The sequence below is a fragment of the Haliotis rufescens genome, unplaced genomic scaffold, assembly GCF_023055435.1.
Source record: "Haliotis rufescens isolate VD_foot unplaced genomic scaffold, xgHalRufe1.0.p SCAF_15, whole genome shotgun sequence".
Taxonomy (NCBI): Eukaryota; Metazoa; Mollusca; class Gastropoda; order Lepetellida; family Haliotidae; genus Haliotis; species Haliotis rufescens.
In genome coordinates, this window is record NW_025963835.1 from 518,232 (window position 1) to 637,500 (window position 119,269).

Genomic DNA, 119,269 nt, shown 5'->3' on the forward strand with positions numbered 1-119,269 from the left:
GACATATTCTTTGAATAATGGTTTCTGTCATCACTTAGCACCCATGCTATGTTTTACCTCCTCTTCAAGTTCACGCAAATATATTTGTTTGCAAATAATGCAGATGGATTTGGACTTGTTAGTTTGTTAAACTGTTATGTTTTATTACAATCTCATTAAAATCAGATCTTAGTGCTCGCTATCACTAAACAAAGATATGAGGACATCCCATTAGGGGTCACGTCAGAACGACCTTTTATCCGACCAATCAGAGCGTCGCTTACCAGATCATGAAAGTGACAGTTGGAATGTGATTTCTAATCATGCAGCCTCGAAAACTTTAAAACGGGGTATTCCGAACGATAGTTATGGGCTTAACGACTGAATCCATACAATCTAGACCATCTATTAGCCATTCGAGAATGTTCTTTTGTTCAGGTTTCAAATTTGTAAGCGAGAATTTGTCAAAATATGTTTCGAAGTGTAGTCGCCAATTTGAAATTAGTGCCGCAAAGCTAGAGAAGCTGCCTACTGAATGGCTAATGTCGACTTCTTGTCAGTAATTCCATTGGTCGGTCAGAGTTTGTGAAAGGTCAGTCTGACGTGGGATGTCCTCAGATCTTTGTTTTGCGGCAGCGAGAACTAAGATCTGATTTTAATGAGATTGTGTTTTATTACTTCTTTTACAAAACCATCCACCATAAACAAATGACATCTGAATGATGAAAAAAAGTAAAATGACATTTTAAATTTTTTAAAGGCTGATCTGTGTTTTACAAGTAGGTTTGGTCCGTGGACTGTACAATGGTGTAAGTTATTTTATAGCTGTTTGGAGGATGGAAACACTCCCAGTTACCTTCCGATGGCTCCTAACACTACTCACCTTTCAATAATGATACTGAGATCTTTCATACTGTTACTTAACTGAAAACAACAGCTGGATATGCTTAATGTTCACTTATTATTTTTTAACTTGTAATGAGAAGGTTCCAAGGCAATACTGAATACCACATTCAACGTAATAAGCGCCCAGGGCGCTCTAAAAATTAGAAATAGGGGGCTCTTATCAGAATATAATTTTGGTGAGAAAAAAAACAGAGTTGAAAGATTGTACATTTTGTAGTTTATGCTGACAGCCGGAAAGGACACAAAAGAAAAGTATTTTTGTATCATACACGACAGATATATTTTTGCAGAATTTAATTCCCAATAATTAAGGGTGCATATAACACACGAACAAATAAGTCTTGTGTACATTGATCAATCGGAAGGGGTGATAATTGGGATTGTTCATTAGCCAATATATTAGAAAATATTGCCATGGGAGCTTTTTAGAGCGGGGCGCTTATGACGTCGAATACGGTACTACTTGTATGACAACTTCTCCCAGAGATCAGTCCCTGGCTGGACTCTCAGAATATCCCTATCACAAGTTGAGTAGTATATCACAGTCACCAATCAAACACCAAACATGTTAGGGCGTATGCAAAGGAAACAATCTGCTCACAGAACTCATTATCCTTTTCATATTATTTTATGGACCACCTACATTAAATTTTGGGCCTATTTTGTAAACAAACTAAAAAAAATAAAGGCCTTGGGGATAGGTTCATTCATTTGTTGTCCAATTTTGAATGAATTACTTTTACATGAGCAAACAAATGAAATCAAATAAAAGTCTTCCCAATGATGAACTAATAAACATGTACATGAACATGGGGAAGTTAGGGAGCAGTTCAAAAGTTCAGCATATGTTCAGTGTGGTATGGAAGACTTTATCATAGCTCCATGTCTAAATGATGAGATCTGATTGGTTCACATGATCTTGATAAAGTACAATGTATCCTGCCCGGGAGGGAAATATTTTTCTGAGCGTGAGAATAAATCCCTTATACCCCACCATGAAGAAAACAGGCTGCATGTGGATTTCTCAGCATATGAAGTAATATCTTATACACACTTCGAAGCAAAAAGCTGCAGGCTTTTTCTGAGTCAAACAAAGTCACGTGACACAGACAAGTTCACCTCAGCTCAATTTGTTTTAATTCTTTTACAATGGCAGATCAAAACATGTCTGACATGCAGGGTACATAAACCCACATCACCTTGAGTGAAAGTGCTACAAGTTATATAATTCATTAAGTTTTGCAACATTCCTCCATCTCCACTCAAACAAACTTCTGGAAATGTTGACATCATGCGTAACAATGGTCAAATGTATTCTGCTGTACACTGCAGCTTTCAAGTAGGTCAAGTTGGCTACTGTTTATACCAATGATGGAGATGCTGTACAAATATGGAGATTAGACAAAATTAGAGCAGCTGTTTATTGACTTGAACTGTAAATTCCCAGAAAAGTTGATTTTTGCAAATTTTTGCGTGCCTGTTACCTTCCTTCCTGAGGAATTAAAATATTTATACCACATTGAACTTTTGAACTGCTACCATTGCCATGTGTTATCATTATGATTAAATAATTGTATGATGTTGGTTCTACTTTGCTGGTCTGATCAACCTGCTGAAGCTGTGTTTGAAGCAACAGAGTATCCATGTGGCATCACTCAGCAATTATATCATAATCATATCTTTTAACCCAATACAAACTCTCTGGGTCAAGATGGGAGATGGGAGATGGGAGATGGGAGATCATGTCAGGTGAACTTACTAATTTGCCAATCAGCATTACGGCTTATATATTCACAGTATGGGTATGCAAAGTATAGACCAGCATGTCGAAATAAATAGAATTAGATGGACAGTTCGGAATGTAAATAATAAAGATAGCACCATCATATTGTGGATAGTTTATATACCCTGTGGTTTCTGAGTGCCATGGCATCTTTACCCAAAAGGGAGTACCACTGAAGGAATAATTGTGTTCCTGTGTGGCTTTTATCAGAGTAAACATGGTAAAAGATCTGATTGAATGAGATTGCAGCATCCTGGTACAGCATATATTTGAACATGCTCGTGCGTTTTGTTTGCTAATTTGTCACATTTGTTGAGTATTATTTTCACTGAATTAAAAGATTCAAACATGGAAAGGTATCTACTCACTGACCGACAGAAAGATATTTTCTTATAACTATAATGCTCAACGGGAGAAGGGAGTATGGTGTTACCATGGTTACTCTCAGTTGAGAGAATCATTTAATCAAAGTGTGTGTAAACTCCAGACTAGTATCTTGTTTTAAGGCCACACCAGTGTGTTATCTTGTGTCATGGATGGGCCTTTCCTACATCTTGCTGAAGTAAAACCAAGCATAACATTAAATGTGGGTGGTTGATTGGAAAAGTGCTTTTTATGTTTGAATGAATGATTATTTCAAGAGCTTCTTTTAACTTGTTTTGGAAATGATCATTAAAACAACTTGACATTTGTTTCATTTTGCTTCCCGTCTCTTGGCATATTGACAACAGTAGGACAAGAAATAGGTTAGTCCAGCCTTGTTGGAGACAATAGACAGACAAGACTTAACATCCCTTGGATTGTTTTTCCATTTGTGTATCGCAAATATTTTCTTTATACATTTCAAATCTTTTTGGGGTGTTTCTTTGATATGAATGTTGCAGAAAATCATAATAATTATTTAGACATATCATCTATATGTGTGAGTATTATGTGTACGATCCATGAATTTGTTGATTTTATTCTGTTTGTTTTTGTTCTGATTTGTAGAATATTAAATACCATATTTGGTTACTTTGTTTACACATCCTCCGCCCCTTATAATCAGGAATGTGGAAAGAAATTAAGATTGCATTTTAGAATTGTTTTCCTGTTACCATGGTTACTGCTGATCCTGATGACACGCGTACAAATGAAATTGACATTTTTTTCCCTGCCTGTTGTTTTCCTGTTACCATGGTTACTGCTGATCCTGATGACACGCGTACAAAAGAAATTGACATTTTCCCCCCCTGCCTGTTGTTTTCCTGTTACCATGGTTACTGCTGATCCTGATGACATGCGTACAGAAGAAATTGACATTTTTTTCCCTGCCTGTTGTTTTCCTGTTACTATGGTTACAGCTGATCCTGATGACACACTTACAGAAGAAATTGACATTTTTCCCCCTGCCTGTTGTTTTCCTGTTACCATGGTTACTGCTGCTCCTGATGACACAGTTACAGAAGAAATTGACATTTTTTTCCCTGCCTGTTGTTTTCCCACCACAGTTTGCATAGTTAGTGATGTGTATTAGAAACTGATTCATTGTTTGTTTTTAATTAGAAAAAAATCAGATATTTTAAATAATATTTATTATGTTGAGAATGATACTATGAAATGGATGTCTATATTTGAACTACCCCCTGTCAATCCTTCCCTTATCATTATAATGATTATCATTCTACAAAAAGTTTCCATTTTTATTTTTGTTGCTTTAAAAAAGGTAACATGATGAATGTCTACTCCACCTTTCACAAGGGAAAGAAAAAGTCAGTTGATGATATATTAACATTGTGGAAGTTCACTTCTCTGTTTGAGGAATATTTAGCTCTTTCTAAGATCGCTATTTCTGAAATCTTTTTTATTTAATCTTAACTGTTTAAATGAAAAAAGAAAAGTGGTAATGTGTATGTTATTGTACTTAGGGCACTTGTTAACTACTGCACCAAATTCACACTTTACTGTAGAGGCATAATAAATAAAGTGAAGCATTCACTGTGTTATCACTTAGACTTAGACTAATGTCTAGTCTAGGAAATGAAAATATTTTACAGTAATAACAGTTATCTTCAGTTCTGTGAGGGGGCACGGGTGGCCCAGTTGTCTAAGGCGCAGCTATTTGTTGTGCAGAGTTGCGTCCCTTGGGCACGCCAGAAACCTATGATTGTGGGTTTGAATCCCGGTTCACCCTGATTATGTTTCTAGGTTTGTCAGCACCATACCCGTGCTCATGGGTTTCACCGAAGTGGTAAATGCCCGAGACCTGCATCACTTTGGGCTTTCCTCCCACATTAAGGTGATATAACTGGAATAATGTCAAATGCGGAGTTAAACCCAACTCACTCATTCAGTTCTGTGATGTCGGGCAACGACGTGACGTCGTAGTTTAAAATATGTTGAGGCAATATGCAACATAATCATCAAATGGGAATTAAATCCTTTTTTGTTTTGATATATAACCCTGTATTGTTACAAGTTTAGGCTTATGATTCTTGGTTTCATGGAATAGACTAACTTGCATCGTTAGAGAACACGACAGTTTGAGTTTCACTGTGATAACAAAGTCATACTAGCAGACATCTTTGAGCAAAGTTAATCAGACTTACTCTCAATGGTGGTGGGACGATACATGGATGCATCAGTGAATTGAGATATTTTACTTCCCGATACAAGTATTCATCACAGTTGCACACAAAGTAAAAAATATTGATTCACACCTTAAATGTTTCCCTTATAACTGTTACACCAAACACTAAATAGTAGTGAAAAAATTAGTAGTGAGGAAGTAAATATTTTCATCCATTGTGCCATACTTGACACTGCCAGCTGTAAATTGTTGGTGTACCAAGTATTGACTATCCATGTCGATGAATAAGATGCTTATGCACCAAAGATAAGATCACATACAAGTATTGTGATATGTATCGGATTGTGAGTGAGTGAGTGAGTTGGGTTTAACACCGCTTTTAACAGTATTCCAGTTATATCACGGCGTATCAGCTTTAATGTGGGAGGAAAGCCCGAAGTGATGCAGGTCTCAGACGTGTACCACTTTGGTGAAACCCACGAGCACGGTGCTGACAAACCTAGAAACATAATCGGTTCGAACCGGGATTTGAACCCACAATAATAGGTTTCTGGCGCGCCCAAGGGACGCAACTCTGCACAGTGAATTGCGGCGCCTTAGACGACTGGGCCACCCGTGCCCCCTATCGGATTGTGAAAAAGGTATCGTGATTATGTATCGGAGTGCACAGTTAGTGTGTCGTCCCATCCCTACAAGTTAATCCATTACCTCTCTCAGTATTTTCTGACAATGATATAGATTTCTTGTTTTCTAGTCTGGTGTAATTGTTTGACATCAGCAGGAACTGTATTAATGTCTTCAGCAAAATGTTAATCTGGGTTGTTTTTGTGCCAAATATTTTGTTTTTTTGTGTAAGAAGATGCCAGTTTAATAATGCTGGTATGTTTAGTATGCTTGTTTTTATTTTAATGTCAGACCAAATCAACTGAATAAACTATAACCACAACGTCTACCTTTGTCCACTCATCTTTTGTCAATAGTGCTATTTATAGGGAAGAAACACTGGACTGAAATGGTCAAAGATATTTCTGCAAATCATAGGAAAGTCCTTTGTGTAGATGGCAGTGGTATTGTTGTAACCTTGCTGTGATATTAATGTGGTATTGTTGTAATATGGCTGTGCTATTGTGTAATATTGCAGGGATGTGGCTGAGGTGTGGTATTATGATATTGATGGAATATTGCTGTAATATGGCAATACATTGTTAGAATATTGCCGTTATGTTGCTGTGATATGGTGATAGAACTGGAATATTGCTGTGATACAGCAATGATATTGCTGTGATATGGCAATGATATTGCTGGAATATTGTGGTGATATGGCAATGATGTTGTTGGAATATTTTGGTGATGTTGCTGTGGTATTGCGATATTGCTAGTATATTGCAGTGATATTCCTGTGGTATGGCTATGATATTGCTGGAATATTTGTGATATGTCAATGCAAGGTTAGTTCAGGTTTGAAAAGGCCTTTTGAAATGACATATACTTGTTTAAGAAAGTATTCAAATTTATGACAGGTTCTGAAAATAATTCTTGTTGGAAAGTTTGTGTTGTTCCGTCTAATATATATAAGCTTTTATTCCTCCAAAGGAGAGTACAATATGCAGGGCAAAATATTGAAAAAAATGATATTGCTGGAATATTGTTGCAATATGATGATGTTATTGCTGAAATATTGCGGTGATGTTGCTGTCATATGGGGATGATATTGCTGGAATATTGCTATATACTAGTGCTGGTCAAAAAGTTCTAAGTCTAACAAACAAAACCAACAATTGTGAAAGTATTTTTAATTATAGTTTTCAACATAACTCCCTGCTTTTTAATACACTTATCATGTCGATAGTGAAGCTTTTCAATTCCAGTCAGGAAGAGGTTTTCTGAAACCACCCCGAAAAAACCATTCATGGCAGCTTTGAGAAAAGCTCTCTGTGAACTTTATCATCTTGCTTTGAAGATTTTATGTGCCCTTCAATAATATTAGAAACGTCAAAATGTGTTTGCTTGTGTGTTGTTAAACGCCGCACTCAGGAATATTCCAGCTCTATGACGGCAGTCTGTTAATAATAGAGTCTGGTCCAGACAATCCAGTGATTGACATCATGAGGATCGATCCACGCAAAAAGCCGGGATACGATGACATGTATCATTTAAGTCTGCGAGCCTGACCACCCGATCCCGTTAGTCGCCTCTTACGACAATCATGGGTTGCTGAAGATCATCGTGAATAGAGGTACCGTATTCGACGTAATAAGCGCACAATTAGAAATAGGGGTCTCTTATTAAAATATTATTTTGGTGAAAAAAAGGGTTGAAAGATAATTTCGTGGTTTATCCTGACAGCCTGAAATGTTTATATACGACATATATTTTTCCAGAATTTAATTTCCCATGATTAATGGTGCATATAACACACGAGTGCGTATTATACGCGAATAAATAAGCCTTGTGTACATTGATCAATCGAAAAGGGTGCTAATTGGGATTGTTCACGAGCCAATATATTAGCAAATATCGCCGTTGGCGCTTATTAGAGCGGGGCGCTTATTACGTCGAATGCGGTATATACAGTGATGAAAACTATATGAATGGATCTTTGAAAATCAGTGATAACACCAGATTTTCGCGAAAAGAGCAGCATGTCCTGCTCTAGGCTAGGACCCGCCACTCACAATTTTCATTAACAAAGTTGCATGGGAAGTGTGAGAACTCCATGTCAGATATAGTAAAGTTTATAAGAAAAACGTGTCTTTCCGTGAAATATGAATAGAATTTACTTGAGGGGACATTGTCGCATTGTCGCGCTTTGGTTAAATTTGACACTTCTTGCTTGTTTTTTCGTCACGCCGAAGACCCGGGTTCGATTCCCGACATGGGTACAATGTGTGAAGCCCATTTGTGGTGATATTGCTGGAATATTGCTAAAAGCGGCGTAATACCTCACTCACTCACTCACTCGCTTGTTTTTGTAAGTGCGAAAACGCGACAATGTACCCTCCAGAATCCCATACTTTCCTCGTGAAATGGAGATTGACAGTGTCTTTTGGTGTTGGTATTTTACAGAGCGAGAGAGAATCTTGAGTTGTATTTACCACAGTTGGAAGACAGTCCTGTAACTGAACCCGTCCTTGAGGATAACTTGTGATCATTCTACATCAGCAATATACGCCAGAACATTCCACATTCCAAATCGAACCATCTTGCTGGACACGTCCGATGTTCTGAACAATCCATTGCCATTTGCCTTGACGGCTTACATTGAAGATTTTATGTGCGCTTCAAATAAATGTTTGTTTAACGCTGCATTCCAGCTTTTTGCCCACGGCCTGTAATAATTTAGTGTGGACTTGACAATCCAGTGATTGATAGTATTTCGGAGTACGAAGCCAAGCAATGAAATATATCACTGTGCCTGATCACCCGTACTCCGTACCACAAAGTGAGTAAGTGAGTATGGTTTTACGCCGCTTTTACCAATATTCCAGCAATATCACGGCGGGGGACACCAGAAATGGGCTTTACACATTGTACCCATGTCAGGAATCGAACCCGGGTCTTCGGCGGTTCCACAAAGTGATCGTAGCGCTATGACAGTATGTCTGTGAGATTTTTCTAACAGATACGTCCTGTCCTCCAGATGTCCACTACAAGATAACTTTGATCCAAAGGATCAACACGGCGCAAAGACATTGTGTAGCATACCTATCTATTGCTGCAAGTTTTGTTTGTTTGTTGTTTAACGCCGCACTCAGCAATATTCCAGCTATATGACGGCGGTCTGTAAATAATCGAGTCTGGACCAGACAATCCACTATGAGCATCGATCCACGCAATTGGGATCGATGACATGTATCAACCAAGTCATCGAGCCTGACCACCCGATCCCGTTAGTCGCCTTTTACGACAAGCACAGTCGCCTTTTACGGCAAGTATGGGTTGCTGAAGATCTATTCTACCCCGGAATCTTCACGGGTTTGCTGCAAGTACCTATACTGTCATAACGCGCAGATGTGCGGCCCAGAAAATATACAAATTGTAATTGCATGTGGTACGTTCAGAATCAGGAATGAGAACATGGCACATATTAGTTTAAATATTTATGTAATATAAAAGTAGAAAACAAACATATTATGAAAATAAAATTGGCAATGTTTTTACAAAAATGCCTCCCTGAAACATTTGTTTTCAAGGAGTGAGTGAATGAGTGAGTTGGGTTTAACGCCGCTTTTAACAGTATTCCAGTTATATCGCGGCATGTCAGCTTAATGAGGGAGGAAAGCCCGAAGTGATACAGGTCTTAGACGTTTACCACTTTGGTGAAACCCACAAGCACGGGTATGGTGCTGACAAACCTAGAAACAAAATCGGGGCGAACCGTAAAATCATAGGTTTCTGGCGTGCCCAAGGGACGCAACTCTGCACAGCAAATCGCGGCGCGTCAAACGTCTGGGCCACCCGTGCCCCTTTTAAGGAACAAGGAGTATTAAGTTGACACAATCATAGCTGTATACATGATACTGTTGACATTGATTCATCTACAGTGGTAAAGTTATTAATATTTTTTTCATAATTAATCCTTCTAAAGTAATTGCAACATTGATGTAATATTATTTTATAATGGTGTAGATCTTGTGATCGGGGATCTTAGTTGATTGCGTGTCATGCTACGGTCAATCACTGGATTGTCTGACACAGCTTTGATTAATTACTGGCCGCTGTGACATAAATGGAATATTGACGAGAGCGGCGTTAAATAACAAATTCATGTAATAATGTCATATCAGTTATATTTAAAACGTCAATGCTAGAACATAACCAGTCTCGAGTTTCCAACGAACAGATTCAATTAGGCATGAAAGGCAAAATAGAAGTGAAAATTATATGAATGGATTTCTGAAAATCAGCGCCAGCACACTTCAGTAACACCATTGTAGTGCTTGGAGTTCTGTCATTCTGTGATATGATTCAGGTCATGTCGATGTGACATCCACCGTGGAACGTCAAGTTTCCTCGTCAGGCAACCAACCAACCAAAACGACCTTTTTGACATTTCTGCATGGGATGTCGAGTTTGTTGGTCAACGAAAATAGTTTGAAGTCAGTGGAGCGTCGAGTTGGCTCTCAGATAGTTAATCTAAGCGGACTGGCTAGACTAACATCTAGTCTCTGAAATGAACATATCGTACAGAAAAAAACCCAGTTGTTAAATAATCTTTAAAAATAATAATAAAAAGGAGCCCAGAGACTCTCCTCATTTTCAGGTATTGCAGAAATCTAGACTTGCCAAACATTATAGACTTGCATGGGCTGTACTTGATATATTGGTATCAGGGTCTGTAAGACAGACTACGGACTGGCATGAAATGTCTGGCACGTTGAGTTTGCTCTTCACTGTCTTCAGACAATCAACCAAAGCGACCTGCGTGAGATTGACTCTCCGGTATGTCAACCAATGTGTCATGAGGTCTTATGGACGTCGAGTTTCCTCTTAAGATAATCCATAAAAGGGCCTGCATGAGATTGACTCTCCCTAATGTCAACCAATGTGGCGTGATGTCTTAAGGACTTCGAGTTTCCTCTTCAGATAATCAATCAAAGGGCCTGCATGAGATTGACTCTCTGATATGTCAACCAATGTGGCGTGAGGTCTTAAGGACGTCGAGTTTCGTCTTCAGATAATCATTCAAAGGGCCTGCATGAGATTGACTCTCCAGTATGTCAACCGATGTGGCGTGAGGTCTTAAGGACGTTGAGTTTCCTCTTCAGATAATCAATCAAAGGGCCTGCATGAGATTGACTCTCTGATATGTCAACCAATGTGGCGTGAGGTCTAAGGGACGTTGAGTTTCCTCTTCAGATAATCCATAAAAGGGACTGCGTGAGATTGACTCTCCGGTATGTCAACCAATGTGGCGTGAGGTCTTAAGGACGTCGAGTTTCCTCTTCAGATAATCAATCAAAGGGCCTGCATGAGATTGACTCTCTGATATGTCAACCAATGTGGCGTGAGGTCTTAAGGACGTCGAGTTTCGTCTTCAGATAATCATTCAAAGGGCCTGCATGAGATTGACTCTCCAGTATGTCAACCGATGTGGCGTGAGGTCTTAAGGACGTCGAGTTTTCTCTTCAGATAATCAATCAAAGGGCCTGCATGAGATTGACTCTCTGATATGTCAACCAATGTGGCGTGAGGTCTTAAGGACGTCGAGTTTCCTCTTCAGATAATCCATAAAAGGGCCTGCATGAGATTGACTCTCCGGTATGTCAACCAATGTGGCGTGAGGTCTTAAGGACGTTGAGTTTCCTCTTCAGATAATCCATAAAAGGGCCTGCATGAGATTGACTCTCCGGTATGTCAACCGATGTGGCGTTAGGTCTTAAGAACGTCGAGTTTCCTCTTCAGATAATCAATCAAAGGGCATGCATGAGATTGACTCTCCCTAATGTCAACCAATGTGGCGTGAGGTATAAGGACGTCGAGTTTCATCTTCAGATAAATTGCAAAGAAACGATATATTTACAGGACTACGAGAATGTTCACTGGTCACTAAACTACATTTTTGTAGTTTCATTAACGAGCGTGTGACAGTGTGATTAATTACCTTTAGGAAATAAACATTCCGATGAAACATATAAACCTCACCATGCCAACCCGTTAACCCAAGCGTCCAAATGGCTTAATTAAATGAAGTGAGTCAGGTTGAGGTTAGTTTCAGGCTAAACGAGAGCTGACATACACCACGAGTAAGCAGTTTTACCGAGCCACCGATTTCGAACATAAAGGCATTCCGATCGAACCATAAGGTCAACGACTGGTCAAATTGTGGAAGATGAACATTATCAGACTTTGGGCTTGCTAAACTCTTACTATACCGCCTACCACTATGGGAACCAAAATCGCTAAATCCTAGTAATTTAACTGGTGTTTTGAAACGTGCACTACTACTACTACTACAACTACTACTACTACTACTACTACTACTAATAATAATAATGTGTGTGTGACTCGCAATGGATCCATGTGCACTCTATTTTCATTATCCGCTCCCTGGGGAGTCTACAAATAATAAACGTTTACCACGGCTGTTCTGGGTTATGGCCCCCTATCCTAGTCGTGTGCGGTTACAAGCAACATATCGCCACAAACATAGTGTCTCAAATAAGTTAGGGTGGACTGCTTGATATGTGAAGAAGAATGATTGAAAAAGTTAATTTATAATGCAAAAAAGGAATTCTAATGTTTTGCCTAAAATTATTAATTGTTCGTTAACATGCAGGATGTCCTGAAATATCTTGTGAAAAGAAGTGTTTGGTTTCTCCTTGTACAGGAATATATTACTTGTTTTGAAGCAGAGGCCGAAAATATATCATGTCCCTAACACAAAACACAGCCTCCTAGAATATTAAGTGATGTGTCCTTTAGTCAGTATGGCATAAAACACAGTGCACCCATTTGGTGAAAAGAACTCTGGTTTACAGTTGACCCAGATACTATATACCCATCGGGGTATGGTCAATGGCGCGACGAACGAAACACAGGATTAACAATAGGGGTATCCGAATACCCCTATAAATAAAGATGATTATCTTGAAATTTCAAGAATATTTTAAAAAACAAACAGACGGACCTAAAGGCTTTCGTTGGTTACCGCTCTTCACGACCTTTTTCTGCCATGTTGAATTTCATGCAAATGACGGCGAAGTTTTTATCATGCACCCATGTCACATACACGTAACTATTATAATATCAAGACAGCCAATCTGAGAAAGAAATTTATCAGACTGGTCAGAAATATTTACTTTTCCCCACTGTACAGTTATCAGCATAGGACTTCTGACGTTTAGTCCGCAACGGATTTGTTTTGTTCAAGTATTGCATATTTCTATCGACGTCTGTCATGACTATTTAGCACTGAGCAAGAGACGAAACGACAGTGCAGATTGTCTTTCTGTTTATGATGCTGATTTACAGATAATATTCAAATCTAAGATGTGGAAAGATAGCTATGATCGTAAATATTAAGGTGTATAGTGTATATTTACGGGCAGGAAGTTTCACATGCCCGAAGTGATCGACGGGACACGTTCGCGTTCACAGCTGTGCCGCGATTTCTTGTCGACCAGTTCTCTTTCATGTTCCATGCATGTCATCGATCCCAATTTCGTGGATCGATGTTCATGATGTCAATCACTGGACTGTCTGGTCAAGCCTCGATTATTTACAGACCGCCGTCATATAGCTGAATATTGCTGAGTGCGGCGTTAAACAACAAGCAAACCAACCAAATCCAAACATCGTGACTTGCAAAATTCCCAGGCTCTTTACCAATCTCGAATTAAATGATTATCTGCGTAAGAGTTAGTCCGTGTTTAAAGTCACACAGTAACATATTCAGTGGTCATTATTGATGTGCATTCTATATTTATTCGCCATGCTGTCACAGACCTTAGGAGATCTACGAACGTAGACTCCCAGACTGACAAATGAGCTTGCATAACTGTAATGTCACTGGAAGCTTTTGATTATGGGCTTGATGGCGATGATGGTGTTTGATCCATGTGTAACCAGACATCTACATTTGATATAAAATACAGCAGCAAACAACAATTAGAACAATAACATCATGATTTACTAACGAAAGAACAACCACGTGGGAATGAAAACAGGGAAGTTTGTTAAGTCATGTGCCATGTCCCCAAAAGAAGAATGGGGAATGGTGTTAAATGTCACTTAAACGTCGTCTTTGTTGGAGGTGAAGACTCTCTTGACCAGACGGATGAAGCGGGACAGCAAGGCCCTCAGGAAGGACTGGGGTGGGAGGGGTTGTGTGTCTTCCTCACGGCCGAGATCTATCTCCACAAAGTCGGTGTCAACCATAATGACGTGGCCGGTGATGTTGACAGAAACAGAGACAGGGACTGGGTCGGGGACAGAGGTGTAGGAGGTGGGGAGGGTGGACAGGGGTTCAGGGCGGTACACACAAGGACGCTGGAGAGGAGGTGGAAAGAGAGAAGTGATGAGACAAGGGTGATAGGTAAGATTAGTTGTGAGCTGGGTTAGGAAAGAGTGGTCATACAGGAGAAGGATATGGAACAGCACTAGACTTAGATAGGAATCGGTTGCAAAAGCAAATACTGAGAAAATTAATGTCACGTTTTATTCTGTTTCTGTTTCTGTTTCTACAAGCCTAGCACACCTACTCGACGTGGGACAGGAGTGGCAGCAGGGGTTAAAGCCTGGTGAAACATCCTCTCTGTGTGGGGGAGAAGTGATAAGAATACGTTAAACAGAGAGTACACAGGAAGTCATAATCAGGTACAAGTAAGCATGTAGACATACGTATACCATGTTTACTTGTGTGTATTTGTATCGTGTTTATATTTGATACAATAAAGAATATAGTGGACATCTATCGGGGCAGAAAATGTTCATTACATATGTGAGGATAAGCCATTTAAGTTAATCAGATATTACATAAAAACACAAGGAACACGTTTAGTACATCCAAAGAAACGGTTCAGTACGTTTATCAACGTAAAATTGTACGGGGGTGTATTCAGTTCGTTATGAACAAAAAGGACAATAAAACACATCGGCCCGTCACACCACATTAAAAAACAGATTGAAACAAAAGCATCCTAAAACTGTGATATATTGGTACCTTGAACATAACTACTTGACATCATGTTGAAAACTCAAGCGATGTTCAAAATCGATGGTAGAAATTGATTGACAATAGAGAGATATAGCAGATGCAGTAGCAACAACAATGGCGTCGTTTTGCTGAGATCGGTAGCTAGGCAACGATCGGCACTAACGGAAGGGCGATAACTCTCAGTTTCCTAGCATTCTTATACCGCTAGTGATGGTTGCGAGGTTGGTTACCGCAACAACAACAAACAAACAAATCTTTCATGTTCGCCCGTTTTGACAAATAACTGCTGCTTTTTTCACATGAAATGACTTAGAGTCATGCGTGATTTCTCAAACTACCTGACCGTGTGAATGAATTGCCCTAACTGTTTGACATTTTGTGGCATGAGGAGATTTCAAAAGTGTGGCCACGACATCTAACGTGTGTCGACGCCATATTCTAAACAAACTGTGTCAAGGTCGGTTTCACATATGGTAGCTCGACCCCCGTTTCTGTCGATGGTACACGCGATACAATCATAATACAATTATTGAAAACATCAGCATAACTTCTAAAATGATGACAGCAATACCTTTTTGCATTTGGTTTGACCGCTTAAGGATACGATGTGCTTTAAAGTTCGATTTCTATTTGTTTTTCCTTTTATTGAAACTGTGATAATGGCGCTATGATTGGTTTGCTGAAATAGTATTATCCGTGAGTCTTATGTACATGGTACATGCTGTGATTGTACAAGATGATTGATAACCAATTGTATATGTATATATAATCAAATACACTCTATAAATCTCCTCAGAAAATTTAACATCTTATCATAATACGACAACTCGTATTTCCAATATTCTGCCATGGATATTAGATGTAATTAATTATTATTAACGTATGATAATCTATTGCGAGTCTTCAACTCTTATTTGATATGTTTTCAGAAAGGTCAGCAGTAAGTAAACGCTTTATTGTTTTGGGTCAATGACGTTACAATCTTTAATTTTATTTGTGTAGGCTAATAGACGGAGGGTGATTTCCCGGCGCTGTGATTTTGTCGTCTGGACAAGTGCGTGTGATTTGACCACGCGTGTTGTGACGTGGATGACGTCATGTCAAACAGCTGATCTAATGTTGTGGTTGTCTCATGGATACACATGTTTTCGGTTTCCAAAATAAAATAATAATATTCTCTTTGACTGAACTAGAAAGATCTAGTACATCACGAAAAGGAAGATTTCCACTGCGGTCGACGAGTGAAAGAGACGGTTTATCACTCGACTAACACTGTGAGAATATTTGGCACAATTTTCTAATGAGTGTGTGAGTGAGTTCGGTTTAACGCCGCTTTCAACAGTATTCCAGTTACATAGCGGCGTGTCAGCTTAATGTGGGAGGAAAGCTCGAAGTGATGCAGGTCTCAGACGTTTACCACTTCGGTGAAACCCAAGAGCACGGGTATGGTGCTGACAAACCTAGAAACATAATCGGGGCGAACCTGGATTCGAACCGACAATCATAGGTTTCTGGCGTGCCCAAGGGACGCAACTCTGCACAGCGAATCGCACGCTTTAGACGACTGGGCCACCCGTGCCCCCATTTGGCAAAGGTCTAAAGTAGGCAGCCAAGAGCCAAATACAAGTTGAGACGAGGATGTATGTTTCCTGGTGGTCATAGCGAAGCAAATTTCTTTAGAGTTTTGAGCACATGAACTTTATATTATACATTGAACACTTCTTTAATCGAAGTAATTCATATTTTTGTAATTTTCTCTTTCACTTAATCAGGAAATTACTAATGATTGTACCGTAAGATTAATAATAATATATTGCCTTCGTTCGCCTGTGCAAGTTATCGTTTCCTTGTACGGTAAACTGACTAATGGGATCGGGTGATCAGACCGCCGTCATATAGCTGGAATATTGCTGAGTGCGGCGTTAAACAACAAACAAACAAACCAACGATAAATAACAATAACAACAATAATAGGTCTTTGAAAGGTATTTAGAAGTGATACACATAAGGAAGAGAATATATGGATGTCAACTTCTTTATTATGAGGAACACAACGTTTCGGAGTATATGCTTACTCCTTCATCAGGTGAAAGAATGCCATGAGTCAGAGAGCATATATATGTTCATGTAAGGGCAACCGATTTCGAACATAAAGGCATTCCGATCGAACCATAAGGTCAACGACTGGTCAAATTGTTGAAGATGAACATTATCAGACTTTGGGCTTGCTAAACTCTTACTATACCGCCTACCACTATGAGAACCAAAATCGCTAAATAATTGAACTGGTGTTTTGCACTACTACTACTACTACTACTACTACTACTACTAAAAATAATGTGTGTACCGTTACTGCGCTAGACTCGCAATGGATCCATGTGCACTTGATTTTCATTATCCGCTCCCTGGGGAGTCTACAAATAATAAACGTTTACCACGGCTGTTCTGGGTTATGGCCCCCTATCCTAGTCGTGTGCGGTTACAAGCAACATATCGCCACAAACATAGTGTTTCGACAGTCTAAAATGAATTAGGATGGACCATTGGAATGTAAAGAAGAATGATTGAAAACGTTAATTTATAATGTAAAATAGGAATACTAATGTTTTGCCTAAAATTATTAATTGTTCGTTACCATGCAGGATGTCCTGAAATATCTTGTGAAAAGAAGTGTTTGGTTTCTCCTTGTACAGGAATATATTACTTGTTTTGAAGCACAGACCGAAAATATATCCTGTCCCTAACACAAATCACAGCCTCCTAGAATATTAATTGATGTGTCGTTTAGTCAATATGGCATAAAACACAGTGCACCCATTTGGTGAAAAGAACTCTGGTTTACAGTTGACCCAGAGACTATATACCCATCGGTGTATGGTCAATGGCGCGACGAACGAAACACAGGATTAACAATAGGGGTATCCAAAGAGATTGCATGGGGTTGGGGTTGGGATTGGGATTGGGTTGGGTTCAAGGGTACAAAACATCTGTATCCGCTCTGCTTATATTTGAATAATCAAAGGGATATTAATACGTATCCCTGATTCGATAATCTAGACAGCTTTTTCTGGAAACAGTACTGTGCGGACTGACGAGGTTCCCCTGTAGACGTCCTGTTGACATTGAATGATTTACTATTATCTGTAGTTGGCTACCAGAAAGTTGATGTGGCATCCCATCAAAGATAGAGAGTTGACGGGTGAGATACCCCAAATGGGTACAATATGTAAATTGCTTTATGTTTGGTGGAATATTCATACAGGTAGTGGACGAGCAAACTCTCTCACTAAGGGAGTGGCTACCCCTGGCAGGGGGACTTTACCTTAGTGGCTACCCCTGGCAGGGGGAGTTTAGTTTAATGGCTACTCCTCCTGGTGCCTGGCAGGGGGAGTTTAGCTAAGTGGCTACCCCTGGCAGGGGGACTTTAGTTTAATGGCTACTCCTCCTGGTGCCTGGCAGGGGGAGTTAAGCTTAATGGCTACTCCTCCTGGTGCCTGCCAGGGGGAGTTTACCTTAGTGGCTATCACTCCTGGTGCCTGGCAGGGGTACTTTAGTTTAGTGGCTACTTCTACTGGTGCCTGCCAGGGGGAGTTTAGCTTAGTGGCTACGTCTACTGGTGCTCGCATGGGGGAGTTTAGCTTAGTGCCTATCCCCTCCTGGTGCTTTGCAGGGGGACTTTAGCTTAGTGGCTATCCCTCCTGGTGCCTGGCAGGGGGGACTTTAGCTTAGTGGCTATCCCTCCATGTGCCTGGCAGGGGGACTTCGGTTAGTGGCTATCCCTCCTGGTGCCTGGCAGGGGGACTTTAGCTTAGTGGCTATCCCTCCTGGTGCCTGGCATGGGGACTTAGGTTAGTGGCTATCCCTCCTGGTGCCTGGCAGGGGGACTTTACCTTAGTGGCTACCCCTTCAGACTGGTCAGAAATATTTACTTTTCCCCACTGTACAGTTATCGGCATAAGACTTCTGACGTTTAGTCCGCAACGGAAGTGTTTTGTTCAAGTATTGCATATTTCTATCGACGTCTGTCATGACGATTTAGCACGGCGCGAGAGACGAAACGACAGTGCAGATTGTCTTTCTGTTTATGATACTGATTTACAGATAATATTCAAATCTAAGATGTGGGAAGATAGCTATGATCGTTAATATTGAAACGTATAGTATATATTTATGGGCAGGAAGTTCATGATCAAAACAAGTCCGAAGTGATGGACAGGACACGTTCGCATTCATAGCTGTGCCGCGATTTCTTGTCGACCAGTTCTCTTTCATGTTCGATGCATGTCATCGATCCCAATTGCGTGGATCGATGTTCAAGATGTCAATCACTGGATTGTCTGGTCAAGCCTCGATTATTTACAGACCGCCGTCATATTGCTGAATACAAGCAAACCAACCAAATCCAAACATCGTGACTTGCAAATTCCCAGGCTCTTTACCAATCTCGAATTAAATGATTATCTGCGTAAGAGTTAGTCCGTGTTTAAAGTCACACAGTAACATATTCAGTGGTCATTATTGATGTGTATTCGATATTTATTCGCCATGCTGTCACAGACCTTAGGAGATCTACGAACGTAGACTCCCAGACTGACAAATGAGCTTGCATAACTGTAATGTCACTGGAAGCTTTTGAATATGGGCGTGATGGCGATGATGGTGTTTGATCGATGTGTAACCGGACATCTACATTTGATATAAAATACAGCAGCAAACACCAATTAGAACAATAACATCATGATTTACTAACGAAAGAACAACCACGTGGGAATGAAAACAGGGAATATTGTTAATTCATGTGCCAAAATGTCCCCCAAAAGAAGAATGGGGAATGGTGTTAAATGTCACTTATACGTTGTCTTTGTTGGAGGTGAAGACTCTCTTGACCAGACGGATGAAGCGGGACAGCAAGGCCCTCAGGAAGGACTGGGGTGGGAGGGGTTGTGTGTCTTCCTCACGGCCGAGATCTATCTCCACAAAGTCGGTGTCAACCATAATGACGTGGCCGGTGATGTTGACAGAAACAGAGACAGGGACTGGGTCGGGGACAGAGGTGTAGGAGGTGGGGAGGGTGGACAGGGGTTCAGGGCGGTACACACAAGGACGCTGGAGAGGAGGTGGAAAGAGAGAAGTGATGAGACAAGGGTGATAGGTAAGGTTAGTTGTGAGCTGGGTTAGGAAAGAGTGGTCATACAGGAGAAGGATATGGAACAACACTAGACTTACATAGGAATCGGTTGCAAAAGCAAATACTGAGAAAATTAATGTCACGTTTATTCTGTTTCTGTTTCTACAAGCCTAGCACACCTACTCGATGTGGGACAGGAGTGGCAGCAGGGGTGAAATCCTGGTGAAACATCCTGTCTGTATGGGGGAGAAACGAAGTGATAAGAATACGTTAAACAGAGAGTACACAGGAAGTCATAATAAGGTACAAGTAAGCATGTAGACATACGTATACCATGTTTACTTGTGTGTATTTGTATCGTGTTTATATTTGATACAATAAAGAATATAGTGGACATCTATCGGGGCAGAAAATGTTCATTACATATGTGAGGATTAGCCATTTAAGTTAATCAGATATTACATAAAAACACAAGGAACACGTTTAGTACATCCAAAGAAACGTTTCAGTACGTTTATCAACGTAAAATTGTACGGGGTGTATTCAGTTCGTTATGAACAAAGAGGACAATAAAACACATCGGCCCGTCACACCACATTAAAAAACAGATTGAAACAAAATCATCCTAAAACTGTGATATATTGGTACCTTGAACATAACTACTTGACATCATGTTGAAAACTCAAGCGATGTTCAAAATCGAAGGTAGAAATTGATTGACAACAGAGAGATGTAGCAGATCTATGCAGTAGCAACAACAATGGCGTCGTTTTGCTGAGATCGGTAGCTAGGCAACAAGCGGCACTAACGGAAGGGCGATAACTCTCAGTTTCCTAGCATTCTTATACCGCTAGTGATGGTTGCGAGGTTGGTTACCGCAACAACAACAAACAAACAAATCTTTCATGTTCGCCCGTTTTGACAAATAACTGCTGCTTTTTTCACATGAAATGACTTAGAGTCATGCGTGATTTCTCAAACTACCTGACCGTGTGAATGAATTGCCCTAACTGTTTGACATTTTGTGGCATGAGGAGATTTCAAAAGTGTGGCCACGACATCTAACGTGTGTCGACGCCATATTCTAAACAAATTGTATCAAGGTCGGTTTCACATATGGTAGCTCGACCCCCGTTTCTGTCGATGGTACACGCGATACAATCATAATACAATTATTGAAAACATCAGCATAACTTCTAAAATGATGACAGCAATACCTTTTTGCATTTGGTTTGACCGCTTAAGGATACGATGTGCTTTAAAGTTCGATTTCTATTTGTTTTTCCTTTTATTGAAACTGTGATAATGGCGCTATGATTGGTTTGCTGAAATAGTATTATCCGTGAGTCTAATGTACATGGTACATGCTGTGATTGTACAAGATGATTGATAACCAATTGTATATGTATATATAATCAAATACACTCTATAAATCTCCTCAGAAAATTTAACATCTTATCATAATACGACAACTCGTATTTCCAATATTCTGCCATGGATATTAGATGTAATTAATTATTATTAACGTATGATAATCTATTGCGAGTCTTCAACTCTTATTTGATATGTTTTCAGAAAGGTCAGCAGTAAGTAAACGCTTTATTGTTTTGGGTCAATGACGTTACAATCTTTAATTTTATTTGTGTAGGCTAATAGACGGAGGGTGATTTCCCGGCGCTGTGATTTTGTCGTCTGGACAAGTGCGTGTGATTTGACCACGCGTGTTGTGACGTGGATGACGTCATGTCAAACAGCTGATCTAATGTTGTGGTTGTCTCATGGATACACATGTTTTCGGTTTCCAAAATAAAATAATAATATTCTCTTTGACTGAACTAGAAAGATCTAGTACATCACGAAAAGGAAGATTTCCACTGCGGTCGACGAGTGAAAGAGACGGTTTATCACTCGACTAACACTGTGAGAATATTTGGCACAATTTTCTAATGAGTGTGTGAGTGAGTTCGGTTTAACGCCGCTTTCAACAGTATTCCAGTTACATAGCGGCGTGTCAGCTTAATGTGGGAGGAAAGCTCGAAGTGATGCAGGTCTCAGACGTTTACCACTTCGGTGAAACCCAAGAGCACGGGTATGGTGCTGACAAACCTAGAAACATAATCGGGGCGAACCTGGATTCGAACCGACAATCATAGGTTTCTGGCGTGCCCAAGGGACGCAACTCTGCACAGCGAATCGCACGCTTTAGACGACTGGGCCACCCGTGCCCCCATTTGGCAAAGGTCTAAAGTAGGCAGCCAAGAGCCAAATACAAGTTGAGACGAGGATGTATGTTTCCTGGTGGTCATAGCGAAGCAAATTTCTTTAGAGTTTTGAGCACATGAACTTTATATTATACATTGAACACTTCTTTAATCGAAGTAATTCATATTTTTGTAATTTTCTCTTTCACTTAATCAGGAAATTACTAATGATTGTACCGTAAGATTAATAATAATATATTGCCTTCGTTCGCCTGTGCAAGTTATCGTTTCCTTGTACGGTAAACTGACTAATGGGATCGGGTGATCAGATTCGCTGACTTGGTTGATGCATGTCATCGATCCCAATTGCGTAGATCGATGCTCATGATATTAATCAATGGATTGTCTGGTCCAGACTCGAATATTTACAGACCGCCGTCATATAGCTGGAATATTGCTGAGTGCGGCGTTAAACAACAAACAAACAAACCAACGATAAATAACAATAACAACAATAATAGGTCTTTGAAAGGTATTTAGAAGTGATACACATAAGGAAGAGAATATATGGATGTCAACTTCTTTATTATGAGGAACACAACGTTTCGGAGTATATGCTTACTCCTTCATCAGGTGAAAGAATGCCATGAGTCAGAGAGCATATATATGTTCATGTAAGGGCAACCGATTTCGAACATAAAGGCATTCCGATCGAACCATAAGGTCAACGACTGGTCAAATTGTTGAAGATGAACATTATCAGACTTTGGGCTTGCTAAACTCTTACTATACCGCCTACCACTATGAGAACCAAAATCGCTAAATAATTGAACTGGTGTTTTGCACTACTACTACTACTACTACTACTACTACTAAAAATAATGTGTGTACCGTTACTGCGCTAGACTCGCAATGGATCCATGTGCACTTGATTTTCATTATCCGCTCCCTGGGGAGTCTACAAATAATAAACGTTTACCACGGCTGTTCTGGGTTATGGCCCCCTATCCTAGTCGTGTGCGGTTACAAGCAACATATCGCCACAAACATAGTGTTTCGACAGTCTAAAATGAATTAGGATGGACCATTGGAATGTAAAGAAGAATGATTGAAAACGTTAATTTATAATGTAAAATAGGAATACTAATGTTTTGCCTAAAATTATTAATTGTTCGTTAACATGCAGGATGTCCTGAAATGTCTTGTGAAAAGAAGTGTTTGGTTTCTCCTTGTACAGGAATATATTACTTGTTTTGAAGCACAGACCGAAAATATATCCTGTCCCTAACACAAAACACAGCCTCCTAGAATATTAATTGATGTGTCGTTTAGTCAGTATGGCATAAAACACAGTGCACCCATTTGGTGAAAAGAACTCTGGTTTACAGTTGACCCAGAGACTATATACCCATCGGTGTATGGTCAATGGCGCGACGAACGAAACACGGGATTAACAATAGGGGTATCCAAAGAGATTGCATGGGGTTGGGTGGACGAGCAAACCCTCTCACTAAGGGAGTGGCTACCCCTGGCAGGGGGACTTTAGCTTAGTGGCTATCCCTCCTGGTGCCTGGCAGGGGGACTTTAGCTTAGTGGCTACCCCTGGCAGGGTGAGTTTAGCTAAGTGGCTACTCCTACTGGTGCCTGGCAGGGTGAGTTTACCTTAGTGGCTACTCCTACTGGTGCCTGGCAGGGTGAGTTTAGCTAAGTGGCTACTCCTCCTGGTGCCTGGCAGGTTGAGTTTAGCTAAGTGGCTACTCCTACTGGTGCCTGGCAGGGGGAAGTTTACTTTAGTGGCTATCCCCTCCTGGTGCCTGGCAGGGGGACTTTAGCTAAGTGGCTATCCCCTCCTGGTGCCTGGCAGGGGGACTTTAGCTTAGTGGCTATCCCTCCTGGTGCCTGGCAGGGGGACTTTAGCTTAGTGGCTATCCCTCCTGGTGCCTGGCAGGGGGACTTTAGCTTAGTGGCTATCCCCTCCTGGTGCCTGGCAGGGGGACTTTAGCTTAGTGGCTATCCCTCCTGGTGCCTGGCAGGGGCACTTTTGCTTAGTGGCTATCCCCTCCTGGTGCTTGGCAGGGGGAGTTTAGCTTAGTGGCTATCACTCCTGGTGCCTGCCAGGGGGAGTTAACCTTAGTGGCTATCCCCTCCTGGTGCCTGGCAGGGGGACTTTAGCTTAGTGGCTATCCCTCCTGGTGCCTGGGAGGGGGACTTTAGCTTAGTGGCTATCCCTCCTGGTGCCTGGCAGGGGGACTTTAGCTTAGCTTACTGATTTACAGATAACATTCAAATCTAAGATGTGGAAAGATAGCTATGATCGTTAATATTAAGACGTATAGTGTATATTTATGGGCAGGAAGTTCATGATCAAAACAAGTCCGAAGTGATGGACAGGACACGTTCGCATTCATAGCTGTGCCGCGATTTCTTGTCGACCAGTTCTCTTTCATGTTCGATGCATGTCATCGATCCCAATTGCGTGGATCGATGTTCAAGATGTCAATCACTGGATTGTCTGGTCAAGCCTCGATTATTTACAGACCGCCGTCATATTGCTGAATACAAGCAAACCAACCAAATCCAAACATCGTGACTTGCAAATTCCCAGGCTCTTTACCAATCTCGAATTAAATGATTATCTGTGTAAGAGTTAGTCCGTGTTTAAAGTCACACAGTAACATATTCAGTGGTCATTATTGATGTGTATTCGATATTTATTCGCCATGCTGTCACAGACCTTAGGAGATCTACGAACGTAGACTCCCAGACTGACAAATGAGCTTGCATAACTGTAATGTCACTGGAAGCTTTTGAATATGGGCGTGATGGCGATGATGGTGTTTGATCCATGTGTAACCGGACATCTACATTTGATATAAAATACAGCAGCAAACAACAATTAGAACAATAACATCATGATTTACTAACGAAAGAACAACCACGTGGGAATGAAAACAGGGAATATTGTTAATTCATGTGCCAAAATGTCCCCCAAAAGAAGAATGGTGAATGGTGTTAAATGTCACTTATACGTTGTCTTTGTTGGAGGTGAAGACTCTCTTGACCAGACGGATGAAGCGGGACAGCAAGGCTCTCAGGAAGGACTGGGGTGGGAGGGGTTGTGTGTCTTCCTCACGGCCGAGATCGATCTCCACAAAGTCAGTGTCAACCATAATGACGTGGCCGGTGATGTTGACAGAAACAGAGACAGGGGCTGGGACGGGGACAGAGGTGTAGGAGGTGGGGAGGGCGGACAGGGGTTCAGGGCGGTACACACAAGGACGCTGGAGAGGAGGTGGAAAGAGAGAAGTGATGAGACAAGGGTGATAGGTAAGGTTAGTTGTGAGCTGGGTTAGGAAAGAGTGGTCATACAGGAGAAGGATATGGAACAACACTAGACTTACATAGGAATCGGTTGCAAAAGCAAATACTGAGAAAATTAATGTCACGTTTATTCTGTTTCTGTTTCTACAAGCCTAGCACACCTACTCGATGTGGGACAGGAGTGGCAGCAGGGGTGAAATCCTGGTGAAACATCCTGTCTGTATGGGGGAGAAACGAAGTGATAAGAATACGTTAAACAGAGAGTACACACAGGAAGTCATAATCAGGTACAAGTAAGCATGTAGACATACGTATACCATGTTTACTTGTGTGTATTTGTATCGTGTTTATATTTGATACAATAAAGAATATAGTGGACATCTATCGGGGCAGAAAATGTTCATTACATATGTGAGGATTAGCCATTTAAGTTAATCAGATATTACATAAAAACACAAGGAACACGTTTAGTACATCCAAAGAAACGGTTCAGTACGTTTATCAACGTAAAATTGTACGGGGTGTATTCAGTTCGTTATGAACAAAGAGGACAATAAAACACATCGGCCCGTCACACCACATTAAAAAACAGATTGAAACAAAAGCATCCTAAAACTGTGATATATTGGTACCTTGAACATAACTACTTGACATCATGTTGAAAACTCAAGCGATGTTCAAAATCGAAGGTAGAAATTGATTGACAACAGAGAGATATAGCAGATCTATGCAGTAGCAACAACAATGGCGTCGTTTTGCTGAGATCGGTAGCTAGGCAACAAGCGGCACTAACGGAAGGGCGATAACTCTCAGTTTCCTAGCATTCTTATACCGCTAGTGATGGTTGTGAGGTTGGTTACCGCAACAACAACAAATAAACAAATCTTTCATGTTCGCCCGTTTTGACAAATAACTGCTGCTTTTTTCACATGAAATGACTAAGAGTCATGCGTGATTTCTCAAACTACCTGACCGTGTGAATGAATTGCCCTAACCGTTGGACATTTTGTGGCAAAAGGAGATTTCAAAAGTGTGGCCACGACATCTAACGTGTGTCGACGCCATATTCTAAACAAATTGTGTCAAGGTCGGTTTCACATATGGTAGCTCGAACCCCGTTTCTGTCGATGGTACACGCGATACAATCATAATACAATTATTGAAAACATCAGCATAACTTCTAAAATGATGACAGCAATACCTTTTTGCATTTGGTTTGACCGCCTAAGGATACGATGTGCTTTAAAGTTCGATTTCTATTTGTTTTTCCTTTTATTGAAACTGTGATAATGGCGCTATGATTGGTTTGCTGACACAGTATTATCCGTGAGTCTAATGTACATGGTACATGCTGTGATTGTACAAGATGATTGATAACCAATTGTATATGTATATATAATCAAATACACTTTATAAATCTCCTCAGAAAATTTAACATCTTATCATAATACGACAACTCGTATTTCCAATATTCTGCCATGGATATTAGATGTAATTAATTATTATTAACGTATGATAATCTATTGCGAGTCTTCAACTCTTATTTGATATGTTTTCAGAAAAGTCAGCAGTAAGTAAACGCTTTGTTTTTTTTGGTCAATGACGTTACAATCTTTAATTTTATTTGTGTAGGCTAATAGACGGAGGGTGATTTCCCGGCGCTGTGATTTTGTCGTCTGGACAAGTGCGTGTGATTTGACCACGCGTGTTGTGACGTGGTTGACGTCATGTCAAACAGCTGATCTAATGTTGTGGTTGTCTCATGGATACACGTGTTTTCGGTTTCCAAAATAAAATAATAATATTCTCTCTGACTGAACTAGAAAGATCTAGTACATCACGAAAAGGAAGATTTCCACTGCGGTCGACGAGTGAAAGAGACGGTTTATCACTCGACTAACACTGTGAGAATATTTGGCACAATTTTCTAATGAGTGAGTGAGTGAGTTCGGTTTAACGCCGCTTTTAACAGTATTCCAGTTACATAGCGGCGTGTCAGCTTAATGTGGGAGGAAAGCTCGAAGTGATGCAGGTCTCAGACGTTTACCACTTCGGTGAAACCCAAGAGCACGGGTATGGTGCTGACAAACCTAGAAACATAATCGGGGCGAACCTGGATTCGAACCGACAATCATAGGTTTCTGGCGTGCCCAAGGGACGCAACTCTGCACAGCGAATCGCGGCGCTTTAGACGACTGGGCCACCCGTGCCCCCTTTTGGCAAAGGTCTAAAGTAGGCAGCCAAGAGCCAAATACAAGCTGAGACGAGGATGTATGTTTCCTGGTGGTCATAGCGAAGCAAATTTCTTTAGAGTTTTGAGCACATGAACTTTCTATTATACATTGAACACTTCTTTAATCGAAGTAATTCATATTTTTGTTATTTTCTCTTTCACTTAATCAGGAAATTACTAATGATTGTACCGTAAGATTAATAATAATATATTGCCTTCGTTCGCCTGTGCAAGTTATCGTTTCTTTGTACGGTAAACTGACTAATGGGATCGGGTGATCAGATTCGCTGACTTGGTTGATGCATGTCATCGATCCCAATTGCGTAGATCGATGCTCATGATATTAATCACTGGATTTTCTGGTCCAGACTCGAATATTTACAGACCGCCGTCATATAGCTGGAATATTGCTGAGTGCGGCGTTAAACAACAAACAAACAAACCAACGATGAATAACAATAACAACAATAGTAGGTCTTTGAAAGGTATTTAGAAGTGATACACATAAGGAAGAGAATATATGGATGTTAACTTCTTTATTATGAGGAACACAACGTTTAGGTGTATATGCTTACTCCTTCATCAGGTGAAAGAATGCCATGAGGCAGAGAGCATATATATGTTCATGTAAGGGCAACCGATTTCGAACATAAAGGCATTCCGATCGAACCATAAGGTCAACGACTGGTCAAATTGTTGAAGATGAACATTATCAGACTTTGGGCTTGCTAAACTCTTACGATACCGCCTACCACTATGAGAACCAAAATCGCTAAATAATTGAACTGGTGTTTTGCACTACTACTACTACTACTACTACTACTACTACTACTACTACTAAAAATAATGTGTGTACCGTTACTGCGCTAGACTCGCAATGGATCCATGTGCACTTGATTTTCATTATCCGCTCCCTGGGGAGTCTACAAATAATAAACGTTTACCACGGCTGTTCTGGGTTATGGCCCCCTATCCTAGTCGTGTGCGGTTACAAGCAACATATCGCCACAAACATAGTGTTTCGACAGTCTAAAATGAATTAGGATGGACCATTGGAATGTAAAGAAGAATAATTGAAAACGTTAATTTATAATGTAAAATAGGAATACTAATGTTTTGCCTAAAATTATTAATTGTTCGTTACCATGCAGGATGTCCTGAAATATCTTGTGAAAAGAAGTGTTTGGTTTCTCCTTGTACAGGAATATATTACTTGTTTTGAAGCACAGACCGAAAATATATCCTGTCCCTAACACAAATCACAGCCTCCTAGAATATTAATTGATGTGTCGTTTAGTCAATATGGCATAAAACACAGTGCACCCATTTGGTGAAAAGAACTCTGGTTTACAGTTGACCCAGAGACTATATACCCATCGGTGTATGGTCAATGGCGCGACGAACGAAACACAGGATTAACAATAGGGGTATCCAAAGAGATTGCATGGGGTTGGGGTTGGGATTGGGATTGGGTTGGGTTCAAGGGTACAAAACATCTGTATCCGCTCTGCTTATATTTGAATAATCAAAGGGATATTAATACGTATCCCTGATTCGATAATCTAGACAGCTTTCTCTGGAAACAGTACTGTGCGGACTGACGAGGTTCCCCTGTAGACGTCCTGTTGACATTGAATGATTTACTATTATCTGTAGTTGGCTACCAGAAAGTTGATGTGGCATCCCATCAAAGATAGAGAGTTGACGGGTGAGATACCCCAAATGGGTACAATATGTAAATTGCTTTATGTTTGGTGGAATATTCATACAGGTAGTGGACGAGCAAACTCTCTCACTAAGGGAGTGGCTACCCCTGGCAGGGGGACTTTACCTTAGTGGCTACCCCTGGCAGGGGGAGTTTAGTTTAATGGCTACTCCTCCTGGTGCCTGGCAGGGGGAGTTTAGCTAAGTGGCTACCCCTGGCAGGGGGACTTTAGTTTAATGGCTACTCCTCCTGGTGCCTGGCAGGGGGAGTTAAGCTTAATGGCTACTCCTCCTGGTGCCTGGCAGGGGGAGTTTACCTTAGTGGCTATCACTCCTGGTGCCTGGCAGGGGTACTTTAGTTTAGTGGCTACTTCTACTGGTGCCTGCCAGGGGGAGTTTAGCTTAGTGGCTACGTCTACTGGTGCTCGCATGGGGGAGTTTAGCTTAGTGCCTATCCCCTCCTGGTGCTTTGCAGGGGGACTTTAGCTTAGTGGCTATCCCTCCTGGTGCCTGGCAGGGGGGACTTTAGCTTAGTGGCTATCCCTCCATGTGCCTGGCAGGGGGACTTCGGTTAGTGGCTATCCCTCCTGGTGCCTGGCAGGGGGACTTTAGCTTAGTGGCTATCCCTCCTGGTGCCTGGCAGGGGGACTTAGGTTAGTGGCTATCCCTCCTGGTGCCTGGCAGGGGGACTTTACCTTAGTGGCTACCCCTTCAGACTGGTCAGAAATATTTACTTTTCCCCACTGTACAGTTATCGGCATAAGACTTCTGACGTTTAGTCCGCAACGGAAGTGTTTTGTTCAAGTATTGCATATTTCTATCGACGTCTGTCATGACGATTTAGCACGGCGCGAGAGACGAAACGACAGTGCAGATTGTCTTTCTGTTTATGATACTGATTTACAGATAATATTCAAATCTAAGATGTGGGAAGATAGCTATGATCGTTAATATTGAGACGTATAGTATATATTTATGGGCAGGAAGTTCATGATCAAAACAAGCCCGAAGTGATGGACAGGACACGTTTGCATTCATAGCTGTGCAGCGATTTCTTGTCGACCAGTTCTCTTTCATGTTCGATGCATGTCATCGATCCCAATTGCGGGGATCGATGTTCATGATGTCAATCACCGGATTGCCTGGTCAAGCCTCGATTATTTACAGACCGCCGTCATATTGCTGAATACAAGCAAACCAACCAAATCCAAACATCGTGACTTGCAAAATTCCCAGGCTCTTTACCAATCTCGAATTAAATGATTATCTGCGTAAGAGTTAGTCCGTGTTTAAAGTCACACAGTAACATATTCAGTGGTCATTATTGATGTGTATTCGATATTTATTCGCCATGCTGTCACAGACCTTAGGAGATCTACGAACGTAGACTCCCAGACTGACAAATGAGCTTGCATAACTGTAATGTCTTTTGAATATGGGCGTGATGGCGATGATGGTGTTTGATCGATGTGTAACCGGACATCTACATTTGATATAAAATACAGCAGCAAACAACAATTAGAACAATAACATCATGATTTACTAACGAAAGAACAACCAAGTGGGAATGAAAACAGGGAATATTGTTAATTCATGTGCCAAAATGTCCCGAAAAAGAAGAATGGGGAATGGTGTTAAATGTCACTTAAACGTTGTCTTTGTTGGAGGTGAAGACTCTCTTGACCAGACGGATGAAGCGGGACAGCAAGGCCCTCAGGAAGGACTGGGGTGGGAGGGGTTGTGTGTCTTCCTCATTGCCGAGATCGATCTCCACAAAGTCGGTGTCAACCATAATAACGTGGCCGGTGATGTTGACAGAAACACAGACAGGGGCTGGGTCGGGGACAGAGGTGTAGGAGGTGGGGAGGGCGGACAGGGGTTCAGGGCGGTACACACAAGGACGCTGGGGAGGAGGTGGAAAGAGAGAAGTGATGAGACAAGGGTGATAGGTAAGGTTAGTTGTGAGCTGGGTTAGGAAAGAGTGGTCATACAGGAGAAGGATATGGAACAACACTAGACTTACATAGGAATCGGTTGCAAAAGCAAATACTGAGAAAATTAATGTCACGTTTTATTCTGTTTCTGTTTCTACAAGCCTAGCACACCTACTCGACGTGGGACAGGAGTGGCAGCAGGGGTGAAATCCTGGTGAAACATCCTGTCTGTATGGGGGAGAAACGAAGTGATAAGAATACGTTAAACAGAGAGTACACGGGAAGTCATAATCTGGTACAAGTAAGCATGTAGACATACGTATACCATGTTTACTTGTGTGTATTTGTATCGTGTTTATATTTGATACACTAAAGAATATAGTGGACATCTATCATTACATATGTGAGGATTAGCCATTTAAGTTAATCAGATATTACATAAAAACACAAGGAACACGTTTAGTACATCCAAAGAAACGTTTCAGTACGTTTATCAACGTAAAATTTACGGGGGTGTATTCAGTTCGTTATGAACAAAAAGGACAATAACAAACATCGGCCCGTCACACCACATTAAAAAACAGATTGAAACAAAATCATCCTAAAACTGTGATATATTGGTACCTTGAACATAACTACTTGACATCATGTTGAAAACTCAAGCGATGTTCAAAATCGAAGGTAGAAATTGATTGACAACAGAGAGATATAGCAGATGCATTAGCAACAACAATGGCGTCGTTTTGCTGAGATCGGTAGCTAGGCAACAAGCGGCACTAACGGAAGGGCGATAACTCTCAGTTTCCTAGCATTCTTATACCGCTAGTGATGGTTGTGAGGTTGGTTACCGCAACAACAACAAATAAACAAATCTTTCATGTTCGCCCGTTTTGACAAATAACTGCTGCTTTTTTCACATGAAATGACTAAGAGTCATGCGTGATTTCTTAAACTACCTGACCGTGTGAATGAATTGCCCTAACCGTTGGACATTTTGTGGCAAAAGGAGATTTCAAAAGTGTGGCCACGACATCTAACGTGTGTCGACGCCATATTCTAAACAAATTGTGTCAAGGTCGGTTTCACATATGGTAGCTCGACCCCCGTTTCTGTCGATGGTACACGCGATACAATCATAATACAATTATTGAAAACATCAGCATAACTTCTAAAATGATGACAGCAATACCTTTTTGCATTTGGTTAAACCGCTTAAGGATACGATGTGCTGTAAAGTTCGATTTCCATTTGTTTTTCCTTTTATTGAACCTGTGATAATGGCGCTGTGATTGGTTTGCTGACACAGTATTATCCGTGAGTCTAATGTACATGGTACATGCTGTGATTGTACAAGATGATTGATAACCAATTGTATATGTATATATAATCAAATACACTTTATAAATCACCTCAGAAAATTTAACATATTATCATAATACGACAACTCGTATTTCCAACATTCTGCCATGGATATTAGATGTAATTAATATTAGATTTACAAATTATTTATGTAGACGGTACTCTCGATTAACGTATGATAATCTATTACGAGTCTTCAACTCTTATTTGATATGTTTTCAGAAAAGTCAGCAGTAAGTAAACGCTTTATTTTTTGGGGTTCAATGACGTTACAATCTTTAATTTTATTTGTGTAGGCTAATAGACGGTCGGTGATTTTCCGGCGCTGTGATTTTGTCGTCTGGACAAGTGCGTGTGATTTGACCACGCGTGTTGTGACGTGGATGACGTCATGTCAAACAGCTGATCTAATGTTGTGGTTGTCTCATGGATACACGTGTTTTCGGTTTCCCAATAAAAATATTCTCTTTGACTACACTAGAACGATCTAGTACATTACGAAAAGTAAGATTTCTACTGCGGTCGACGAGTGAAAGAGACGGTTTATCACTTGACTAACACTGTCAGAATATTTGGCACAGTTTTCTAATGATGGTATATGTTGACACATGTGCTTTTCATATCTGTTTGACGGCTTGATATTTCAAGTAAATAATGTGCATATCGTTGAGTAATGGAATGGAATGTTTTACAGTGTGAAAACTGTCAAAATGGATCCAATATTAAACAACCGTTTTAATATTTTAGCCTCATATATTAGAATCTCGCATGGTTCAGTTTATAACACAAAGAGTAAAGGTAATTATTAATTAGATCTACACACAATATATAAATAATCGACATAATTCTGAATGAAAAAATGTTTTCAAGTTAAGGGGATTTCTTTTAACTCTGCATTATCTGAACTATCAAATACTTCGATCAGTGACATAAATAGTTAGTAATAATTACTTTGTTTAGTAAGAAATAGAATTTGTAAAAAGAAAATCGTGTCTAAGAGCAAAATGAATGCATTCTGGTGGGTCATTTTTTCACAATTTTCAATTGTATATGTTCCCTCGAAGCTGTAGTTTAGCTAGGCCCAAAGAAAAAAAAGAAAGGCATAATAACTGAAAGCCCTTTATATTAAATTTTTTTCTAGTTATATTTTTTATGTTCAATGCAAGAATATATTTTCCTTTTATGACAAATAATTCCATTACTTTCATTGATCTACAATCATTTTCTATTTCAAACTTTTCCTTTTGTAGAATCTGATGAAATGGGAAACTGTACTGGAAATAAACTATCACGAATGTCTTTGAATGTACATGTACATACCTAGGTGTAAATACACTTCTAAAGTCGTATTTATAAAACAATATGAAAGAAAACTTGTATTTCATGGACTGGCCATACAAGTATGTATGTTGAACAAAGGTCTAAAGTAGGCAGCCAAGTACGAAATACAAGCTGAGACGAGGATGTATGTTTCCTAGTGGTCATAGTGATGCAAATTTCTTTAGAGTTTTGAGCACATGAACTTTATATACATTGAACACTACTTTAATCGAAGTAAATCATATTTTTGTAATTTTCTCTTTTACTTAATCAGGAAATTACTAATAATTGTACCGTAAAATTAATAATAATATATTGCCTTCGTTCGCCTGTGCAAGTTATCGTTTCTTTGTACGGTAAACTGACTAACGGGATCGGGTGATCAGATTCGCTGACTTGGTTATTGAATGTTATCGATCCCAATTGCGTAGATCAATGCTCATGATATTAATCACTGGATTGTCTGGTCCAGACTCGAATATTTACAGACCGCCGTCATGTAGCTGGAATATTGCCAACAAAGAAGAACGGTGTTTCAAACCTCTCGAAAATGGTTGATTATGATATTGTTGGGTCATGGTTACCCATAATCAGCTAGATCGTACATTGTAACAGCCCGCTCGGCTCTTACTACAAGCATGGGGTACTGGGGCCTATTCTGATACCCCGCGGGGAACGGTCCAAGTACATGTGATCTGTACCAGTGCGCATCACCTTACAATTAACAAACTGATCAAAAGCGTACATATATGTATACGAACTCTAAACTCTGCTGTGAATAATTCACAAACGTGCACCTGCTTCGTCTCACTTATTGTAACTTAGCCACATATCGCATGTGTGAGCTTATTTAAGGCGGACTTAATTGAGTAATACTATACATTTATTGAATACCAATGAAAGTATCAAACCAAAGATATTGATAACATGAATACCCAAAGAAAACATCAATACCCAAATATATTGATTAATGGGTAAATTCTTAATAGCTAAAAGAATTATACATATTTTTGCTTCCTGGCTGTGTTGACTTGACGCGTCTTATCAGTGGGGGAGATTATTTGCAACAGGAATGTACAGTGAATACCAGCGGAATCCCGCCCGATGTGATTACGGTCAATACACGCCCGGAAATCGCCACGCCTTGTCTTTTATTGAGTTCAAGTCCCATATACAGGCGAGGTTGTATGCATCAGCAGCATTAGAAATTGGCACTCGTCCTGTAGTTCTTGCCAAACTGCCCAATACAGTAAACTACGGTTATAACGAACTCAAAGGGACTACTAATTTTAGTTCGTTATAACCGTAGTTCGTTATAAGTACATATACAGCATAACAACAGCAAGTAGTCGGGACCAAAAAATAAGTTCGTTATATCCGTCAGTTCGTTATAAGCGTGTTCGTTATAACCGTAGTTTACTGTAGTTTAGGACGAGTAGAAATTTGCCGTTTCTAAGGGGTTTGCTATATATTATAATTGTAAGGACTAGTGGACTGAAACCGTTAGTTTCTACCGCTGTATCAGTAACATATTCCTTAAAACGTGAAGATGCCCGTATGTTATCTGGACCAGTGGGAAGCTGGGTCACCATGCTATACACATGGTTTTGACTTGTTTGTTTAACGCCGCACTCAGCAATATTCCAGCTATATGACGGCGATCGGTATATTATTGAGTCTACAATCATGTAAGTGATTTCGTGAGCATCGATCCACGAAATGGGGATACGATAACACGCATCAACCAAGTCAGCGAGCCTGACCCTCCAATCTCCATAGTCCCCTCTATAACGACCATGCCCTAAAGCCTATAGGTTACTGGGGAGCTCTATTCTTGCCCGGCTCATGATGTCAGTCACTGGATTGTCTGGTCCTGACTCGACTATTTACAGACCGCCGTCATATAGCTGGAATATTGCCGAGTGCGGCGTTAAACAACAAACAAACAAACAAAACAAACCAACGATAAATACCAATAACAACAATAATAACTACTACAGCTACCGCTAGCAACAATAACACCGTAATAGATCTTTGAAAGGCGTTTAGAAGTGATACACATAAGGAAGAGAATATATGGATGTCAACTTCTTTATTATGAGGAACACAACGTTTCGGAGTATATGCTTACTACTTCATCAGGTGAAAGAATACCATGAGGCAGAGGGAACATGTACATGTAAGGTCAACAAAATTAATAAGATAACAAAAGGTGGAAAATAACAAAGGGTAGAAACAAACAAGGGAAGCCAACAGATGATATAGCAAAGGGCAAATTGAAGCCAGCTATAGGTGATTCAATTTGCCCTTTGCTATGTCCATTCTTTCACCTATCAGTGCTAATTACCCAGCCTCCCGTTTGCCCAGTGTAAGTTACCCATTACTTATCTACTGGCTTCCATACTATCAGCGCTAATTACTGCGAAGTGCTGGCTTCCATGCATTGTCTATTGTTAATCACCTATCAGCGCCAATCATCTGTTGGCTTCCCTTGTTAGTTTCTACCCTTTGTAAGTTTCCACCTTTTGTTATCTTATTAATTTTGTTGTCCCTACATGTACATATACATGCTCTCTGCCTCATGGCATTCGACAGAGTAATCACTAAACTCCAAACAGGACACACCAACCTAAATAACCACCTAAAAAATAAAAAAACACACTACAGGTAACTGCCCACACTGCAAACAACCAGAAACCCCAGAACACGCACTCATCCACTGCACACGCTACCTAACACATCGAACCGCATTACAAACCACCCTCAATCTAAACAAGGCTCTCACTCTAGAAGCAATACTAAACCCACAAAATAAACTAGAAAACTTCAAGGCCTTAGGCGTATTCTTAATCAAAACGGAACTAATAAAACGCATATAAAAACACAATAACCTACCAAATCAAAATCACATAAACAAACAAACATCCACCATACCCAGCTCCCTCAGTTCTCCTCCCCAACCCCATTGGCATCTATTCCAAATCTCAAAATTCCCAAATTCTATATAAGCAACCCCTAAAGCCCCCTCTTGGGTTGCACACACCACTTTCGCCCCTTTCGGAAACACATTTAATGGCCTGGCCGGGCCCGTGTGCGAAATACGCATCAGTCGGAAAGCGTACGTTAAATCTCCAAAGTAAGTAAGTAAGTATGTCATGGCATTCATTCACCCGATGAAGGAGTAAGCATAATTATACTCCGAAACGTTGTGTTCCTCGTAATAAAGAAGTTGACATCCATATATTCTCTTCAATAACACCATAATGCTAATGACCATTGTCATGATGATGAGGATAGGGATGATGATGATAATGGTGATAATATTATATAATGATATATGTTTTTTCATTAATATTCACTATTAGGTCAATCTTATATCGCCTTGTATGCAGTTCTAACAGGCGGCTTTTACATTTTGTTGTAAGAGGCGACGAACGGGATCGGTTGCCAGGCTCGCTCACTTGGTAAATGCATGTCATCGATCCCAATTGCGTGGATCGATGCTCATGATATCAATCACTGGATTGTCTGATCCAGACTCGATTGTTTAAAGACCGCCGTCATATAGCTGGAACATTGTTGAGTGCGGCGTTAAACTAACAAACAACAAAACATTTTGTAACCTTATTTAATTTGGACATAAAAATCGTCCTCTCCAATATATGCACCCGTGTTACATTGCATACTATAATAAAAACAGTGATAGAGCGTATACAAAGACAATAAACATACAATTTAAGTAATTAAAATATGCAGATTTTGCTAGCAACATGGAATACGATCACATATGTGGACTCTTCTGTGATGAATAAGAACTCAAAATGCGGAGTGTCATTATATCTGATGATTAATTATGAATAATATAACACATGATAATTAAACAACGCATAATTTGTATGACTAATGCATGTCAGGACGACTTAAGTGACATGGAATTATAGATAGCGGCTCGACCAGCGAACAGCCAAAAGAAGGCGTGGTCTTTTCACATACTTTGCCTCCTTTCGCCTACGCATTGCCTTGGGAAATCAGATCACATGCATGGCGTTTTCTCAAATAAAATTTTCATAGTACCTTTACACCGACTGCTTAAAAAAATTAAATCGATCTAATTACATGCCGTGCAACAACTTGATTAAACATAGACCATAAACACAAGGAGAGTCCAACATTTGTATATGACACTGCACATGGCAACGATCGTTTGTGTTATAAGCGACATGGTCACGTGACACTCCGCTCGAAGCATTTCGTTCCGGTGTTTTTCGTTTGTAGTTGAGGAAGAACTGTTAGGATATTAAACGAAAATGGCCATTTTTAATGACAGGTTACCGGATAATCCTAATTTAGATATTCGCTATGGCTATTCCATGATGATATCGACCATACTTTTCTTTTTTATTGTCAACTTGGTGATCAGTTTCGTCGGTGCACCCAAATCTGTTCAAGAAGATGCGTGGAAATGGAGAAATTTACTAGTTTCGTGGGTGCATGCCTTGATATGCTCTGTGTGGGATCTAAGCAGGTAAGATTGACTGTGCGTTTGGCCGCTTTTGTTGATAATGCCACTAGTCCTACAGATATCAGTTCTGTTTGTTGAATAGATTTCTAAACTTCGGTTCGTCAGTCGACAGTATCGATTGCTAGGCGCAACAAGTTCAAAGTGTTAGCTAGAACTTCACGTCTAGCATTCTATCAAAGACAACCGAATTCATTGTAATTTTGTAAGCTGTTCTGTAAAATAATGTAGTTTTATTAACCCGTGTTTATCAGAAATCTGTCCATACTAATATAATGCTTCAAGCGATAATAATAATTGTCAGAAACGCGCACCTGTAGGTCAAGGAACAGGAAGTTGTTTATTTGAAAACACTTTGACAGGTGTATTATTTACATCGGTCATTTAGCCTAGCGTGTAGATATTTGATGAACGCCAAGTATATAAATAAAAGGATTAACTGCTTGACAAGTTTCTTTGTATAAGGAATTACTAATCACTGCGTTGGGAATTATCAGTTGAGAAAGTGATTGATGTATTTTGGTATTGATTGATATTGGTGATATATGTTGGTATTGATGTGGGTGGTATATTTTGGTATTGATATGGGTGATATATGTTGGTATTGATATGGGTGATAAATGTTGGTATTGATGTGGGTGATATATCATAATTGTGTATCAATATCATCTGACATTGACATTCAAATTACATGATTCAGTTGAACATGTTTGTAATTTATATAAGATTGATATGTATCATTGTTATGCTTTAATAATTTCCACCATGAGATTCTAGGTTAAAATTGGTCTCTATGGTTACCTATGCTTGTGGTAAGAAGCCTCAACTGGATCAGGTAGTAGAGACCCACGAAGATCCGGGGTAGAATAAGTCTTTAAAAACCCGTAAAAGGCGACTCACGGGATTGGGTGGTCCGGCTCACTGACTTGGTTGATGCATGTCATCGAATCACAATTGCATGGATTGATGCTCATGATATCAATCACTGGATTGTCTGGTCCATACTCGATTGCAGGTTGCCGTCATAAATCTGGAATTCATATTGCTGGTTAAACAAACAAGCTTTGGTCATCGGGTAACGCTTCGACTAGCTGATCAGAATCAGAAGTTCATGATTTGGATGCAGCCCTCACAACATCGCTGTCTTTTTTTTCAAATTTTTATTAGGAAAAAGAAATTAATACTGTCTTAAAACCCTTGGCACTCTCTTTGCTTTTTTGTGTAAGCCTATCGTAGCAACATGAATAAGGGCCTGTTGTTTGGGTTGGGTAGTGCAATTGGCACATTTACCATGTTTACTTCCAAACCTCCCCACGTCCATATCTTGTATCCTGCTCTCGAAACGGGTTGTTCAAGAATGTGATACAGCTTCCTTTGTAACATGTCATATATGCACAGTGTCCATTTCTGATCTTAACATGTACCCTCAAGTGCAGGATGTAGACGATGTTGTGAAATAGTGCATGTAATGCTTGCAATATGAGATGCTTTTGGATTGGAAACCTGCTGATCGTTGCACTACTATGAGTAAATATTATAACCATGACAACTGTTGATTAAGAGATGTTGAGAGAATGTAGAGATCCAAGCTGTTGTGTCAAACTTCGATGTGTAGATTCCCTGTTTGTGTCAAACTCTTAACCTGGTCCGAGCAAACTCTAACTTTCTTATTGCTATTTTAACCCAGAAGTGTCAAATTCCCGGATGTCTTGAAGTCATTGTATAGTCCCAATAGTTTAAACTAAAGATAATCATGATCAATTAAACTCACAAGTTACAATTTGTATCAAGTATAACATTGTATGATCATGATAAGGACACACAGGAAACTGTTTATTTCCTATTACATAATTGGCGTTGTTTGGGCATGCCAGAAACCTATGATTCTGGGTTCGAATCCCGGTTTGCCCCGATTATGTTTCTAGGTTTGTCAACACCATACCTATGCTCGTGGGTTTCACCGACCTGGTAAATGTCTGAGACCTGCATCACTTCGGGCTTTCCTCCCACATTAAGCTGACACGCCACGATACAACTGGAATGGCAGCGTTAAACACCACTCACTCAATTATTACAAAATTGCATGATTTGGTAGACAGTGGGGTTCAACTGCAGTATCTTACATTAATAAGATACCAGCACACAGTTTGCCAATGGGCAGTACAGTTGTCAAAGGTGCTGCAGTTCGTGATGTAGAGTTGTCTCCCTTAGATGTGCTAGGATCATATGAGCATGTGTTTGGATTGCTCTTATTATGATACTTGATTGTCAGCAGCTTAGAACATCACATTTTGTGAGAATAGGAATTCTGTGTGCAATGGAAGAACCTGTTTCCTTTGATCCAGGAACTGAATTGGGCATGGTGGCATATCAGAAAGTGCACATTGATTTTGACAGGTTTATTGTAGCTGTTCACATTAGTGTATTGTAATTAATTGTAAAGGATTAGCTGTCCATGACATTTAGTTCATAGATTTCCATTTCACGGGAACGAAAGTCAAGCTGTGCTTTTAACCACAGTGTACTTGTACCATCATGTTTACAACTTAAACCTGGTACACCAGTCGGAACACACAACACACTGGCCTACAAGCAAACCTTCCACCACTGCTGTTGTCTGCTGAACAGGTCATGGAGATCCACAATCTTAACTGTCAGGTCGTCATGTAGTTGAGGTCCAGTCCACATGCACAAATGGTGGCGATGGCTCATTCAAAAGAGCAGGGCCCTACCTCTTTACTTTAAGTCCCAACTGAAGACTCACTTCTTCAAGATTGCCTTTAATGTGTGATGTATGCAAGTCTGAGACATGGCAGACAAGCATCTCTTACTTGGGTCTCTGATTAAGTTTCAGTGACAGTGACAAAAGTGGTTTGCATAGTTGGATCCAGAGGTTGGGTCCAGGGGCCTGGACCCCTCCCTTTGAAAACCAAATGTAGTATGTTGTAGGCAGTAAAATTATCTGAGAGAGGATTTTGATATTTTGGACCCCTCCCTTATAAAAATGCTTGATGTTCCCTTGTTTTGGGCGGTGTTAGCTTGAATGTCAGCAGTCAGCGTGGCCTCTTGCCTATGCAGCAATTCAATTCCCAAAACTCTGCGCAGAAATTTGATTTGGCCTGTTTTTGCACTTTTTTCCTTTTTTGTTATCAAAAAAGTATTAACTTACATGAGGAAAGACACAAATAGTAACATACATTCATTATGTTTGTATTAATGTACTTTTGAAAAATAAGTAACAGTAATCTTGACTTAGAAAGGGAAAATGTTTTTAAAAAATCTGTCCAAAAAGTAGGGTAATTTCATCTGGTAACTGCAAACTTCATATGTTGAATTTTTTTAATAAAACTTACATCATTAGAATTGCAAATACTTAAAGTACAGTATAACAAAATTTTGTTCAGTTATTTTCGCCAACTTCTATACGTGACACATGGCGAAAAATAATATCAAAAGCAGGAGAAATGTGTTGTAATTGGAGGGCAAGCTGTTCACGTGTGTTCAAGGGAGGTAACCGAGTGTGGCTTATTTACCATCAGCTGATCAGCGCGATATTTATGTTTGCTGGTAGGTATTGCAGTAAATGCTTGCTGTCCAGCTATGTCTGACAGTGTGTGTTTCTGTTACAGTTTCATCCTGTACCCGGAGATGTTCGAGGACCTGCTGGTCTATAGCAACTACTACCAGTACTACCTGGTGGCCTTCTCCACAGGTAAGTGCATGCAAATACCTCGGCTGGGTAGTGGAGGTTTAAAATGTACCATATTCGACATAATAAGCACCCAGGGCACTCTCAAAATTAGAAATAGGGGGCTCTTATTAGAATATTATTTTGGTGAAAAACAACAGAGTTGAAAGATCATAAATTTTGTGGTTTATGCTGACAGCCTGAAATGTGTATATACGACAGATATATTTTTCCAGAATTTAATTTCCCATAATTAAGGATGCATATAACACAAGTGCGAATTATACGAGAATAAATAAGTCTTGTGTACATTGATCAATCGGAAGGGGTGCTAATTGGGATTGTTCACTAGCCAATATATAAGCAATTATCGCCATGGGCGCTTATTAGAGCGGGGCGCTTATTACGTCGAATACAGTATCACAACATTTTGCGATGGACATGTCTGTATTGTGATAAGTATCATGATATACTGTATGATTCTAAATTTTAAATTCAGAAGCAATCTGCAGCATGAATGTATGAATTGAAGTTCTTAAACGGAACAAAACAAGATGCTGGTAGCACACAGTGTTTTCTCAAATGTAGATCTTATCCGCATATTATGTATATTCTGAACCCTAAGTATTCAACAGTTTCATTACAATGAGACCAGTGAGGATCCGGGTTAGAATAGGTCTCCAGCAACCTATGCTTGCCGTAAAAAGCGACTATTCTTGTCATAAGAGGCGACTAATGGGATCGGGTGCTCAGACTCGCTGACTTGGTTGATACATGTCATCGATCCCAATTGCATGGGTCAATGCTCATGATATTAATCACTGGATTGTCTGGCCCAGACTTGAATATTTACAGACCGCCGTCATATAGCTGGAATATTGCTGAGTGCGGCGTTAAACAACAAACCAACCAACGTATCATGGAAAGAATGAACTTCAATTTACCGATCTACCGATATTTCCACATACCCTTAGTAAGTACCACTCACAATTAAAAGTGGAAAACATGGATTGACCCTCTCAGTTCAGCTCGTCTGGCCTGCAGTGAGCTGTCTAATAACCTACAATCATAATATAGTGAAAAGGAGGGAAAAGATTTACAATGGCAAGTACAGTTTGTGGGAATTGCCACACTGTTTTTGACTCAACTGACGTGTAATGGGTCGTCTAAATTATTACCTTTAGCTGCAAGAAAAAGGTAAAATGTGCTCAGGAAAACGCAGTCGAGCATCTATTGATGAAATGGAAAACAACTTTCAGTTGGATTCATGGAACATGTTAACTTTCAGAAGATCCTTTTAAAGTGAAATGAAACGAAACAATGTATGATGATTCATATTTAAAATATGGGTAGACACTTTCTGTCTCAACCAGGGATCCGGAAATATTTTTTTGCCAATCAGACATTTGCATATATAGTGTTTCCTCGCTATTGCGCCCTTTAATACAGCACTACCTTTGTTATAGCATGCCGTAACACTCATGTTTGTAATATATTTCGGGTACAATGTGTGAAGCCCATTTCTGGTGTCCCCCGCCATGATATTGCTTGAATGTTTTATTCAAAATTTTATTCAATATTGTTTACATTAATTTTGGTGAAATCGTGTTTGAAGTGATCGGCAGATCGCACAACTCACCGTTATTTACAGCAACCACAGTCAGATTACCTCTATCGACACCTTGAAATGGACTTTAGTTGCCAGAGAATGGATACATATATCATAAATGCCATACTTACAATCGTTAAAAGTCATATTTGTGGCAATGTGACTATTATATGTCAACATAACGTTTTCGCAATCGAAATACATGTAGCGCGGGAAGTCTCTATCGTGACTTGTCAAATTAGTCCATATGTAAATTTGTGCCACAAACAACATCAAATGTAGTACATGAAAGGAACTTTTATTACATACAAATATTTACATACAAATATTTGGCATAATGTGGGGGCTGCCTCAGTTGCCTATGTGAGACCCTGGGGTCGAGGTGACCCGGGTTGACACCCTGGGGTCATGGTGACCCGGGTAAGATGACTGAATGTCCTGGGGTCTTAGAGACCCAGGCTTGTGTAGCTGTAGGAGGGATATGCCGGTCCTGGGGTCTGATGACCCGGACGATCCCTAGAGATAAGCTGGTCCTGGTCGTGCTGACCGGACGGTACCGATGACTACCGAAATAGCGTAATGTTCTTTGGGGGCCACAAGCCTTCCACGCTGTGTGTAAGGAGTAGCTTGTGACACCGAGGCAGACACAGAAGATAAAAATATATACATACCGTATTTGACGTAATGAGCGCCCAGGGCGCTCTCAAAATTACGAATAGTGGGCTCTTATTAGAATATTATTTTGGTGGAAAAAACAGAGTTGAAAGATAAATTTCGTGGTTTATGCTGACAGCCTGAAATGTTTATGTACGACAGATATATTTTTCCAGAATTAAATTTCCCATAATTAAGTTGCATATAACACACGAGTGCTTATTGTACGCGAATAGATAAGCCGTGTGTACATTGATCAATCGGAAGGGGTGATAATTGGGATTGTTCACTAGCTAATATGTTAGCAATTATCGCCATTGGCGCTTATTAGAGCGGGGCGCTTATTACGTCGAATATGGTATATACATATACACGCCTGATATATGACTATGGAATGCATGACAATACAATTCTAGTACAAGCGGATCCAGAAACCACATACATGATACACACGATAGTTGAAGCAATGCAATACAGGAGGAGCTAAGGGGTGGCTGGACGGTAACAACACGAGTAAGTGGCTTGAAACAATGGAGAAAGTAACGTCGTGCGGGTTGATGGGTTGATAATGGTAAACACTGTGATGTCATGTCCGCCTTACTGGGCATGCCCAGACTGTTTGGAAGTGAATTGTGGGAAGTAATTACTGTAACATGATCCAGACGGAATGAAACAAATTTAGATGATAGAGGTTTAACAAATCGTGTTGATTATAAAAGTAATGAGGTGACTGACCTGTAATTGGTAGATTAAATATGAACGAGTAAGTACTGTTGTTGTTTCACATACTAAAATATTAAATTACCATTATATCCTGCAATTGCAGTCAGCTGTACCAAAGTGTTAAGCTTATGGTTCTTATAATTTTTAATATATATGGTAATAGCTGCAACTAAAATAACCCAATTTTGGAATATATTATTCCTGATAAAACAATAATTTCAGAAACAGTTTCTTCCAAACCATTGCATCAAAATACTTTGAAGTTGTATCATTGGGTACTTTTGAACTGAATCACAGGTAGATCGTGGTAGATTGGGAGCGAACTTGTGTACAGCTGATTGCTATTTCTGGCTAAGTTTACGAGAAAATACACACGGTATTCTTAATCTCGGCATAAAAATAATGCCCTGGAGAGCAGGAAATACAATTTAAATGGTAAATCATCATGTCTAGTGATGTTTTATATCCAATTTCATACTTTTATTTGCCAAGTCTGTTATACCTGTCCGTTCACCTCAATTCTCTGAAGGGATAGATACACGACATGTTATAACGCGCACAACACTTGATAGACACATAGATCTGATATATACTACTATTTCAACCTATCGGGATGTAGGTCAGTGTGCATGTGGTGATTGATGTTGACCAAATTTTAAAGTGTCCGATTTGCACTTTTTCAAATTGGACATTTTGCAGTCACTAGGCCCTGGTCTCAATGATGTCCTGCTGAGTGAGGTGGAGCAGATCCCAATGAACATGTAGGGATGTCATAGATGGTACTATATCAAGTATACACATAAAAGCGGCGTTAAACCCAACTCACTCACTCACTCACTCACTCACTCAAGTATTCACATGATCATGATCATGCATATCTCAAGTATAAAAATGTATAAATCAAGTATATATCATGTATATATCATGTATATCTCAAGTATATCTCAAGTATATGCATGATTTATCATCATGATAATGTGTATCTGAAGTTTATATCATCATGATTATATATCGTGTATATCTCATGTATATATAGTGTATACATGGTATAATCATGATAATGGAAGTATATCCATCATGATCATGTAGATGTCATGTATATATCATCATTATCATGTATATATCCAAGTATATATGATGATGATACATACGTGATCATGATGATCACTTGATGATACATATCTCCAAGTATATATCATGTATGTCTGTGTGTGTATCATGTGCATGACAATAGTAACAATTAAGGGTGTAACCACGTAGATCCTGAAACAGTTCCAATTACTGATGATTTACATGTTTACAGCGATTTTAGGTGCAACCCTGAACTTTTTTTTCAATGGTGTCAGAGCTACACATATATTATAAGCAGCGTATTTGCATAAAATACCCCCCCCCCACACACACACACACACAATATTTAAAACCCAATTACTTTGAATTAACTTGTGTACAGAAACACATGCATTAAATGAAAAACTCAAATTATAAAAACAGCACGCTTAAATACCCAGTGAAGCTTTTTTTGTGTGTGCAAAGGAGCTAATTTTCAAAACACAATTACAAGCTATTTTACTTTCCAAGCCTATATATTTAGAACAGTTATATTCATCTAAAACATTTTTTAATTTTTTAAAAATCTTAAAATGTTCACTAATTTTCGGAATAAAACGAAAAGAGTGATGAATTGATGAGTGAAAAAAAAATTGGTTACACAATGAAAAATGTAATAACCCAATTAAAATAGAAACCCTGGAGTAAAAACTCAATTGCTCAAAAAGTTATTTGGAGCTCTGGGTATTAACGTTTTGTGACCATCATGACCATGGCGGCCAAAAAGTAGTTCTTGTGAAAATGTATGTAAAAAAACTGCTGATTTTACAGTAATTCTACAACGTCTGCAGTTTCAGAAAAAAATCAATGTTATCTGAACCACAAAGTTATTATTATGCCTTATCTAAGCATGGGAAGTAACATGATAAGTATGATAAGAAGGGCTTTCTGCACTGCTGGGGTTAAGGAGTGCTGCGTCGGCAGTCTTTTTTTGTCACCACAACCACAACTGTTACCATGGCTGGTAAAACAAAACCTTGGCGAATTGTTATAATACATGCGATTGTGTCATTATTGATTTCCTAATACATTGATCAGTCAGTGTGTCCTAGACAACTAGTTATTGATCTTTTTGATCTTTGGAGGACTCTAGGTGATCAGTTGGCAAGCATACATTGAGATTCCGGGGGCAGAATAGGTAACCTGGACCCTTGCTTGCTACCCCATGGAGATTCCTGGGCAGAATAGGTCTCCAGCAGCCTCGCTTTGCACGCCATGTAGATTCCTGGGCAGAATTGGTCCCCAGCAGCCTTGCTTGCTACCCCATGGAGATTCCTGGGCAGAATAGGTCTCCAGCAGCCTCGCTTGGCACGCCATGTAGATTCCTGGGCAGAATAGGTCCCCAGCACCCTTGCTTGCCACACCGCTGGGGATTCTGGGGCAGAATTGGTCCCCAGCACCCTCGCTTGGCACGCCATGTAGATTCCTGGGCGGAATTGGTCCCCAGCACCCTCGCTTGGCACGCCATGTAGATTCCTGGGCAGAATAGGTCCCCAGCAGCCTCGCTTGGCACGCCATGTAGATTCCTGGGCAGAATTGGTCCCCAGCACCCTTGCTTGCCACACCGCTGGGGATTCTGGGGCAGAATTGGTCCCCAGCAGCCTCGCTTGGCACGCCATGTAGATTCCTGGGCAGAATTGGTCCCCAGCACCCTCGCTTGGCACGCCATGTAGATTCCTGGGCAGAATAGGTCCCCAGCACCCTCGCTTGGCACGCCATGTAGATTCCATGGCAGAATAGGTCTCCAGCACCCTCTCTTGGCACGCCATGTAGATTCCTTGGCAGAATAGGTCCCCAGCACCCTCGCTTGGCACGCCATGTAGATTCCTGGGCAGAATAGGTCTCCAGCACCCTCTCTTGGCACGCCATGTAGATTCCTGGGCAGAATAGGTCCCCAGCACCCTCGCTTGGCACGCCATGTAGATTCCTGGGCAGAATAGGTCCCCAGCACCCTTGCTTGCCACACCGCTGGGGATTCTGGGGCAGAATTGGTCCCCAGCAGCCTCGCTTGGCACGCCATGTAGATTCCTGGGCAGAATTGGTCCCCAGCACCCTCGCTTGGCACGCCATGTAGATTCCTGGGCAGAATAGGTCCCCAGCACCCTCGCTTGGCACGCCATGTAGATTCCATGGCAGAATAGGTCTCCAGCACCCTCTCTTGGCACGCCATGTAGATTCCTGGGCAGAATAGGTCCCCAGCACCCTCGCTTGGCACGCCATGTAGATTCCTGGGCAGAATAGGTCTCCAGCACCCTCTCTTGGCACGCCATGTAGATTCCTGGGCAGAATAGGTCCCCAGCACCCTCGCTTGGCACGCCATGTAGATTCCTGGGCAGAATAGGTCCCCAGCACCCATGCCTACCGCACCAGTGGGGATTCTGGGGCAGAATAGGTCTCCAGCAGCCTCGCTTGGCACGCCATGTAGATTCCATGGCAGAATAGGTCCCCAGCACCCTTGCTTGCCACACCGCTAGGGATTCTGGGGCAGAATAGGTCCCCAGTAGCCTCGCTTGGCACGCCATGTAGATTCCTGGGCAGAATAGGTCCCCTACACCCTTTCTTGCCACGCCATGTAGATTCCATGGCAGAATAGGTCCCCTGCACCCTTTCTTGCCACCCCATGTAGATTCCTGGGCAGAATTGGTCCCCTACACCCTTTCTTGCCAACCCATGTAGATTCCATGGCAGAATAGGTCCCCTACACCCTTTCTTGCCACGCCATGTAGATTCCATGGCAGAATAGGTCCCCTACACCCTTTCTTGCCAACCCATGTAGATTCCATGGCAGAATAGGTCCCCTACACCCTTTCTTGCCAACCCATGTAGATTCCTGGGCAGAATAGGTCCCCTACACCCTTTCTTGCCACGCCATGTAGATTCCTGGGCAGAATAGGTCTCCAGCACCCTCTCTTGCCACCCCATGTAGATTCCGGGACAGAATAGCTCCCTTGCACCCTATGCTTTAATGTTGCTGACTGCTGAATAAGATATGTAAAAAACATTCACTCCCTTACTGGCTGTTGACCCTCCGGTTAGTATACACATCATAAGCATGTAAGACAGGTGGATATTATTGGACGACACTCAAGGACCTGCAGCGATAGAAGCTAACATTTTTAGTCTACTAGTCCTTATAATAATAACTATAGCAAAACCCTTAAAAATGGCAAATTTCTTAACCTCAACCTTAATTATTGGGCAGTTTGGCAAGGACTATAGGACTAATGCCAATTTCAAATGCTGACTAGTGGTCACTTATAAGTAACGGCAGCTGACAAGACCAACTATGAATGTTGACAAGGGGAAATGCCTCTCTTTAATTAGACATGCTACGTGCAATATAAAGATCAAAGCTATTTCATGAAACATGACCTATAAGCAACAGTAAGGACCAATTAACTCTGTGTTCAGTGTAGTTTTACACCCATTATGCCCTTGGAGTTGTGCTCCAAAACATTGGTATAAATAAATCATTGAAATGCTTCAACTTGTTCAAAGCCTTGAAGGTCAAGGTCTTTAATTAACAGCCCTGTGAGTACAGTGCAGATTGGAAATTAGCACTAGCTTCTTGTTTTGTTAATGTTAAATGTACAATAGGGGTTAGTAGAATTTCAAACATTTTGGACGGACATTGCTATACAATGTTTTCAGTATTTGGGCGAGTAGCGGTTCTTAGTTAATTTCCTTCCCTGGTAGTGTAAGACCCATGAAGATTCTGTGGTAGAATAGGTCTTCAGCAACCCATGCTTGCCGTAAGAGGCGACTATGCTTGTCGTACGAGGCTACTAACAGGATCGAGTGGTCAGGCTCGCTGACTTGGTTAATGCATGTCTTTGTATCAAATTTACGTGGATCGATGCTCACGATGACAATCACTGGATTGTCTGGCCCAAACTCGATTATTTACAGACCGCCGTCATATAGCTGGAATATTGCTGAGTGCGGCGTTAAACAACAAACCAACAACCTGGTAGTGTAGTGTTGATGGATTAAGAGTAATTAAGACCAGGCAAAATTCATGTTAATGTACAAATTTGGAAGGAATGGTGACATTTCCTCGTGGGTACCATTTGTTCCTGCTTATATAGATAGCAACTAAACTAAATAAAACTTAATTTCCTTCCCTGACCTGTTGTCATGGTTGTGTTTAGCTTACCTAATTACTTTAACTTAGAATCCGTCCAATAAATGGTTACAATTTTAACCTGTTTATGACAGTTTGTATGACAGTTATCTTATAAAGTCCTTGGACCTGTTACACAAAGTGATCTGTGCTCTACGACTGTCGTAAGCCTATGTTATAGTATAGGAGTTACGATTATCTTAGCACTGTGATGGCCTTGTGAAACTTTGTAGTTTGAACTTTGGATATCAAATTATGAATACATCATAATGATTATATCATGACCTTATTTACTTACACATCTGTGGGTGAGTAACCCACTGAAGATAACTGTGATATTGAATTCTAGGTCTGTGATTGGCTACACCATGGTGATGACCTAAGGTCAGATTATTATGATAGAATATATTAATTCATTGATAAGTTTCTCGAGGTTTAGTCGAATTCACATATCTGTGTCGAAAGGTTTTACAGTGTTCAATAACTGTTCTTTGGTCTCATTTAATTTGCATTATTATCATTGCCTTGACAATCCAAAGACATGTCTGAAACCTTTTTGTGGAGGCTCATGTTGATAGGGCTTCAACATGTTTAATGAGTCCTCGAGTATCTGAAGGTAGAACTCGTAGAACAAGAGTACCTGATAATAGGAATTTATGAATAAGATTTACGTCTATAGGCTTTTGTAACTTACTTAAATAAACCCACCTGTGTGTTAGATTTTCATTATCCTAACTTTCTGGGCCATGTTGACCTGTAGAGGATGTACAAGGCAATTGAAATCTATTTGCGGCAGTCTAATGAGAATGTGCCTGTTAACATATGCTTGTATGTGATTGGATAACCGACAGAACACTCATCCAATGAAATTACACAACAGAAGAAATACTAACAATGCTATTCTATATATACACCAGTTCTCACTGGTTTTGTAGATTGGTTGACAAAATTTATGGGACGTCTTTCTTTCAATATATACAACATGTGTATTGAAATTTACAAAGTATGTAAATTAGAGTTACCTCCCCTTACCTCCTCGAGTTTTCCCGGAATCGAACCGGCGCCTAGTACTTAAGTGCATGTTGGAGCCCTACACACTAGTATGAGTAGTAAGCAGTAAGCCCATGACACCACTCATGACCATTGCATCATGTATTAAGACTAATGCGCCCCTGCTGTCTAGAGGATTGACAAAATATGCTTCAATTCAGTGCTAAAATGGTGTGATTTTAGGGTGTGTATGAAATTGATTAATACACAAATGACTGTCAGATACCATTTATTGTTTAAAAAGTTATCTTACTTGCTTTCACTCATTAGATATGTTTCAAAATAACTAACTAAATAAATGGTATCTGGCAGACACTCATGTGGTAATTTCTAGGTATCATTCCCAGCCCTGGTTTTAAGAGTAACATTTCAGTAAATTGTTCCCACACAGATCTCTGATGAATATCATGATTTTAGTACAATTAGTACTTATTGTTACAATACTTATCTGGCAGTGTCATCAATGACAACCATCTTCAGAGCTCCAGATAACTTTTTAAGCAATTGCGTTTTTACTCAAAGGTATCTATTTTAATTTGGTTATTAGATTTTTCATTGGGTAACCAATATTTTTCACTCATCTGCTCATCACTCTATTGGGTTTTTCCTAAAATGAGTAAGCATTTGGGGATTTAAAAAAACAACTTCATTGGGCATTCATGCATGCTGTTTACAAACAATTGCGCTTTCCATTTAATGCATGCGTTTCTGTATGCAAGGTAATTGAAAGTAATTGGGTTTTGAATAGTTTTGGGGGGGTATTTTACGCAAGTACACTGCTTATCTGTAGCTCTGACTTATGTGGCAGTGTCATTAATGGCAAGGGGGCGGTCGGGTAGCCTAGTGGTTAAAGCGTTCTCTCGTCACGCCGTAGACCCGGGTTCGATTCCCAACATGGGTCCAATGTGTGAAGCCCATTTCTGGTGTTCCCCGCCGTGATATTGCTGGAATATTGCGAAAAGCGGCGTAAAACCATACTCACTCACTCACTCATTAATGGTAACCATCTTAAAATGCATAATGATTATCATCTGTTGGATAATCTAAATATCATAACATGATGCAGTGTTCAATTTCAGTGATAGTTGAGACGAAGAAATCTTGAAGTACCCAGTTTGATGATGTCAAGCCCAAACATTACAAATAACACACAACAAAAGGATTAGTCATGTAGTATGGTAATATCCTGATTAACTGTAGAGTTATTGGGTGTGTTCAAAGATGAATGTTGTGTAGACAAGTAAGGGTTAGTTAGACACAAATTGGATTTGGGTTTGAAGGTAGTGAGTTGCCACTGTTCCAGCATTAAACAGAATAGATGCTGCTCTCTAAAAGACTCTGGGTTAAAACACATCTGTGACGTCATTCTATTGTTTGAACGCTCAATTATTTTTCAGGAATGGAGAGTTGCTTGTCAACTGTACATTATCTTGAAGCAGCATTTGAATTTTTCAAATATTTTCAATTACAGAATATTTTGTCAAAGTGTAAAAGTAGGGATGAGTTTTAAGTAGGGGAATATCCTCATAACTCTCCATTCCTGCGGGGCCTCTGCTCCATTATTTTTAAGGAATGGAGAGTTACTTGGACATTTCCCTCTACTTAATGGCTTTGGTGATTTAATAGAAGCCTGGGCATCTAATATAGGAAATATGGTCCCCCTGCTCTATCTGTGGGTGTGTTGCCATAGGCTGTGGTACACTAAAGTCTTGTGGAGCAGTCTATGCAGGGACTCAGTGCATGCAGGTTATTGAGGCAAGGCTTGAAAGACCCCTCCAGTCCAGTTAATTGGAACGCTCCTAGGTGATCTAGGCCTTAGTACTTTGGAATTCACCTTTGAAGGTAAACATGACTAAGGTTGCTGTGGGTGCAGAAGGGCATGTGTATTTCTCTAGGGAATAACTCAAGGTCTCAGGCTTCAGAACATTTCCTGTCGTATTGGAGGGAATCTTTTAAGGATGACCGGCTCTATTGAGTAACATAAGATTTGAGATAGGAGAACGTAACTGTCGTTATGAAAAAGAATCTGTATAGATTACTGTTTACAAATATTTCTTGTGAATACCCTACATCTATTACATCATAACCATAAATTCATGTTTATGCTGAGAACCACACTAAAATTTTAAATATAATTTCAACAGACGTCCTCTTCACTGCCAACTTATCTAACAGTTGTGAGGGGAAACCCTCCATATCCATACAATCTAGGCCATCTATAAGCCATTCCAGAATGTTCTTCTTATAAGTTTTAATTTTTTTAATCGAGAATACGTCAAAATATGTTTTGAAGCGTAGTCGCCAGTTTGAAACTAGTGTCGTAAAGCTCGAGAAAGCTGCCTTCTGAATGGCTAATGTTGACTTCTTGTCAGTCATTTCATTGGTCGGTCAAAATTCGTGAAAGGTCGTTCTGACGTGACCCGTAATGGAATGTCCTCAAATCTTTGTGTAGCGGTAGTGAAAACTAAGATCTGATTGTAAGGAGATTGTAGTTAATCTGTCATGTTAGAATAGTTCTTTTGAGTGGTATACATCAGTCAGGCCAAGCTTATATGTGAATTATCCGGCATTTGGTGTTGGGGACATTTTAGTGCAGTGGCTTGTGTTAATATTTGGAGTGAGTTATCTACATTGATCTACCTGCATCAAGAAAGTCCAAAGTACTGTTAATGCTAGAACATTTTCTTATAATTATTATCAATAAATTGCAAGTGATTGTATGTCATTTGTTTAGCTAACCAGGCCATTTTTTGTGTGTTTGTATTAATCCTTACAAAATTAGGCCACACCCACTACCGGATTACTGTTTCCTGTTTGACTGCTGATACAATGGGTGGGGCTTTTGATACATTACTGTGTAGAAGGGTGTCACCGATTCCCTGTTGTGTCTGACAGCTGTTTGTGTTCATAGTTAAATGGGGGCCGTGGGGTAGCCTAGTGGTTATAGGGTTCGTTCGTCATGCCGAAGACCCGGATTCAATTCCCCACATGGGCACAATGTGTGAGGCCCATTTCTGGTGTCCCCCGTCGTGATATTGCTGGAATATTGCTTCAAAACGGCGTAAAACCATACTCACTCACTCACTCATAGTTAAATGATAGTTTGTGAAGTTATTAACACATCGTGTGTAGTCTGTGTCATTGGATTTTGACTTGTTCTCAGCACAGTTTGGTTGTCTCAGAATAGCAAACAAGTGTGAATTTCCAAGGTTGCCAAGCTAATGATTGAAAAAGAGATGTGTATAATCCACCATTAGATACAGATCAGTCTAGTGGTGAACTGGTGCCTTTTGATGATTTGGGATATATTTTTGGACTTATTCTGCTTGTTTCCAGAGCAGAACTTCAAAACCATTGAATATTTTATGATGAAACATGCCATACAGAGCAGTCTAGTGGTGAACTGGTGCCTTTTGATGATTGGGGATACTGTAAACTACAGTTATAATGAACTCAAAGGGACCACTTAATTTAGTTTGTTATAACCGTAGTTCGTTATAAGTATATATACAGCATACATAGGGCGAATGCCTGGGACCAAAAAACATAGGTCGTTATATCCACCAGTTGGTTATAAGCGTGTTCATTATATATGTAGTTTACTCTTTTTATTTTTTTATGTTTTCATGATGACAAGTTAGAGTTTACTGAAAATGAGTTTACTCCAAAACTGTTTAATATTTCTTGATGAAACTTGCTACACAGATCAGTCTAGTGGTAAACTGGTGCCTTTGATCATTTGGGATGTTGCAAAATATTGAACAGTATTATTCTTTTCTTCACTGAACTGAACTGAACTGAACGTATCCAATGGCAATGAACCAAAAGTGGGGTATGATACCCAAACTCCTTTTCCAAATGGCACCAGAACTGGGGGATATGTCATCTCCTGATGACTCTTGTTATTTAGTGTTCTGTATGGTGTGTATTGGCCAAAAAAGTGCAATGTGATTCTGGTGTCTGTATTGCGATATGTATTACGAAATATTGAGAGCTAAAGTGTTTGAGGGTGATTGACATTGATTGTACATGCAGATCCTATTTCCTACATTCTGAAGAACAGATTACTCAGCATGATCAGTTGCCGCCATGTTGTTGTCATAGATACAGGGGAGATAACTACGTGAGATATTAAATCACTTCCACATTTCCTCATTTACTCAGTTTTGTCTATCAATTTCAAGGTGAAACAACATTTGTGAATGAATTTAAAGGTTAAACAATACAAAAAATTACAAAACCCTTTTTCACCTAATATACCGGTGTGGTGGTAAGCATACAAAATATTGCTATTCAGAAACAAAATGAATATTACAAAGTCGACACAATTAATGGATAACAACTTTTTTTTAATTACTGTAAAGGCGACGTTTCGGTATAGATCCTAATGCCATTGTCAAACAAGACAACGGTATAAGGATGGATACCAAAACATCGCAGGGTAATAGGGTGATGGGTACCTGGGCAGTAAATTTGGACCCGTCCCAGCCCTAAAGTACTGCCTATCAAACAATTCAGACATGAATATTGCTGTTGTTTGTATTTGTGTATGTACACCGCTGACACCTACAATTGTTTCTCTACTACAGGTTACTTCACATACGACTTCTTGGACATGATCTACAACAACAAGATCTTCAAGATGTGGGAGGTCACACTTCACCATTTAGCTGTGAGTCACACTCCATCATCCTGCCTATAGCTCTCGGATGGGTTGGTATGGGGGTAGGGGAATGATCCAGGTAGGAGCGGATCATTCTTTTGGGATTTGGGCAGGAGCGGTCATCTAGCCTTCCCTGGGGAAACCTGTGGGAATTATCGTTCAGAATTGGACTGTCTCCGTGGTCTAGTGGTAGAGTGTTGGCCCGGAGAGCAGAAGGTTGTGTGTTTGATTTCCGGCTGCATCATACCAAAAGTCGTTAAAAGATGGTACTTGTTGTTGCCCTGCCTGGAACAGCCCTGCTAAAACAAGGACTGGTCTTCTCTGAGTCCGTATTCTGTGTCTGAGTGGGGAATTCATGTTAATCTGCAACATGGTATCTCAGTGGGCCAGCACTATAAATCGGCATGAGTCCGGACTAGTACAAGCAGCCACACACACGTGCATGCATGTCTCTATATAAGTGCAATAACCTTGAACTTGAAGTTAATCCCCATTCTACCTCACCTCTGGTTCATAATAGGTCGCAAGTTTGTCTTATTGGCCACTGAAATGAGGATCAAAAGGTCTAGCACTGTAATTTGTAATTTTTACTAACATCTGCTGTGCCCAAATTTTTGGCCTCTGTACAGGTCTACATGAATCCCTGGTGTTGTTGTTCGTGACATCATGCTATGAGCCACTTGGCTGTCTGTCTCAGACTTGATCATGGCATATGCTGGAGAATTGCAGACTGCTGAATAAAATAACATTCATTCCCTCATCCTTGTGGGATTTCCTGGGCTGGATAGTCATCCTTGTGGGATATCCTGGACTGGATAGGTCATCCATCCTTGTAGGGTATCCTGGGCTGGATAGGTCATCCTCATGGTATATCCTGGGCTGGATAGGTCATCCTTGTGGGGTATCCTTGACTGGATAGGTCATCCTTGTGGGATATTCTTGGGGGGATAGATCATCCTTGTGGGATATCCTGGACTGGATAGGTCATCCTTGTGGATATCCTGGACTGGATAGGTCATCCTTGTGGATATCCTGGACTGGATAGGTCATCGTTGTGGGATATCCTGGACTGGATAGGTCATCCTTGTGGGGTATCTGGGGCTGCATAGGTCATCCTTGTGGGATATCCTGGACTGGATAGGTCATCCTTGTGGGATATCCTGGACTGGATAGGTCATCCTTGTTGGGTATCCTTGACTGGATAGGTCATCCTTGTGGGATATTCTTGGGGGGATAGATCATCCTTGTGGGATATCCTGGACTGGATAGGTCATCCTTGTGGATATCCTGGACTGGATAGGTCATCCTTGTGGATATCCTGGACTGGATAGGTCATCGTTGTGGGATATCCTGGACTGGATAGGTCATCCTTGTGGGGTATCTGGGGCTGCATAGGTCATCCTTGTGGGATATCCTGGACTGGATAGGTCATCCTTGTGGGATATCCTGGACTGGATAGGTCATCGTTGTGGGATATCCTGGACTGGACAGGTCATCCTTGTGGATATCCTGGACTGGATAGGTCATCCTTGTGGGGTATCTGGGGCTGCATAGGTCATCCTTGTGGGATATCCTGGACTGGATAGGTCATCCTTGTGGGATATCCTGGACTGGATAGGTCATCATTGTGGGGTATCTGGGGCTGCATAGGTCATCGTTGTGGGGTATCCTGGGCTGGATAGGTCATCCCTGTGCGATATCCCCAGCTGGATACCCATCAATATCCCATGCTTGTCTGAGAGGTGACTTAAATGAGGATCAAATGGTTAGAATGTTGCTACCTGACTGAGTGTGTGTCATCTTAGATTTGTATCCTGATTGTGTGGATTGCTGCTGCTCTTGTAGAATTCCAGGGTGCACTTTAGCCATGAACATGATGGATACTTTGTTGCCAGTGTATCCCTGGACTAACAGTTTGTCCCAGATATGAAATCTTTTTTATTAATATGTCCCTTGAAAATAAATTATAGCTAAATCCAGTGGAGCCCAGAACAATGCTAAAAGAGTGAGTTGGATTCATTTATATATCTTTTTCCTTGGGTCTGGGTCACCTCTTATGTCTGATTCACAGTCAGACAATGAACAGTTTGGTCCTTCTGGTTCCAAGACCCAAGAAATCATTGCTGTATTAACCATTGCTTGAAAATGAGATCTGTCACCCAGTGCAGTTGAGACAGCATCAGTCTTCACAGACATCAACAGTGTTCCCGCTGGCTTTGGAAGCTGCCAGTCATGGTGGACTGGCTACTCTATAACTTACCAGTCCCTTCTCATATTTGTCAGTCCCAACTTTCAACAAATAAAAAAAACGTATGAAATTTTCCCTGTTTAAGTTCCTTTTGTGTCATGTTCAATGCAATGACTTCATCTCTGCAGTAACTTAGTTAGATCTACATGTCATTTACACAAAATTCAGTCACAAGTTTCCTTTTTTGGGGGTGAATATTTCGTGGCGAAGTCTAAAATATGTATTCGAAGTATTAAATGCCAAGGGCGCTCTCAAAATTAGAAGTAGGGGGCTCTTATTGGAATATTATTTTGGTGGAAAAAAAACCAGTTGAAAGATCGTAAATTTAGGTGGTTTCTGCTGACAGCCTGAAATGTTTATATACGACAGATATATTTTTCCAGAGTGTAATTGCACATAATTAAGGGTGTATATAACACATGAGTGCGTATTATACGCGAATAAATAAGTCTTGTGTACATTGAACGATCAGAAGGGGTGCTAATTAGGATTGTTCACTTGCCAATATATTAGCAAATATTGCTGTGGGCGCTTATTAGAGCGTAGCGCTAATTACGTCGAATACAGTAAACCTCGAAGCAAAGCAAAATTTGCTTTCCTTGCACTAAAAATAGACAAGGGGAAACTCCTGATGGTAACAGAAAAGCTGACTTTGTTAAAATAATATACTATATGAACATTGCTGTTGTTTTGTTCAACAACAAAGATTTATAAGGTACTTAATTTGCCGGTTCACAGGGACTGGCAGTCACATGAATTACCAGTCAAAACCTAATTTTACTGGTGAAAAACTGGTAATTACCGGTAAACAGGAACACTAAATGTTCGTCAGAGATTTATCCATGATGCCAAACTAAGTACCGTTGCCAGGCAGTTGGGAAAAATCATTATTATTCTGCTCAAATTACTGGTGAAATACCAAAGTCATAATCAAGTAACATCTGTTACAACAATATAACATGAAAAAGGGAAATTTGTAATTCGTATTTGGGAATATTTACTGACATTTTCTGCTGACCTGGGGCCTTTCAACAAGCCTAGATAAGTCTCTGTTCAATTTTGTGTGTATGGTCCAAACAAGATGTTATGTCTGTATTTGAAATAAGTCAATTTTATATCAAATATGCACAACTTAACTGAAAATCCAGTAGTTGTTGTTTAGTATGCACATAATCATGGTACCATTTCATCAATAGGATACATAAATACTGAAGTGCCTGTCAGTGACCATGGTAACCAAAACAAACCAAATTAATTTCTGTTTTTGCAGGTGATCTCTATGTTCTGGTATAACATGCATCACCGGGTGGCTATAGCCTTCAACATGGTGGCGCTGCTGGCTGAAGTCAACTCATTCTGGCTGCACTCCAGGAAGCTGCTGCAGATGATCCAAATGAAATTTGAACACTGGTTCTACAAAGTCGTTGCCTTCATGAACCTCGTAACATTTGCCATATTCCGAGGAGCGGCTCTGGTGTCCATTACCGTGGCGATGTGCTTCTGGTACCAGCGGGTGACTGCTCTTTATTACTTCAGCTTGGGGTCGGCCATGTTCGTCATGAATGTTATAAACCCCATTCTCTTCTGGAGGCTTCTGAAGAGCGATTTTCTACGGAAAAGGCGGACGGATCATAAAGCGGAAAAATTTGCTGTCAACGGCCATGGGAATAACAATGTGAAGGTCATGCATGAACATGTGAACTGATGGTTGCAAATGCAGTATTTTAATATCGTAATGTTTGTATGATATTCATGTGTCAAAATGGACTATTTTCTATTTCATGATATTTTTTTTTTACCATTGTGAATTGCACGTCTGGTTTTTATCTCATGTGCCATGATGTGCCATGATGTGCCCAGGAGTCGATGAAGGCAAGGGTCATGAGGTCCATTAGTTTAATGTTGGTAGTAAGGTGTTAGGGAGGTGTGAGGGATTTCCTTTGCATCTGATGCTGTTATAAAACTCCAGGGCTCAAGACCTCATACAAATGTGAACAACTAAGAAATGATTTGTGGTGCTAATTCATAGAACACAACCCACAATTGTTTGTTTTTAAAACTTTTAGAGCTCTTCTGGTTTCATTCAAGAAAAGGTATTTTAAGTGATATTTTGCTCTCAGCAAATTTTTCACCAAATTACCTTCAGCCATTTACTGACTTTTTAAGCATTTTAATGGTGTTTTTAAAAGAGAATTGACCTTCTACATGTTATAGTACACTACACACAGAAACAATAGCAGTAAGCTGTCAGTGTACATCCACTTCGCCCTGTTGATAGTGATAGTCGCCATTCTAATAAGAAATAATTGACTGAGGAAGTTGCATTGTAAATATCTTCAGTGGAGATGTGAATTGTAATCTCATTAAAATCAGATCTTTTGCTCCGATAAGATGCCTCTCTGCAGCAAGATCTCACAAACTGTCCACAGGAGGTCGCATCTGTTGAACCTTGAGCGAACTTTGACCTTCCAACCTAAATGGAGGATGTGTGAGTTCTTGAGCTTATCAGATGTTAGCTTTCTAAAATGATTCAGCTTTATTTCAGTTAAGAAATTTTAATTTTATCTTAACAAAGGAAACCATAGAACTCAAATGTTCCATCTATCTTACATCCTTTTGGGTGTTGATGCCATGGCACTCAGAAATGACAGGATGTATGAAATATCCACAACAATATAATTATTATTTTCCATTTGGAACTTACTGTTTTTGTTCATTTTTTATATACAGAAATCAGATATTCTGAATACTTCACTTGCTTGTACCAAGAATTTTGAGCCTCAACACTGATTGGCTGATGAGAAGGATCCTGTGGGGGGTTGTCAGATTTTCTCGTGGAGTGTTGTCGTATTGGAGTAACCGATCTGAGTATTAAGGGACTGATGTCATTTGTAGTATGCTCCTCAGGACCTGGGCGTGTCTGTACCTTCTACATTTAATAAGACCTGTCTGACTGTGTGCTTTAAGATCATCTATTTATTTACTGCTTTTTATATGAATATATTGGTATTTTCATAACTGTATTTCATGACTTTCATTGTTTTGAAAAATGTTGACATATCATATTCAAGTCAGGAAATAATTCTTCTGGGTAATTTCAGTGTGTGAAGACAGTTCTCTGCATGTGGTTGTATTGTTGATCTCTAGATACATTCGGGCTGCTGCTTCCTTCGACTTGAACTCAACTAGATGTTTGCAAGTATAGTTGGTCTACAGGGTTGGGAAAATGATTGTGTGAACACAACTGACTGATGACATTCTCCTCACATCAATCCAGGCACTTTTATTCCTGCCATTACTTTTTTTACGTTCAGTACATTTGTGTAATTTGATTACCGTATTCGACGTAATAAGCACCCAGGGCGCTCTCAAAATTAGAAATAGATGGCTCTTATTAGAATAACAGAGTTGAAAGATAAATTTTGTGGTTTATGCTGACAGCCTGAAGTGTTTATGTACGACAGATATATTTTTCCAGAATTTAATTACCCATAATTAAGGGTGCATATAACACACGAGTGTGTATTATACACGAATATATAAGTCATGTGTACATTGATCAATCCGAAGGAGTGCTAATTGGGATTGTTCACTTGCCAATATATTAGCAAATGTCGCCGTGGGGGCTTATTACGTTGAATACGGTAAGTCTGAGCTTTGTTTTTGTAAGTTGAATGTACATTATAGATGGGACTAAGGAACTCAAAATTGAAACACTTTGGAAAGGTGAGGATGTTTTCATTTGATGCCGACAAATGAAAACCAAACTAGCATATACAGCACAGTATGAATTAGATACATGTATGTATTGGTGAAAAGATTGTATTGCGATGCGTATTGCGATATTTTGGGATCTGAAGGTATTGGCACTGATTGTGAATGCAGATCACATTTTCTACATACTAAAATATGTCAACGACATTTTGTCAATGACATTTTGTTGTTATCATGGATACAGGGGAGATAAAATGACTTCTAAGTTCCGCCTTTCTGTCAATCAATTTCGAAGGGAAACATCCTTTGTAAATGAATTTCTTTGTAGATTTTAGGTTAAGCAATACAAATAATAACAAGACTTGTTATGCTGTATTTTTTTATCTAATATGCCAGAACATAGAAAAAATATTGCAATCTGAAGCACAATCACCGTCATTTTTCATACATCCATTTTTTTAGTTTCATGTTCATTTTCCCACCCCTGTGCCCAGCTTTGTAATATTTATTAGGCAGAAATTAATTTTTGGAGTTTAGTCTAGTCATGAACATGAGTAAGTGACAAGGTTCATAAATTGGCGTGGAGGCACTGAGTAGCAGATATAACATAGGCTGACATTTCAGGCTGCTGTCTTCTTGTTTCCGGCATTTTGCTGCAATCCTTTGAAATGCTACTCCCAAGAAGGGCCCAACAACTGTTGAATGTTGTGTGTTTAAGTGGATTTAAACAGAAAAACCATGATCAAACCAAGATTGTTTTTGTGCCTATACAATGCTGACATATTTTTCTATAAACATAATTAAATATTTCTACCCAAATGAAGAAATAAATGCTTCGTTTTTGTTGAAGTTCTTGCAACACAGGTGCTTTCTTCATGTTGGGATACATGTGTAGAATATTTTCTCTCAGAGTTAGTTCATTATATATATATATATATATATATATATATATATATATATATATATATATATATATATATATTCTTAAAGTACAATATTTTAAGCATGTTAAGAATTTGTAACTCATGAAATTAATGATGAAAGTGATTTCAAAATCAGTATATTTGACCAAGGAAATTTCTGTGGTGTCCAAGGACATTTATTTGTTATGTCCAAAGATACTTCTTGTGGTTTCTAAGGATACTTCTTGTGTGTCTGATAATTCCTATGTGTCCGAGGAAACTTCCTGTGTGCCCAAGGATACTTCCTGTGTGTCCGAGGATACTTCCTGTGTGTCCGAGGCTAATTCCTGTGTGTCCAAGGATACTTCCTGTGTGTCCGAGGATAATTCCTGTGTGTCCAAGGATAATTCCAGTGTGTCCAAGGATACTTCTTGTGTGTCCAAGGATACTTCCTGTGTGTCCGAGGATACTTACTGTGTGTCCGAGGATACTTCCTGTGTGTCCAAGGATACTTCCTGTGTGTCCAAGGTTCGTGTGTCCAAGGATACTTCCTGTGTGTCCAAGGATACTTCTTGTGTGTCCAAGGATACTTCCTGTGTGTCCAAGGATACTTCCTGTGTGTCCAAGGTTCGTGTGTCCACATGTCCTTGGATTCTGACTCTATAACTCAAATGCCAAGTCTGAGGATCTTCAGAAGTAAATATACTTCGTGTGGTTATTCGAAGATTTACAGTATATATTTTCTCTGGTTATCAAAGTACCAAAATATCAAATTAAAAAAGATGATGGATCTTGGTAGGATTTGATAATTTTCTGCTTTTAGGTTTAAGGAGTTCTCTGTTCCCATGCACAGATGTATCCTGCCGTCTGAATGACTGCACAACATATAGTTCAGGAGAGAAAGCTGGCCGACATGGTTGAAAACAAGTTGTTTTTATATATTGTTTTGTCTAGCTACTGTTGATCAGTACTATGTCAGAGTATACTACTCTTCAAAATAAATCTCCCCTCAATTTTAACAATCGCGGACGTCTGTCTTGTTCTGCACAAATAGTATGCTGCCAAGATGGCGACCATGACTCTGGATGTTCATTCCTTCCTTTAGATTGAGGGGTATTTGTTTTGGAGAAGTAGTGTACCGCATTCAGAGGATATGTTAGATAGTAATGCAGTATTTCGTGCATGTGCTTCTTTTATTAGCTGAATCTGATGTATATTCATTGTTACCGTGGTTACTTGCTCCAGGAGAAGGGTAACAAAAGTCAGGGTCAGGAAGAAAAAAAACGCCCCAACCCCTATTTGGGTTTCCAGATTTCCTGAACTGTCCAATGGTTAATTTGTGTTGATTCAGGGGCCTGTTCACAGTGACTATGGTAGTGCCACTTCTGTCCTATCAACATGCCATGGCAGCTTTTGAAACATTATTTGCCATGGTTACGTTACTGAAGTTTATTTGGATTAATATTATTGTGGTCAAATCTTTAAGTATTTGAAATAACTGATATAAGTATATGTGAATGAGCACAGTAAATAACATTAACAAAATATGTTTACTGGGTTTTAATTCCATTGAAACAATTTGTATATTCTGATATTTGTGATGCTGATAAATATTTGTTTGGGCAGGTTTGCTTTCCGATTTCCTGTTACCATGGTTACTTGTAGATAGAGGGAGAATTGTGTACAAATTATGTCTATACTTATCATGAAGAGGTTGATCCTTGGTAAAAATATTTGTCTTATGATTGCTGAATTCAGTACAGCCGCGCCATAATTCTATCTTTCAGGGATGATTGTTCTGTATTTGTCATGAGAGAAACAAAATGAAGTCCTTCGTGTCAGTGTTGTTCTAGTCACGTTCAGACTTGAAGGTATATTTCTCTGTTGTAAAATGTCACAGTGGAAGATGGCGCCTGAGCTGATTTATTTGTTAATTTGAAAATCATAACTTTCCTACTGAACGTTCTTGTCCATTTTTTGGTATCACAAGACCAGTGATTTAATTAAAATTCTTGTTCTTGTTATATATTTTATTGAGGACAGTATGTGTGGTTTGAGCATGTGATGCTGTTATTGAATGTAAAGCAAACTGATGAATGAGACATGTTATGAAATGGCCGTTGTCATACACTAATGACTAATTTATTAAATGATCACCTGCCTGGCTTGCTGTGTTCTCCAACGGCTGTTCACATCTTGTAGAAACAATTGAGTCTTGATTATAAGATTATATTTTTTATGAATTCCCAAAAAAATTGAATTGAGAATTTCAGAAAAAAATCATTTCTTCGACCTTATTTCCTTCATTGTCAATATCTTGCATATATTTTCAGTATGCAATTTCTTGAAGTGACATACAAGTTCTTGTGGAACATGGCCTTCCACACTAATAGACCAGTAAGTGTATTTAGAAAAATATGTAGCACACAATGATATGGGAGAAGTTTCCACGACTGCACTTTTATGAAATTGATGAAATCTCTGACCAAGAATAATTTTTTATCATAAATATACTGAAAGCTTGAACTTTTTCTAAAATATCTAAAATACCGTATTCGTTGTAATAAGCGCCCAGGGCGCTCTCAATATTAGAAATAGGGGGCTCTTATTATAATATTATTTTGGTGAAAAAAACAGAGTTGAAAGATAAATTTTGTGGTTTATGCTGACAGCCTGAAATGTTTATGTACAACAGATATATTTTTCCAGGATTTAATTGCCCAAGATTAAGGGTGCATATAACACACAAGTGCGTATTATACATGAATGAATAAGTCTTGTGTACATTGATGAATCAGCACATGATCAGAAGGGGTGCTAATTGGGATTGTTCACTAGCCAATATATTAGCAAATATCGCTGTGGGAGTGGGGCGAGGCGCTTATTACGTTGGATACGGTATACATCATTGTCATGGTGGTATGTTTCTATGGTGTTCAGCATATTCAATGTAGAACTGACACGGTGCTGACAAATATCAACATATTGTATACCAATTTGAACACCTTTTAACATAAAACACCGAAGGCCCAGTATACTATTTTCCTAATTCCTACCACAGGGTATGGATTGAAGTGATGTAGGTAATGTGATAAGTAGAAATGTTTGTACCCTTGTACAATAATCATGTCTTTTTTCAAAAGGAACTATTGTTGATGTTAGTGTTTTGCTAACAAAATATTTACTACATTTATGAGAATGTTGCTTTTTAAAAAGATCAATATATTGTATTGAAAAATGAATGGTTAGTTTATTGTTGAAATATTTTGAAAAATGTTAACTTATTCATTGCCAGTGTGTTAATTTTTCAAAAGTTATGTACATATGTACATGTATATACAAAAACAACTGAATTTCTGTTTGTAAATCTTTACTTTGATGTGCCTTTGAAATATTAAAAAATCTATATATTGATTACCCAATGTTGCAATAATCAAAATATATTGAATGTTGTTTATGTGAAATGTAGGAGTTTAAGATAATGTAAGTGTGTGTTCAGTGTTGTTAAGTGAAACTTTAATTAAGGCCTTGATTAACTATGTTGTGTCATACTGCTCAAACATTAAGCAGTATAAATATACTATTCACCTTTTGATAGGGATAATTAGTCTTATTGAAATATACACTTGGTGACAGCATTCAGCAGCTTGACCGCTGAGAGTTTTTAGGGCTTCGGTCCTGCCCCACACTGAAGCACATGTACCACGTAGTGTCTCCTTAGGCAAGTGACTTTGTTCGAAATGTGCCTCTGTTCACCCAGCAGTGTGTGGGTACCCGGTAGGATGAGATGGTAATGTGGCTGTAAACCTTGTGAGCCTCATGGGCAGCTTGGGTTGTATACTCCCCAGAGACTCATAAACCGTTCAATATTTTTTCATGAAACTTTGCAGGTTTGTCAGGTACATGCTGAACTGGTGCCTTTTGCTATTTAGAAATTTTAGAAATTTTTATTTTTTACGTTTCCATGGCAACAAGATGGACTTAGGTTCTGTGAGGGTAGGGTTCGTTTCAAGAGCATAACTCATAAACCATTCAATATTTTTTCATGAAACTTTTCAGGTTTGTCAGGTACATGCTGAACTGGTGCCTTTTGCTATTTAGAAATTTTAGAAATTTTTATTTTTTACGTTTCCATGGCAACAAGATGGACTTAGATTTCAAACTCTTCTTTTATGTACAATTTCCACCTTGGTTAAAAAAAGTTAGGGTTTGCTTAGATTTAATTATGTCATAAATTCTGCACGTTAGTGTCAAACTCTTGTTTACACTTGACATCACTTGAGAATCAGTTTTGTGTATCAAGGAAGGAGACATGTATCCCTATTGCAAGTGGAGTTGTATATAGTTCATGTCCATTCTTTTGTGGATCAAATGAGACCGTGAACCGTTTTGTGATCGGATATGCAGGTTTCATCAAATACACTTGTCTTCTTGATAAATACCATGCTTCTTTTCCAGTGTACCGTGCCTCCATTCTGTTAGGATGCTGTAAATCATGAAATTAATGCATCTCCAAAAGAATACGACCGCTGAACCCTAGCCAAAAATGAGACTCAATATGAATGCGACACCCCCCCCTCCTCTCTTACTTACTTACTTATATCGGAGATTTTACATGCGCTCCTCTCAAGCATCAGTGAGTGAGTGAGTGAATATGGTTTTACACCGCTTTTAGCAATATTACAGCAATATCACGGTGGGGGACACCAGAAATGGGCTTCACACATTGTACCCATGTCGGGAATCGAACCCGGGTCTTCGGCATGACGAGCGATGACGGTGGGGGACACCAGAAATGGGCTTCACACATTGTACCCATGTCGGGAATCGAACCCGGGTCTTCGGCATGACGAGCGAACGTTTTAACCACTAGGCTACCCGACCGCCCCTCAAGCATCAGTGGATTTATATCCTAAGAAAATGTCTTCAGTCCTCACCTTAATCCAACCTTACATTATTCCAATCACACACCAAATAGCACCACTTATTAGCGCCGAGTAGAGTACTTCCTCTGAAACAATACATGCGCGCTGGTTCTTGTCAGCCTTTGACGCAGTCAGAAAGAACAAAGACATGTACACCGTGTTGGGTGGGTGGCGTCTGTCTGGACTTGCAGGTGTGATCAGTGATGACATAAGTGAGTAGAACTCTTTTTTAGGTTAATATTCTGCTGTGTTTGATGTAAATAGGTCTGCGAACTAATATCTTTTAGTTGTCTTTAAGAAATAATATTGATGTGAAGAAGCTTGTATGAGCTGGCAGATCATGATGCTTGCGTGGCATTTAGAAGTTGGATATATGCTAATAACAAGATGATGTGTGAACGTTTTTGTTACAATTTTAGTGATTTTTCTGTGTTAATCAAACACTCTAAGACTGTTGAGACCATTGAAAACGTCATATTTGTCCATAACTCAGCCATTTTTATGTCTGTGTGAAATTTGGTATACAGCAAGCATGTGGTTTTCAGAATAACATATATTATGTTTTTTTGCATTTTGATATTTAATCCAGTCGGGAATATGATATAATATTTTCATGTGCGTTTTTGCAGTTGAAAGACCTTTGCACTTTTACCATGCTGTTAATTGTCTTCTTCTCTGATATATCTTGACTGATGAAGCTGAAATTTGGCATTGAGGTTCCTCTGGGCACACAACGCCTAAATGTGGTGTAAGCACCGTAATAAGGTTGTTCCATGCATCACTATCTGCACTCAGCATTCTTGTCGTAAACATTGTTGCAGAGGTACTTTTCTATTCTTTTCCCCAAGAACCTTTTGTTCATACCAGTATGTAACGGAATAAACAGTTGTGTATCATCAACCCGGGAACCAAGGCTATTAATTTTTTTAGCCATGCATTAAATTTTTTTAAAGAATGTTTAAGTTTGTATACACTTGAAGGCTGGCGAGGTGTGCTGTAGGTTGATTATATTGGATACAGGATAACTGCTAAGCAAACTGTAGAAAAATATCAGTGTGACAGTTGATGTGCATACTCACGTGTGATCAGGAACATCCTCAGAGATGGAAGGGGCTTCCAGGATAGAACAGGGCACCGTTCCACAAAGCGATCTTACCACTAAGATTAATATGTAAACAGTGGAAAACTGATGTGAAAAGCTACAGTGCATGCATATGGTCAGTGCGATGCAGTGACAAGTACGTGGTGATCATGATGACCTCACTATGCATGTCGTCACACTGTGTTGCAGGTGCTTATTTCATGGAAATTGTTGAATCTCTTGAACATAACCCCTACTGTCACAAGACACAACGTTAATGCCAGTTTTTCTTAATTTTGTTTAGCAATAGAAATGTAATATTTCAGTACAAACATGATGAAATGTGCCTTCCGAAAATTTCAGAATTTATTTTTAAACATTTATATTTCTATAGGCTTTGCCATGTTTGCCAACTCCTTAAAATGTGTTTTTCTGAATATATTTTATAAGAACTTTATAGTAGATGGGAGAACAGAACATATTGTCAAAGGAATAGTTGAGAACTTCAGAGCAGAATCAATTGTTTTTTAGATATGTACTGTAGGTTGGTATAATGTAAGGAATGGATTTGTTCCATTGTGGGGATTTTCTGTGTGAAATGTGATTTTCTGTAATAACATCAACTGCTGATCATAGTGAGGTACATTTCCAGTCTTTACAGGGGCCATTGAGTACCGGTGAGGTTCCACAGTCTTTCATTATGGTGTTAGAGCAAGGGAGGTAATTTGTTAAAGGCTGACAACTCTTAAGTCACTGGTTCAAATTCATGTGCTTGATGGACTTGAGTTTTACTCTCAAAATGAAATGCAAATTTAAATTTAAATTTTAATTTTAAATTAAGGTTTAACTCACTATTAACGTGATTAACATTAAAAGTTGCATCTTTCACTCTTTAATTTCAAAAATTATTTTGATGTCCATGGTATCAAAAAATGAAAAAAGATTTTCAAAGGATATAAAACATGAAACTGTACAAATTATTTTTTGATGTCTAAGGATGTCAATATAGTTATGATCCTGTGCAGAATGAAAATAACACTCTCAAGAGGACAAAGAAATTCCAGTATTTTATATGTTTGGTCAACTTTCTTGTGATATTCCAGTTCATCGCCAATATTTCATTGCCTTGTGTGAATGTACTGAAGTTTTGAAAATGAATCCAATTATACAGATGTTTAATATTTCCTCTGAGAACAAAAATGAATCAAATTTGCTTTTAATCACAGTTAAAATCATATTAGTATGAGTGTGTAATATATGTACAAAACAATTATATTCTTATGTCAGATATTTCATCCAGAAACTAAAGAAAACTTCGTTATATTGTATATTTCCTTTGTGAATTTGCCTTACTAGAATATAGACCATGTTTACCATGTTTACTGGCCACTGTGTTATTCATCCCATTCATCATATAGGTAGAATATTGCAGACAGTGGTTTATAACAACATTCACTCACTGATAGAAAAAATATACTGATTTAGCAATGTTCCAGCAATGTCATTTTGCCCATGTGGGGAATAAAAAGTAGACCTTTGACGTGAGGAACGAATGCTAACTATTGCCAGAATGGAACGACAATATGAGAAGGATTGGTCTGGTCACCATCAGGGTACAAACATATATTGGACATGTACCCGGCATATGCTCCCTAACCATGCCTAACATTGTTCCCTTATTAACTGCCATCAGTATATCTGCCCTGAGTATATCTGCCATCAACACATCTGTTTTCAAGACTTTTAGTTTTTTCAGAAAGCTGTCATGGTACCTATGTGTAGCAGTTCCAGACAAGCATTTTTTAGTGTTTGATACTTTTGTAACGTTTGAACCAGACTATAAAACTTTGAGAATTCGTGATTAGTTTGTGAGGTCATGTATGCATTGAGAATGGAAGACCATTTCTTGAAGTGACTAAAATCAGCACCTGATTTAAAGTCAAGTTATTGGTTGTTTGTCATGTTAAATAAGTCATGAATTTTCAGTGATTTAAATGAGAACAAACAATCACCATGTAACTTCAACTTTGCTGAATAAAATATATTGCTTTGTAGGTCAGGCCATTGTAGTCTAGTGGTGGTGTACCTGCTTTATCTCTGTGTTATGTAGAATAGTCATAATGTTTAGTGAAGCATCATTTACATGCTTGTATTTATGGTTGATGATATTATTTCTGAATATGTAGTTGGGTCATTCTGTATTCTGAATATTGCATATTGTTGAAGAATACCATCAAGATGTCATGTTTCATTTAAGGTGTTGATGAATGACAAACGTTACCATTGTTACTGAAAAACTTTTGTAGAAAGTAATGTTTAAGCATGTTAAGGGGGGATTTCTAAAAAAAATAATTTTACTTTTAGATTTGAGTTTGGTTCCTCAACAAGACCTCTGATAAGGTCACTTTGTAGATGTTTTACATGGTTTACTGTCTGTATTTAAAAGCATGGATATATTTGCAGAAGAAGTATCAGTAAGCTGTATGTATTAGTTATCTAAATAAGGAACTGTGTAGTAAGAGATTTAATTTTTTTTTAATTTAATATTTTTCTTAAGGCCTTTTCATTTATTTCATAATTAGTTCTGTTGTCATTTTCATGGGCAATTAAATTAGAATATTCATTTTTATGACTGGATCTTTTTGAGAATATTTCTTTTCACTTTTGGATAAAGCAAGTCGTTCTAACTATCCAGTTTGTGTTGAGGTGTTAGGAATTTGTTTTATGTATTTTATTGTGATTCATATTGTATTCAGTATATCTGCAGGTCTCTCATATAATGTACATGCAGGTTAGATGTGTGACGATTGAAGTGGTTTTCATACACAGTTCAGAATCAGGACTTTATGCCTGTGTATAGCTGTCTGATGCTGGGGCCATTGTTTCTTGTGCTTCATTTGGAATATGTTAGTCACAGTATGGTTATATATGTTTTAGTCACATTTCGTGTGCTGCCTTAAAATATGAAGTAATTAAAGGAGTTGACGCCACTACCAGTTCAGTGCTTGGTAGAATTGATAGAGGTTGGTTCACAGTATCCGTTAATGTGTAACCTTGGGCTTTCTGTAGGTCATATGAACAGACCTAGTTTTCCAATATTGATGGGACAACTTCAGTCAATAGCAATAATTAAGGTAAAACATGATTTCATAATGGACATGTTGTTTATTTTTACATCAAAATACCCCACCCACCTCACCACTGAATCATAATTCTAAGAAGTATCTAAATCCAGTGCATGAATCTTGATATCATAGGTGCTCTGTATTCTAGTACTTCCCAGTAATAATTACCTTAATTCGTAAGTCTTGAACTTTCTTTTGTGTCCAGGGCTGAAGTTGACTCTGACAATCTTCAGATCTTCCGTTGCTGCTGTATGATATGAGATGTATATTTTTGCTCAACTTGTAATAAATGCATGAAACTTATTTTATATAAAATATTTAGCATGTGCTATGTGCAGTTCTTGTCGCTGAACAGCTTGTATTTTTTAAGTTGTATTTCTTATGTCGAGTTTTTGAGCTGTGTACAAATCTCTCTGTATATTTCTGTCCAATAAAGTATATGTGTCTTTCCTACTCCTGTGGTTTGATGAGTAGTGTCCCTTTGGTGCCATGACAGGATTTGCTGGTGGTTGTGTCATCTTATGATTGTTGGTCTGTCAGCACAACTCCTGTTGGTATCACCTCGTGGTTGATCTCCAGGACCTGCATCACTTGGAGCTTTCAAACCACAGCAGTTTACTCACTCACTCACTCACTCACTCACTCACTCACTCACTCACTCACTCACTCACTCACTCACTCACTCAGCTGCCTTCTGATGGTCATTCCATTGGTCGGTCAAAGTTCGCGCAAGGTCGGTCTAACGTGACCTGCATGGGATGTCCTCAGATCTCTGTTTAGCGGCAGCGAGAACTAAGATCTGATTTTAATGAGATTGATTGATTGCTCGCTCACTCACTCACTCACTCACTCACTCACTCACTCACTCACTCACTCACTCACTCACTCACTCACTCACTCACTCACTCACTCACTCACTCACTCACTCACTCACTCACTCACTCACTCACTCACAGAATTGATGCCTTACAGGCCAACCTTAAAAAAAAGTTCCACGCATTTGTATGGTGAAAATCTGGGTTAGAATAGGTCTTCAGCACCCCATGCTTGTCGTAAATGGTGACCTAGTGGTCAGACTCGCTCACTTGGTTGATTGCATGGATCGATGCTCATGATGTCAATCAGTGGATTGTCTGGTACAGACTCGATTGTTTACAGACAGCAGTCATGTAGCTAGAATATTGCTGCAACAAACCAACCAACCAGCATTTATTTGTTCTAACCGCACGTAAAATATCTGATGAAACGTAACATCAGCATCTCATTGAAATTGTTGTCCATCAAATCAAGGGAGGAAACTCATGAGGGCATGTCCAAGGTTTGCGCGCACATGCAATAAAACAGTCACTCCTTGATATATTAATTGATAAGACCGACACACATATCAGAAACACATATTATTTGTAGCTGGCGATGCTTGCTGTCGTAGCGCTGTTAAAATAATATTAGTTAAACGTCGAAGACCTGCATCACTTCGGATTTTCCTCTCACACGGTGTCCCCCGCCGTGATATTGCTGGAATAGTGCTAAGAGCGGCGTAAAACCATACTCGCTCTCTCTCATATTAAGTTGACACGCCATGATAAAATTGTTTAAACTGCTGAACTGTTCAAAGCTGCGTAAACCACAACTCATCCATAATAGGTGAGGTGAGGTGAAATGGGGTTTAACGTCGCGTCCAAGAATATTGCGCTTATACAGCGACGTGCATGTACGTGTGTGTGTTTGTGTGGCTGCTTGTACTTGTCCGGACTGATGCCGATTTATAGTGCTAGCTCACTGCCATACCATGCCTCAGTTTAACATGAATATCCCACTCAGACACAGTATACTGACTCCGAGCCGACCAGTCCTTGTTTCAGCCCCTTAATGCCAAGCGCCAGACAGGGTACCATCTTTTAACGTCTTTTGGTATGACGCGGCTGGGGATCGAAACCCTGGACCTTCCGCTCTCCGAGCGGACGCTCTACCACTAGACCACGGAGGCGGTGTCCTCCATAATAACGTGTATAAGTAGCACTATCTTAGGGCTGCGAAAGCTGTGTGAAGACTCTGGTACGTCAAACCTTTAACAATTTAAGTAAGTCAAACACTGTAGGAACTGTTCTTTCTGCTATTACCTCTATCCCATGGCGATCCCGGGTAAGAAAGGTCCCCCAATAACCCATGCTGGTCATAAATGGTTTGAGTAGTCGGGCTCCCTGACGTAGTTGATGCATGTCATTGTATCCCAATTGCGTGGATCCATGCTCATGATGTAACTCACTGGGTTGTCTGGTCTAGACTCGATTATTTACAGGCCGCCGTCATATAGATGGAATATTGCTGAGTGCGGCGCTAAACAACAAACACTACTACTACTACTACTACTACTACTACTACTACTACTACTACTAGTATTTACCCGTGGAGATCCGGCATAAAATAGGTCTTCATCAACCCATGGATGTCGTAAGAGGCAACTAACGGGATCGGGTGGCCCAGTTAGCTGACTTGGTTGATCCATGTCTACGTATGCCATTAACGTATGTAGATGCTCATGATATCAATCACTGGACTGTACTACTACTGGGGCGGTGGGGTAGCCTAGTGGTTAAGCGTTCGCTCCATGCGTCGAAGACCCGTGTTCGATTCCCCACAAGGGTACACTGTGTGAGGCAATTTCTGGTCTCCCCCGCCTTACTGCTCAGATATTGCTAAAATGGCGTCAAACCATACTCACCCACTCATTGCCTTACCCGTGAAGATTCCGGGGTAGAATAGGTCTTCAGTAACCCATGCTTGCCGTAAAAGGTGACTATGCTTCCGTAAAAGGGGACTTACGGGATCGGGTGGTCAGGCTCGCTGACTTGGTTGATGCATGTCATCGATCCCAATTGCGTGGATCGATGCTCATGATATTAATCACTGGATTGTTTGGTCCAGACTCGATTATTTTCAGACCGCCGTCATATAGCTGGAATATTGCTGAGTGCGGCTTTAAACAACAAACCAACCAACCACTCATTACTATTCAACAACTGCATGATACGACTGTCGCCCTTTAATGTTCGAAGCTAAAGTAAACAATGTCGCGGTAACACATCCGCATAGGGTTACACAACTGTGACATAATACACCAGTAGAACACAGCACAGCGCGCTTTTATCTGACAGATACCAGGTACAACCTTATTAAACAATGCAATACGCCCACTCGCCCAAGTAGGAAGCCTTGTAACCCTCGCCACAAACAATCCGGACCTGTGTTATGTTTACAGTGAACGAGTGGATCAAATCTTCAACATTGCTTTTTTAAGTGTTTGTTTGTTGTCAACAATATTCCAGCTATATGACGGCGGTCTGAAAGCAATCGAGTCTGGACCAGACAATCCAGTGATTGACATCATGAGCATCGATCAACACAGCTGGCATACGATGACATGCATCAACCAAGTCAGCGAGCCTGAACACCCGATCCCGTTAGTCGCCTTTTACGAAAAACATAGGTTCTAACCTGGACTTGAAATCACGTTTATGTTTGTTTGTTTTTTAAGTGAGTGACTTTGGGGTAACGTCAATTTAAGAGAATTCCATCGATGTTACTGAAGAAGGAAACTGCTGGAAGGTACGACTGTACGATTATGGGATTATTAGAAAATTACGAGTGAGCGAGTGAGTATGGTTTTACGCCGCTTTTAGCAATATTCCAGCAATATCACGACGGGGGACACCAGAAATGGGCTTCATACATTGTACCCATGTCGGGAATCGAGCGAACGCTTTAACCACTAGGCTACCCGACCGCCCAGAAAATTACGAAATAGAGAAGGCAGTCCCTTATAAATGAAGGTGTAAGCTATTTGTCAAAATCCTTTTTATTATCTTATCGTCAACATCAGATAAACAGGTTCCTTGTGTGTTATCGATTATCGATTTGTGTGTAGGTTGGTTGGAATTCTTGTACGGCAAGAATGGGTTGCCGAAGACCAATTCTACCCCGGATCTTCACGGGTCGATTTGTGTGTGGGAATGGAGGTGTGGGGATGGGGGTAGGGTAGTTCATTTCGGGGGCGGGGGGTTGTTCCCCCTCCCCGTATCCTCTTTTGAAAATAACCTAATATGATTACATGAGGCACTGACTAAACTTTATTGTAATACCCGTAATGTTGTACAGTGACACCCATATTTGTCTTTCGACTGAGTGAATGTTTTACTAGGCAATATTTTAGCTGTACAATGAGCCCGACCCGTGAAGATCCCGGGGTAGAATAGGTCTACAGCAACCCATGCTTGCAGTAAAAGGCGACTACGCTTGTTGTAAGAGGAGACTAACGGGATCGGGGGATCAGGCTCGCTGACATGGTTGATACATGTCATCGATCTCAATTACGTGGATCGATGCTCATGATGTCAATCACTGGATTGTCTGGTCCAGATTATTTCATAGACCGCCGTCATATAGCTGGAATATTGCTGAGTGCAAACAAACCAACAAAACAATGAGAACCCCCCCCCCCCCCCCGCCACACACACACACTTCAAAGAGATTTTAACGCGGCAAATATGTATACACAAGTAGGTCATGTCTAAATTAGCAACGATTTATAAACATAAAAAAACCTGCTTACATAACGACGCAATGAAACTGAATCGGATAACGGTTGAAACTTGTCAAATATGCCAAAAAAGTGACTTTATTCCAGTTTATGTAAATCATAATCTCGTCAAACTATGACCCTTGATCATAAACCTGATATCATATTTTAAAACACGTCTCACAATCCCAGTTTCGTGTTTAAGCACAGCTCACCCGCACGCTGTAAGCAGTTTTAATTTCAAGCTTTCAAACTGTGGAATGTCAACAAGCTCGTTTGCGTAACGTTGCACGAATTAATCTTCCTGACCTCGTAACTAACACTGTTACAATCGCCCACGTTCATCGTTTAACACGCCGAGCCTTCTTACGTAACTTCTGAGTATAAGTACCACGTGAAGGTTTACAGGAGCCTTCTTAGGGTCGTAATGATGGCTCGGGGCTACCTGCATCTCGGGTAAGATAATCAAGAGGAATTGATTGGCGGAGCGAACTGTGACATCATTACGTGCGCTGGGGGCGTTATTACGTGGAGTTACTGCGAAGACACGCTTCGTGGGGAGTCAGAGATGCGGCACACATTCTCTTTTCTCTTTGAATACCGGTGATCATTGGGGCAGGTGTAGTCTGTATGTAAATAGACTCCTTAAATGCAATTTAGATCCGAGGATGTGTAAGACGATAATGACACGACTAGGGCGAGTCCAAATTTACTACCCGGGTACCCGCTCCCCTATTACCCTACCCGGGTACCCACTCTAGGTCTCGGGAGGGGCGGCCGGGTAGCCTAGTGGTTAAAGCGTTAGCTCGTCACGCCGAAGACCCGGGTTCGATTCCCGACATGGGTACAATGTGTGAAGCCCATTTCTGGTGTCCCCCGCCGTGATATTGCTGGAATATTGCTAAAAGCGGCGTAAAAAAACATACTCACTCACTCACTCTAGGTCTCGGGAGATGCCTTAAAATGTCTGATTGGAAACTGTCTTTGCATAGCCCTTGCAAAGCGTATTTAGATACATGTATTAAACAATCTGGTCATGCATACACTGAAGTTGACTTAAATTATATCTTTATTCAACCATCTGAAAAATCAGAAGGAATGGGCGCATTGTCAGAAAGAAATGCGAACATTAATGACTTGTAATATAACCATAGAGTTCCAGATAATTTTAGTCATTAGACAATATATCACGTGACTAACCACGGGTCCGGGTAGTCCAGTGGGTACCCGGGTCCTACTCAGTACCCACCCGACCCGGGTACCCGAGTTACCCGTCCCAGCCCTAGACACGACTCTTTCCTTCTGCTGCTGCCACCATCACTACCACCACTCCTGCGTCTCACTGATTTGTCCAGTCTTATAATTTGACTAATAAAGTTTGTTTGTTTGTTGTTTAACGGCGCACTCACTATATGACGGTGGTTTGTAAATAATCAAGTCTGGACCAGACAATCCAGTGATTGACATCATGAGCATCGATCAACGCAATTGGATACGATGACATGCATCAACATGCAAGTCAGCGAGCCTGACCACCCGATCACTGGCTTGTCTGGCCCAGACTCGATTATTTACAGACCGCCGTCATATAGTTTGAATATTGCTGCGTTAAACAACAAACAAACATAACAACACGTCTGAGGCAATGCCATAGTACGATCTGCCATAGTCCTGCCCCATGACCGTGGAATATATTTATTTTATGAAACAATAATAATCTAGAAATGCATACAAAAGCAAGTCTAGCCAGCTCAATCTAGCTCTATTAGCATAGGGATTTTTTTAAATTTTTAGAGTCAAGAAGGATATTGTGTGATATAAGATTTCAGAGACTTAATGTTAGTCTAGATCTGCCATAGATTGGAACAATATCGGGGAGTCTGTGTCACAAGTCTGAAACCTGCCGTTGATACGAGTCTCACAGATCTTTGTAGAAGTAGCAAACATTCACTGCTAGGGCTGGGACGACTCCAATTTTACTACCCGGGTACCCAACCCCCTATTTCCCGACCCTACCCGGGTACCCTCTGTAGGTCTCAAGAGATAGGCACAAAATGTCCAATTGGGCATTTTCTTACCATAGCATTGGCAAAACGCTTTTAGATACATGTATTAAACAATCTGGTCATGCATACACTGAATTTGACTCAAGTTATATCTTTATTCAAAGATATGAAAAGTCAGAATGAATGGGTGCATAGTCAGAAAGAAATACGAACATTAGTGACTTGTAGTGAAACCATAGAGTTCTAGATACGTTTTTGTCATTAAACGATATTATCACGTGAATAACCACGGGTCTAGGTAGTCCTGTGGGTACCCGGGTCCTACTTAGTACCCATCCGACCCGAGTACCCGAGTTACCCGTCCCAGCCCTATTCACTGCTCGCAAAATACTCGTCCGACAGCCAAGTATCTCCATAACGGACGTCCAGAACGAGGCTTTCACTACCGTGCAATTAATGGGTATGGATGCCATGGTTGACCCTGGCGTATCTGACAGCGTGGTGTTATTTGTCCTGCATTGTTGAGGCGACTGCCGGTTGCTATCTTTGTGTTACATTTTTAATCAGTAATCATGCTGGAACAACAAAGGCCTGAATCTCACCGGTCTTCCTGGTGCTTCCTTAAACTGAGGTTACGTCTTATGGACATTATTTCAGTTTTATCATGACATACGTATGCACGCACGCACACACAGTCACACACATATACAGTTAAAACAATCAACTCAAAGGCAGTGTGTAGTTAAAATAAAGTAAATTACTGACAGTCCAAGGATCATAATCGGGGCAAATACTGGGAATCGAACGCATCAGTGGATTGTTAAACATGCCCTTGCAAATAATCTCCAGTATTGACCAGGCAAACCACTGACGATGAACAACGCTCCACGCCATCGGAACACGACGCCATGCAATCAGCCAGTGGCAGGTCACAGTCTGACCACTCCATCCAAGTCAGTCCCTGTACTGCTTCTCCGTGTGACCTCATCTATCCCAGATCTCCGAGTGGATCTCTTCTGTTCCGGGTCTCCGTGTGGATCTATTCTGTCCCGGGTCTCCGTGTGGATCTATTCTGTCCCGGGTCTCCGTGTGGATCTATTCTGTCCCGGGTTTCCGTGTGGATCTATTCTGTCCAGGGTCCCCGTGGGACCTCATCTATCCCAGATCTCCGTGTGGATCTATTCTGTCCCGGGTCCCCATGGGACCTCATCTATCCCAGATCTCAGAGTGGATCTATTCTGTCCCGGGTCCCCGTGGGACCTCATCTATCCCAGATCTCCGTGTGGATCTATTCTGTCCCGGGTCCCCATGGGACCTCATCTATCCCAGATCTCAGAGTGGATCTATTCTGTCCCGGGTCCCCGTGGGACCTCATCTATCCCAGATCTCCGTGTGGATCTATTCTGTCCAGGGTCCCCGTGGGACCTCATCTATCCCATATCTCAGAGTGGATCTATTCTGTCCCGGGTCCCCGTGGGACCACATCTATCCCAGATCCCCGAGTGGATCTCTTCTGTCCCGGGTCCCCGTGGGACCTCATCTATCCCAGATCCCCGAGTGGATCTCTTCTGTCCCGGGTCTTCGAGTGGATCTATTCTGTCCCGGGTCTCCGTGTGGATCTATTCTGTCCCGGATCTTCGAGTGGATCTCTTCTGTCCCGGGTCTCCGTGTGGATCTATTCTGTCCCGGGTTTCCGTGTGGATCTATTCTGTCCAGGGTCTCCGTGGGACCTCATCTATCCCAGATCTCCAAGTGGATCTCTTCTGTCCCGGGTTTCCGAGTGGATCTATTCTTTCCCGGTTCTCCGAGTGGATCTATTCCATCCGTTGTTTCCGTGTGGATCTATTCTTATCCGAGTCTCCGTGTTGATCTAATCTATCCCGGGCCGCGTGCATTACTTATAGCTAATTATAGTCTCAATAGTTAATTTGTTTAAGAAGTGTTTGTCTTAGTGAGTGTACGTAGACCTTTTTGAATTATTGGGATTTTGGTTTGGGATCAGCATTCTTTATATTGTTATGGCCTCAATTATTTTCCCCAACACAAACAGGTGCTCAATTATTATTTTAAAACAAATATAAATAACGACACTTGCCTGTAAAAAAAAGGGCACATTCTTTCTTTTCCTACAATGCAGGGCATATGTTAATTAATTTCGGTAAGGCATTATAGGAAATATTATGTAGATATACTGAGTAGCAAAAGAAACGCTAGTCTGACATTCTTTTCAAGTTTTGGAACAAGAGACAAACGCAATGGTGTCAGATGACATATTTATAGAGAAAACTGCCAGTATAAGAGCTAAACGTGGTCATTAAAGAAGTTTTCAAAGGAACACAGTACGTCAAAGGGAGACAACCTTCGTAGAGAAATCTGACAGTCTCCTCAGTAGCGGGTATGGCCGCCTTGGGCTGACACACAGGTGGTACAACGTCGCCATACGGTGCTAACAAGGGTCTGAGAGAAAGCCCGAGGACCTACGGTTGTAGTTGAAAGCTCCCCAAACCATCACACTTCCTCCACCCCATCTGTCAGCCTGAATGGCACAGCAATCAGCGTAACGTTCATTACGGCGACGCCAAACACGTCCACGACCGTCAGCATGAGAAAGATGGTAGCGAGACGCGTCCGAAAAGACATCTTGGCGCCACTGAGCACGTCGTCAACGGAGATGTTGCCGGTCCCACTGAACTACAGCGGCTGTTCTTGTTGCTGCTTGAGCCCCATACCTGAGAGGCGTGACCCTTATAAAGCGATCTTGTGCAGGGGTTGTAACTCGGGGTCGGCCAGAACGTGGTAGATCCCCAACGGACCCTGTTTGTCGGTGACGTTGTGAAAGTCTTGTGATTGCGACGAGATGACATCCAAACTGTGGCTTCAGCAGTTGCAGAGTTTGCGACCTGCAACATTCAAAGGGCATTCCTATTTTACACCGGATCATGACTGCATGTGCAAACTTCATGGTTTTGGTTGATTGTGTTTGTTTTAGTGTGCATGTGTGGAAAATATGCCATATAGCATGAGTGAGTGTGGTTTTACGCCGCTTTTAGCAATATTCCAGCAAAACATGCCGAAGACCCGGGCTCGATTCCCAATATGGGCGAAGTCCATTTCTGGTGTCCCCCCCCCCCCCCCCCCCCTGATATTGCTGCAATATTGCTAAAAGCGGCGTAAAACCATACTCACTCACTCTTGATAGTACAGGGGCGCGGGTGGCCCAGTCGTCTAAGGCGCCGCATTTCGATGTGCATAGTTGCGCCCTTAAGAACGCCAGAAACCCTTGATTGTGGGTTCGAATCCCGGTTCGTGCCGATTGTGTTTTTAGGTTTGTAAGCACTATACCCGTGCTCTTGGGTTTCGCCAAGGTGGTAAACGTCTTTCCTCTCGCATTTAACTAAAATACCATAACATAGCTAGAATACTGTTCAAAACGGCGTTAACCCCAACTCACTCACTCACTCACTCTTGATTGTAGAAAAAACCCAGGACAAGACCACCAGTGGACACTATTAAGGAGTCACGTGCCTCGAGCTGACAGAACTAATCGATACACATACACAAACTGTCATTGCCTCGTAAATAAACTGATAAGAGTTTGCTACAGGTGTTCTGAAGTAATGTTTCATGACAACGTGATATATATATGGCTCTCAAACCAATGATATCGTAAAGTACACGGAATCAGCCCGTTGAAGCACAGGACCATGTGACTAATACTCTATACTAACAAACTCGTAGATTTCGGCCTCGTCTGTGTGTTAGTTCATATCGTGAGTGAGTGAGTGAGTGAGCGAGTATGGTTTTACGCCGGCTTTAGCAATATCCAAGCAATATCGCGGCAGGGGAGACCAGAAAGGGGTTTCACGCATTGTATGGGGAATCGAACCCGGGCCTTCGGCATGATGGGCGAACGCTTTAACCACCTGGCTACCCATCACCCTAGTTGGTATAGACTATTAGTTACATGGTCCTGTGGGTGGGGGAGACGCTGAGACACCAACCAAATATTCCAATATTACACACTATTAATTATGCGCATAATATACGAACATAAGGATACTTTTCTGTTACAAGAGTAACTTTATAGGTGAATTGATTCTGAATACGTTTCTGTATATCAATGCATAATGTACTTTTGCGCGAAATATATATTGCATGTCGTGTCCATATTACCTTGTCTGGTATCGAATCCCGGTTTACCCCGATTATGTTTCTAGGTTTGTCAGCACCATACCCGTGCTCGTGGGTTTCACCGAAGTGGTAAACGTCTGAGACCTGCATCACTTCGGGCTTTCCTCCCACATTAAGCTGACACGTGGACTAACATACATGTATAGTCTGTGAAATCTTGTATAGCACAATACATTTCTGTCTTCCAAAATAAAAACAAATAATTTTCCTGATGCTGATTTCACCAAAGCTGGCTAGGCTTTTATATAATTCTAGATTGGATTTGTCTTTATGAAATACATATACTCCACAGGACCAACTGACATGCCATGATATAACTGTTTTTTTTTGTTCAAAGCAGCGTTAAACCCAACTCACTCACTCACTCACTCACTCACCTGTACCCTCTTATATAAGGACATTCTGCACAATACACTCCTTCGACTGTGCATTCAATACAACTGAAAACATAAATCGCAATTCACTTCCGATTAATCCTTATTATCATTTACAAATCCAGCATCCTGTTATTAAATTTCTATTAAATTCTCTTCTCTCACGCCCGTTGCGTTTTCAAAGGTCAACGGTAACGTAATCTCACTAGCTTCGTAAGGTCAGAGGTCATCGGTCTAATCCATTGTTAATTGCAAGGAGGGTGGGGCAGCCTCTTTAAACACACTCAGTGTTGTACTTGTGTAGTGATAGAATAAACCAATTTGTTCACCGTTTACTCTAGATGTCACTGTGTGTCTTGATACCACCGTTAGTGGGCGACGCAGGCGTAAACGTCTTTATTTACTCGCCACAAGCCCCGAATTACTGAATTAGTGAAGTGGACAGTGCAGTAGACTGGCTACAGCCCCTTCCAAATATACCTAATCCGAGATACACTGAACAGTACTAGTGTGTTCTGATAGTATCAAACTTTATATCGGGGTGGTCTGGGAGCCTTAAGGAACGCGTGCACGCTCATCACTCCGAATATACCTAATCCGAGATACATTGAACAGTACTGGTGTGTTCTGATAGTATCAAACTTTATATCGGGGTGGTCTGGAAGCCTTAAGGAACGCGTGCACGCTCATCACTCCGAATATAAATAACTAATCCGAGATACATTGAACAGTACTGGTGTGTTCTGATAGCATCAAACATTATATCAGGGTGGTCTGGAAGTCGTAAGGTACGTGTGCACGCTCATCACTCCGAATATAACTAATCCGAGATACATTGAACAGTACTGGTGTGTTCTGATAGTATCAAACATTATATCAGGGTGGTCTGGAAACCTTTGGGTAAGCGTACACGATCGTCACGCCAAAGATGTGATAATTGTCTAGCTGAGATCAAGCTGTGACGATTGTCCTAGCTGAGCATAAAGATGTGACGATTGTCCTGGCTAAGCATAAAGATGAGACAATTGTCCTCGCTGAGCATAAAGATGTGACAATTGTCCTAGCTGAGTATAAAGATGAGACAATTGTCCAAGCTGAGCATAAATATGTAACAATTGTCCTAGCTGAGCATAAAGATGAGACAATTGTCCTAGTTGAGCATAAATATGTAACAATTGTCCTCGCTGGGCATAAAGATGTAACAATTGTCCTAGCTGAGCATTAAGATGTAACAATTGTCCTAGCTAAGCTTAAAGATATGACAATTGTCCTAGTTGAACATAAATATTTCACAATTGTCCTAGCTAAGCTTAAAGATGTGACAATTGTCCTCGCTGAGCATAAAGATGTAACAATTGTCCTAGCTGAGCATAAAGATGTAACAATTGTCCTCGCTGAGCATAAAGATGTGACAATTGTCCTAGCTGAGTATAAAGATGAGACAATTGTCCTAGCTGAGCATAAATATGTAACAATTGTCCTAGCTAAGCATAAAGATGAGACAATTGTCCTCGCTGAGCATAAAGATGTGACAATTGTCCTAGCTGAGTATAAAGATGAGACAATTGTCCTCGCTGAGCATAAAGATGTGACAATTGTCCTAGCTGAGTATAAAGATGAGACAATTGTCCTAGCTGAGCATAAATATGTAACAATTGTCCTAGCTGAGCATAAAGATGAGACAATTGTCCTAGTTGAGCATAAATATGTAACAATTGTCCTCGCTGGGGATAAAGATGTAACAATTGTCCTAGCTGAGCATTAAGATGTAACAATTGTCCTAGCTAAGCTTAAAGATATGACAATTGTCCTAGTTGAACATAAATATTTCACAATTGTCCTAGCTAAGCTTAAAGATGTGACAATTGTCTTCGCTGAGCATAAAGATGTAACAATTGTCCTAGCTGAGCATAAAGATGTAACAATTGTCCTAGCTAAGCTTAAAGATGTGACAATTGTCCTAGTTGAGCATAAAGATGTGACAACTGTCCTAGCTAAACATAAAGATGTGACAATTGTCGTCGCTGATAATAAAGATGCATCCATACCCAATATGCATCCATGAATTCTCTTTTTCATTTTTTGTTTGTTTCATTGTTAGCTAAAATGAAGCATGGATGTATATTGTCATTCCCTCGGCAGAGTATTCATAAACTCACGCCCTCCTGAAACACTCTCAAACCTAATATTAAATAAAGAAGAAGAAGACAATAAATGAAAAGAGAGATAAATTATGCAATATAGTAAGAAACCAGGAACAAATATTTAGGGGGGGGGGGGGGGGGGGGGGGGGTGTAAGGAAGTGCCGCTCCTGTGACCAAGCATCAGTTGTCGATCCTATCACGGGGGTACATGGAGACCAGCAGGTGCGCGGACTCCCCCTCAGGGCAAGTACACTGATGTCTAACATCTTTATCTCCTGTTTGACTTCGAAGTCACGGTTTCCACGCCCCAGGGTCGCCCAGCTTTCACAGAGGTCACAAAGCACTGTCGGTTTATACACCAGCCTGGATAAGACGCCTCTGCTTGCCTAAACACAGGTGTCATGGGGCGAACTCCCAGGGCAAATACTTGCAAAGCAGCAAATCTTCTGATGTTGTGTGCGACGGTTTTCTTGTAATTAGCTTCTTTGCCTGGAATGTGTTGTTGTTTTAGTAAAAAAAAAAATCCGTTTTTTATTAGAACGTCTAATCAGCTTACTGGTTAAAGATTAGTAAACTAACATCTTTTTAGTCTGGAATATTTCGGTTCGCCCCGATTTTGTTTCTAGGTTTGTCAGCACCATACCCGTGCTCGTCGGTTTCACCGAAGTGGTAAACGTCTGAGACCTGCATCACTTCAGGCTTTCCTCCCACATTAAGCTGACACAACGTGATATAACTGGAATACCGTTATAAGCGGCGTTAAACCAGACTCACTAACTGGAATATTTCGGTTTAGACAGGTGTCCATTTTCGTTTAACATCACGCCGTCATATAGCTGAATGTTCAATTCGGCTTTAAACCGCTCGCTCACTCATTCACCAGCAGAAAACAAGCCGTGAAGTAGCGTCGATGTGAATACTGCAAAAACGTTTAACAACATAAAACGTCAACGCCAGAGAATATCTAGTCTCGATTATCCGCCCAAACCGATTTCAGTTGACGTACAAGGCAAAATTGCGGTGACAAGTATATAAATGGATTACTGAAAATCAGTGACGACACCAGGTGTTCGCGAAAATGTGTATGGACTGTTTTATTTGTGATTTTACCAATCCTAGGGCAAGATATATACTGAATAAAAAATGAATTTTTTCGGAATTCTTTTAATGAAATCTTGTGCTGTCTTCTTTACAAAAAGATATCACCAAAAATATTCAGGATCCCTAACTTTCTTGTTAAGTATATGTAATATTACCATCCTTAATCACATAATTGTACGCATCTACGTGTCACCACGTGAGTGAGTGAGTGAATGAGTGAGTATGGTTTTACGCCGCTTTTAGCAATATTCCAGCAATATCAGGGGGGGGGGGGGGGGCACCAGAAATGGGCTTAACACATTGTCCCCATGTCGGGAATCGAACCCGGGTCTTTGGCGTGACGAGCTAACGCTTTAACCACTATGCTACGCGACCGCCCCGTATCACCACGAATATGCATACCAACTTGTGTATACATCGCGTACAAATAGATTGATTACACAAACTTACAACATTCTACCCAGCAACCCAGGCACACATAGTCGACATGTGACACACAGACCCCATTCATCATATATCCCAGATGTGTGAAGAAGTCTTCTTCACGCCACGCCAAACCTCGTCCTGTGTCGGCAACTCTCGCGTGAGACACGAGGGCCTTCCCCACGCATGGTCCAGCTTAGCCTTGCTCCAAGGCTATACTTAAAGATAAGTCCATTGATGTGTAGTAATTCTATCCTCCTAATGGGCAAGTCTAGATATGTAAGCACTCCAGTCTTTTATAGGGACAACTTGTTCTTATTATTTACATAATCTAAAAATTATTATTTAAACAAATAATTATTGCCCTAGAGACTAGGTCGATCATCATTACTGTGGAATATAAATATTGTATGATACCAAACCAAATAAGAGTATAAAAAGACAATTTGGCCAGCTGTATTACACTAGGAGTGGAGAAAGTTATATAATGTAATAAATTATTTCAAGTGGTCCTACATCAGTAGGGGCAACGGCTGGCCCAGTCGAAGGCGCCGCAAATTCACTGTGCAGAGTTACGTCCCCTGGGCACGCCATAAACCTTTGAATGTGGGTTCGAAGCCCGGTTCGCCCTGATTATGTTTGTAGGTCAGCACCATACCCGTGCTCGTGGGTTTCACCGAAGTGGTAAACGTCTGAGACCTTCATCACTTCGGGCGTTCCTCCAACATTAAACAGACACGCCGTGATATTACTGGAATGCTGTTAAAAGTGGCGTTAAACCCAACTCACCCACCCCTGCATCAGTAGACAAGGTGATAACCCAAAGCTTCATTCATAACATTCCTACATCACTAGACAATGCGATAACCTTAGCAGTGCAGGGGCTGTTAAATATTCAAGTTTACACATCGTGTTTCGGTATTTTATACCGACCGAGCTACGTATCCTATCTACATAGCCCGTGGGAACCCGCTGTATAGAATTGGTTTTTTTCCACACAGCAAGCTAGACATGCCTGGTTTATAATCCTCACGGAGACTGGTTGTAATCAAACTAAATGCAGATTCTTCGCAGTCATAAAATAACGGGTTTTCCGTTCTCTGTCACAAGCCCGGGAGGTCGGGTAGCCTAGTGGTTAAAGCGTTCGCTCGTCACGCCGAAGACCCGGGTTCGATTCCCGACATGGGTACAATGTGTGAAGCCCATTTCTGGTGTCCCCCGCCGTAATATTGCAAAAAACGGCGTAAAACCATACTCATTCACTCACTCACTCACTGTCACAAGCCCATACTCGTCATGTCATGCCGTCACGTTGTCTCACATTGTACCCGTTTCAATAACCACATGCTAGTGTACAGATCAGGCCAGTATCGCAACAAGGCAACTATTTCTAAATTTAGTAATCTGATTCATAGTAGAAAATCCAGTGTGTGTTTTCGGTTCGATTATAATGAAAAACCAATAACTCAAAACCTAAGCCCTACCTAATATGTGTATGTTCCGTCATGTTCTATTGATCCGTAACAGGCGACTATGCGTATCCCAATTGCATCAATCGATGCTCATGATGTCAATCACTGGATTGTCTGGTCCAGACTCGATTATTTACAGACCGCCGTCATATAGCTGGGATATTGCTGAGTGCGACGTTAAACAACAAACAAAAAAACAAACAAACTCTATTAATCTAGTCATTCGAGGTGTACTTCATGTGCCGTTATACGTGGCCTGAAATGCAATACAAGTTCTGTTCTGACGAATTAATTCTATCATCATCTGAAGACGCTCCCAACACAAGCGTTTATTGTACGTCGGTACATGTGAGCCACCATATTTAGGAAATAAACGACTCGTGGTGGGAGTATAAACAACGAAGGGGGGTCGGAGGGGGGGGGGGGGGGGGGTCATTTATTTGTTGTATGAGATATCAACATTATGTACAGCTTATAGGATGATAATAGAACGTGGGAGGTTGTGGGTGCGTGTGTTAAATTTGGGCTTTCTCATATTTTTCACGTGGATTATCTGTACCTTTCCTCCCAATCCCGATTGACAAATCTCTCCGCGATCGTTCCGCCATTGTGTTCGTCTACGCTGTCCAGCTACATCTATGGGGAACACCTCTCTAGATACTTCCCTCTAAAAAATAACGTCTTGGCGCATTGATCTTACTTGTAATCAATGACAATTTTGAAATTGAATTATTGAAAGTTTCTTACATTAAATCTCTCACAAGATAATGTTTTAAGTGCAGTGTATTGCAATGCTAATAATTTTAATGCCTCAATATGATATTAAAGTAGGTCTAACCCACCACTCAATGACAACTATATGTCAGGCTTTCATGAACACCTGTGGTCATCACTGATTTTCAGTGGTCCATTCATCATATTTTCATAGCTATTTTGCCTTTTACGCCCAATGGAATTTGGATAATGTAGACCGATTATTCTCTGGAGTTGACATTTAATAATTATATACTTATATATTTACTGTGGATCTTGGTGAATCGTCTGTATTGTGTCATAGTTGAAATTAGAATCCCAACATTCTTCAAATGACCCGTGAAGATCCCGGGTAGAATAGGTCTTCAGCAACCAATGCTTGCTGTAAAAGGCGACCATGCTTGTCGTAAGAGGCGACTAACGGATCGGGTGGTCAGGCTCGCTGACTTGGTTGATGCATGTCATCGCTTCCCAATTGCGTGGATCAATGCACATTATGTAAATCACTGGATTGTCTGCTCCAGACTAGATTATTTACAGACCGCCGTCATATAGCTGGGATATTGCTGAGTGCGGCGTTAAACAACAAACAAACAACATTCTTCAAGTGATCATTTTGTTATACAGCAGACTGATAGGATATATGGTGGAATGTGTTGACTGGCCATTGTGTTTACTTATGCAGTCAGCTGTACATAGAATAACGTGAATATTTAGAGGAAGCTGTCATATAGCTGGAATATTGCCAGGTGTAGCGTTAAAGAACCCATCAACCAAGTACTGTAGTGAGTGAGTGAGTGAGTATGGTTTTACGCCGCTTTTAGCAATATTCCAGCAATATCACGGCGGGGGACACCTGAAATGGGCATCACACATTGTACCTATGTCGGGAATCGAACCCGGGTCTTCTGCGTGACGAGCGAACGCTTTAACGACTAGGCTACCCGACTGCCCCCATTTTAAAGTACTTCAGGACCTATGTGAACCAGCTGACTACATCACCTGTCTAATACAGGCTGCTGATCATGTACAGTGTGGGTAATGAACTCATCAACCAACTCTACATATATTAAAGTACTACAGGACCCACGTGAACCAGCTGACTACATAACCTGTCTAATACAGGCTGCTGATCATGTACAGTGTCGGGTTAATGAACCCATCAACCAACTCTACATATATTAAAGTACTACAGGACCCACGTGAACCAGCTGACTACATGACCTGTCTAATACAGGCTGCTGATCATGTACAGTGTCGGGTTAATGAACCCATCAACCAACTCTACATATATTAAAGTACTACAGGACCCACGTGAACCAGCTGACTACATCACCTGTCTAATACAGGCTGCTGATCATGTACAGTGTGGGTAATGAACCCATCAACCAACTCTACATATATTAAAGTACTACAGGACCCACGTGAACCAGCTGACTACATGACCTGTCTAATACAGGCTGCTGATCATGTACAGTGTCGGGTTAATGAACCCATCAACCAACTCTACATATATTAAAGTACTACAGGACCCACGTGAACCAGCTGACTACATGACCTGTCTAATACAGGCTGCTGATCATGTACAGTGTCGGGTTAATGAACCCATCAACCAACTCTACATATATTAAAGTACTACAGGACCCACGTGAACCAGCTGACTACATGACCTGTCTAATACAGGCTGCTGATCATGTACAGTGTCGGGTTAATGAACCCATCAACCAACTCTACATATATTAAAGTACTACAGGACCCACGTGAACCAGCTGACTACATGACCTGTCTAATACAGGCTGCTGATCATGTACAGTGTGGGTAATGAACCCATCAACCAACTCTACATATATTAAAGTACTACAGGACCCACGTGAACCAGCTGACTACATGACCTGTCTAATACAGGCTGCTGATCATGTACAGTTTGGGTAATGATGACTGATGTGATGGTGTCTGTTGACTGTCTTGTGTTTAGTGATGCAGTCAGTAACTGACCATGATGTTTCAGGGTGCCACCCTCCCTGTGCCGGGTCTGCTAGAGCTGCCCACATGTCCGGTCTGTCTGGAGAGAATGGTTGGTAACTATAGTAACACTTGTGGTCAATTTGTCTCTCACCACCTCAGCTTATTTGAAGGTTGTCATAGAATTGGCAGTCCTCTTGAAAACACTTTAAATTTGATTCTGCCTTGAAAATTAATTAAATTTCGATAAATGCATTGAAAAGGCCTTGAATCGGGCAAACATAATGAACCCTTTTGTTTAATTTAATTTAATTTAACAATTACAGTAAAATGCGGTTTTAAAGATCTCAAAGGGACCACTAATTTTAGTTCGTTATAACCGTAGTTCGTTATAAGCATATATAAGCAAACGGACGAGACCAAAAAACAGTTAGTTCTAAGCCTGTTCGTTATGAACATTGTGAACTGTATAATATTTTTTCTCTGATAAAGCGTTAACTTATATAAGAATGATAGCGACCTGTAAATAATCGGGTCTGGACCAGACAACCCAGCGATTGGCATTGTGAGCAAGGGTTCACACCGTCGTTGACATGCTTTTGTATGTTGTTTGACGCCGCACTCAGCAATATTCCAGCTATATGACGGCGGTCTGAAAAGAAGTTTTCTAAGGAGAATACATTAGATGTCTTACTTTCTAAAATAAGGTCACATCATAACATTGGCGTCGTTAACAGTGCTCAGTGTCGTCATATTGAGATGTAGTAATGAGAACCCATTAACTCAGTGAGTCCGTCGCAAATACGTCGAGCTATCCGTTGGTCGAGACAAGCGTAGTTCTATGTTGGACTTGAGTGCCGCTGAGGCTTTTCCGGGGACCTCGTCTTAAACGGTTCCAATCTCAGACATTGGGCTTCGAGTTAACCGCTCCTACTACTTCAAACTCCTCTGGAATTACGGTAAGAATATAGGTCCCCAGCAACCTTGGCTTGTCGTAAGAGGCGACTAGAGGGATAGGGTGGACCGGCTCGTTGACTTGTCATCGTACCCAAATGGCGTGGATGGTCGCTCACAATATCGATCACTGGATTGTCAGGTCTAGAATAAGTTATTCACAGCCTGTCGGTGTCATATATTGCTGGAATATCGCCGATTGCGGCATTAAGCAAAACACAAAACATGTTTTCAGTAATACGTGTGTCATAGTCAGGGAAAATCTGTATTCGAACCAACGATCACCGGATCCTGGTATGGATAAGGACTACAACTCTGCACAGTGAATTGCTGTGCCCTAGATCAATGCGCCTTGTGTCAGAGTATGAAAATGCGTTAATCCTTCGTTGCCGCTCAGACTGATACTACCAATGGTATGTTTCAACGTAATACCGACGCCGCACGTCACGGATTGTCAAGATCAATTACAGTCATAAGATCTCTTTCTAACAAGGACCGCCTCCGTGGTCTAGTGGTAGAGCGTCCGCCCGGAGAGCGGAAGGTCCGGGGTTCGATACCAAAAGACGTTAAATGATGGTACTTATTGTTACCCTGTCTGACGCTCGGCATTAAGGGGCTAAAACAAGGACTGGTCGGCTCGGAGTCAGTATACTGTGTCTGAGTGGGGTATTCATGTTAAGCTGCGGCATGGTATCTCAGTGAGCTAGCACAATAAATCGGCATCAGTCCGGACTAGTACAAGCAGCCACACAAACACACACACGTACATGCACGTCGCTATATAAGTGTAATAATCTTGGACGCGACGTTAAAACCCATTTCACCTCACCTCTTTCTAACAATGCATAGAACCCAGCACAACCCAGCACAACAGAACAGAGAAAGCCGATCCCATGACCAGTGCGGCATGCTCAACAACACCGTACACCAGCTCCGATAACAATGCTAACTGATTCAACATCAACAAGGCGAAAGAATGTGGACTATGCAATAATATGGCTATAATAACCTATGAAATGCATTCGATTGAATAAAATATTCCCAATCACGCTATAGGTATATCGATGTTATAATACGACCGTGTACATTTCTTTTGACACGTAAAGGAACCTGCAGGAACACCTCGTGGAGTTAACGGGAGCGTTGAGTGGCGTACTCGTCACGCATTCTTACAAAGCTGGAATTATACTTAATTGTATTCTGTGCACGGTGACTGCGTACAATAGATCAGCTGAAGGTGTGACAGATGGCATAGGACGCGCCATGTTGTGGGACGTGTCCACTGAGCGAACAGTAAATGACCTGGGCCAGGGGAACTAGGGGGTGATAACGTCGGGGTACAGAGGCTGACAGTCGATCAGTTGCCCCATTGTGAGGTGAGGTGAGATGAAATGGGGTTTAACGTCGCGTCCAAGATTATTGCACTTATATAGCGACGTGCATGTACGTGTGTGTGTTTGTGTGGCTGATTGTACTAGTCCGGACTGATGCCGATTTATAGTGCTAGCTCACTGAGATACCATGCCGCAGTTTCACATGAATACCCCACTCAGACACAGTATACTGACTCCGAGCCGACCAGTCCTTGTTTTAGCCCCTTAATGCCGAGCACCAGACAGGGTAACAACACGTACCATCTTTTAACGTCTTTCTGTATGACGCGGCCGGGGATCGAACCCCGGACCTTCCGCTCTCCTGGCGGACGCTCTACCACTAGACCACGAAGGCGGTCATGCCCCATTGTGACCACCCGATTCTCATTGTGTTCTTTACGACGCGCAGGGGTACTAGGGGTATTCTGTAACGGAATGTTCTAGTAGAGTTATCTGAACGGTTGACAACACACGGTTGCAGGACTGACGCATGTCACACAAGAAACAGTTTGCACACACAGATACACACACTCGTGCATGTGCGTCGCTATATAAGTGCAATAATATTGGAAGAGACGTTAAAACCCATTTACACAACCGTCACACACAGACACACATACATACACGAACATACGTACATACACAAAAAAACCTCATACATACACAAATACACCACACACACACATAGTTACATAGGCAGTCCCACATGCATACATACACACACCGACAACACACCACACACACACATTTCATCACATTGCCAGGATGTAAAGGGTCGTCATCACAGTAACAGGCTGAAAAGACATAAATAAAATCACAATAACAAATAAAACAGGCAACATGTCATGAAAGTAACAGACTGAACAGACAGAGATGTCATGACAGTAACAGACTGAACAGACAGAGATGTCATTACAGTAACAGACTGAACAGACAGAGATGTCATTACAGTAACAGACTGAACAGACAGAGATGTCATTACAGTAACAGACTGAACAGACAGAGATGTCATTACAGCAACAGACTGAACAGACAGAGATGTCATTACAGTAACAGACTGAACAGACAGAGATGTCATTACAGTAACAGACTCAACAGACAGAGATGTCATTACAGTAACAGATTCAACAGACAGAGATGTCACTACAGTAACAGACTCAACAGACAGAGATGTCATTACAGTAACAGACTCAACAGACAGAGATGTAACCATGGTATCAGCTTGAACCCATCTCGAGACATCGAACAGATTGCAGTGTTGCACACGGGCGGTGCATCGATCACACCACCAGACTGCACAGAATCACACACTCCATGCAAACATACCATCCATCAATACACCGGACACACCCTTCATCACTGCATACTCCACTGCTATAAAAACACACGCACAGCCAGGGAAATGTTAGACACACAGGCACGTTTGCATGGCCACAGCTCCTCCCACGTGCACGGCTGGTATATTATTTACTCTGATGGCTACCAGCAACAGACTGCACGGAGCGTGCATACGCCACAGGTGTACACCAGGCCAAGCTGTCAGTGGTGTGGCGTTTAATTATTGACTGCAACCATATTGGATGAGGGCATTGATTATTTGAAACAAATCCTGAATAATACAGTACCGTTAACAACTAAGCCATGGCTTATTTTCTGAATCAATAAAAAATCTTGATTTATACAGGAACATGGAGAAACACATTGATACCTTTGTTATCTGCATACTGACAAATCTATGAAGTTTTTTTGTTCTTAAGTCGTTTCTATAACGATAGAATTTGTTTGTTTAACGACGCACTCAACAATATTCCAGCTATATGACGGCGGTCTGTGAATAATCGAGTTAGGACCAGATAATCCAGTGATTGACATCATGAGCATCGATCTACGCAATTGGAATACAATGACATGCATCTACCAAGTCAGCGAGTCTGACCACCCGATCCCGTTAGTCGCCTCTTACGACAAGCATAGCCGCTTTTGTTACGGCAAGCACGAAGACGGTTGCTGAAGACCTATTCCAACCCAGATCTTCACGGGTCTCTAAGATAGAATGACAGTGTGAGTATATGTAAGCGTTATTAGGACAGAGGGCACATTGAATGGGCTTCACAAATTTACCCACGTGGGGAACAGAATCTGTGTTTTCGGTGTAACGCGTGCACGCTTTATCCCTAAAGACGACGCACGAGACGGGGGCGGTGGGGTAGCCTAGTGGTTAAAGCGTTCGCTCGTCACGCCGAGGACACGGGTTCGATTCCCGACATGGGTACAATGTGTGAAGCCCATTTCTGGTGTCCCCCGCCGTGATACTGCTGGAATATTGCTTAAAGCCACGTAGAACCATACTCACTCACTAGACGATAGAATGAAACCTTAAACAGCATTTCAGGGATGGATGGGCTATCTGGGATATGTTGTTTAGTGAATGGGTAATTAAACTGGGTTTAACGCCGCTTTTAACAGTATTCCAGTTATATCACGGCGTGTCAGCTTAATGTGGGAGGGAAGGCTGAAGTGATGCAGGTCTCAGACGTTTACCACTTTGGTGAAACCCACGAGTACGGGTATGGTACTCACAAATCTAGAAACTTAATCAGGGCGACCCGGGATTTATGCCGCTTTGAACAGTATTCTAGTTGTTCCACGACGTGTCAGCTTAATGTGGGAGGAAGGCCCGGAGTGATGCAGGTCGCAGACGTTTACCACTTAGGTGAAACCTACGAGCACGGGTATGGTGCTGACAAACCTAGAAACATAATCTTGGTATCATATGTTTCTGGTACACCTACAAGTCTCCTCAGAGAACTGTGCCACACCTGGGATTAAAACAGGATGCACAAATTAACATATTGATCGGGAGAATAACTGAATGAAAAATTGAATATTTGTGAACACATCAGCGATCATAGATATTCTAGCGGTTCACATCTTGACATTTCCTGGCACCAAGGGGGCACGGGTGGCCCGGTCGTCTAAGGCGCCGCGATTCGCTGTGCAGAGTTGCGTCCCCTGGACACGCCAGAAACCTATGATTGTGGGTTCGAATCCCGGTTCACCCCGATTATGTTTCTAGGTTTGTCAGCACCATACCCGTGCTCGTGGGTTTCACCGAAGTGGTAAACGTCTGAGACCTGCATCACTTCGGGCTTTCCTCCCACATTAAGCTGACACGCCGCGATATAACTGGAATAATGTGAAAAGCGGCCTTAAACCCAACCCAACTCACTCACTTACTCCTGGCACCACTTAATACAGTGTATGTTACTTGTCTTCAGCAAGTGAAACATGATTTGTGAGCTTGTCGTAAAACGGAATCGGGTGGTCAGGCTCGCTGACCTGGTTAACACATGTTATTGTATCCCAATTGCGTAGATCGATGCTCATGATGTCAATCACTTGATTGTCTGGTCCAGACTCGATTTCTACAGACGGCCGTCATACAGCTGGAATATTGCTGAGTGCGGCTTTAAACCACAAACAAACAAATAATATGTCACTTTCGTCAATAACCGATCAGTCCATTTGAATGTCCCATTATGTTGCAGACATGTCACTATTACAACCTCACCACCACGTGTCAAATAGATGGACTCTTCCGTGATTCCGCCCACGGGTAAAAGATGCACTTGCAGAACTAGAACTTATCGTATGTATGCATGGCTGAATTAACGAAAGCACGTGAAAAAAAACAAAGCAAATTTAGCAATGCTTTGATAAATTCAGCTTCGTTTACATACAACTCTGGATATAGCGAAGAGTCGATAATAATAATCTTGATTCCCGTGATTGTACATGAATAAAAGACTTCGATTATATCGAATAAGGCAAAGTATGCAGCGAATGCCATCCGGTTTCGTCAAACTAGTTTAATATTAAAATGACTTTTAACTCAAAGTAATTTTCGGTAATATTCCAGCTATACCACGGCCTGGAAAGAATCGGGACAGACAAGACAAACCAGTGAGTGATATCATGAGCAACGTCAGACACCGTCGGATCCGACAAACCGTTGGCTGATGTTATGAGCAGCGGTGGGTGAAAGGCGAGGTGAAATGAAGTTTAACGTCGCGTTTAAGATTGCTTCACTTCTATAGCGACGTGCGTGCTGTTTGTGTGTGACTTCTTGTACATGCCCAGACTAATACCGGTTTTATAGTGCTAGCCGACTGTCAGACAGTATGCTGAATCAGAGCCAACCAGTCCCTTCATACCGAGCGCCAGGCAGGGTAACAAGGACATGTTTTAACGTCTTTTGGTATGACGCGGCCGGCGATCGAACCACCGACACCCCGCTCTTATTATTACTGACCGATTCTATGGAACAGTGCTGAGGTGAGGTGAGGTAAGGTGAGGTGAGGTGAGGTGAGGTGAGGTGGGGTTTAACGTCGTGCGGGCGTGTGCTTGTACAAGTCCGGACTAATGCCGATTTTATAGTGCTAGCCCACCGAGATACCATGCCGCAGTTTAACATGAACACCCCACTCAAACACAGTATGCTGACTCCGAGTCGAACAGTCCTTGTTTTATTTAGCCCCTTAATGCTGAGCAGACAGGTAACAACAGGTACCATATTTTAACGTCATTTGGTATGACGCGGCCGGGGATCAAACCCCGAACCTTCCGCTCTCCGGGTGGACGCTCTATCGCTTGACATTGCTGAGTATGGCGTTAAACAACAAACTAAAAATAATAACACAAGAGTGGCAGTCAGTACAAAGTGAAAGCTTTATTATATATAACAGGACCAATGAGGTTCAGATATGTGTGTATACGCTGGCCGGAGAATGAATGAGTTATTATGAAACTGACATGAGTTTGAAGATGCAAGTTTCAGACATGTATCTCCACGCTCTGATTCACTCACGTCAATGACAGCTTGTCAATCACACTAAAATGAAGGTTATTACAAGTGAGGTTAATATGAGATTCTAAAACACCGCGAGACACGTAAACAAACTATATCACAGAAGAACGGATAGAAGTGAGTGAGTATAGTTTTACGCCGCTTTTAGCAATATTCCAGCAATATCAGGCGGCGGACACCAGAAAAGGGCTTCACAAATTGTACCCATGTCGAGAATCGAACCCGGGTCTTCGGCGTGACGAGCGAACGCTTTAACCACTAGGCCACCCAACAGCCCCCACAGAGAGAGTACGAGAAGGGGATTTGAAGGTATGGTTTGTGAAACGAGTCTCCTCGAGAGAAACAAACAAAAGAAAACAGCTCCGATTATGACAATGCGGGTTGTGTAGCGAATCCATTACATGAGTGGACGTAACGTGAGTGAGTGAGTTGGGTTTAAACCCGCTTTTGTATCGTATTACAGTTATATCCAGTGATACAGGTCCATGACGTTTACCACTTTGGTGAAACCCACGAGACAAGTATGGTGCTGACAAATCTAGAAATATAATCAGGGCGAACCGGGATTCGAACCCACAATCATAGGTTTCTGACGTGCCCAAGGGACGCAACTCTGCACAGCGAACAGACATATCGCATGCCTTTGCACATTTTTTTCAAACCATTCCTTTTTTTGACACGGTTATATCGACGTTGTGAGTTTATCGTTTGAACTTCAAAGAAGATTCAACTAAAGAAGAATAAATAAGTTCAAAGGAACAGGAGGAAGCGTGTTGTCATGGGGAAGAGAAAGAATGAAAGATGGAGGAAGAGGTATTCAAAATAGATGTACATTAAATGAAATCTGTAAACGTGAAAGGTCTCCGTGTCTCGAGTAGGACATAAACACTGCAACTGTATTAATTTGAAAATGAAGCCCTGGAACACATGTATTCTCTATACCATGACGTACACTGTAATCTTTGTCTGAATTTGCAAGCTCAACACAACCCGACGTTTGAATAATACAAGTGACACGTGACACTGACTGATGGCATACCTATATCATTACGACATTCACATTTCTGGTTGGAAAGCACAAGAATATATGTTTTAAGGCTTGGTTTATTTTTATGGGAATTTTGTAAGCAAACATGAAGTAACCTGTGTAATACCGTTAACACGATGTACACATGTGGGGCATGTATCAATGACTTTGCAGTGTCAGTTCGACATTGCTGACCACACTGTTTGTTTCATACAGCTCCGCATTGTGTCACCCACTGGACGAGTCACGTGCCGATCGTATTTCACAATGTTCAAATATGCTCTTCATTAAACAATAGGGAAAAAAATGAAGACTTTTGACATTTGAAAAAGCTGACAGGAGGGCATTCCAAACATCGTGACATTTTAAACACCACCCTACTGCATAACTTGGAATTGAAAGCTCTGCTGTGACTGCAGTGGTGTGCCCTAAGTTTGACATAACGTGACATTCTCCCCACTCATCCTCGCTCTCACGGGATGGGACGGACGGGTTTGGGTCTAACAGTGAGTGAGTGAGTTATCGCCGCTTTTAACAGTATTCCAGTTATATCACGGCGTGTCAGCTTAATGTGGGAGGAAAGCCCGAAATGATGCAGGTCTTAGACGTTAAGCACTTTGGTGAAACCCACGAGTACGGGTATGGTGCTGACAAACCTAGAAACATATTCGGGGCGAAACGGGATTCGAACCCTTAATCATAGGTTTCTGGCGTGCCCAAGGGCCACAACTCTGCACAGCAAATTGCGGCGCCTTAGACAACTGGGCCACCCGTGCCCCATGGGCCTAACAGGTGGAGAGGGGTTTGGTTTAACGGGTGTTGGTCTAAAAGGTGGAGTGGGCGTTGCTTTGAAGAGTTTGGACCTAAACTACAGACCATTGGTCAGGCGGACTTGTGTCTAAAATACAAGGGTCGTATCTTTGTTTGAAAGCAGTTCATTTAAAACTGAGATCAATCTAATGTTTTGACAAAGTCAATGGTTTAAATCTATCCCAATGGGGCAGAACAATTTTAACTAAATGCATGAGTAAACATGCATCCATTACATTAGGCTCAAGCCCAGAGGGTTGAATCTTCACCTTCAACAAGTCGACCTGGATCTTTCCACCGAGAGATAATGGAAGTCTATGAATACACCAGAGACCAGTATTAATCACACATGACCGATTACCTCAAATCAATTAGATTACAGGCATCGTGGTGTCATAATAAACGAGTACTAGTTTGTATACATCATTCACCATAGCACTGTCGTTAGGAGACCGAAACGATATCGTCTTTTCAACCAACTGTGTACATAGAAACGACGTATAGCCTTTTGAAAAACTTAAAGTGGTCTGTGCAGTATATTATCAATGGCGACTAGGATATATAAATGAATTTTTTTTTAAAGTTTTAACAAACACCAGAGCTACAGATTGACTTGCCAACTATTGGGTGAAGTAACCTATATATATAAGAAAACGATGAGATTTGGCGGAACTATATTGCCATGGGGCCTATTTTGTTAAGAATTGTGGTCCTGTTAAGTTTCACGCATCGGAGACCTGCTCTTGGCAATTAGAAGCATATTAAACGTAATGCTAGTCAGTCGCAAGGTTACGCTTGTCAAAATAAATGTCTTATTTCTCATGACCTACCTGCCCATGTATGTTTTCCAAAAACGTTTTCAGCACTGTTCGGAAAAAACCCATTTCTTTTTCACCTGATTTTGACTTCTTAAACCTTGAACTACGGGGGCGGGCCAGAAGGTCATCTGGTACAAAAAAAGCAGGCTCGCTCATAGATTTGAAACTCCGTCAAATTTGAGTGAGTGAATTTAGTTTTACGCCGCTTTAAGCAATATTCCAGCAATATCACGGAGGGGGACACCTGAAATGGGCTTCACACATTGTACCCATGTCGGGAATCGAACATGGGTCCTTGGCGTGACGAGCGAACGCCTTAACCTCCAGACTGTACAACCGCCCCCAGTCAAATTTAAAAAACAACAACAGGAATATATTTTAACTGGCCTTAAGACAGCGGGTACATGAAGAGAGGTGTGATGACTAAACAAAGGAATTCTAAATTCTAGTCACAACCGTACATGATATATACATGATACATAAGTGATATAAATATATATGTCTACAGCGGTGTCGTAAATGTCATTTCATGTTAATCCACGTAAAAACGTGTTGCATAATTTTGACAATATGAATATTCATGTCGATGGTGGATGAGTATAATGTTACGAGGAAAACGTCTTGCCTGGCTACATAAATCCCCTTCCTTGATGCTATGTTAATAAGCCATATATCGACGCTCCCACCAACACATAACGCCACCACATTGTGGCGGACAGACAGAATCCTCTTCATATGTACACAACACTCTCTCTTTGATATTGGTGTGGTATATCAACTTTTGGCAACAAAGGCGACGAATAGTTTAAAAAACGGTAATCCATTTCTCAACAAAACTGTTTGAATTCGTGACCTAAGGTCATGTTGACGCATACCGTATTAACAAACAACTAATAACACTTGTCATCCTTTGTTCACACACTTTCACGGCGTTCGTCACGTATCCGTAATAATAGCTTCCAATATTATAACCTACACACAGCTTGTTTCAATATCCGTTGATGGGTCCATTCGTGTTTTGGTTAATATCTGGTTTCAGAGCAAACTTGAATTTTCTTTCGTACGATGAACCATCGTTGTTGAAGCGGGGAATAAACACCTGTGATGCACCTGGCGAGTTGTCGCTTTCGTTAACTTTGTTAACATGCGTGTCTTTCTTCATTCCCAAACCTATCTTTGTTGTCGTGTAGGTCTTGGCCTTAAACTCCATGCATGTTTTAAACCACTTCCTACATTCGTCGATGTGATAATCCAGAAAACTCACAAAACTCTTCTCCGGATGCTTTGGGTAGACAATCGTCGTCTCGGCAAAACGTTTCGGCTTTACTCTCGGTTCATAAAATGTTCGGCTCACAAATCTCTTACGAGTCGAGTTTTTGTAGCAAATAAGAGTCTGAGCGAAATGCACGGGCGTCATGGCCGGCTCGAAGCACACCTTGTCATTGTAGCGTTTCATGGCAGTCAGGTCCAGCACACTTCCAACATACTTCTCTTCGTAATTAGGAACTTTCACAACGGCTACTGTTTCGGATATTTGTTCAGGGACCATTTTCGTGTCTGTCCTTAAATTCGCGACCGACCGTCTCCCACTGTACTCCTCAACTCGTCTGCTCGAGCCGAGATGGCTATTTTTAGCCACAGGCTCCGACCAAGCGACATTGTCATTCAGATAGGACTTGCCTACGACCCGCCTCTCCGAAAACGCCTGTTGAATAGAAAGAAGATAACCTTAGCGGGTTTTTTTACCTGCAGCGTGAGTAAATCTCGAGCAAAACATGCTCAAGGCAACACGACCATTGATTGATTGAAAGCAAACGTCACCAACCTGGCCTACAAGCAGACGACACCACAGCACGCGCTACCAGAAGCAGACGACATTTCGTCGGCCTCCTGTAGACTGTTTGAACTGTCGCTAGGTCGGGGTAATTGGATTTAACAAGCAGTCGACCGTTATTAACGATAGCAGTCACTTTTATGGTAGTCAATATCCTGTCGCATTTACTAGAGTACGTGCATAATGTGTACTATAGTCAAACAAATGTAAACACCATACCTCCAATATCTGACGCTTCGCCAGTTCACCCCTCTAAATCCGAGGCCCACGCTTGAAGTTAGGTGTCATTCACTCAAGTGAATGCTTTTCAAACTAGGTCCGATACTAGTGTAGAGTTTTATCAATGGGCCTTTAAGAACATGACAATTCAGGTTATGGGGGATTATGTGGTATTGGGGCCTCTTCAATGGTGGCGATGGTATCGGATTCATCAATAATATGTGGACACACCAACACAATCGAACTGATGTTATTTCTTATTTTCATGTATTCAAGTTCCAAGATATCTGTCTTTAATTAAAATAATTTTACTAACAAGGGAACATGAAATAAAGTTCGAAAGCAAACGGCCATTTTTGTTTTAAGCTGTGGCATGAATGCCTTATAAGAATGGAATTAATTGGATTTTCGAAGTATTAATTTCTTTTTTACATTTTGTATTATATTTTTATGTTTCAATTTTGTAATAGATTAATGAAACCTCAGAAACCTCACTTTTCTCGCTATTTAATTTATTTTTGTTTTGAGAAAGATCATTTGTCTCCAGTAATACGTTCGAAAATATTTACTGACATTTTGGCCACACGTTGGAATAAAGGGACATTAAGTCCCTCTATCGATTTAAATATAGTCCTTAAAATATTGAGTGTCTATCTATATAAAAATATATATAACATACATTTCATCTTGACGAGCCTATTTAAATAAGCTAGACTTGCTAGGATGTAATATGTGGTTTAAGTTGGGTTCACGTTTGTTTCACGTGTACGTGTATGCCTGCTTGCACTGGACCGGACAAGACTGCAATTGTGACACCATGATGTTAATTAACTTGGATATCCCACTCAGACTCGTGCAGCATACGACTCAGAGCCGACCAGTTCTGTTATATCCCTGAATTGCAAGTAACACCAAGTTCTGTTTGTTTGTTAATTAACGCCGCGCTCAGAAATAATCGAATCTGGGCCAGAAAATCCAGTGATTGACATCATGAGCTTCGATCTACGCAAATGGGATACGATGACATGCATCAACCAAGTCAGCGAGCCTGACCACCCGATTCCGTTAGTCGCCGATTACTCTTACGACAAGCATGCATTGCTGACGACCAATCCTAACCCGGAATCGTCACGGGACGCAACAGCAAGTAACATCTTTCAACGGGTTTTGGCTGACGCCGCAAGGGGATCGAACCACCGACTTTCAGCTCTTCGGGCAGACACTATCCATTACACCGCGTATAGGGCCCCCGACTTGCTACGAGACCTGGGATGGACATAAGATACTCCACAATATAACCCACTCCCTTCTCCGTATCCTTCACAGTCCCGAGTAAAATGAAGAGCCGGTGGCCACAATGGTTGCTTGGTATGGTTAGGACACGTGCACTGATACCACAGGAAGCTCACCCTATCGACCACTGGTTTGTCGTACCCAGGTTTACTGCCATGTGAATATGAGGCCTGTTAAAAAAGTATAGTTTTTCAAGGCTTTCTTCATGATTGACTGGGTAAGGAGAGAAATATTATTTTTGTAGTCCATTTATTTTGTAGGTTACACATCAATAAAGGTAAATTTGATTCTGTGGTACCAAGTGACCTCTTTGGGCCACTCCCCCTGCAACTGGAGGTACAAAAGCGAAATTTGAATAGATTATTAAACCTATTTAGAATAACAAATATATATTGTGTGCTGGCGGGCCAAGGGAAACAAGAAATTTAATTTAACAAGCCTTATATTGTTTACTAAGGCGAAAACACCGTTCACAATGCATCTTTTGTCACAGAAGATCAATACTATCGATAACAGGTTGAAATAGTACCTAAACAATTCCTACAGTAGTACCTGCATCTGTTGGCATGTGGCGTTATAAGCGAGGACCCGGGCGTTACAACGGGGTAGTTACTGGAAATGTACTCTCTGATTCAGAGAACAACTTTTGCTAAATCACGCTTGAGCATCACATTAGAAAGGTTGATTATATGAAACCTGTTCAATGTTTGTTTCGTTCTCTAAATCTTATTAAAAAATACCTCACCAAAACGATTTCCGTCATGTTATCGACTTCATGTCAATAAAATACGTGATGTTTAGGTTGAAGTTATTTTCCGCTAACAAAGGTCACATGGCCAAGAGTACAATAAATAAGACAATGTTTTTGTACATGGCTGGTGGACATTGTGTATATATCTCAATAACCTATTCATGTTACATTAAACAGGCTGATGTCTTTTCAAAATATGTAGCAATATTTATTTATGAGTTTAACATTCTTAGTTGCTAAAAGCGGATTGAATATGTTCGTGATGGATACATGTAACAGTAACTAGGGGCGTATAGTCTTCTGTTTTCCGTATGTAATGGGACCCGTGAAGATCCGGGGTAGAATAGGTCTTCGGCACACCATGCTTGCCGTAAAAAGCGACTTGCTTGTCGTAAGAGGTGACTAACGGGATCGGGTGGTCAGGCGCGCTGACTTGGTTGATGCATGTCATCGTATCTCAATTGCGTGGATCGATGCTCATTACAATCTATTATTTACAGGCCGCCGTCATATAGCTGGAATATTGCTGAATGCGGCGTTCAACAACAAACAAACAAACAACCCGTATAAAATTGACAAACTATAAGGAAATGGTATTCACTGTATTATCATTACATTTGTTGCACTTAAATAAACCAATACTGACGTTTTCATTGTAATGTTTGTTTGTTTGTTGTTTAACGCCGCACTCAGCAATAGTACAGCTATAAGTCGGCGGTCTGTAAATAATCGAGGCTGGACCAGACAATCCAGTGATTGATATCAAGAGCATCGATCCACGCAATTGGGATCAATGACATGCATCAACCAAGTCAGCGAGCCTGACCACCCGATCCCGTTAGTCGCCGATTTCTCTTACGACAAGCATGGGTTCCTGGAGACCAATCCTAACCCGGATCTTCACGGGGTTTTAAGCGCTGTTTGAAGTTGGAAATATTGCCAATTTATTCAAATTAAATACGTGAAAGCCAAGTATATATTTTAGCTGATTATGTTCGATAATTTAACCTCGGTGTACAGTAATAGTTAATGCATTTATAGAAGTTAGTACATGATATATGAAAACACATTTTCGGAATGTTTTCAAGGGTTGACATGTTGTTTACAGTTAGTAGCATGGGCATCAGATCGAATTGATAAATAAACACTGACAGGTTAAGTCGTCACAGGTTTGATATCGAATTATTGAATACTGATATGTAAACATTGTTGGCATGTATGCACTCGGTAAAATGTTTATAGACATAAAACTGTCAAAAGCAAACTCATTAAAACAACGAGTAATTGTCGAAATCATCATAAAGCCTATGTGCTAGTGATTAGTGCATTATCCTAAATGTACGTATACACACACGAGAAACAATAATTTTGCCAACCACCCGACACAATTTTGTGCCTTGCAATATCGAAATTAGTCAATTACCATATCTCGTCAATAACACCTGTCAGTCTCCACGGACTTCACGTGCATGTGAATGTGAAAAGCATGCACTGTTGTCACTTTCAACAGGTGTCTGGATCTACGTGAATCTCGTGCATGCACGTGCATTGGAAATAGCGTTCTCAGTCAGCAAGCACACGATCGGAACCTACCTGTTGTTTGACCGGCATCTTGTCGGGAAATGGCGGACAGATGGTTTTATTTACCTGAGATCGATTATATCGCCAGGATACGGTGGCGACCTAGTTTACAGTAGATCAATAAAATACGTGCAATGCGCTACACCTAGCAATGGTGATGTGTAGCTGAGGTGTGGCACGATTTAAACAATTTATGATTGATTGATGGTTAACGTGCACTCATGCTGAGGATAACCCGTGTCAGTCTGAGTGGCAGCGTGTCATGATATGGCAATTATGAATTAGCATAGGCCTTGTCATGTAGCAAATTAATACCTGACATTGATGCATACGGAACTATAATAAACGTGGTTTCAATGTTTTCAAGATGATAAATATCTGATACCATGACATCAAAGAACGTTTACCATCTTTAAAACAAGATGAAAGGATTGAGTGAGCGAGCACATCGTTTTTATGAAATTGCATCTAGATACTGACAAGCCTCATTTATTGTAGTGTCAGGGAATGAGGCTGTATTTTGCTTTAGCACTAATCCTAGTAATGTTTTGTTTTTGATTGCCTATTTGTTGTTTAACGCCGCACTCAGCAATATTCCAGTTATATGACGATTGTCTGTAAATAATCGAGTCTGGACCAGACAATCCAATGATTGACATCATGAGCATCGATCCACGCAATTGGGATGACATGCATCAACCAAGTCAGTGAGCCTGACAACCCGATCCCGTCAGACGCCTCCTACGACAAGCATGGGTTGCTGAATATCACTTGTAACTGAGTGAGTGAGTGAGTGAGTGAGTGAGTGAGTTATACCATTTCCATGGAATTCTCACTTTATAAGTATCAGAACACACATCATAATTAATAATCGCAATAATTCGTGATTCCCTTTCATGTGGCGAGATCTATATTTAAAAACATCAGCTATTCGATCATTCAGTGTGTGGCCACGCAATCTCCAGCATGTAACATCTAAATTGAATCTCACCTCACATCTTCCATTTCACAACCACATATACCTAGACTTTAATATGTTTACCAATTCGTCACTACATGATATTTATGTGTTTTTTTCCAACTCAAAGGCTCATATATCCAGACTTTCTCAAGGACACGCGTCACCTCTGGCAGTATTAATGACAAAGAAAATGTTCAAAGATTATTTGCTCGGAGGCAGGACTCGTAAAGTGCATATATTTACACTGTGAAGATTAAATCTTTTGAAGTGACAATTTTGTGTAAACAGTCGTCAACACAGTTTCTAACCCTGTCTGGGCAGGCATTCAGTTGAGTGTAACGGTTCAATATGGAGTGTGTGTTTTTTTTAGAACTTCTCCATACACTTTGTGAATTGTATATAATTGTAATAAAAAGACCTCTGGACTTTGTTCACCATTGAGTGTTATGGCTGGATACGGCTTGTGAACTAGGGACACCCGTGAAGATCCGGGGTAGAATAGGTCTTCAGCAACCCATGCTTCCCGTAAAATGCGTCTATGCTTATCGTAAGAGGTGACTAACGGGATCGGGTGTTTGGTTGATGCATGTCAATTGCAGGGATCGATGGTCATGATGTCAATCAATGGATTGTCTTGTTCTAACTCGATTATTTACAGACCGCCGTCATATAGCTGGAATATTGCTGTGTGCGACGTTAAATAAACAAACAAACAAACAAAACAAATTTGATCCAGGGGACACTAGTTGGAGTAAATCTGAAACGACCGAGCCCATTTGAGTGAGTGAGTCAATTATATTTTACGCTGCTTTTAGCATTATTCTAGCAATATCATGGCGGGGGACACCAGAAATGAGCTTCACACATTGTGCCCATGTGGGGAATCAAACCCGGGCCTTCGGCATGGTGAGAGAACGCTTTAACAATTGGGCTACCCCACCCCCCGCGCCCACTTGAGTAAGTGAGCTGGGTTTCATTGCGGCTATAAAATGTATTTCACGGCTTGTCAGCTTATAGTCGCGGCTAATACACAACCAGTGCTTTCGGCAGCTTTCGAAGCTATGGATGATAGTGTGGTTCGTTGTGCAGAGTTGCGTCCCTTGGGCACGGAAGAAACCTATGATTGTTGGTTCGAATCCCGGTTCGCCCCGATTATGTGTCAAGATTTGTCAGTACCATACCCGTGCTCGTGGGTTTCACCAAAGTGGTAAACGTCTGAGACCTGCATCACATTTGGCTTTCCTCCCACATAAGGATGACAAGCCGTTATATAACTGGTAAACTGTTAAAATCGGTGTCATACCCAACTCACTTAATCAAGCTTCCCCGAGTTTGATTCCAACATGTGGCCATCTTAGTTTCCCATTTCATCCTCGATTATCCAGTGTGTCATATCTCCATTCTATTATATTTCTCGTAATAGAATGGCCACATAATACACTGGATAATCGAAGGTGTGTCTACTTGTGTTCGAAGGGAACACAATTAGCCGGTTGTCTCAGGCATCTCAATTCTACGTGTAGAGTTACGTTACGTAGCAATACCCGGATCCGCTGATCATGGGAGTGAAGCGCCGATTATGATCCTTGGTCTGTCAGAATTACACCCGAGATCCATGTTCTAACGTCTAAATATAAAACGTCAACGCCAGAGAATAACCAGTCTCTATTATCCAACGAGACAGTCCCACTGGGCGTAAAAGGCAAATAGGGGTGAAAATTATATAAATGGAACACTAAAAATCGGTGACGAAACCAGGTGTTCGCGTCACGATTTCCTTCCTCATTTAGCTGATAAGCTATCAAATAGTTAACAAAGCGACGTTAAATCAATCCACTCGTGATCGTAAATCACTTTGAACAATCACACACTCGTTCACCTTCCTACGTTCTCTCATACTGAATTGGTAGTTATTTCCTTGTGCTTGTCGGGGCGGTGGGGTAGCCTACTGGTTAAAGCGTTCGCTCGTCACGCCGAAAGACCGGATTCGATTCCCCACATGGGTACAATATGTAAAGCCCATTTCACTCACTCATCCACTCACTTACTCACTCACTCACTCATTCTATCGCTAAACCACTCACTCACTCCATCCCCACACTGGTTCAATATGTGAAGCCCACTCTCACACAGTCAGGGGCGGTCGGGTAGCCTACTGGTTAAAGCGTTCGCTCGTCACGCCGAAGGCCGGGTTCGATTCCCGACATGGGTACAATAAGTGAAGCCCATTTGTGGTGTCCCCCGCGGTGATGTTGCTGGAATATTGCTAAAAGCGGCGTAAAACCATACTCACTCACTCACCCACTGAGTCACTAAATCAATCGCCCAAGTGTATGTCATCGTTCCCTTATTTAGGTGTTCATGCTTTCAGCCACTGGTTTTCCGCACCCAATCATTAACAGTTCGTCGTATTATAGTACACGCAATGAACAAAACACTACTCTTGATACTGAGTTTTACAAGGAACGCCTATTTGAAATGTTGAAGGAGCCGTTAGTGCTGTAGAACACCATAAATCGTGGGCCAGACGTGGCTCGGCATGCTTCCGTGCAGTCATACCTGTAGGGCAGGTTCAGTGTTTATTTGTTCAGTCCATATCAGTGACTGTCTTAGAAATAAAGTTTTAAACATGTACATTAGTACGTTCTGTATTTGCACTTTAAGCTTGAAGCATTAGCTTTGAAATTTTCATGTTTTTTCGACATGCGCGAATGAACAGTTGCGGCGAGACGCGGGCACCACATGGTGACGAGATGTTGATTTAGAAGACATGAACGAGTTTGTTTTGCGAAAAGGTCTGTACTTTTAATTTACATGCATCTGCTCTGTTAAAAATCAATTCAAATAATATTTGAGCTGAACAGAGATTTATAAATAGAAAACCCTTCTGAACAGATGAGATAGCAACGTGGCCGCCTGTTTTGATAGGAATACAGTCGTGTTGATTCGTGTCGGAGTATGTCCCCACGGTGTCACCCCACTGTGCCACCGTCCCCACTCACTCACTCAGTCATCCAAACCCACCCACCGACCCACTCACTCACTCACTCAATCACTGACTCTATCGTAAATATGTTACGCATCACTGAAGATAAACATGTATACATATGTACGGAAGCCTTTTTGGGCTATTAATTTTATATTTTTATCTTGAAATTTCACGATACTAACTTGAAATTCCAAGATGATATGTTGAAATGTCAAGATAATAAGTTTAAGTTTAAGATTATAACTTGCAATTTCAACTTAGTAACTTGAAATTTCAACTTATTATATTGATTTTTTTAAGTTACTAAGTTGAAATTTCAAGATACTTAGTTGGAATTTCAAGATGCTAAGTTGAAATTTCAAGATAATCAGTTGAATTTTTTATTTTTTTTTAAAGAAAACCAAAAAAACAAAATGACCCTAAAAGGCTTCCGTACTTCTGTCTTTCTGCATATTACAATTTGTCAAAGAAATAATATGGTTTAACAAGCCGGACTACCTGCCCTACTTTCTAATGGGCTGAATATCAAACACATATAAAAGTTTTGCCTTAACATACAACCCATACACTTGATACTTATCCACGTAAATCCTATACTTGAGATGCTCTAAATCCGAGACACCCGGCTAACATGTCATACACCTGGTCTCTGCGGGGGTCTTCTCTACCAGGAGGATGACTCATTCGGGGGCTCCGTAACATGGTGTTTCACCCTCCATAGCGAGCAAAGAGAGTTTCATTCAGTCAACCCAGGCAGGGTTTCCTAGACAGGGCTTCATAGTTACGGGTTAATGGCCAGCCATGATGGTGACACTCAAGGCTGTATGGTACAGTACCATTGTATCGAGTGTGCTTGGTGGCCCATGTCTTACCCAGGGAGGTTGGGGATAATTAGCGTGTTTTCCTTGCTATTTAATAAATGTCGTTTGTCGAGTTAGGACATGTCAGGTTTGTCCTTTGATGGGAATATTTTCGTGGATGATTCTTTCGATTCGCTCATCCGTTCAGGGGACGCAAATCCCTATGTATGTTTATGTGGTGTGTGTAGATAAAGCATATGGGATATTTACGAGTTTGGTGGCTTTTCGTGGTCGTTGTGGAGATGAGATGGGAGTAGAAACTCACGATACAGAAAGCTTGTTGTTGAGATTTCTCTACTTTACATTAGAAAACGATTTTAAGTGGGATTTAATCATGGCTGTCGTTACCGTGAGTGTTTATATTTCACATTCGTCGTTACCCGAGTGTAGATTCCGCTGTAATTTTTGCGGTAATTTTGTATATCAGGTGAGGTAAGGCAGATGGGGTTTAACGTCGCGTCCAAGATTATTGCACTTATATAGCGATGTGCATGCTAATGTGTGTGTGTGTGTGTGTGTGTGTGTGTGTGTGTGTGCGCGTGCGTGCGTGCGTGCGTGCTTGACTAGTCCGGACTAATGCCGATTTATAGTGCTAGCCCTCTGAGACACCATTCCGCAGTTTAACATGAATATCTCTCTCAGACACAGAATACTGACCCCGAGCCGACCAGTCCTTTTTTTGGCCCCTTAACGCCGAGCTCCAGGCAGGGTAACAACAAGTACCATATTTTAACGTCTTAATGACGTCAGAAAACGTCGGAACACGATGAAATAACGAAAGTCGAAAATTTAATTAAACTCGTTCCGCAACAGTGCTCATAAATATGGCATCAGGCCAATTTTATAGCCTGACGGGTCATGAGAAACAGGAAAATTGTGTAGCCAGCTTAAACCTAAAGTTTGTCTCAGTATTATACAACGACCTTGTCTCACTACCCTGGGTTATGCTGGCTTCAACCACCACTGTCCTGTACCGTGATCGCGTTATATCCGCTTGAGACGTGTACACATTCATCTGCCTGTTAGATGCTGCACCTGTGTATAGACTGAATAATGTGCATGGTGTATGCACATATGAAAGCAGTGCTGTAGGTGTGTCGCCTGTGTGTTAACTGGCAACATGCTGCCGCGGAAGAAAAATGTGTCATTCTGTTGGTGCAACCTGGTACCTAACTGTATGTCTCCGTGTGCAAAGGTCAAAATGACCGAAATGTAAATAAATGGATGTAACACAAAATAAACTTCCCACAATATGAAAAACAACCCCAAACGAATAGTGATAATTAAAATAATGATAATAAATAATGGTGATAAAATAGACACACAGACACATACACTGAGATGTTCTAAAAGACACATGCACACACAGACAGACATACAGAAATACACATACACAAACAAACACATATACAAATACACATACATACACACAGATACACGCACATACAGACACACACACACAGACACATACAAGCAAACGCACATAGAAACACATACACATACATACATACACACATCGACATACACAGAAACACACCACACACAGACACATACCCAGTCACACATACATACTCACACCAACACACACCACACACAGACAGACATATACACATCACATGCACACAGGGACACACCATAAAACACACACACACACACATACACAGACAGACAGACATATACACATCACATGCACACGGAGGCACACAGAGACACACACAGAAACACATACACACAGACACATGCACATACAGAGATACACACAAACACATACACACAGACACACGCACACAGAGAGATACACACAAACACATACACACAGACACACGCACACAGAGAGACACACACAGAAACACATACACACAGACACATGCACATACAGAGATACACACAAACACATACACACACATACACATACACACACATACACATACAAACACGCTCAAACATACACATACATACATACACGCACACACAGAGACACACACAAACAAATAGATATACATACATACACACACAAACACAAAGTCATACATACACGCACACGCAGACACAGACAGACAGACAGACAGACAGACTCACACTACAGAGCCAAACATGTATGCACAAACACATACACAAAGTCATACACGCACACGCACACGCAGAGACAGACGGACAGACAGACAGACAGACACTACAAAGCCAAACATGTATGCACAAACACATACACAAAGTCATACATACACGCACACGCACACGCACACGCAGACACAGACACAGACACAGACACAGACAGACAGACAGACACTACAAAGCCAAACATGTATGCACAGACACATTTGCATCCTCTCCGATTAATACTTATTCTCTCTAATGGACAAAGTACAGACATATTAACACCACCATCCTTCCCTAGCAGTGTGAGTCTGCCAGCCGTGAATAAAACCTTTGACAACACAGCTCTAACCATACATACAAAGATCTCATCCGAAAAAAATTGTCAAATTTCGACGCAAATCCAAACACATTTCTTAAAAGCCTTTAGACGACAACTCACTCGGTACATGTGCCGCCGCGCATATACGTAGTGGGGAGAGGGTGCAGTATGTTTAGTTAAACTTCAGAGCAAACTTAGGCAGCGTGTTTGTGTGTTGCAGCAGGTGAGGACAGTCCAACAGGCTGGCGCAGACACGACCATGTATGTCGCTGTACATCTCGGTCTCATCTACTTGTATGTGCTGTGATGCAAAAGGTGGAACTAGTTGCTGGGTGAACGGCGATCTGGACACGCGCACGTGGTTAGGAAGAATGTCAATACGATTTCATATTTGGCTGAACATAAAAGGGCTTGACTTTGGTATTTGAAAGAGCGTTCAGTGAGATGTTGGGTCGGTGACTGGTTGTGTGTGTGGTGGGTATAGTGTGTGATGTAGTGATATAGAGTGTCTGGTTGAGTAGAGGAGAGTGATTGAACATGTGAGTGTGTGGTTTAGTGTGTGAGTGTGTGGTTGAATGTCTGTGTGTGTGGTTGAGTGTGTGGTTGAATGTGTGAGTGTCTGTGTGTGTGTGGTTGAGTGTTTGGTTGAGTGTGTGAGTGTGTGGTTGAGTGTCTTGGTGTGTGGTTGAGTGTGTGAGTGTGTGGTTGAGTGTGTGGTTGAATATGTGAGTGTCTGTGTGTGTGTGGTTGAGTGTTTGGTTGAGTGTGTGAGTGTGTAGTTGAGTGTCTGGCTGTGTGGTTGAGTGTGTGAGTGTGTGGTTGAATGTCTGTGTGTATGGTTGAGTGTTTGGTTGAGTTTGTGATTATCTGTGTGTGTGGTTGAGTGTTTGGGTGAGTTTGTGAGTGTATGTGTGTGTGGTTGGGTGTCTGGTTGAGTGTGTGAGTGTTTGGGTGAGTTTGTGAGTGTCTGTGTGTGTGGTTGAGTGTTTGGTTGAGTGTGTGAGTGTCTCTGTGTGTGGCTGAGTGTCTGGTTGAGTGTGTGAGTGTCTGGTTGGGTATGTAAGTGTTTGGTTGAGTATGTCAGTGTTTGGTTGAGTATATGAGTGTCTGGTTGAGTATGTGAGTGTGTGGTTGGGTATGGGTAAGTGATTGAACATATGAGTATTTGGTTGAGTTAGTGAGTGTCTGGTTGAGTATGTGAGTGTTTGGTTGAGTATGTCAGTGTCTGGTTGGGTTTGTGAGTGTTTGGTTGAGTGTGTGAGTGTTAGTTAGGTATGGGGGAGTGATTGAACATATGAGTATTTGGTTGAGTATGTGAGTGTTTGGTTGGGTATGTGAGTGTCTGGTTGGGTATGTGAGTGTGTGGTTGAGTATGTGAGTGTTTGGTTGAATATGTGAGTGTGTGATTGGGTATGGGAGAGTGATTGAACATATGAGTATTTGGTTGAGTGTGTGAGTGTGTGGTTGGGTATGTGAGTGTCTGGTTGAGTGTGTGAGTGTTTGGTTGAGTATGTGAGTGTTTGGTTGAATATGTGAGTGTGTGGTTGGGTATGGGAGAGTGATTGAACATATGAGTATTTGGTTGAGTATGTGAGTGTGTGGTTGGGTATGTGAGTGTCTGGTTGAGTGTGTGAGTGTCTGGTTGAGTGTGTGACTGTTTGGTTGAGTGTGTGAGAGTTTGGTTGAGTGTGTGAGTGTGTGGTTAGGTATGGGGGAGTTATTGAACAAGTGAGTGTCTTGTTGAGTTTGTGAGTGTTTGGTTGAGTATGTGAGTGTTTGGTTGAGTATGTGAGTGTTTGGTTGAGTATGTGAGTGTTTGGTTGAGTGTGTGAGTGTCTGGTTGGGTTTGTGAGTGTTTGGTTGAGTGTGTGAGTGTGTGGTTAGGTATGGGGGAGTGATTGAACATATGAGTATTTGGTTGAGTATGTGAGTGTTTGGTTGGGTATGTGAGTGTCTGGTTGAGTATGTGAGTGTCTGGTTGAGTATGTGAGTGTTTGGTTGGGTTTGTGAGTGTGTGGTTAGGTATGGGGGAGTGATTGAACAAGTGAGTGTCTGGTTGAGTATGTGAGTGTTTGGTTGAGTATGTGATTGTTTGGTTGAATATGTGAATGTGTGGTTGGGTATGGGAGAGTGATTGAACATATGAGTATTTGGTTGAGTATGTGAGTGTGTGGTTGGGTATGTGAGTGTCTGGTTGAATATGTGAGTGTGTGGTTGGGTATGTGAGTGTGTGGTTGAGTATGTGAGTGTGTGGTTGGGTATGGGAGAGTGATTGAACAAGTGAGTGTCTGGTTGAGTATGTGAGTGTTTGGTTGAGTATGTGAGTGTTAGGTTGAATATGTGAGTGTGTGGCTGGGTATGGGAGAGTGATTGAACATATGAGTATTTGGTTGAGTATGTGAGTGTCTGGTTGAGTATGTGAGTGTTTGGTTGAGTATGTGAGTATTTGGTTGAGTATGTGAGTGTGTGGTTGGGTATGGGAGAGTGATTGAACAAGTGAGTGTCTTGTTGAGTATGTGAGTGTTTGGTTGAGTATGTGAGTGTTTGCTTGAATATGTGAGTGTGTGGTTGGGTATGGGAGAGTGATTGAACATATGAGTATTTGGTTGAGTATGTGAGTGTGTGGTTGAGTGTGTGAGTGTTTGGTTGAGTATGTGAGTGTTTGGTTGAGTATGTGAGTGTTTGGTTGAGTGTGTGAGTGTGTGGCTAGGTATGGGGGAGTTATTGAATAAGTGAGTGTCTGGTTGAGTATGTGAGTGTTTGGTTGAATATGTGAGTGTGTGGTTGGGTATGGGAGAGTGATTGAACATATGAGTATTTGGTTGAGTATGTGAGTGTGTGGTTGGGTATGTGAGTGTCTGGTTGAGTGTGTGAGTGTCTGGTTGAGTGTGTGACTGTTTGGTTGAGTGTGTGAGAGTTTGGTTGAGTGTGTGAGTGTGTGGTTAGGTATGGGGGAGTTATTGAACAAGTGAGTGTCTTGTTGAGTTTGTGAGTGTTTGGTTGAGTATGTGAGTGTTTGGTTGAGTATGTGAGTGTTTGGTTGAGTGTGTGAGTGTTTGGTTGAGTGTGTGAGTGTCTGGTTGGGTTTGTGAGTGTTTGGTTGAGTGTGTGAGTGTGTGGTTAGGTATGGGGGAGTGATTGAACATATGAGTATTTGGTTGAGTATGTGAGTGTTTGGTTAGGTATGTGAGTGTCTGGTTGAGTATGTGAGTGTTTGGTTGAGTATGTGAGTGTTTGGTTGGGTTTGTGAGTGTGTGGTTAGGTATGGGGGAGTGATTGAACAAGTGAGTGTCTGGTTGAGTATGTGAGTGTTTGGTTGAGTATGTGATTGTTTGGTTGAATATGTGAGTGTGTGGTTGGGTATGGGAGAGTGATTGAACATATGAGTATTTGGTTGAGTATGTGAGTGTGTGGTTGAGTGTGTGAGTGTTTGGTTGAGTATGTGAGTGTTTGGTTGAGTATGTGAGTGTTTGGTTGAGTGTGTGAGTGTGTGGTTAGGTATGGGGGAGTTATTGAATAAGTGAGTGTCTGGTTGAGTATGTGAGTGTTTGGTTGAGTATGTGAGTGTCTGGTTGGGTTTGTGAGTGTTTGGTTGAGTGTGTGAGTGTTTGGTTGAATATGTGAGTGTGTGGTTGGGTATGGGAGAGTGATTGAACATATGAGTATTTGGTTGAGTGTGTGAGTGTGTGGTTGGGTATGTGAGTGTCTGGTTGAGTGTGTGAGTGTTTGGTTGAGTGTGTGATTGTCTGGTTGAGTGTGTGACTGTTTGGTTGAGTGTGTGAGTGTTTGGGTGAGTGTGGGGTTAGGTTTGGGGGAGTTATTGAACAAGTGAGTGTCTTGTTGAGTATGTGAGTGTTTGGTTGAGTATGTGAGTGTTTGGTTGAGTATGTGAGTGTCTGGTTGGGTTTGTGAGTGTTTGGTTGAGTGTGTGAGTGTTTGGTTGAATATGTGAGTGTGTGGTTGGGTATGGGAGAGTGATTGAACATATGAGTATTTGGTTGAGTGTGTGAGTGTGTGGTTGGGTATGTGAGTGTCTGGTTGAGTGTGTGAGTGTTTGGTTGAGTATGTGAGTGTTTGGTTGAATATGTGAGTGTGTGGTTGGGTATGGGAGAGTGATTGAACATATGAGTATTTGGTTGACTATGTGAGTGTGTGGTTGGGTATGTGAGTGTCTGGTTGAGTGTGTGATTGTCTGGTTGAGTGTGTGACTGTTTGGTTGAGTGTGTGAGTGTTTGGTTGAGTGTGTGAGTGTGGGGTTAGGTTTGGGGGAGTTATTGAACAAGTGAGTGTCTTGTTGAGTATGTGAGTGTTTGGTTGAGTATGTGAGTGTTTGGTTGAGTATGTGAGTGTTTGGTTGAGTATGTGAGTGTTTGGTTGAGTGTGTGAGTGTCTGGTTGCGTATGTGATTATGTCAATGTGTTAGTCTGTGGTTGGGTATGGGAGAGTGATTGAACATGTGAGGGTTTGGTTGAGTGTCTGTGTGTGTGGTTGAGTGTCTGTGTGTGTGTGGATGGGTATGGGAGAGTGATTGTGTTTGGTTGACTATGTAAATGTGGTTGAGTGTGTGTGTTTGGTTGACTTTGTAAATGTGGTTGAGTGTGTGTGTTGGTTGACTATGTAAATGTGGTTGAGTGTGTGTGTTGGTTGACTATGTAAATGTGGTTGAGTTTGTGAGTTTTTTGTTGAACATTCAGCTATTCAGCAGTCATAGTTCAGGACTGATGTACTTATGCATTGTCCAAAGCAGCAACACCACCACCCCCCACCCCCCCCACACACCGCCGAAGAAAGGTCTTATATGAGCGCATCTTTCAGTTATAGCTTTTTAAAGTGATAACAGTTAAAATTTGTTAAACAACAGTTGGCGTAGTAAGTAGCTGTGTGGCTATTTGGGTGCCGAACCGTTGTCTAGCAGCCAACCACGATACACCAAAAGGAAAGAAAAGTACAATATACATGTATATGTGTAGCAGTGAAAATTATAACAACATTTTAGTGTTTGTTTGTATATATGTAACTTAACGTCATTGGGTATAACTTGGTGTTTTCACATGGTGTTTGCGATTTGCAAGCAAAACATGTCTACATTTAATGATTACAGCGTGGTGTCATATGGCTCAAACATGTCTACATTTAATGATTACAGCGTGGTGTCATATGGCTCAAACATGTCTACATTTAATGATTACAGCGTGGTGTCATATGGCTCAATTCCGCAAATAAGTAAGGTTTATTATCATGTATAAATATATTTTGTTTATGTACACTTGTCATGTAACCTTTAA

At 41.0% G+C, this 119,269-nt stretch overlaps 4 protein-coding genes and 1 long non-coding RNA gene across 6 annotated transcripts in view; 1 reads left to right on the forward strand and 4 right to left on the reverse strand.

Annotated features, from left to right (window-relative positions):
* Window positions 1-20,152: 20,152 nt before the first annotated feature.
* Window positions 20,153-20,879, reverse strand: LOC124142136. The gene is made up of 2 exons (XR_007220969.1): window positions 20,672-20,879; window positions 20,153-20,259 (listed from the first exon to the last, which is right to left on the reverse strand). It is a non-coding gene; the product is annotated as an uncharacterized LOC124142136 (long non-coding RNA).
* A 4,007-nt stretch (window positions 20,880-24,886) lies between these two features.
* On the reverse strand, window positions 24,887-26,299 carry LOC124142137. The gene is made up of 3 exons (XM_048395902.1): window positions 26,178-26,299; window positions 25,711-25,763; window positions 24,887-25,505 (listed from the first exon to the last, which is right to left on the reverse strand). The coding sequence occupies exons 1-3, from the start codon at window positions 26,200-26,202 to the stop codon at window positions 25,248-25,250; spliced, it is 336 nt and encodes a 111-aa protein (XP_048251859.1). The 5' UTR covers window positions 26,203-26,299; the 3' UTR covers window positions 24,887-25,247.
* Window positions 26,300-30,933: 4,634 nt separating this feature from the next.
* On the reverse strand, window positions 30,934-32,171 carry LOC125379976. Its single transcript, XM_048395903.1, has 3 exons — window positions 32,041-32,171; window positions 31,592-31,644; window positions 30,934-31,385 (listed from the first exon to the last, which is right to left on the reverse strand). The coding sequence occupies exons 1-3, from the start codon at window positions 32,063-32,065 to the stop codon at window positions 31,128-31,130; spliced, it is 336 nt and encodes a 111-aa protein (XP_048251860.1). The 5' UTR covers window positions 32,066-32,171; the 3' UTR covers window positions 30,934-31,127.
* Window positions 32,172-38,329: 6,158 nt separating this feature from the next.
* Window positions 38,330-60,592, forward strand: LOC124142117 (TLC domain-containing protein 2-like). The gene is made up of 4 exons (XM_046510400.2): window positions 38,330-38,620; window positions 42,244-42,326; window positions 56,161-56,243; window positions 59,753-60,592. Exons 1-4 carry the CDS (start codon window positions 38,403-38,405, stop codon window positions 60,185-60,187), a joined length of 819 nt encoding a protein of 272 aa, XP_046366356.2. The 5' UTR covers window positions 38,330-38,402; the 3' UTR covers window positions 60,188-60,592.
* A 39,677-nt stretch (window positions 60,593-100,269) lies between these two features.
* LOC124142118 overlaps window positions 100,270-119,269 on the reverse strand; it is a 23,377-nt gene continuing 4,377 nt past the window's right edge. The window contains exons 1-2 of one of the 2 annotated variants that reach the window (XM_046510402.2): window positions 106,771-106,803; window positions 100,270-102,785 (exon numbers count right to left, since the gene is read on the reverse strand). In XM_046510402.2, coding sequence (XP_046366358.1) covers window positions 102,069-102,785; window positions 106,771-106,788 — 735 coding nt within the window. In that variant the 5' untranslated portion in view covers window positions 106,789-106,803 and the 3' untranslated portion in view covers window positions 100,270-102,068. Of the gene's footprint in view, window positions 102,786-106,770; window positions 106,804-119,269 lie in introns of those variants that run through there. The other variant, XM_046510401.2, reaches the window with a different exon arrangement.

Excerpts from the sequence above, each read along its gene's own strand:
- LOC124142117 (XM_046510400.2), top strand. The coding sequence starts at position 38,403 with ATGGCCATTTTTAATGACAGGTTACCGGATAATCCTAATTTAGATATT. Across the intron at positions 38,621-42,243 it reads TCTGTGTGGGATCTAAGCAG|TTTCATCCTGTACCCGGAGA; the intron begins GTAAGATTGACT and ends TTTCTGTTACAG. Across the intron at positions 42,327-56,160 it reads CCTGGTGGCCTTCTCCACAG|GTTACTTCACATACGACTTC; the intron begins GTAAGTGCATGC and ends TCTCTACTACAG.
- LOC125379976 (XM_048395903.1), bottom strand. The coding sequence starts at position 32,065 with ATGATGTCAAGTAGTTATGTTCAAG. Across the intron at positions 31,645-32,040 it reads GTCAAGTAGTTATGTTCAAG|ACAGGATGTTTCACCAGGAT; the intron begins GTACCAATATAT and ends TCCCCCATACAG. Across the intron at positions 31,386-31,591 it reads CCACTCCTGTCCCACGTCGA|CGTCCTTGTGTGTACCGCCC; the intron begins GTAGGTGTGCTA and ends CCTCCTCCCCAG.
- LOC124142137 (XM_048395902.1), bottom strand. The coding sequence starts at position 26,202 with ATGATGTCAAGTAGTTATGTTCAAG. Across the intron at positions 25,764-26,177 it reads GTCAAGTAGTTATGTTCAAG|ACAGGATGTTTCACCAGGAT; the intron begins GTACCAATATAT and ends TCCCCCATACAG. Across the intron at positions 25,506-25,710 it reads CCACTCCTGTCCCACATCGA|CGTCCTTGTGTGTACCGCCC; the intron begins GTAGGTGTGCTA and ends CCTCCTCTCCAG.